The following is a 144,179-nucleotide window of genomic DNA, read 5'->3' on the forward strand; positions in this document are numbered from 1 at the left end:
CTGGGGGCCAATAGCTCAGTGACAGGTGGGTTAATCTAATTACAACAGCAAATGGCCCAAGGCCAAGTACAGGCAGGCTGGAGAGTGCAATCCAGATCATATACATGGAACCAACAGCAAGATGTGTACCAATAGGTGGGGTGGAACCAAACCTTGATTGGCAGATGATGTGTCCTCCAATTAGGGAGGGGGCAGTGCTGTCACGTGATAGCCACAACCCTTCCCAATACAAACTTTTTCCTGCAGACTGAGATTGATGAATGGTATCCTGTAACCAAGTAAATAATTCCAAAATATTTACATATATTTACTTTACATTATATCTTTATGTATCTATATGATTATTATGTGGTGTGTATTATGTGGTCTGGAGAAATGCTGCTTCTTTTGGTTGCATATGTAGAGTCCTGACTCCCCGACTTATGACCTATGTGACTTATGTCCATTTGCACATACCCACAGTGATGATCAACTGGATCCCATCTCTCTCTTCCACCAAGGATTGTCACCCACTATTCAACTTGCAGCTTGCTGTTCTGTTCTCCAGGCAGCGACCATTCCACGACAGCCACTTACGGCTGCGGAAGTGTATCCGAAGCTCGGCGCCCAAGCACAATAAGCCCCAGTCAATTTCCACTCATTTCCCTCCACCTCCTCCTTTCCCCTTCCCTTCCTTCCTCCTATCCACCTCTCTCTGCTCACTCCTGCTGCATGCGATCTGCAAATGCAACCCAAACTTCTGGCGGTATTGCCCAGACTGCTGGCTCACTTCCCACTGAGCCCTGGTCATCCTCAAGGGTTCAGTGCTGCCAGAGATTACCGTTCGATGTTGGAGTGGAGGATGGGGAGAGGGTGTGGTGGATTGGGAGAAGTGGTGGTGTCTGGGCCAGGCTGGTGGGGGGAAAAAGTACCACTAATAAATGAGAAAGATGCAGAGCTGGAAGTTGGCATGGAGGGTCATGGAGAAGATAGCAAAAATACAGAACAAGAGGGAGGCAAGAAGGAGGAGATACAATATAAAATAGAGCAGAATTCTTAACCTGGGGCACAGCAAGAGCGATATCAGCACTTTTACCCACAATGCAAAGTGGTGCAGAAGCTGTTCCATCTCGCCCGCCTTAAAAAGAATACACAAACTGCAACTAAACTACGTGATCTCCCATAATGACGCCATCATTCACAGCGTCCACACACTCATCCCCACTCTCCATCTTCCACCAATGCTTGACTTCAGAAGTCTGTCACTTTCTTGGATCCGCCACCACACGTCCCAGTCTCCCCATCAAATTTGGCAATGAAAACTGTCAATCACTCTCCCTCGCACCTGCCCGCCGGGCACCCTGAGGGGGAGGGGGACTGCGCTTCTTTTGCAAAGTAAAAACACAGAAGTGCTGGTGGAACTCAGCAGGTCTCAGTGTCCACAGGAGGTAAAGGCTCTTAACTATCACTATACTTCTGTGGAGCTCTGGAATTCATATATTTCTTTCATCTTGGTTGGATGCTTGACATGATAAGAAGCCCTATCCACCCTGCTCATTTCATGTACGGGCAACTTCCTGTCCCATCCATGTAATGAGCAGGTACACAAATTGGGTGTGTCATATATAGAGAGAGAATATAGGAAATGGTAGACATTTTGTCAGCTCCAGCACCTAAAAAATTACCACTGAATCCCTGGTCGTCCTTCTTCAGTGGGTTTGGCCAGCAAGCCTGATGTCCCTCGCCACCCCACCACTCCAATAATGAAATTGGCAACTTCACCTCCAAGGCGCAGCCACGCTGAGAGTGTTCAGCCACTTGCACCCAATTCAGAGGGGGGGGGGGGGTGAAATAAATAAAACAAAATAAAGAAAAAAATAAAATGTAAGCTATCATAGTGAAAACCGGGCCTACCTATTGGCAGTGGTGGCCAATCTCTTGTGAGAGCTGGCCATGTTGAGATATCTCACCTCATTTTACCTCCTTGTGTCCCTTTCTTTTTCCTGATTCTGTTGCTCACTATTTTGATGATCAGACAGATTTTAGAGGCCAGTAGAGGCTGCAGGATGCTCGGGGTCCACAGCAGCAGCAGAGAGAACGAGGATTCGGAGATAGAAAATGTGAGGAAATTGATCATTTTACTCTTCAGTTATCACAGGTAGGGCAATTCCGACAAACATTCATTCCAAGATTTGACCAGTCATCCAGAACGGAGCATGGATGCATGTCGGGGAGTACCTGTACTGGGGGTGGTGGTGGAGGTTGGTACAATATAAAGACTCTTAAACAGGCACATGGATGTAAGAAAAATGGGTGGTTATAGATTTGAGGTAGGGAAAAATTAGGTTGTTGTGTATGTTTACATTGGTCAGCGCAACATCATGGGCTGAAGGGACTGCAATGTTCTATGCTCTAAATAATCATCTTAATCATATAATATTATCATTGCTTCAAATGTATTTTTCATTCAAGAATAGTGGCTTAATATTTCCTTCCAAAAAAGCACCTCCCGCTGGGTAGTGCTCTTTTTGCTTTGCTGGAATCTCAAGCTAGAAATAATACTGTATATTCAAGTCAATGGAATAAGATTTAAACCACATACATGCACCATGATGACACATCCTTCAACCACAGGGTCTGTGCCCAAGATAGCAGCGCCTATGATTGGCAGCGGCCTTGAAGAATTGCTGACTCTGGGGAGAGGCGGACCTGTGCAGAAACGAGAAGAATATCCCCCCCACTGAGAAGGAGAAGAAGGGAAGGGGGTAACCTTGCAGGGAAGATGACCATGGGAGATGACCAGCGAGGGACCCACACAGGCTACAGGCCACTTGCAGTCGGGGGATCCACTCAGGCTGGAGACTGGCTCATGGAAACATGGAATCAGAGCCTGGATTCGAGAGGATGTTGAGGGTAGGGAGAGCTTCTGAAGGGCCTCAGATACCGAAGGCTTCCTGAACATGTGGGAGGCTTGGATCTGAAGCTTAGGTTGCCGCTGAATTCAACAGGTCTGTGCAGCTGAAGAGGCTGCAGGAGGTGAATTCGCGGACCCTCAGTGACTCTGAGGGGACTCTCTTTTGTTTCTCGTTCTCTCTTACTGTAAGGGGCACCTGGCGACACTAATGGCAACTCGTTGACTGACTTACAGCTGGCAGAAGACTATTTCATGCAATATTCCATGTTCTGTACTATTACATGACAATAAAGGAATCTTGAATCTTATTATCATTAATATGTGAACATTATAAAAACTTGCAAAAAGTGCACCATAGATTCTTCTGCAATTTGAGACGAAGACAATAACAACCAGTTTTTGTATGAAGATGCATAGTATTCACCACACAGAAACAAATCAACAAGTCCCATGTTTGAGCTCCATGAGTTACCTTTCCCTCCTGCTTCATTTCATCCTGTCTGCAGAACCTTCCACTCCTTTCACCTTGCTCTATTTATACAGTACATCTTAAATCCATCCATGTTATTTGCCAGAATCTCCCCCCAAGGTAGGAAATTCTACATGCTAACCAGACTCAGAATAAGTTTATCCTGAATTGGCTATTAGATTAATTGGAGAGTTTTACAGTGTACATCCAATAGCAGTTCCCTACATCTACCACATCAAACCAATTCACTGCATAGACATCTCTTTTCTGGAGAAAGTTTGGGGTTTTTCCCCACTTCAAAGCTGATATTTACAAATATTGTGCACAAGATTGGGTAAAAGTTTCTCAGAAACAGTTTTACCAAAACCATTCTAGCGAAAGCTTCTTTTCCAGACTGCAAGTTGTTTGCAGAATTTTATGATCACATTGCTGAGTCCAGCTGATGACTCTCATAATGTTTGACTCATAAGTTTGAGAGCTTTGAACAAAATAATTCCAACACTATGAAGTCTGACAAATTCTTTACCAAGTCCTAACTGAATTTCATGCTTTCAGTGCAATCATTCAGTCCTTACATAGGAACATAGGAAGTAGGAACAGGAGTAGGCCAAAAATGGCCCATCGAGCCTGCTCCGCCATTCAATACGATCATGGCTGATCTAATTTATGACCTAACTCCACCTACCTGCCTTCTCCCCATATCCCCTAATTCCTCTATCGTGTAGAAATTTATCTAACCGAATTTTAAATATGTTTAATGAGGCAGCCTCAACCACTTCCCTGGTTAGAGAATTCCAAGCATTCACTACTCTCTGGGAAAAACTATTTTTCCTCATCTCTGTCCTAAATCTACTCCCCCGAATCTTGAGACTGTGTCCTCTCGTTTTAGTTTCCCCGGCCAGCTCAAAAAACCTTCCTACATCTATCCTATCCATACCCTTCATAATCCTATATGTTTCTATAAGATCTCCTCTCATTCTTCTGAACTCGAGCAAATACAATCCTAGATGATTTCATCTTTCATCATAAGTCAACCCCTTCATCCCCGGGATCAACCTAGTAAACCTCCTCTGGACCGTCTCCAAAGCCAGTATATCCTTCCTCAAATATGGAGACCAGAACTGGACACAGTACTCCAGGTGTGGTCTCACCAGTACCTTATACAGTTGCAACATTACCTCCCTACTCCTGAATTCAATTCCTCTTGCGATGAAGGCCAACATTCCATTTGCCTTCTTAATAACCTGCTGCACCTGCAACCTAACTTTTTGCAATTCATGCACAAGCACTCCCAAGTCCCACTGTACAACAGCATGCTGTAGTTTTTCACCCTTTAAATAATATACAGCTCTTTTATTTTTCTTGCCAAAGTGGATAACCTCACACTTACTAACATTGTACTCCATCTGCCAGACCTTTGTCCACTCATCCAGCTTAACTATATCCCTCTGCAGACTCTCCACATCCGCATTACAATTTGCTCTTCCACTCAATTTGGTGTCATCCGCAAACTTGGCTACACCACATTTTGTCCCCTCCTCCAAGTCATCAATGTAAATGATGAACAGTTGTGGGCCTAACACTGATGCCTGCGGCGCCCCACTTACCACTCTCTGCAACCTGAAAAACTCCCATTTATCCCGACTCTCTGCCTCCTGTCAGACAACCAATTTTCAATCCAGGCCAATATACTTCCCCGGACTCCACTTTCCTGTAACTTACTGATAAGTCTCTTGTGCGGCACCTTATCAAACGCTTTCTGGAAATCCAAATACACAACATCACCCTGTTCCCCTCTATTCACTGCACCCATTATATCCTCAAAGAATCCAAACAAGTTTGTCAAACAAGATCTTCCCTTTTGAAAACTATACTGCGTCTGCCTGATTGAACCCTTACGTTCCAAAAGTTTCACTATTTCATCTTTAATAACGGCTTCAAGCATTTTTCCAACTACAGACGTCAAGCTAATTGGCCGATAATTTCCAGTCTTCTGCCTACATCCCTTCTTAAAAAGTGGCGTGACATTTGCTGTCTTCCAGTCTGCCGGGACCTGCCCAGAATCCAAGGAATTTTGGTATATGACCACCAATGCATCAACTATAACTTCTGCCATTTCCTTCAGTACCCTTGGATGCATATCATCAGGACCAGGTGATTTGTCTGGCTTTAGTCCCATTAGTTTCTCCATCACTACTTCCTTTGTAACAACTATTTTATCAAGGCCCTCCCCAACGTTCGCATCCTTAACTCCGCACTTGGGCACGCTGGACGTGTCTTCCACCGTGAAGACTGACACAAAATATTTGTTTAATGCCTCGGCTATTTCCTCATTTTTTGTTACCAGTTTTCCTTTCTCATCCTCCAAGGGTCCTATGTTAACTCTGGCCACCCTCTTCCGTTTTATATATTTATAAAATTTTTTGCTTTCTGTTTTTATATTTTGTGCCAATTTACTTTCATAATCCTTTTTCCCATTTCTTATTACCCACTTTGTAACCCCTTGTTGTCTCTTAAAGTTTTCCCAATCTTCCAGTTTCCCACTGCTCTTTGCAGCTTTGTACACCTGCGCCTTCAATTTTACACTCTCCTTTATTTCCTTTGTTAACCATGGTTGATTTTTCCCTCCCTTGCTGCCCTTTTTCCTGACCAGAATATATTTTTGTTGAGCATTACAAAATATTTCTTTGAAAATCTTCCACTGTTCCTCAACTGTTTCATCAATTAGTCTGTGCTCCCAGTCCACTCTGCCCAATTCCTCCCTCATCCTATGGTAGTCACCCCTGTTTAAGCATAATATATTAGTTTTAGATCTAACTATTTCCCCTTCCATCTGAATGAGAAATTCAATCATACTATGATCGCTATTTCCCAGATGGTCTCTGACTATTACATCATTTACTCTACCTCTCTCATTGCACAACACTAGATCCAGGAGAGCATTTTCTCTTGTGGGTTCCTTAACATGCTGCTCAAGAAAGCTATCGTGGATGCATTCTATGAAGTCCTCTTCCAGACTCCCATGACCAACTTGATTTTCCCAATCTATGTGGAAGTTAAAGTCCCCCATGGCTACTGCCGTATCATTATTACATGCCTCACTTATTTATTTATTTCCTGTGCCACTAAACTATTGTTATTTGGTGGGCGATAGATAACACCCACCAATAATTTTTTCCCTTTGTTATTCTTTATCTCTACCCAAATGGACTCAACATTATGCTCTTTAGATCTTATATCATCCCTTACTACTGCCTGGAGCTCCACCTCCCTTACCATCCTGTCTATCTCTTTGCACCACCTGATACCCTTGAAAGTTTAATTCCCATTTAGGGTCGCCTTGTAGCCATGTTTCCGTGATGGCGACCAAATCATAGGCATGGGTACCGATTTGCGCCTCAAGTTCACTAACCTTATTTCAAATACTGCGGGCATTCAGATAAAGTGCCCTTATGCTCTTTGTCCTTTTAATATCTAGTGACTTCTGTAACCTTTTCTTTTGATTTTTCTGCACACTATTTTTCTTTGTAATTTTCTTAAGACTATCATTGACCCAAAAACTCACTGCACCATTTGATTTTTTACTTTCTCCTCCCAACATTACTTTTCCTATTTTACTTTTCCTGGCCATTACTTTATCTTTCCTACCCTTTTCCCTATCACTCTGGTTCCCATACCCCTGCCAAATTAGTTTAAACCTTGCCCCACTGCTGCACCAAACATACCTGCCAAAATGTTGACACCTTTTGGATTTAGGTGCAACCCATCCCTCTTGTAAAGATCATGCCTTCCCCAAAAGAGATCCCAAGGATCCAAGAAGCCAAATCCTTGCCCTGTACACCAGCCCCTCAGCCACACGTTCATTTTCCTTATCCTTACATTCTTTTCATCACTTGCATTTGGAACAGGTAGTAATCCCGAGATCACCACCCTAGCGTTCCTGTCTTTCAGCTTTCGTCCCAGCTCACTGTAATCCCTTTTCATTACCTCCTCCCTTTTCTTGTCAATGTCATTTGTACCCACATGTACCAAGACATCAGGCTGCTCTCCTTCTCCTCTCAGAATATTTTGGACCCGATTTGTGATATCTCGTACCCTTGCACCAGGGAGGCAGCACACCATGCGGGTAGACTTATCTGGCTCACAGAACCTCCTGTCACTAAATGTTTAGAACAACTTCAATGAAAGTTTTCAATTAAATATACTGTATATTTCGACATACAAGATGAGCCTTGAAGCACCCCAAAACAGGGGCGTCTTATAAGACAGATTGAAAATAAGTGACCTTAAAATTCTATTCAAAATACCACTCGATTGGTTCCATAACCCATTCAACGATGTTTTAAGCTAGTGGTATATTAGAAAGAATGTTTTTATTGTTTAAAATAAAGACATCTAATCCTTCAAAGTCACTAGCTTCATTCGTCTGAGGCAAAGAACTCAGCAAGCACATACAGCGTCTCACAGTTTACATCATACAGGTCCCAGTCTGAATCTGTTGAGTCAGCTTCCGCTGCTTTGTCAGTGACCCACAATAAATCATTCTCTGTGCCATCCATTGCACTAGATACTGCATTTTTTGAAAGATTTTATTAGTTTCTACTTTCACTTTACTCATGCTTTGATCACAAAAATCACACATTAAGTGATGCCAAACCGCCTTTTACAGCATTCGTCATCCAATTATTCCATCCTTCACACACACATGATCTTTACACGACATGTTCAAGCAGACATCTAGCGGTTGCAGTAGAGAAGTCAAACTACCTGGGATAACTGCCATGTAAGTATTATTTCGTGCTATTCTATTTTTAGTGTTCTCAGTTAAATAACTGCAAAATGTATCCCAGACCAGCAAACTCCATTCCTTATGTAAACCGCCCTAGCCGTCTGTTCCACACATTGTCTATCCATAGTTTTACACCACTTTCATCCATCCATCCTTTTCCAAGAAAATATACAAAAACACCAGGTGGGAATTTTATTTTAGGTTTAATTTTGTGTTTGAAGATGACCATGGGTCTTAACTTTGTCCTATCAGCCATGCACAGTAACACCACCGTAAATCCGGTCCTTTCATGGCCTGCACTTCTGGTTTGCACAGTTTTCACACCTTTACATTCCACCATTTTATTTCAAAATTCATGGGGGTTTAATTCATGTTTCCGACATTTGACAATGGAAACTGGTGTTTCTGTCTCAGACATAATAAACTGCTGAAAACTTACAACTTTATGATCAAAATCTTTTGGTAGTTTCTGAGCAATTTTTGTTTTTTGTCGTAATATCAGATTTTTCCTGTTCGCGAAACAGTTGCACCTTGAAAATCTCTACTGTGTTCTGGGTTTGACCTTGCCCACTTCGGTGTATATGCTTTGATGTTATTTCTTGTGACTATGTAGCGATCTTGCCTCTGTTCGAGTACCCAATCTGTAATGCGATTTTCCAACTCTGGCCCATGTTCTTGTCGAACATTGTTTCTTGGGAATTTTCCATAAAAGATTTTTTATTTCTCCACTCTCTTACCATCTTCTCAGTTATGCCAAATGTTCTCGCAGCAGCACATTTGGTAGATTCGTTGGCCACTTAAATGACTTTTAACTTAAAACTTGGTTCATACTTTCTCCATTTTGCTGGAGGCTCCATGATAACAACCACCTTCTGGCCACGCCCAGCAGCTCAGTCATCATGACACCAGCTCAGTCAACATGTTTTTTTTTGAGGGGGGTGTCATCTTATACACCCGATATATGATAAAACCATGAAATTCAGGCTGAAATTGGGGACCCGTCTTATCTGCAGGTTGCTTTATACGCTGAAACATACAGTATTTCCCTCTTCTTTGGCTTGGCTTCGCGAACGAAGATTTATGGAGGGGGTAAAAGTCCACGTCTGCTGCAGGCTCGTTTGTGGCTGACAAGTCCGATGCGGGACAGGCAGACACGGTTGCAGGGGAAAATTGGTTGGTTGGGGTTGGGTGTTGGGTTTTTCCTCCTTTGCCTTTTGTCAGTGAGGTGGGCTCTGCGGTCTTCTTCAAAGGAGGTTGCTGCCCGCCAAACTGTGAGGCGCCAAGATGCACGGTTTGAGGCGATATCTAAGCAACATATAATTAGTCACAATGTACCTTCCCTTTGGATGTTCAGTTAACCAGTGTTGGGAACATTAACAATTGGCCAGTTGTTTATGCTTTGCGGGTAAAGAATTGCTTTGTACTTTCCATTTAGTTTCAAGGGCCTTTGACCCACGGTTCAGGAAGAGTTTAAGAATCGATGCCAGAGTCACAAAATCCACATCCAATGCTAAACCATTTTCAGCTTCCATTAGAACAAATTGAGATTTTAGGTCACCTTTAACAGCCAATTTGTGGTTTACTTGCATCAAAAAAGGTACTCTCATCCATTATTTATAATTTGGTTATCATTGAGCCACAAAATACTTTTTCAAAGATTGAATACACAATTATGTTACTGCTAATTGTCAGCTGCAGTTCAGTTAGGACCTCAACATGTGTTGCTATTTTCACAATTGTATGACCCATTATTCTACTGGTATGTTGGTGGTGTAGTTGGTAGTGTACTTGCCCCTGAATCAAAAGATTAAGGGTTCAAATCCCCTTTTAATGATTTAAGTAGATAAATCTAGGCCATCTCATCAGTGTATTACTGTGGGAATTCAGAGCAGTCAGACATATTTAAACCTGTCTGTTCTCTTCAGCGAAGGTAAAAGATTCCAGTGTTCCTGTTTGGAGAAAAAGCAAGGGAGTTGTCCCTTGTCACTAAAATCCAATCAGCTCGTCATTATAATAAATCCATTTGCAGGAGGTCACTGAGCACATTTCATAAATTATCACAAAGATTGCAATTTAAAAGTATTTTTATCAGCATTTTGGGTGTGAAGATTTTTGAATGCTCAGACTAATAAAAGGAATAGCATAAATTCAAGCTTTTATTTCTTAATATCCTCGATTTCTAAAATGTAAAGGGTTCTGGTGGCTGTTTTTCTTAATCCACAAAAAAAAAATCAGATGAATTTGGGAAATCCCATTTCATTTTAGTTCTGACAATAACACAACTTACTTGTGTCCCAAGCAACCTACCAGAAAATCTGTGAGCCGTGGGTCAGCACAAATTTCCAAGTTTCATTAATGCTAAGCAATCATCCTATTCAATTGTATGTGATGTATGTACAGTTATTTATTGATTAATAAATGCTGAAGTTATGAATTTTCACCATTGACTCTGGGGAATCTGCTTTCAATTTAGAAAGATATTTTTCTCAATTAGGCCACTCTCCTTGTCTAGAAATTTGCAGTATTAAAATTCACATCATACATTTAGCCCAGTCTTTTCCTAAAAACATTTTTTTTAGGAGAACATACCTTTCATAAATCCAGGAATGGCTGTCATTGCCTTTGTGATTGGTGGTTTGATGGTTCTACATTCCACCATCGCATTTCCCCAAGATTTGCAGGACCATCATCTCGACACATGAGAAATCCCAACATGATTGATCAATAGCAATGGTTTAATGAGAGCTGGTGTCGGTGCCACTGATGTGGCGTGGATTCCATCAGTTCCCCTTGGGCAACCAAAGGATCAGAAAGAAGACTGTATTTCATTCAGACACACCTTCAAGCAGAACCAAATTGGTAAAATATTGTGGAAGGTTATCCTGCAAAACTTTCCTGAAAGAAGAAGAATGAGTAAAGGATCCATTAATGAAATGAAGAGTAACAGGATGTATGCGTGGGCAGAAAGAATTGACCATTCTCAATTCATGTAGCTCACCTGTGTCATTGCACACCACAGTAATGGGCATCTGGCCTTGATTACTTGTTCCATTGGACTGTCAATACCTTAGCTTCAGTTTCTGCCATCCACCTTACCTGACAAAATTACTCCATATGAATTTGGCTCAATAGGACTGCCACAACGGTTCACTTGATCTTTGAAGAAGTCCACAACCAAAAGATCATCTTCATTACAAACTGACTGTACATAAACCAGACATTGTGCATTAATTCTACGACTGACAATATTCTCTCATCTTATTTAATGCACGTGGTTGAGACTTTGAGTGAACTTGAAGGTACGTTGCCACCCAGCAATTATGCCATGTGTATCCTATTGGAGACATCAAATCCTACATTGTGGCACAGGCTGGAAAATGGGATAAGGGAATCTACTGCCAGAGCAGAACAACTCATGGCTGGCCTGCTGGATGAATTCAGTGGGTCGAGCTTCATCAGTGAGATAAAAAGAATGGTCAAGGTTTTCCGGTCTAAAACAATAACCATTATTTTTCTCCTCCTGAGACAGCTTGGCCTGTTGAGCTCCTCCAGCAGATTGTTTATTGCTTCAGATTTCAGAACCTAGTCTCCTGTGTCTCCAGCTCATGGCTGACATTTGACAGAAATAAAACAATTATTTGAGTAAAGAATATCAGGGTACACCTGCAATGAGATTTTAGTGGTGCATTATCATTGAGGTCTTCATTTTAATGATAAATGCTTAATTATCTCACTATCCCTTGTGATTGTGCATTATCCAACCTATTTTCATCGCCCTCGTGCGACCCAGGTGCAATTACTGGGGCAAAGGTGCTGGAAGCACCTTTTAAACTGCAGGGGGATCAACCCATTAAATTGCCAACCCGGCGATTTAAGGGGATCCTGTCCCCATGATAATATGGTAAATGACGTGTTATGCACTCACAGGAACTATCGATAAGTTTCCCCCGTGCCCCCACTGGCCATCATTCACCATCCCCATCAGTCGCCCCCGTTAGTCACCACCCACCCTCAACCACCATTCCCCTATCAGTTGCTACCCCCACCGTCAAACAACACCCACCCATCAATCGCGCCTCCCCCAGCAACGTCCCGCTGCCATGAACATTGAGCTGTCACTGCGAAATGGAGTGGCATTTGGAGCAGCGACAGTTTGTGGGCCCCCCCACCACCAGCAACCTCTCTCCCCCCCATGGCAGCATCCTCACTCTCCCCGACTGTGCCCCCCCCACAACGCAGCAGCTTCTCCCCCTTACCCTGGGCCCTGCGGCAGTGACCCCTCTCTCCCTGCCCCCCCCGCCAATCCCAGCAGGCACTTCAGCCAGGGGCTTCCCTGTGAAGCCAGCGTGCAAGCGCAGACGTCACAGGGTGGCCATTTTTCTGTTCAAGTCACCGGTGGACACGACCTACTTAAGTTTAACTGGGTTTCCTGACTACTTCTGAGGTAGGTCAGGGACCCGATTGGATTAGGGCCACGCTGACCGGGTAAGACCCTTTCTAACTGCTGCATGAGTGGGGCGCTAACCGGGAAAACTGCCCGGTTAACCCATTTTACACAGCAGTTTGAAAGGGCCTAGTGAAGAGTGAGAGAGTAGGGAAATATTTCAGGACAAAGGAGGTCTTTGTTCAGCTTTGCTTTCCTGAAGGTGTATTCAGCTGCACTAAGTCTGATATACAAAATCATGGTCAAAATTCAACATGATCTTTGGAAATAATGGATTTGAGAAACTTCTCATTTTTTCAGAGGGAAGATCAAGGTTCTTTTTATTGTCATGTAATTTCCATCATCTACTTCAACTTCTATCTGCCTTACAGTAAACAAGGAGTTGCCATGAGCATTGCGCCATCACACACACACACACACACACACACACACACACACACACACACACACACACACACACACACACACACACACACACACACACACACACACACACACACACACACACACACACACACACACACACACACAGAGGTATGCTCTACAGCCAAGATAATTCATGTACTAAAACTTGTAGTACTTTATTAAGGCCTAATATTTTTGTTCTTATATTTCCGGATTTTTTTTAACCACAATCCCTTTAGCTTTAGGATTTTTTCTTCCTATGATCAAAGTGAAGAGATCTGGTCCCATTTTTAATTCTTGCACAAATAAAATCTGAGGACAGTATGTTGTAGATCAGCTTTACAGCTGCTGAGAAACTTAATGCTTACACTTGCTTACAATTCAAATAAACATAGAATTTAAACCCAAGAGATTAGCTCTTGACAGTAAGGGAATGGATTTACATTATTTATTCCGGCTGTGTTTTATTTCAGGCATAGTGACTCACGATACTTGCAAAGTTCTGTTTCCCTTTGGAAAATTACTCATTGGTAATACTGCTATAAAACAATGAATGTTATGGAAATTTACCACACCGGCATTTTGAACGAAGGGGTGTAGTCATAGAATAAGGAGTCAGAGCTGAGACATTTCTTTCGGTTCTGCGCTTTACTCAGCTTGGCCTTGAAAAAAATCAGAATGATATCAGATTTATTCTTGATCATGGACCAACTGTTTTAATTTTAAAAAATCCTTTTGTTAATGAGCAGTGAAATTCTTGTGCCTCTGAACAAGGGATGGAGCTTAAAACCAAGAACTTCTAGTCTGCCTTCTTTTAATAATTAAAGCATTCTTCACCTAGGGACCATCATTCTGATAGGAGGCCATCACGACTTGTGAACAAAGTCTTATTAACTCCACCCACCTGGGCTGTGTTTTTTTATTCAGCTCCTCTACCTAAATCGCTGATAGAAGATGGGTGTGTAATCTTTGGCTTGGCTTCGCGGACGAAGATTTATGGAGGGGGTAAATGTCCACGTCAGCTGCAGGCTCGTTTGTGGCTGACAAGTCCGATGCGGGACAGGCAGACACGGTTGCAGGGGAAAATTGGTTGGTTGGGTAAAAGCCCCAACAATGACGACTCGTCCATGTATCAACTACTGAAGAAACAGAGCGAACGAGTCACACTAGCAACTGATTGAATTCCAAACTTAGGGCATCTTGGGAAAAGAAACAGTACATGAGCGACAGGCTGAGACGATCAAGAAATGAGGTTCTCGTGGCTTCTCTGCCATGAATCCCAATGTCTGACACGAGTAGTATTGGTAGACAGCAAGAAACAAGCTGCCTGCTTGTGTCTCACTGATGAAGTGTGTAAGGCATATGGAGCCAACCATTCTTGCTCGAAACCTATTAAACTGGACAACAATTCTTTTGAAAAAGCTTTGCTTCCTGAAAAAAAATTGGGGATAATGATAGACAACTTCAAGCTGAACACAAATATAATTTCAGATCTGTTGCATCATGTTGGAAGTTGGAGAACCACTAAATTAACTTTATTGAATTTGGCATTAAGTGTATACTCACCACAAATGTAACAGAATGCATTGCAGTTGCTGCGACAATGACGAGACAGTCTTGCCGCTTTGAATCTTCCTGAAGACAATAAATGCGATTGTTAAGTACATTCACTATGCTATTGCCTGAAGAACATGTGCATCAACAACTGTTCAATCTATAATCAATGTAATGCACAGCGCCTGTATATGTGAGCTGCTTTTATAGCCTGTCTGCATCTATCCTGACGAAGGATTCCCAGGCCTAAGATAACATTTGCATAGCACCTGTACTGTGTGCATGCCCAGGCATGCTTGGACTTAACAAAACAGCTTGCTTTGTGGGAAATATATTAGTAACCTCTAAATATTGCAGGAAATTATAAAATAGGTTATATCTTTAAAAAAACAGTACATGATTTTTAGGTGATTTTATTAATCAGCAGCCCAAAAATCCATAAAAAACACCCAAAATTGTTCAGGAAGCAAAATCTTCATTGTCCATTGTTATCATGAAAAGGGTATTTTATCTGTGGGTCCAAATGTTGAAGCTGATCCACAATTTGCAGACTTCACTGAATTCTGAGGTGTTGTGCATAAGCCTTGTCCACACCACAGAGTCACTGCCTTTTCCATATCTCGTTTCTTGCTGCCTTCTCCTTGGTTCAGAGTGTAGCAATCCTTGCAGAGGACCCAGGAGTCCCATGACTTGCTGTGACATGGAAACAAAAGTCCTTTGATTCTGTTCATCCATTCACTGAGATCATGGCTGACCTGACTTGATGCACTCACCATACCATAACTTCACCAATGTGATTACAAACCACAATGGAAATAAACCAATGGAAGTAGGGTCACAAACTCCCACTGAGACTTACAGTCCCAGTAATCTTAAAAGCAATTTACAGTCTCAGAGGAAATAAAAGAACCACTTCTGTTTGACAATGTTAAACAAAGGCTTGTATTATTAAATGAATGTTTGTAACTTAATAAAAATGCATTTCTGTTGAGCCTTTACAGTAACATTGGACCAGTGAGAGAATTTTATAAAGGCAGCCAAAGCTTTAAGCATATGTATTCAAATTAAAAAGATTTGATAACCTTTGTGTATTTGGTTTACCATCTTATTTAAATTTCTTGCACTGTCTTTGCATATCACAAGGAAATTGTGCAGAGAGATCTAGGGGTACTTGTACACCAGTCTCTGAAGACGAGCATGCAGGTACAGCAGGCGGTTAAAAAGGCAAATGGTATGTTGGCCTTCATATCAAGAGGGTTTGAGTATAGGAACAAGGATACCTTACTGCAGCTGTACAGGGCCTTGGTGAGACCCCACCTGGAGTATTGTGTGCAGTTTTGGTCACCTGATCAAAGGAAGGATGTTCTTGCAATGGAGGGAGTGCAGAGGCGATTCACCAGGCTGATACCTGGAATGACAGGAATGACTTAGGAGGAAAGATTGCGCAAATTGGGATTGGACTCGCTGGAATTTAGAAGATTGAGAGGGGATCTCATAGAGACATATAAAATTCTGGCAGGACTGGACAGAATGGATGCAGATGGGATGTTTCCAAGGATGGGAAAATCCAGAACCCAGGGCCATGGTTTGAGGATAATAGGCAAACCATTTAGGACCGAGATGAGGAGGAATTTCTTGACCCAGAGGGTGGTGAATCTATGGAATTCATTGCCACAGAGGGCAGTAGAGGCAGGCTCATTAAATCTATTTAAGAGGGAATTAGATCTATTTCTTCAGTATAAGGGTATTAAAGGTTACGGAGAGAAGGCGGGGACGGGGTACTGAACTTTAAGATCAGCCATGATCTCGTTGAATGGCGGAGCAGGCTCGAAGGGTCGAATGACCTACTCCTGCTCCTATCTTCTATGTTTCTATACTGGTACCCACAATGCCAATCCAACTAATTTTACATGTGCACTACAGGTGCAGTTAGTTCTCCAGCAGTAGAGAGAGAGAAAAACAGTATTAGAGGAAAGGCTGTTCATTAGGCAATTGAAAAACTTGAAAGAAAACACTAAGAGAAAACTTTGATTACATTTTAGTTTTAGGTCCTAGGACTCAAAGGTCATGAAAACACTTTTCAAAATAAATTGGAAACAATTTGATGAGCAAACTGGGATGATGATTATAAAAAGCCTTATAAATGATGAAAATAACTTCATAAATGCACAATTTCAATTTAAAATGTTGTTACATTGGCAAAGAGAAATATAGCTATAAATTTCAACAGGTGCAGTTTATATTGGTGTATACAATCAACAGTCAAGTATACTTTAAATGTAATGAGGCTTTTCTTTCCATAGAATGTGATTTAATCTGAGAATGTTTAAAATTTCAAGAAAAATGATATTTAAACATTATGTTACCAGAAGCATGTGGTCAGCCAATCATGTTGTGTCATACTAAATGCCTGTGAGGCATTGAATTGCTGACCCACTTTGATTTTAATAGCATTGCCAATGTTGTAAACTTTTGCCATTGTGTTCACTAATCAATGGGAAGTGGCTCTGATCCAAGTAATGTTCTGACACTTGATTATTTACATGAGGCAGCTCTCCACATAAGAGGAAGGCAGAGCCATTTCAAACAGGAAATCGTGATTTTCCTTTAAGCTTGTGGGAACTTTATATTGTTCCCTATTCATACATATAAATTTGAATCAAGGTGGTTTTTAATAGAGAAAACAGAAATATCAGCAATAGTTAATTGAAAATAAGTACTAATTGGAAATATCTCAGAAAGTTCACAAGAAGTCAAGTTACCAATTTTCAAGATCTAAAACTGATTACATATAATAGGAATTTAAAAATGGTTCAAGGTTGGTGGTTTTGACTGAGTTCACAATGAAATATATAATTGGATACAAGACTAGACTAAATATTTATTAACTCCACATTGTCTTAACAAACCAGTGAACTCAGACATTAATGATAATGAGGCAATAATGAATGCAAGCTCTTCCAACATCCAAATATTAGATTGTCTGTAATGAAATTTTCTAGGCAGTTAAGTGATGGGTGGGCAATTTTGATCATGTGATCTAAATTCCTGGGCTTTCTCTGGCTTTTGAGTTATTATCACGGTGTTGCAAACATTGCAGTACACTGTCCCGGAGATAGCTGGAAGCTCATTCTTCAGAATAACTCGAGCCAACCACATCCTCCTTACGTCTATTGTACCTCACAACCATGAGAAAAGATATTAGTGGCTGCATCCCAGACCACTGTTTGAAAGTGATGAAGGGTTATGTTGAAATGTTGACTACATTTTGCCTTCAATGGATACTGCCTGACCTACTGAGTTCCTCCAGCACCTTGTGTGTTTGGGTCCTTGATGGTCTCTTCTTTATTACCGAGATAACATAGCAATTTTAAAGACCCAAACAACGGCTTCATCCATGGATTAATGGATGTTTGTAACTGAAGAAGGTACCAAACACAACCAGGATTATTTACCTTACATTTGAAGTCACCGCGAAGATTGAAAACTTTAGATGGCTGATTGAATAGAAATCGTTTGTTGCCAATAAATACCTTGATATCTCTCCCTTGATAAGGGACACCAATAAATATCTCTCCTGCGCCGCAGACAAAACCCACCTTCTCCCTCCCTACCCATATGGAGCTTACAGAGTTTCTACAAAAGGAACAATATTCATCATATCGAGAATCATCCCAGAAATATCTGCACCTATTGCCAATCAAATCAACAATTCCATCCTTTTGAACCCAAGGTCTGTGCAAAAACAAAAATTTATTCTTTGTCCCTTCCTAGAGACCTTAAATGAGGACAGTTTGGACATTAAAAACATTGTACATAAATTGGCAATCATATCCCGCCAGATAAAATGGTGACATGGAACTGAAATATTCTAATAGGAAAAATTGAGTTAAAGCTTTTATACAAAAAAGTCAGATGCCGAAAGTGATTCATTCTCAACAGATCTATTTTACCATCGGACTCACAGGGTCCAATAAGTGAAAGATAAATCCCTGACTCTGCCATATCACAGATGAGTGAGCATGAATTAACCAAGGTTACAGACACTGAGGTTTCATTAAATCACACTAGCTCCCAAATAAGGTGAAAATTTGGCTGAACCAGCAAAAAAAAAAGAATTGGGGAAAATTTGACCACAATTACTTTCACATAAATTGGATTTCTTTAATATTTAGTGCCATTTTAAAATTAATTCTCACAAACCCAGTGTGGATCCCTAAAATGTCATTTCAATTACACCAGCCTACCGTGAATGAGAAGGGTGGCTACTGTGACTTCAAGAAGGTTTTGTTAATTTTCTTATCCAAAAGAATCAGCAAACCAATTACTGTACTAAAATGTACACATTTCTTTGAATATGTAATCAATGTAAAACTGATTCGTGTGTATCATTGTAAATATGAAATGATTCAGGTTAAGTTTTCTCAAGTCATTTCAGTGATTTGTATTAGCTTTTTCCAGGAATGGAAATAGGCATTTTTATTTAAATGCATTCTGCGATAAACCCATCAACTGTTGTAATAAAACTGTCATTATTATATGGATCATTTTTTATGTAAATAGTTTTGATCAGCTTGCCCGAATGCATTGATTGATTATATTTTATATCTCTGTTCATGCACTCTCTCAGAAACCTTATTAAATCCAAGCTTATAGAATCCAATCATAGGATTGTTACAGCACAGAAGGAGTCCATTAAAATGCCAGCTGGTCATAAGGTAAACCAATCTGTCCCATTTCCCCATACATGAGAAATAGGAGCAGGCGTCAACCATCTGGTCCATTGATCCTGCCCCTCCATTCAATAAGATCCTGGCTGATCTGGTCTTGAACTCAGCTCCACCTACCTGCCTTTTCCCCATAAGCCTACTCCAATAATGTAAAAATTCAACTAACCTGCCTTAAATACACTGAAAGAGGCAGCTTCCACTGCTTCCTTAGGTAGAGAATTCCACAGACTCCTCTCTGGTAAAAAGCATTTCCTTCTTGTCTTGTCCTAAATCAACTCCATGAATTGAGAGTCTATGTCCCCTTGTTCTATTCCCAACTACCCATGGAAACAACTTTCTTACCTCCATCTTATCTATCATTTTCATAATTTTAAATGTGTTTACAAGATCCCCTCTCATCCTTCTGAATTCTCAGAAGTGTGTTCTCAAGCAAATCAATCTCTCCTTATAGGCTAACACCTTCATTACCTTTTACTTCCTATAGATGCTGGTGACTTGTTGAATTTCTCCAGCACATTTGTATATTGCAGTCAACCTGGTGAACTTCCTCTGCACCACCTCTCAAGGAAGGAGAACAGAACTGTACACAGTATTCCAGGATGGCCTCACCAGTACCCTGTACAATTGCAAAAGAACTTTCCTGCTGTTAAATTCAATCTCTCTAGCAATGAAGGCTGATAACCCATTTTCCTTCTTGATTACCTGTTGTACCTGCAAACCGATCTTTTGTGATTCATGCACAAGCACTTCCAAGTCATTCTGCACAACAGCATGCTGTAATCTTTCATCATCTTTTTCTGTACGATAGCAAATTATCTCCTCTTAAGTCCAATACTCTTTCAGAAATCTTAATTGATTCTGTTTCTATGATCCTGAGAAGCATTTACCTTCTCCTTGTAAAATGATGTTTCCTCACAATGGTCTTCCATGTTTTGGCCAAAATTTAAACCTGTGTCATTGGTTCTTAAACAATCCACTGATAGAACAACTCCACCTGGGGCCATCTAAACAGAGGTGAAATACCTCACTCCAATAAAATCCTTGCTTCTCTCCCACTAAGACTTGAACATTTTTCAGAAGGTGTGGTGACCAGAATTGGACTCAATAATCGATCTGTGGCTGAACAAGTGTTTTATACAAGATCTTGCTTGTCTTTGTATTTAATGCCCCTATTTAAGAACCCTAGGATCCCATCAATATCCCCTTCCACTCACAAGGATCTAGGCACATCCAATTTTCTGAACCTGTACGCCCTTTGGAACTGTGGCCAAGAGCTCCTTGTCTTGTTTTCTTTGTTGATCTTTTTCAAATTTTTAAAAACCAGGTTATTAATAAGAAGAAATATCCAACTCTATCCAAATATCCAAACCTAAGATTTGACATTTAGGTTTGCATAAATTTCAGTGAATTTGATACATTTACTTGATTTGTTTTATATTTTTATGTGAAGCCAATGTTATAATTAGAGTAAGCATGCACCAAGCTTGAACAACTTAAGTTCAGAAGCCATGAACACATGTTTAACGTAATCACAAAAAAAACAAATGCTGCAAACTTTCGGCAGATCAGCCAATTTACATGAAGATAAAGACAGTGAATGTTTCAGATCTGGGAACCCTTCTCAGAAATGGCAAAGGATATTGGATCTGAAACATTAAAACTGTTTGGCTTTCCACAGATGCTGCCTGACCTTGTGAGTATTTCCGATGTTTCATGTTTAATTACAGATTTTGAGCCCCTGCATTATTTATATTTTCAGTACTTGTCTGAATATGGGCATCTGAAATTACATCATTTGCTACTTTGATGTTGTCATTAATTTTAATACTAAAGTATCAAAAATGAATCTAAAATGTTCAGGATTTACTCACTATAATTTCAGCTTTATTACTTATCATATAAATATTGTTAAAGCTTTTATATTTACTTCTATATTTCAAGAGCATAATCTTGAGGAACTATTTTTAACTCTTTATTACCTGTTACTTACATTTCCATTTACAGCAGTAACATTCATAAGGCTATGAGAACACAAGAAATGGGAGTAGGTGTGTGCCAGATATTCCCTGTTCTTCCATTTAGTGAGTCATGGCTGAACTGACCTTTGGCCTCAACTCCACTTTCTTGTTCAATCCTCATTTATTTTGATTCTTCTGCAGTCCAAAAAATCTATATTTATCTCCATTACCTTAAGACTCTCAGACATAGGAGCAGGATTAGAACATTCAATCCATCCAGTCTGCTCTGCCCTTCAAATCATGGCTGATGTATTTTTCCTTTCAACCCCATTCTCCTGTCTTCCCCCCCCACCCCACCCATATCCTTACTAATGAAGAACCTATCAACCTTTGCTTCAAATATACCCAATGACTTGGCCTTTATGGCTGTCCGCTCACAGCAACAGATTCCACTGATCCACCACCCTCTGGCTAAAGAGATCTCTCCTTATCTCTGTTCTAAAGGGATATCCTTTTATTCTGAGGTAATGCCCTTTGGTCCTATGACTGGAAACATTTTCTCCACATCCACTCTATCCAATATTCAATATGTTTCGATGAGATCCTCCTCTGAGCCTTCAATGTACAGGTTCCTTTACTTGACAATTCCAAAGATCCACAGTATTCAGGAAAAAAAAAGAAATTTTTGGTTATTTTATAAAGCTATCCTTGCAAATTATACTTCATCTATCGTTGACGAGGCCATTAATATTTCTCTGGTTCTCAACAGCTGGCTGCCAGGCAACACTCCCCCTCCATTCAAGTGTTGAGTTAATGCAACCATGTTTTCTCTCTTCAGCAGGAATTGTCTCTGATTGGTGCTGTTCTGTTGGGAATTGATCAAAGCAGGACCACCTTGCGAGCTTGAAGAGAAGCATTAATATAATTGGGTTGTGGTGTTATCCCTAAACAAGGCACGTCCTATTAATGTATCAAATGTGAACATTTAGGAAAGGGTTAAAAATAGTTTGAAAAGAGATTTATAAATTTAATTGCACAGATTACATCAAAACAACAATAATATCATGAAATGCCTCGGCTTGTACAACAGTTGTTTCAAAACCTTATTTTGAATTATTGTTTTAATTCATAGAAAAGATTTGATATTAGGTGCTTTAAACTAGAGTTGTATCTTTGTTTTCTCACTATGCACCATATAATAGAGACTTACAAAACAGATAGCATTTTTAAAAATCTTGGAAATTTTGTTGCTTTCAAGAGGATTAAGATCATATGGCGTCAATAAACTACGTCTTATGTATAACAGCAGTTTAGAATATCTGTAATACCACTGAACGAACAAGTGAACATTGTAAAAGTCCTAATTGCTAATCTTTCTTTGGCTTGGCTTCGCGGACGAAGATTTATGGAGGGGTACGTCCACGTCTGCTGCAGGCTCGTTGGTGACTGACAAGTCCAATGCGGGACAGGCAGGCACGGTTGCAAGGGAAAATTGGTGGGTTGGGGTTGGGTGTTGGGTTTTTCCTTTGTCTTTTGTCAGTGAGATGGGCTCTGCGGTCTTCTTCAAAGGAGGTTGCTGCCCGCCAAACTGTGAGGTGCCAAGATGCACGGTTGGAGGCGATATCAGCCCACTGGCGGTGGTCAATGTGGCAGGCACCAAGAGATTTCTTTAAGCAGTCCTTGTGCCTCTTCTTTGGTGCACCTCTGTCTCGGTGGCCAGTGGAGAGCTCGCCATAGAACACGATCTTGGGAAGGCGATGGTCCTCCATTCTGGAGACGTGAACCACCCAGCACAGTTGGGTCTTCAGCAGCATGGATTCGATGCTTGCGGATTCTGCCAGCTCGAGTACTTCGATGTTGGTGATGGTCATTCCAATGAATGTTGAGGATGGAGCGGAGACAGCACTGATGGAAGCGTTCTAGGAGCCGTAGGTGATGAGTTAATATTACCACCACAAATAATTATGAGTAAAATGTGTCAAATAATATGGAGAAAAATCATCACGAACATCCTTTTTCTTAAGAAGGTCATCAGAGTCAAGAAGGACTTACTTCTATGGGTTTCAAGATACCTGAGGAGCCTCATGCATAATCCATAGACAAGCACAGCTGGCAGAAGGTGCCTGATAGAGTGGCCAGCAGGTTACTCTCCCTCTGCAGTTTTCATTTGATCTCCATGTGCTTCACTCAAAGAGAATCAGATCCTCAGCGCACTTCCAGGTCCTTATAACAATACATAAGGAGACCATTCAGCCAATTCAGCCCATGCCAGCTCCCAGGAGAGCAAGCACTTTAAACCCATTCCCCCTTTCCTTGTGTCCTGCGCATTCTCTAGTCTCAACAGAAAATCCGAAGAGTTGATCAAGATGTCACCCCTGTTACAATGCTGAAATGTTATCTCTGGCTTCCATTCAATCTTTTGCCATTGACAAAGTTCAGAGCACAATGTCTCTTTCAGGAGTCGGGTGCCAGGTATGAAAGCATCGGATGAGATCCATTGACTCTGGATACTGGCCTGGGGGAAGATGCTGATGGTAGTTCACTGACCCTGCCAGCAAATTTGGAGAATTTTACAAACTGGGCATTGGTGGCAGCTCTCCAGTGTTGGAGCTGTCTGCTGTAGATCCGTGTTGCTGAAGCAGACCAGGATTACTGCTGCCCGATAGACCGTGAGCATGTGGCTGGATTTCAGAGAATCAAGAGTTGGTGAGAATTCAATAGCCTCAAAATTTGCATCAATCCTGAAAACAGCTTTTTTCTTGTTAAGTCTTTGTTAGAGACTTGTCCTGATAAACAGGTGAGTTTGTTTTGAAAGCAAGCCCTTCACAAAGGATTGCAATAAGAATGTTGAGAGAGTTTCTAGAATAGGGCCCTCATATTCCACATCAGGATTCTCTGTGGAATTCTCCTTGGAAAAGATGCATGCTCCCTGCTGATTGGATGTGAAGTCATATAAATGCAGTACTGGTGCAGAAACCTTGTTCAATCTGTGGTAATCTCCATAGGATCTCCATTCGCCTGCGGCCTTGGGTACCATGTGGAGCAGGGAGGCCCAGGAGCTTTTGGACCATTTGCAATACCCATGTCTTCCTTGCTTTCAAACTCCTCTTTGACCAGACGAAGTTTATCCGGAGGGAGCCTGCGAGCTTGGGCATGCAGTGATGTTCCTACGGTTGGTATGTGGTGCTGCACCCCATGTTTCAGCATCGCCGAGGTGAATTGTTGCATAATTATTGCAGGGATTTCTGCCAACAATCTGGTGAATTCATTCTCCAAAAAAGTAACAGAGTCTAAATGTAGGACTTGCAGCTCAGATTTCAATGATGGCCTGGGTTTTGTTACAAAAGGGGGAAGCACACTGATCTCAGCTCCTGCATCCACCAGGAAACTCTAGTCTATCCCAAACATATAAAAGGCTGTCTCAATGGCCAGCCACCACAGCCATTAGTGACAGCTGGCCCCAGTGTTTTCTCTGAAACAGCAGAAGTAAGCTTCGGCACACCATTTTTGATGGTGGGAACACCAATGGATGCTATCTTCATCCCATTGTTTCCTGGCAGACTGGCAGTCTGACAATGGATTTGATTGACCCTACCGCCACTAATGTTGGAATTGCGAGATCCTGGTGCTGTGAGCAGGATCTGGTGACCTCTCCTACAGATGTCACACTTTCTTGCTTAGCCCACCATAGAATATCAATACAGGCAGCAGCTCTCTGTGGGTCACTGAAATCTCATCGTCCAGCAGCATGTGCAAATCTTCTGGCAACTGCACCAAGGAAACCTACTCAAACATGAGGCAAGGCCTATGCCCTTCCACTAGTGCCAGCATTTCGTTCATGGGCACAGAAGGGGTCCTGACTCCCAAGCCATCCAAGTGAATTAAACTGCCCACTTGCTCACATCATGAGAGTCCAAAGGTATGGATAAAGAGACTCTTGAGTGTCATGTACTTACCCTCCTCCAGAGGCTTCTGCAGAAAATCAGAAGCTCTTGATCCAGGGCACCTACTACATAGAATCAGATGTTATCTGCTTCAACTGAAATTAGGCTTCTGCTTGGTCATACCACATGCATCAAAGAAAGATTTTCTGTCCTGGGGACTAAATATCATTTGGGTCATCAACGTAACACAGTATCACATTCTGAGCTACTGTAGACATCAGTGTACACATTGTCAAGTTGACGTGTACACAGGGAAGCCAATGTACACACTATGAGGTCTAACACAAGACTGATACCTCCAGGCTTGCATGCTGGCCTTATATACTTCTGTCACATGGACAGGAAGTGAGGTCAACCGTGATGTCATCAGCCCAGATAAAAACCTGTGTTGGCTGCAGGTCAATTTCCCACATTTTCCACAGCATGGCTTGGTTTGCTTGCTTTCAGTGTGTTGCCTGACTATAACAAATGTCCTGCCTCTATTTGCAAAAAGGAAAACTGCATCAAAGTAACCTAGGAGCATTTCATCTGCCATTTTATTTCTATGAAATTTCACTTAATAATAGATTTTCAAGAAACAATTCTCAAAGGAGCTTGTAAATATTTGGAAACAACACTTAAATAATGAAAAACAACAGGATAAAACTGAATAAGTCAAAACTAGATGTTCAAAGTTCAACTTTATTGTCTGAGTACATACAACCATGAGATTATTGTTTTTGCAGACTAGTCAGTAATTTCTATAACAAGAATTGTGAATTAACTGAGTGTGCAAATGCAAATGTATAAATATGCAATAATAAATAATGAGCAAACTACAGGTCCTTAAATCAATCTCTGAATGAGTCTATTGTTCAAGAGGGGTCAACCTCCTTCCTGATGGTAGCAGCGTGAATAGAGCATGTTCTGGGTTGTGAGGATCCGCTCTCCACCGTCGCATTCCATGTGGATTTTCACAATGACAGGGAGTGTTGCCTGTGATGTTCTGGGCTAAGTCCACTACATCTTGCAGGATTTTTCACTTCGAGGTGTTAGTAACCACATCCCTGGCTGTGGAGAAGTTGGACAGCACATTCTCCACTATATATCTGTAGAAATTTGCCAAAGATTCCGATGATAAACTGAATCCCCGCAGTCTCCCAAGGAAGTAGAGGCACTGACTTGCTTACTTCTCCATGATGTTTACAGGATAGGCTCAGGACGAGTCTGCTGAGATGATGACACCGAGGAATGTAAAGTTGCTGACCCTCTCCACACCTGATCCCCAAATGATTACTGAGTCTTATACCTCTGTTTTCCTTTCCTAAAATTTCTTGGTCTTGGGGTCAGAGCCAAGGGAGGGGGGAGGCCATCCGTGGGTATTGCCCCCAAAATGAGGTGCTGTTTCCTCCCCCACAAATGAGATGCTGTGCCTCTCTTTTCGGTCACGGCCATCTCTTGCCATCAGACCCGCCCCACTTCCTCCTGTGTCAGTAGCATCTAGTTTGAAGGATGCTAGTGACTCTCCACCCGCCCCCAGCTGCGTCACTAGCATGTGTCAAGCGTCCAGTAGTACCTAGTGCCGCTTGACGCAATAAGAAGAATACCCTCATGTCCCGCATTGGAGGGGCCGATAGCATTTACGACAGGAAGGAACCTGCTAGGACTACCCCAACTGCTAAACAAGGCCCCCCTCAAAATTGCTAATATCCCCCCCCTCTAACAAACGTTCTGGCACTGACCCTGCTTGGTCTTGGTGGTGAGTGTGAGGTTGCTAGTACACCATTCAGCCAAGTTTTCAATCTCCCGCCTGCATGCTGACTCATCACTTCCTTTTATATGATAGTGTTGTTGTACTTAGCCACACAGTCAGAGATATAAAGTGAGTATAACGGTGGTGGGGGGGTTAAGTACACATCCCTGTGGTGCTCCAGTGAAGGTAAGTTACTATAAACTCACCCTTCCTCTTTATAGACATTCTCCTTTCAAATAAGTGGACACAATCTTCTTCGCTAGGGGAATGGCGGGGATGCTGGGAGTATTGGCAGCATTCTTTAGCAAGTTGTTATCCATTGAATCTGCCAAATAAGCCTCTATGTGCAGTTGATGTATACAAGTAAATCAATGCTATCAACATAAGTGGTAAATGCAATATCTTAAAATTTGCTTTGCAAACTATAACTTGAATTTGTTTCTTTTCCTGGGTGAAAAATTCAATGGTTGATCAGGCTGGAGTTGTGATCTGCTCTGCCACTGTGTTACAGCTCTACTCCCAGGAGCAGTGTTTTAGGATGAATCTTAAGGGGAGCAACAACAGTCCAGTACAACCCAATGAAACAGCATTCTCCAGGCCTCAGTGCAAAACATGCAGACACACAACCAGACATAACACATAGGACAAGTATTCGTATGTACAAATAAATAAATAAATAAATAGATGGTATTTTGGAAATATGAGAGTCTCATATGGTTAGTGCTAGCAGTTCATTTGGTGGAGATATGTATACAGTCAACTGAAAAATGTTGATTTATGTCATAAAAGTAACTGTTGACATGAAGTGCATTACAGGGCTGTAAAATAATCCCATGCTTCAGATAACTTTATGGTCCCTACTTTTGCATTGGGTTTCATTGGAGCCCTATTCAATCATATTGCAGCCTTGTGCAAAGCTTCTACTGCAGCCAACAGTTCACTTTGTGTAACATAACTCTGAGGTGACGGTGTTATTTGACTTCCGAAGTTTGAAGAAGTTTTTTTCTACAAAGAAGAATTTTCTTTCCTGTTACACAAAATATACCCCTAATTATTTTGATATTATTCAGTACAGTAGAAGTCTGAAAATCCAGACTGCTTGGGGAATGGGTCATTTGGGATTTTAGGATTTTACAAATTTATTCCTCCTTAAATTCGAATTTAAGGAGGAATAAAGAAAAGATAAACAGGTTTTTAAAAAAAAGACAGCATGGTTGGTGTAGTGGTTAGCACAACGCCTTTACAGTGATCAGGATCGGGGTTCGAATCCCTTGCTGGCTATAAGGAGTTCTCTGTGTCTGCGTGGGTTTTCTCCGAGGCTCCGGTTTCCTCCTTCTGTTCAAAACATATTGGGGGTGCAGGTTAATTGGGTGTAAATTGGACAGCATGGGCTCATGGGCCGAAAGAGCATGTTACTGTGCTGTATGTCTAAAACAAAAGTAAATATTGAAAATTTATTAGCAAATAGAGCAAGCTTTATTTATCAAAATGAACAGTTTTAAAGAAGAATAAAGTCAACACTTGACATATATGTAGACATAAAATTTCTTTGCTTGTTATCACTGTGCATCTGTGGTGCTAAATTTAAAAAGTTAAAGTTTTCAAAAACTTTGGATTCTCAGGTGGTCCAGATTTCTCACATCCGGATTTTTGGACTTGTACTGTAGAATTTTCAAGCCATTCCCTGCATTCATCCTCTCCATTTACCTCTGACTTCCTCAGCCTGTTTTGTGCTGGTTCTCCCCCACTTCCACAGTGACACAGTACGAGAATCCCAAGTTCAATCCCATCTCTGTATGTTACGAGTTTGTATGTTTGTAGAGCTCGTCGAAAGAACCAAAGACTTGTTGATCCAAACCAAGGCTTTTATTAGCAAAAGACAGGAGCTCTTATCACAATGTTCCTCCTGTGATCTGTGGGCTTCCTCTCAATTGGTCAGAACTCCTTCCACATGCTAAAGGTGTAATGGCTGGTAGGTTAATTTGTTGTGATACACTTGCCTGAGTATAGGAGTATAACAGGAGTGGACAGGGAGAGAGAATAGATTACAGAAAGTAAAAGAAGGGGTAATGGACTTTTGGGGAAACTCAAAGAGCTAATGTAGTTTTGATGGGTTAAATCACATTTTTATCTGTTTATGAAATGTTACTGTTGTTTCCATGGTTTCCAGGGAACTTAATCAATGGGCCACAAAGATTCATTCAAACTTACAAAACTGTAAATAGCACAACATAGACCATAAAAGTCTTTGTGACCATATTTCAGATCTATTCACTCCAGTGCCAAAAGAGACCAATGCTCCTTAACCTCCCTCCTACCTCCAAGTCACTGGGATGGGGGACATCTGCATTGTTGGGGACAAGTACATTTATTACTCCAGCACTATAAAACCAAGGGGTCCTCCACTTCACAGAGGGAAATTGAGAACTTTATGGAAGAAGGAATGAGAAATCCTTACTCAGTCCCATAAAAATATTGGACGAGGTTTCCAAAGATAACTATTCCACTCCATGACCTTTGGAATGGCTGTAAGTGAACAAGAACAACTAGGATTTCAATTGCTCCCTCAATAAGGCAAACCCAAGGTGACATAATGGACAGCTAGTTGGGCTGCTATCTCCAATCAGCCAGGTTCAATCCTGACTTCCAACATTGTCCGTGTGGAGTTTGAACATTCACCATGTCACAACATCAGTTTCCCCCACCTGCTCCAGTGTGGGCACAGATTCCAAGTTGATTGCTGAATTGGCTCGTGTAAATTGCCCCATGTAAATCGGCGGATGGTAGGATCTGATCATGATAAAGAGATTATTGTCATACACATAAGCACAAGGCACATATGCATTAGAATTTTTACTTGTTGCAGCCGAACAGGTATATAAGATACATGAAGCTACGATAGTATACATTAAATTACCCCAATTGGGAAAGAGGTAACAAATAAAAAGGATAGTTACATAAATATTCACTGATACAGTTAGTGGAAGGAAAAGAAGAAATGTTTCAATAGTGCAGACAGGTCTTTTTGTGGTCCTGTCATTTTTTTATAGTTAGGCTAGTAAGGGAAGGTACAAGACCCTGGTATCCATTGGATATAAACTGCTCTTGAACCTTGAGGTGTTGGACTTTAGGCTCTGTACATTCATCCCAAAGGTAGCAGTGAGAAGAGGTTGTGTCCAGGGTGATGGTGGTCCTTTATAACATTGGCTGCCTTCTTGATGCAGCACCCCACATACCTGTCTTCAATGGATGGGAGATTTGAGCCCAGGATGGACTTGGCCATTTACTACATTCTGCAGCCTTTCATGTTCCTGGACACTTGAATTCCAAAACCAGGATCTGTCCTGGAGCCTCCATGTTGAGGCAATCACAAAGAAGACTCACCAGTAGCTCTACTTTGTGAGGTGACTGAGGAGATTCAGTTTGTCACCAAAGACTTCTGTAAACTTCTACAGGGGTACCGTGGAGAGCATTCTGATCTAGAACTTTCCACAACTTCAGGATGTCCAAATTGTTGTGTGGCCAATAAAATACTTCGGATTCACTGGAATTAGCAGGAAGCAGAGAGTCAGAATACAGGGATTACATTCTGGCTGGCTGCCAGTTGCTAGTGGTGTTCCAAAGAGGTCAGTGTTAGGACCGCCTCTTTATGTTGTATGACAAGGATTGAGATTAACCATTCTCAAACCTTTTTTGACATTGACCCTCTTAGGACTCTGCTCAAAGTTTATGGGCCAATTTTCTGGTGAAGCAGTCAAGTTTAATAGGCTTCTTCAGTACTTCTATCGAATATATCAAAAACATTCAAAATATTTTATGATTTCAGTCCATGGCCCCTCTTAAATATGCTGTTGCTCTCTGGGGATGGGGATGGAGGGGGGGTGTGGGTAGCCTATGGCCCCCATTGACAATGACTGAGTGGCCAAGTTTGCAAATGGCACAAAGAGAGGTGGAGGAGCAGGTAGAGTCAGGGAGGCTTCAGAAGGACTTGAACAGATTAGGAGAATGAGTAATGAAGTAGCAAATGAAATGTACAGTCTTGCACTTTGGTAAAATAAATAAATGGGCAGACAATTTTCTAAATGGGGAGAAAATTCAAAATTCCCAGATGCAAAGAAACCTGGAAGTCCTCGTGCAGGATACCCTGAAGGTAAACTTGCAGGTTGAGTTGGTGGTGAAGAAGGCAAATGCAATGCTAGCGTTCATTTCAAGAGGAATAGAATACAAGAACAGGGATGTAATATTAAGGTTTTATAAGGCACTGGTGAGACCTCACTTGGAGTATTATATGGTGAGCAGTTTTGGGCTCCTCATTTCAGAAAGGATGTGCTGTCAATAGAGAGGGGTCAGAGGAGGTTCACAAGGATCATTCTGGGAATGAAGGGTTATCATATGAGGAAAGTTGGCCTGCTTTTGGCCTGTATTCATTGGAATTTAGGAGAATTGTTGGGAGGAGGGAGGGTGGGGGGAGAGCTCCTTGAAATATTTTGAATGTTGAAAAGCATGGACAGATTAGAGGTAGAAAGATTGTTTCCCATGTTTGGAGAGTCTAAGATCATAGGAGCATAAGTAGGCCATTCAGCCCATTGAGTCCACCCACTAATCCATCATGAGCTGATCAATTCTCCAATTCAGCCCCACTTCCCTGCCTTCTCCGCATAATCTTTAATGTTCTAGCTATTCAGTTACCTTAATTACACCCAACAGCCTGGCATTCACAGTCACACATGGTAGCAAATTCCAGAGATTCACCACTTTCTGGCTAAAGAAATCCCTCCCCATCTCTGTTTTAAAGGGACACCCTTCAATCCTGAAGTGGTGGCCTTTTGTCCTGGACTCCCCTACCATGGAAAACAACTTTGCCACATCTACACTGTCCAGGTCTTCAACATTCAAAATGCTTCTTTGAGGTCCTCCCTCTTTCTTCTGAACTCCAAGGAGTACAGTTCCAAGAGCCATCAAACATTCCTCATATGCTTATCCCTTCATTTCAAGAATCATTCTTGTGAATCTTCTCTGAACCCTCTTCAATGCCAGCACATCCTTTCTTAAACGAGTAGCCCCAAACTGCTCACAGTGCTCCAAGAGAGGCCTCACGGTGCCTTATAAAGCTTCAAAATCACGACCCTGCTCTTGCATCCTATTCCTTTACATATGAATGCCAACATTGCATCCACCTTCTTCACCACCAAATCAACCTGGAGGTTAAACTTCAGGCCATCCTGCACATGGGCTCCCAAGGCCCTTTGCACCTCCGAATTTTGAATTTTCTCCCCACCCAAATAATTGTCTGCTCTTTATTCTACCAAAGTCTACAAGTGAACATTTTCCAACATTGAGCAACGAAATGCCAAATGAAAGACATTCTCCTCTCCACAGCCTCTCCATTTCCACATCACTACCTGCCCCTCCACCTATCTTTGCATCATCTGCTAATTTAGCCACAGAGCCATTTATTCCACAATCGAAATCATGAACATACAACGTAAAATGAAATGGCCCCAACAACGATGCCCGAGGAACACTGGTAACCGTAAGCCAACAAAATAGGATCTCTTTGTTCCCACTCTCTGTTTCTTGCTGACCAGCCAATGCTCTTTCTACCCATGCTCGGGTGAAGTACTTCTGATGAGCAGAATCCTGTTGAATCAGGGAAGCCCATTCCTGCCTGGTTAGCACGTGTGAGTCTCACTGAACCCTGAACAGAATCAACAGCCCCATGTTTGTTCATTCTGTTTTATTTAATCATGTTTCCTGGATTGCGGCCAATGTAAACCATTTGTAATGTAAAAACAAAATGTAATGTAATGTAAAGCCCTTTGTGAATGCTGGTGGGAATTTAACCATCTAATCAAATTGTTTGACTCATTTACTTTTGCTGGGTCATTACTTCACTGTTTGCCCTGAAATGAGGTCCCAAGCACAGTGCAAAGCTACTTCAGTTTTGGGTTTTACTGTATACAGACAGTAGAGCAGCAAATGAGTATTACCTCAGTTTAATGGCTCAACATAATGCTGAGCAGCAACTCAGCTGTTCCATGGTGCAGGTAGGTTCTCTCACCGTTCTCACAAATCTTTATTCCTTCTGTCATCACCCATAATGCCAATCATTTTACAATGTTTCTGGGGGAACCTGCAGGGCACCAGTCAGATTATCCTTTGGGACAAGGATTCACTTCTGATCAATTCTGCAGCACTCATCAAAAACGCCCCACACCCTGGGAGCACGAGAGGCTGCAGAATCTGGGGTAACACAAAGCTGCTGGGGAATGTAAAGGGTCAGGCAGCACCTGTGGAGGGATGCAATTCCCAAATGTGCTGGAGAAACTCAGTGGGTCACACAGCATCCAAATCGATGGAGAGTCCTGACCTAAAATGTCAGTTTTCCATCTCCTTCTACAGATGCTGTCTGACCTATTAAGACCCAGCAGCAGATTAGTATTTTGCTCCTCACCCTCTTCATTGGTTGATTGTTGACTGCAAAAGGGAAAACCAGGTGTGTACAATCCAGTGATCATTGGGGGATCAGAGGTGGAGAGGGTGAACAAATTTAAGTTCTTGGGAGTCACTATCTCGTAGGATCTTTCCTGGACCCAACACACCCATGGCATTGTGAAGAAAGCACGTCAGTGCCTTCATTTCCTCAGGAGTTTGCAGAGGTTTGGTATGACACCAGAAACCCTGGCAAATTTCAAGAGGTATGGTGGAAAGTGTGCTGATTGGCTGCATCATGGTCTAGTATGGGGACACCAATACCCTTGAATGTAAAATCCTCCAAAAGATAGTGGACACATCCCAGGACATCACAGGCAAAACCCTCCCCACTACAGGGAACGTTGCTATCGGAAGGCATATGCAATCATCAAAGACCCACACCACACACTCCGTTCTTGTTGCTGCCATCAGGAAAGAGGTATAGGTGCCACAAGACTCGCACCATCAGGTTCAGGTACAGCTGCTACCCCTCCACCATCAGACTTCTCAATGACAAAACTCAGACTAATTTAAGGACTCTTACTTGTTTACATTCATTATTTGTTTACATGTTTATGCTGTGTACAGTTTATTTTTGCACTACCAATTTGTGGTAATTCTGCCGCTCCTGCAGGAGAAAAGGAATCTCAGGGTTGTATGTGATGTCGTGTGTGTACTCTGACAATAAATCTGAAATCTAATCCAACTTGAAGGATTGATGTTTCCTAATTCACCTCCAGTTCAGATTTCAGATTTATGAATCCCTGATTGAGTTTATTGTTGAGGAGTCTAATGGTGGAGGGGTAGCAGCTGTTCCCGGACCTGGTGGTGCAAATCTTGTGGCACCAAAACCTCTTGTCTCTAGTTGGGTACACTAGTTCAAGTTTATCCCCACGTATACCACAGTGCAGTGAGAAATTTTGTTTTGCAAGCTAGACATTCCATACATAGTACAAGAAGTCAGACACAGCAGAGTAAAGGAGACCAGGGTGGATATAGAGTGTGTGATTTGTTGACTTCTCTGGAGCTAACGTTCAGAATTTCAGAAAATGACCTTGGACAGAAGTGTGGTTCAGCAGAGAGGCCTGCTGTTAGCTCACAGCTGCCCATCAGCTCTCCCCATCCCACATCTCCTCCAATCTTCATGTTCACTTCTCTCTGTGTATCGATAATTTTAAGTGGCAAACTTCAACTGGTGGGAAAAAAAATTATTAAAAGAATATTGCAAAGGTCATTTTAACTGGATAACATTGTCTTTTAGGTTCTCTGTCATTAAGAAATAGCAACCATTGGTGATTCTAATTATGGGTTGACAAATCTGAACCCTAAAATTAATAAGAAGAAAATAATGGTCAGATTCGCAGTTTCTCTCTTCAACCTAAAACATTTCCATGCCTTCATGGACCACATTCACCATGTTTCTTTGTTGGAGCCTGCACCATCAATTTGCAGAAATGTCAGGAAATACTGCCACCTGCTGGGTGGTTGAAACATTACCAGGAGTGGAATATTTTCCTGGTGGTCGGCTGCCAAATGATCACCCCTCAGTCAATGGTGAGTGGTTAGTTACTTCACTGCCCCAAGATATTGCACTGCATTTTCTATTCAGTACAGGGCCGGATTAAGGTAGTGTGGGGCTGGTAGAATATATTATAAAGGGGTCCTAAATAATGTCGGCTGGCACATGCACTCTGAGGGGATAATGTGACAGCAGTACCCCCCCCCCCCACACCCCCTGAGAGTTCTGACATTGACCCTGCATGTTGGTTAAGTATGAAATAACAATTAATTAATTATTCTTATCAAAATTATGCTAGCTTTCTCAGATCACTAATATATTCAGTGATTACATCCCTGATGAAAGTTTATAATAATTTTTACTACCACCCCTTTAAGATTCATGTTTCCCACCAGTTTCACCCATCCCCAAATTGAAACTGCCATGACATTCATAGTATTACTTACATGAAGGTATCAACTTTAAATGTCAAAAGTATTTGCCCCAATACTTTTGTTCAGTCTCCATTTCTTTCACAAGTTGGGAATCAAGAAATTGTGTAACGGCGATAAGATACCACGCTCCCATAATCTGTGTTGAAAAACCTTGATAAAAGGTGATAATTGGCTGAAATCGCTAACCTTAACCCTGAAAAAGCGGCGCCCATAGCATATGTTACTTTTGCTACTACGTTAATCTGGCCCTGATTTTGTAGGGCAAACCAATACTGTTGGTGATTCCCTTAACCCAAAATAAAACTGCCGGACTGACCTCTCTGCATAGCAGTTGTCAATTCATAAATCTTGCCTTATCCAGCCCACACCGATCATCCCGGCAAATAGAGAGTATTCCATCACACTCTGAATGAACTGTGTGGATGGTGAACAGCTTTAGGGGGTTAGCAGGTGGGTTACTCACGACAGGGCCCACAGTCTCAGCCCTTTTGGAGCCATGTTGTATATATGATTTCTCCAATTTAGTTCTAAAAGGTGGTGGCCAGAACCAAGCTGATGTTTTATAATTGTTCCTCAAAACCTGATCGTTCTTACATTTTGGATCCCATATGCTTTCTATATTGCCTTCTTAACCTACTCTTTAATGTATATGGAAGCCTAGAACTTTCTGTTCCTGTTTCACTGTTCCCTCTCGTTTATAATGTCACTCCCAATAGTTCCTACCAAAATCTAACAGTTCATGTTTCTCTGCCTTAAATTCCAACTGCCGCACTATGGAATAGGTACCTGCACTGAGTCCACAGGATCTGACACGTTAACACTGACCTTTCATTGATCCCATTTTATTCATCAAAGAGTCAGGAATGGAAAGGGTTAAGACCTTCAAGTTCCTGGGTGTCAACATCACTGAGAACCTGTCCTGGGGCCTCCACGCCGATGCAATCACATAGACGGCTCGCCGCCAGCTATACTTCATGAGGAGTCTGAGGAGATTTGGCATGTCACCAAATACTTGCAAATTTCTTCAAATGGACCTTGGAGAGCATTCTGAGGAATTGCATCACTGTCTGGTATGGAGGTGCCAATGCAAAGGACATGAAAATCTACATAGTTGTGAGCTCGGCCAGTGACATCATGGGCATCCGTATTCACTCCATTGAGGACATCTACAAGGGGAGGTAACTTGGGAAAGCAGTCTCTATCCTCAAGGCCATATCCTCTTCACGCTGCTAATGTTGGCTGAAAGGGAGAGGCCAGAGAGTGGTAGTGGATAATTGTCTGTCAGGTTGGAGGCCGGTGACCAGTGGTGTGCCTCAAGGATCTGTATTGGGCCCATTGTTGTTCGTTATATACATTAATGATCTAGATGATGGGGTGGGGAATTGGATTAGTAAATATGCAGACGATACTAAGATAGGTGGAATAGTGGATAATGAAGAAGGTTTTCAAGGATTGCAGAGGGATTTGGGCTGCTTAGAAAAGTGGGCTGAAAAATGGCAGATGGAATTTAATGCTGATAAGTGTGAGGTGCTTCATTTTGGTAAGAAGAATCAGAATAGGACATACGTGGTAAATGGGAGAGCATTGATGAATACAAAAGAGCAGAAAGATTTAGGAGTGACGGTACATCGTTCCCTGAAGGTAGAAACTCACGTGAATAGGGTGGTGAAGAAGGCTTTTAGCATGCTGGCCTTTATCAATCATTGCATGGAATATAGGAGTTGGGAGGTGATGTTGAGATTGTATAAGACGTTGGTGCGGCCTAATTTGGAGTTCTGTGTGCAGTTCTGGTCGCCTAATTATAGGAAGGATGTAAGGCAGAGAAGGTTTACCAGAATGTTACCTGGGTTTAAGCATCTAGAGTATAGGGAGAGATTGGACAGATTAGGTCTTTATTCTTTGGAGCGTAGAAGGTTGAGAGGGGATTTGATAGAAGTATTTAAGATTATGAAAGGGATAGACAGAGTGGATGTGGATAGACTATTTCCGTTAAGAGGAGGAAAGATTAAAACAAGAGGACATGAGTTAAGAATTAAGGGGCAGAGGTTTAGAGGTAACATGAGGGGGAACTTCTTTACTCAGAGAGTGGTAGCCATGTGGAATGAGCTTCCGGGAGAAATAGTGGCGGCGTAAGAAAAGGTTGGACAGGTATATGGATGAGAAGAAGATGGAGGGTTATGGGCATTGTGCAGGGAGGTGGGACTATAAAGGGGTGTTTGGTTCGGTGCGGACTAGAAGGGCCTAATGGCCTGTTTCCGTGCTGTAATTGTTATGTTATGTTATGTTATGTTATCAGGAAGGAGGTACAGGAGCCTGAGGACGAACACCCTCAGAACCACAGACTCTGCCTCACTTTCTCTTATTTTTGCACTAATTAATTTATTTTTATAGCAATATTTACCCTGCGCTGCTGCCACAAAACAACAAATTTTGTGACATGTTCATAACAATGAATTCTGATTCGGAACATTCAAACCAACCCCCTCTCCATCCACCCACCCCCTCCCCAAAATACAACTGCTCATCCACTCATTCAGGATAATCTACAGCAATCAATTAACCAGCCAGCATGTGGGTCTTTGGGGTGTGAAAAAAATGGGACTCACCCAAAGGAAACACATGCAGTTGCAGTGGGATCATGTAAACTCCACGCAGACAGCACCAGAGGTCAAGATTGAACCAGATGCACCACCCCTTCCCCTTCTCTTTCCACCAACCTGAATCATCTTGATGTTCATTGCTGCCTTCCTCGGAGTTCTCTGGAATGAAAATTACTTGTTGGAGAGAGGAACTGAACCCATGGAGCTTTTGGGATCAGTCTGGGCTCACTCATGCCAATTTCATCTGGGAAGCAAATAAATGAAAAAAAAAACCTTACTAAGGAGCTTCGTTCAAATAAAACACAGAAGTCTGCAGACCACATGATGAAGTAAAGACACAATGCTGGACAATTAAGGTATAAGCAGAAAGGGGTTGATGAAGGCCTCAGGCCTGAAACGTTGGTTATCTATCTTTATCTTTTCTATATGTTGAGTTTCTCCAGCATCGTGTTTTAGTTTTATTCAAGGATGTTCCAGTGAAAGTAGGGGTTCCGGCGGGAGCAGCGTCGAGGGCCCTGGCCTGGGCACGGCGAGGCCTGGCAGGAGCAGACGCGAAGGGAAGCTCAGTTTTTGATCTTTTTGCTATTAGAATAATGGAATAAGAATAATATTAGAATAAATCTTGCCAGTAATGTACAGGTATTCCTTAACTTATGACTGTAATTGGAACTGAAGGCTTAGTCGTATCTCAAAATGGATGCAAGTCAGAATTTTGTCCACGTGCATGGAGTATCGAAGTCTTAAAGCAAACCTTTTAATCAAGTGTTGTCTTTGACAAACTATAACAGGGAAGCAGGGCACGTAAGAGCCAAAATATGTGTACTTACTTTGTTAGTCGACGTCCCACAGTCCATAGGCTGGGCGTGGCCATCTTAATTCCTGTGCACGTGCGCGAGTCTTTGGTTGGAGCATGTGTGGTGGGTTCACATATTGGAGTTTGGTTGGCGCATGTGTGAGTTAAGTGTCCTAACGATATTGAACTTTCACGTTTGCACAAAGGAATCAAGATGGCCATGTCCAGCCTATGGACCCTGGGACGCCAACTGACAAGATAAGTACGTACATTTTGGCTCTTACCCTGTATACCTGTTATAGTTTGTCAAATACAACATAAACCACATAAATTTTATATATATTTTTTAATTCAGTCATATGTGCAGATGGACATAAGTTGCATAAGTCACAAGTCAGGGAGTACCTGTATCACAAATATCAGTGATCTCCTGGAGCTCTGATTGATTGCCATTAATGAGTTAGGGAGAAATTTCCTAGAGTTTTTCCCTGAAATTTCCCATAGGTTTCTTCTTTGGTTTTTTCACCTCCCCCAGGAGCCACATTAGGGCAAAGAGTGGTAGTAATGCAAAAGGAGCTGTGGAGATAGAGAGGGGGAGGGAGAGAGAGAGAGAGAGAGAGAGAGAGAGAGAGAGAGAGAGAGAGGGGGGGGAAGAGAGAGAGAGAGAGAGAGAGGGGGGGGGAGGGGGAGTGAGTGTGGATAAGTCTGCCAAGGCAGGGGAATACTTCTCTTGCAGGATGTGAGTTGTCAGGGAAGCCAGCAATATCCCTGATGACTTCATCGATGAGAAATGCATCCAGCTGCAGCTCCTGACAAACCAAGTTAAGGATTTAGAGCTGAAGCTGGATGAACAGAATCATTTGGGAGGCAGAGTGGGTGATAGACAGGAGTTACAAGGATATTATGACACTTAGGAGGCAGGAGGAGGGTAAATGGGTGACAGGAGAGGAAAAGGGGACTGACAGGTAATGCAGGGCACCCCTGTGGATGTTCCCCTCAATAACAAGTATACCATTTTGGATGCTGTTGAGGGGGATAACTTACAAGTGTTACAAGCCCAATGGATCACAAAACCCAGCAGCAATAGACATTCACCAAGACAAGTAGTTTTTTAAAACAAAAGTTATTTTTCATCAACTTCAAACATGAAAATAGAATCAAACTTTAACTTAACTCTTTGGCTTATGGAGGGGTAATGTCCACGTCAGCTGCAGGCTCGGTTGTGGCTGACAAGTCCAATGTGGGACAGGCAGACACGGTTACAGCGGTTGCAAGGGAAAATTGGTTGGCTGGGGTTGGGTGTTGGGTTCCTCTTCCTTTGTCTTTTGTCAGTGAGGTGGGCTCTGCGGTCTTCTTCAAAGGAGGTTGCTGCCCGCCCAACTGTGAGGCACCAAGATGCATGGTTTGAGGCGATATCAGCCCACTGGTGGTGATCAATGTGGCAGGCACCAAGAGATTTCTTTAGGCAGTCCTTGTACCTCTTCTTTGGTGCACCTCTGTCACAGTGGCCAGTGGAGAGCTCACCATATAACACGATCTTGGGAAGGCGATGGTCCTCCATTCTGGAGACGTGACCTACCCAGCGCAGTTGGATCTTCAGCAGCGTGGATTCAATGCTGTCGGTGTCTGCCATCTTGAGTACTTCGATGTTAGGGATGAAGTTACTCCAATGAATGTTGAGGATGGAACGGAGACAACGCTGGTGGAAGCGTTTTAGGAGCCGTAGGTGATGTCGGTAGAGGATCCATGATTCGGAGCCAAACAGGAGTTATACTTATACTATACTACATACTAGCCCAAATTACCCCAAATTCTAAGAGCACGTGTATGTAATGTGTGTGTGTGGATTTAAGAAAAGTTCTTCGGTTCACAGTTCAATCTCACTTCTCCTTCTTCCAAGTTCTCTCATTGCAGGCAATCACCATACTGTGCACAGAATTTAACATATATAAAGTTCACCAGGCTTGGTGCTTGAAAGGTAAATGTTTACCACTCAGGAAGGTTCTTGTAGGGTTTGCAGAAAGATATTTGTTGTTCCAGGATTTCCACAACTGAGGTACCACCACTAGTCACCTCAGGGTCTCGCTGATGAAACTTGCTCCGTCAGGGTCTTCCAGATGGTAACCTCTTTCTTCAAGCTACCACAGAGTTCCATTTCTTCCTCTATTTCAAGAGAAACATCAGACAGATAGCACTTCCAGCCATCTACTGCTCTTGAACTTCCTTTCATCAGTTTCAAACAGTTTTTCCTGGATTACACTTTTCAGTTACTTGTCAGTGTCCCACACACTGACTGACTGAGCTGTTAACTCAACTCTCGTTCTCTTTTCCAACTGCCATTCCAGTGAAAAGCATGTGACTTGGAAAATCCCCCACCTTCTCCAGCAAACAACAGGAGTTCTTCCTTCTGCTCCCATCTGTTGTTATCTTAGGTAAACAAAACCCAGAATTGACCTTTCTGTGAGCATTTTGCAGAAGGATATTTATAGACAGCATGACCTCAGCAAGACAATGGTCAAGCATTTTATGATGTCAGTTCAATTAACACCTACTTTTGAAAGGTGCTTACATTCTCCAGAAATCTTCAGTCTTTCAAATAAGATCTGTTTTAAAATGTGTGAATGTATGTGACCTTCTCTAAATGTTATAAATTCTCCCCAAATATTAATATTGTTACATAAGGCACAATCCATGGCAAACAGGTCTTTGGCATGAAGTTTGGTTTTGTGGCTAAGAAGGGAAGGCAGCAGAAGAGGTGAGCTGTAGTAATAGAGGATTCTATAGTTAGAGCAACAGATAAGAGATTATGTGGAAGAGATCAAATATCCCGGTTGGTATGTTGCCACCCTGGTGCCAGGGTCCAAGATAACTCAGATCGAGTTCACAGCATTCTCAGGAGGGTGGAGCAGCCAGATGTTGAGGTCCATGCAGGGACCAATAATGTGGGTAGGAAGGATGAGGAGGTCCTGCAAGGAGACTTCAGGGAGTTAGGTATTAGGTTGAAGGAAAGGACCTTCAGGGTTGTGATCTCAGGATTGCTACCCTGGATGTCCTTTCACATGCTAGTGATGTTAGAAATAAGAGGATAATGCAGCTTAACATGTGGCTGAAGACATGGTGCAGGAGAGAGGGCTTCAGGTTTCTGGATCATTGGACTCTCTTCCAGGAAAGGTGGAACCAGTTCTGATGGGACTGGTTTGCATCTGAACTGGAAGGGGACTAATTTCCTTGCGGGAAGGTTTGCTAGTGCTGCTTTGATGGGTATAAATGAGGTTTACAGGGGGATGGGAACCAAAGGGACAGAGCAGATAGAGGAGTGGAGGGAAAAGGTGTCATTAAAAATGCATGCACCATTAAAAGTCAATGGGTTTAATGTAGTGGAAATGTTCTCAGTGGATATATTTCAATGCAAGGAGTATTGTAGTAAAGGAGGATGAGTTTAGAGTATGGATTGGCATGTGGCGAATTATGACATTGTGGCCATCAGTGAAACTTGGCTGCAGAAGGGGCTGGACTGGCAGCTCAATGTTCCGGGCTTCCATTGCTTTAGGCATGATAAAATGTGGGGAGGGGGGCGGAGGTGAAATCAAAAGGGGAGGAGTGGCATTGCTTGTCAGGGAAAATGTCACAGCTGTTCTCAGGCAGGACAGACCAGAGGGCTCATCTACTGAGGCTCTATGGGTGGAACTGAGGAACGGAAATGGTATGACTACACTCATGGGATTGTATTATAGACGGCCCAATAGTCAGCGAGAATTGGAGGGGCAAATCTGACAAGAGACACCAGGCAGCTGCAGGAAACATAAAGTTGTGACAGTAGGTTTTAACTTTCTTCATATTAACTGGGGCTCCCATACAGTAAAAGGGTGGGACGGCTTGGAGTTTGTCAAATGTGTTCAGGAAAGTTTTCCAAATCAATATATAGAGGTAGCAACTAGAGAAGGTGCAATACTGGATCTCCTTTTAGGGAACGAGACAGGGCAGGTGACAGAAGTATGTGTAGGGGAACATTTTGGGTCCAGTGATCATAAAGCCCTTAGTTTCAAGTTAATTATGGAGAAGGATGGGTCTGGGCCTCAGGTTGAAATTCTAAATTGGAGAAAGGAAAATTTTGCGGAAATTAGAAAGGATTTACATTGTGTGGATTGGGATAAATTGTTTTCAGGCAAGAATGTGAAAGGTAAATGAAGGATCTTCAAAGGTGATATTTTGAGATTACAGAGTTTGTATGTTCCTGTCAGGATGAAAGGCAAGGTTAGAAGGCCCACGGAACCTTGCTTTTCTAGTCATCTGGTTCAGAAGGTGCATAGCATGCACAGTCAATAAGAAGCAATTGAGGTCCTTGATGAATATAAAAAATGCATTAAAAACCTCAAGAAAGAAATCAGGAGGCTAAAAGAAGACATGAGGTTTCTTTGGCAGACAATGTGAAGGAAAATCCTAAGGGTTTCTACAGGTAAGTAAAGAGTAAAAGGATAGTAAAGGAAAAAATTGATCCCCTTGAAGATCAGAGTGGTCGGCTTTGTACAGAGCCAAAAGAGATCGGGAAGATCTTAATTTTTTTATTTCATCAGTATTCACTCTGGAAATGGGCACAGAGTCTTGGTTAAGTGAGGAAAACAAGCAGACTAAAGAGGAAGAAGTGCTTGCTGTTTTAAAGCAAATGAGGGTGGATAAATCCCCAGGGCCTGACAAGATATTCCCTTGGACCTTGAGGGATGCAAGTGCAGAAATATTTAACATGTCCTTACCCATGGGTGTGGTATCAGAGGATTGGAGGGAAGCTCCTGTTGTTCCATTGTTTTAAAAAAGGCCCCAAAAGTAATCTTGGAAACTATAGGCTGGTGAGCCTGACATCAGTGGTAGGTAAATTATTGAAAGGTATTCTAAGTTATCGGATATGTTATTTGGATAGGCATGAATTGATTACGGATATTCAACATGGCTTTGTGTGTGATAGGTCATATTTAACCAATCTTATAGATTTGACAATGGCTGGAAGGGAAAAGCTTCCCAGATTGAAGCCTATGACTAGTAGTGTGCCTCAGGGATTGGACTGTGGCTATTGTTGTTTGTCATGTATATCAATGATCTGGATGATGATGTGGTGAATCAGAAGTCGAGGCAGTCGGTGGTGATGGTGGCAGAGAGAACGACTCTGCAGGCTAGAAGAAAATATAAAGGAGAAAATAAAGACAACTGGTCGAAGGGATGGGGTCAGAGGCATTAGAGGGCATTTGAGGCATCAGGCCTGGAGGACTCCATGAGCAGCGCGGCCAGAGGGGATTCAATGGGAAAGTAACATGGTGGGGTGGCCTGGAGTCAGAAAGTGAGGAGGAGGAAGGAGAAGAATGAGGGAGTGAAAGTAAGTCAATATAGGGAAAGAAAAGACAGATAAAGGGGCAGAGGGCCTGATGCCTTTTGCTAGAGAGATACTGGAGGCCATTGGCCAGGTAAAAAGAACTTTGAAGACACGTGGCAGGGCAAGAAAGGCTGGAAAACCTGACAAAAAGTGTATCTGAAACAGAATTGAGAGAGTGAAAGAAAGATTGGATAAGAGGGAGAACAAAATGGAGGCATGGGAAAGGGATAGGGTAAGGATATGGGAGAAGATAGGTACCTTAGAAATTATCAGATGGAGGAATATGGTTAAAATTGTGGGGGTAAGGAGGGGAGAGACAAGATGGAGTTACTAAAAAAGTGGATCCCAGATATATTGGGGAGTGGACAAATTGAAAATAACCTGGAAATAAAATGGGCTCACCAGTCTCTCCCCACCCTCCCTCCCCCCCACCACCCCCTCACCTAGGCCCAAACCAAAGGCCACATTCTATCCTGGTGAGACTCCTGCACTTTCAGGATAGAGAGATGATTTTGAGGACAGCGGTGGTGGGGGAAAAAGCAAGGTGGGGGGGGGGGGGTCCGGTGGAATATGAGGGGTGGGGAGGGGATAGGTCCTATTCTATCCAGACATAAGTGCAGCATTGCTGAAGCATATGAGGGAGTTTGATTAGATTTAAAAGAAGACTCTAAAACAAAAAAGAATTGAATTTACCCACTTGCGTCCAGCAATGTTGAAGATTGTAAGGGCAGGAGGGGAAAGAAGGTTTTATAAGGACCCAAAATAAACAATGGACTTTGTAAGAACCCTGCCACCACTACGAGACCAAAGATAAATGTAAATAAAGGGAAAAGAAGGATCCAGGGGAAGAATGGGTTGTAACGATTGAAAGTGTAGGAACAAGGGAAGAGTTATGTTTCTTTATACAGCATTACTGTTTGAAGGGAATTATCTATGTTAAGTAAAGAAGAGATACAGAGATCTCACAGAAGAGGAGGGAAGCATAAGTGGAAGATGGGAGTTTTGGGTATTCTTCACAATAGGGGAAATTGACGCTAATAGTTTGGTTATTGGTGCTGGGGGTAAGAGTAAATTGGGGGGGAAGAAAAAGGGGGCTTTTTCCTGGGAGTTTGTTTTGTCTGCTTTTGTAATAGGTTTTAGTTCCGCTAACTTAGTTAGTTTTTGTTTGGAATATGATCACCTGTGCCAAAGATTTATGGAAGAAAATCAGGTCGGAGGTCAAGTATCAGGGGATAGGAAGGAGGAGATAAACAAAATGGAGTGGTCTGAGCATAATGGAAATGTTAATTAAATTTGTAAGCTTTAATGTAAATGGAATAAGTGGAAAGATTAAAAGAAAGAGAGTCTTGGCTCACCTAAAAAAGATGCAGGTGGACATGGTGTTGTTTCAGAAGACCAACCTTACAGAACAAGAGTGTTTAAAATTAAAGAGGGGGGTGAATAGGTCAGGTGGAGATGCCCTCCTTCAGTTCCAAGGCCAGGGAGTGGTCATTTTGATAAGGAGAAATGTTCTAGTGGTGGTCAGACTTGGTGGGGAGATTCATAATGATACATTGCCAGATATTCTCAGAATCCTAAACACTTATGAACGTATATGATGAAGAAAAGTTCATTCAAGGTATATTCTTGAAAGTAACTGAACGGTGTAAGAATGTCTTGATTGAAGAGGATATTAATTTTTGTCTGGATCTGGTTAGGAAAAGTCAGCAAAGAAAGTAACAACGACCAGGGTGGCTATGTCTACCCTGGCCTTTATGAAAGAATTGAATCTCATAGATGTTGGGAGAAGGCTGAACTCAGAGAAAGGGATTACTCCTTTTACTCAAGACAACATGTCTACTACTCTAGAATTCATTTATTTTTGGCATCATTGGAATTGGAAAGTAGGATAGTGGAAACTGAATATACAGTGCAGTAACTATCAGACCACTCTCCCTTGACTTTATCCATTATAATGCCAGATAAGCAGGCCTCGATGCATAGGTGGCCATGCTGAACACGCTGCTGTTGGGAAAACCAAAATTTGGTAGCTTTGTCAATATAGAATAGTTCTAAAAGATTAATTGCCCCACTACTGAAGACAATTTACTAATATGGTACACATTAAAGGCTTATTTTAGGAGCCAAATCATTGAATATACTAAGAGCATTATAAAGAGTCACATGAAGGAGGTTAGCACCCAAGAACAGGAGATAGCTCAATTGGAAAAGGATTACCAAAGAGTAGGTATGGAAGAAAAATACAGGAAATTGGTGAATGAAAAACTCAAATACAATACATTACAAACATATAAAACAGAAAAATTGATTTTTAAAGATCTAGACAGCAATATTATGAGCTGGGGGAGAAGGCCCACAAAGTCTTGTTCTGGCAGGTGAGGGTGGAGAGGCCTCAAGAATAATTAATGCAATTCAGACAGGGGAAGAAAAGTTCTTGTATAAACTAAATGAAATAAATGATACATTTGGAAGGTTTTTATGAGGAATTGTATAAATCGGAATCAAGGGGTGATCCCAACAAAATAGATGATTTCTCATTTCCATTGGACTTACTAAATCTGGATCAGGATGAGCGAGAGGGACTGAATTCTAAGTTCTTTTCAAGCTGGCAAATCATCAGGAGAGGATGGTTGCCACAAAAAATTTTATAAAGAGTTTAAAGATCTGCTAATACCCTTTCTCATGGAGATGGTGGATCAGGTGGTGGAGACATATGCCCTCCTCAAGTCTTTCTCAACAGCAATCATTACAGTGATATCCAAAAAATATTAATATCCTATATTGACCCCTGCCTCATATAGGCCCATCTCATTATTAAATACAAACTATAAAATTATTGCAAAAGCATTGGCTCACAGGTAGGCAAAATATTTGCCATAATTAGCAAATCCAGATCAACCCAAATTTGCAGAAAAGAGGCAGTCAGCAAACAATATAGCTAGACTGCTTAATATAGTGCATCTGGTGCAGTCAGATGGATCTGGGAGTGGCTGTATCTCTGGATGAGGAGAAGGCCTTCGACAGACTGGAGAAATTTGGATTGGGACAAACATATATTAATTGGATGAGGACACTATTATAAACCCCAAGCAAAAACTATTACAAATGGGCAGATGTCTCCAGTGTTTCCATTGAGTAGGTCCAGTAGGCAGGGCTGTCCATTGTCTCCAATGATGTTCGTACTGGCAATTGAGCCGCTGGCAGAAGCCATTTGATGGAAACGAGACATGGTAGGCCAAGTGGAACAAAATTAACTATGGTGGGGTGGGGGGGGGGGGGTCATTGACCAGGCTGAAAACCACACTGGAAGATTATGGGAAGTTCTCGGGGTATATTGTAAATCCAGATAAAAGTGAAATTATGCCTTTGACGAATAGAGATTATAGCCAATATCATTTGCTTCAGAAGATTAAGGAGGACCTTAATAGATGGAGGACTCTTCCCATAAATTGGTGGGTAGAGTTAACTATATCTGAATGAAGGTGACGCTGAGACTCCAATATCTTTTTCAGTCATTATGGAGTATCTTTAAGACGCTTGACAAATGGGTCCAAAGGTTCCTGTGGAATGGTAAGGTGGCTAGAATTTCTATGGAAAAGTTGACATGTAATCACAATTTGTGAGGGGGGTGGGGGGTTACAATGACCAGATTTTTAAAAAATTATTGGGCAGCCCAGGCAAGGTTTATTGCCTCACTCTTTGAGGGGGGCCTCCCCACCTCCCCAACCTACCCCATTTCCTGGGCACAAATTGGACTATATGGAATAGGTGAAAAGATGGCAGGAGAATTTATGTACAAATGGGACACCAAATCAATTTCAAAGGAAACAGATAACCCCATAGGTAAGCATATTCTTCAGATATGGCAAAAAAATAAATCAATGTATTGGATGGAAGGTGGAAATATATGCAAACTCCTTACAGACAGTGCCAGATTCAAACCTTGGTCACTGGTGCTGTAACAGCGTTGCATAATTGTTATGCTAACCATGTAACCTTTAATTTTAATTGCCTATATCATGTCCTCTTTTAAATTGACAATTTAAAAGAGGAGAGATAAAAAGAAAGCAGTAGCAGAGTGACGAGACAATTAAAATCAGGATATAATTTTATTTCTGATCATCTTGAAGAGATTTCAGATAACATTCCTCTCACGGACTGAACTAATTGCTTTTCCAACAGGTGTGAATACATTTGCAATGCTCTGTTGACTTGCTGTGAATGGATAACTATTCACTATGACAAAGTGCTGGATGTTCACAGCTTTAGGTTCTGAAAAAAAATGCTATTTGTTCTATCTCTGTGAAATTTTACTCCACTTTAAACCATTTTCTGTTCAAAGTTCTGACAAAAATATTGTTCCTACACCATTTAAGATTGCCAACATTGCAAGGGAGGACCCAACATTTACAATCGTGGCAGTAGATAATGTAAAGTATCTGACACACTGAGCAGGTGTTATCCTATTCTTTCTCAGGTCTTCTGGCAAATCCACTGACAGATAGGAACATGCTGTATTTCACCACATTAAATAACTGTGCAGCCATCTAGCACCACCGTATTGCTGAGTTGGGCTGTAGCTGACAATACCAGCTGCAGATCATTCAGTTAAAACCTGGTTTCTTCAGTGGCTGCTTAATTTAAGAGTGGATTGAAGTATTGACAGTGGGTGGCAAGATCCTGGACACCTGGCATCGTAATGACACTTTTCAACTGTCAGCCATTTATCCTGAAATATAGGACAAATGCAATAGGTGTAATGGCTTCTCTTGCCACCTAAATCATATGTTTTATCAATTCCCAAAAAATACAAAGGTTCTGGAGCAGAATCTTCAGCATACTATCCAAAATATTTAAAGTTAACTTGCAACCCTGTCTGTTGACTACAATATTTGGAATCTTCAACAACTCCCTAAATTCCCTGCAAAAAGACATGATAGCATTTACATCCCTATTAATCAAACGTCTAATTTTGTTACACTGGAGGTCTGATAGGGATCCTCCTATTACACAATGGATTAAGGATATCAGTTTCTTTATTAAACTGGAGAAAATTAAATAAACATTAAGAGGATACAATGGAAATTTTTTCCATAAATGGCAACCCTTAATGCATATTATCTCTGAATTACGAGTGCTTATGGAGTAAAAGAACAACTGTGAGACAGTTGTACCAGTACAATCGGTAATATATCGATGCTGCAAAATCGATATTAATATTCAAGGAAAGTTGGATAGGTATATGGACGGGAGAGGTTTGGAGGGTTATGGGCCAAATGTGGGTCAGTAGGACTAGGTGGGAGAAGATGTTCAGCACGGACTAGTAAGGCCAAACTGGCCTGTTTCTGTGCAATAAATGGTTATATGGTTATATGGTTACTAGCAGTGGCCACACTGGGAGCTTCGCTGAACCAAAAGCCCAGACAGGAGCAGGAAGACTCTTGCTGTCAGCTTCTAACTTCTAACTCCTCTATTATTCCTCCCATCTTTGGAGATTCAGAATCAGATTTCAGATTTATTGTCAGAGTATATACATACAATCCTGAGATTCTTTTTTACTGTGGGCGAGGCAGAATTAGCAATTATTGGTAGTGCAAAAACATTCTGTGCACAACGTACATATGTAAACAATTAAATGAAAACAAATTGTGCAATACAGAAAGGGGAAAAATCTCTAAAGTACAAAATAAGTCCTGAAGTGAGTCCCTGATTGAGTTTATTATTAAGGAGTCTGATGGTGGAGAGGTGGAAGGTGTTCCTGAACCTGGTGGTGTAAGTCTCAAGCTACCTATACCTCTTTCCTAGTTTTCTAATGGGTGGAAATGTTTCATTGCCCTGAGGACCAAGCTTTGTTATTTAACACAGGATATTGAAAAAAGCAATTGAGTCAAGCACATTCGAGCCATTACTATTATCATCTATATATCAAAATAATGAGACTTTACTCTTTAACATGAATTGGACATCATTTTGAACCCTGTGTTTGAATTACAGATGTTTCTCCCCTTGTAGAATCTACCTTTGTAATAAAGGGGATGAGGGGAATAGACATTGTAAATGCAAGCAGGTTTTCACCACTGAAGTTAGGTGAAAAAAGAACTAGAGGACACGTGCTAAGGTTGAAAGGTGAAATGTTTAAGGGGGACACTCGGGGGAACTTCTTCACTCAGAAAGTGGTGAACGTGTAGAATGAGCTGCCACCTGATGCTGAATGCAGGTTTAATCTCAATATTTCAGAAAAATTTGGACAGGTACATGGATGGGAGGGGTTTAATGCAGAGAAGTGTGAGGTGTTGCATTTTGGAAGGACTAACCAAGGTAGGAGTCAGAGGAGAGACAGAGTTGGAGTGGTTCGAGTGGGTTATGTTGCTCAGTAGATTTTAGGAGAATTTAAAATGGAAGCGGGGTCATGACTTTGGCCTTTCCAATTGGGTAATTGAGTTCATTGTCAAGGGCCAATAAAGGGTGAGTTAGGTAAAGGAACAGCCAGCGAGGAGTGGTGTAGTGATGAAGTGTGACTTCGAGGCATTGGTGAGCAGAGCCTAAGGAAGTGCTCCCAGAGAAGTAAGGAGTCAGCTAACTGGGTGACTGTGAGGAAAGGTAAGGGGGGGGGGGGGTGGAGACAGACAGTGCAGAATACCCCTGCAGCTGTTCCCCTCAATAATAAGTATACTGTCACGTTGGTCAAGTCTCTGGCATGGGGGCTAGCCCCTCAGCTCAGAAGGGAAGGGAGAAAAGAGGAGAGCTCTTGTAATTGGGGACTTGCTGGTTAGGGGAACATATAGGAGGTTTGCTGGATGAGATCAGGGCTCCCAGTTGGCATGTTGCCTCCCAGTTGGTATGTTGCCTCCCAGATGCCAGGGCTAGGGGTGTCTATGATCGAGTATCAGCATTCTGGAGGGGAAGAGTGAGCAACCAGATGTTGTGTTCCACATGGGGACCAATGACATAGGTAGAACTTGGGACGAGATCCTGAAGAAAGAATATGTGGAGTTAGGAAAGAAGTTAAAAAGCAGGACCCCAAGAGTGGTAATCTTTGGATTGTTGCCTGTGCCATGCACCAGAGAGAATAAGAATAGAAGGATGTGGCGCATGAATGTGTGGCTAAAGAGTTGGTGCAGGGGGCAGGGGTTTATGTTTGTGAATCGTTGGGAACTTTTCTGGGGAAGATCTGACCTGTACAAAAGGGGACGGGCTGCACTTGAACTGGAGGGGGACCAATATCCTGGCAGGCAGGTTTGCTAGAGCTGTTGGGGAGGATTTAAATTAGTTTGGCAGGGGTGTTGGGAATCAGAATGAGAGTGTGGAGAATAGGGTAGAAGAACATCTATATTTGAAGGGAACCAGAATGTTAAAGTTAATGAAGGAAGGGGTGGTAAAAGTAGATGGTAATCAAAGGAGTGTATGTGGGGGACATTCTCTCAAGTGCATATATTTCAATGCAAGGAGCATTGTAAGAAAGATGGATGAGCTTAGATCATGGATTGACGCATGGAAATACGATATTGTAGCCATCAGTGAAAATTGGTTGCAGGAGGGGTATGATTGGCAGCTAAATATTCCAGGATTCTATTGCTTTAGGTATGATAGAACAGGGGGGATAAAAGATGGAAGAGTCAGATTTCTGGTTAGAGAAAACATTACAGCAGTGCTATGACAGGATATATTGCAGGGCTCATCCAGTGAAGCTATTTGGGTGAAATTGAGACATGAAAACACTAATGGGAGTGTATTATAGACCACCTAATGGGCTCAGGGGAATTAGAGGAGCAAATTTTTAAGGAGATAACATATATGTGTAAAAAGCACAAGGTGGTGATTTTAGGAGATTTTAACTTTCCACATATTGACTGGGACGCCCATACTGTAAAAGGGCTGGTTGGAGTTTGTCAAATGTGTTCAGGAAAGTTGTATATATCAATACATATAAGAACTGACTAGTGAGGGGGCAGTATTAGATTTCCAATTAAGGCAGGGGTGTCAAACTCAAATTCACGGAGGGCCAAAATTAAAAACTTAGACTAAGTCGAGGGCCGAACTAAATATTTATTGAAAATTTTCAACAACATCTGCATGTTTTCTCTTCTTTCAACATATTGGAAGATCGTTTTATCCTGAGATTAAAGTTCATAATCCTTACTCAGGCCTGTGTGCGGGAGGGCGGGGTTTGCAGGCGATTAGGTTGGACAACGACAGTGCGGGGGCATCGGCTCTCGCTGCAGGGCGGCATCTCGGCGGATCAGCGGCCCCGTCACCGTGAGTCGCGGGTTGGCCTGCGGCAGGGAGGAGGAGTGGGCAACGGTACTGGCGAGGTCAGGCCCCCCCTGAGTTTCTGCCGGACCCCCTTGACCTGCTTAGTTTCTGCTGGACCCCCCTTGACCTGCTGAGTTTCTCCCAGACCCCCCTTGACCTGCTGAGTTTCTCCCGGACCTCCCTTGACCTGCTGAGTTTCTCCCAGACCCCCCTTGACCTGCTGAGTTTCTCCCGGACCCCCTCCCCTTGACCTTCTGAGTTTCTCCCGGACCCCTCCCCTTGACCTGCTGAGTTTCTCTCGGACCCCCCTTTGACCTGCTGAGTTTCTCCCGGACCCCCTCCCCTTGACCTTCTGAGTTTCTCCCGGACCCCTCCCCTTGACCTGCTGAGTTTCTCTCGGACCCCCCTTTGACCTGCTGTTTCTCCCGGACCCCCTCCCCTTGACCTTCTGAGTTTCTCCCGGACCCCTCCCCTTGACCTGCTGAGTTTCTGCCGGACCCCCCTTGACCTGCTGAGTTTCTCCCGGACCCCCTTTGACCTGCTGAGTTTCTCCCTTCTGGTGTTTTTACAAGAACCACAGACTTTCGCTCATACATTGATGAGGGGGATCAAGGGCCAAACATTGTCAGGTACCTCTCTGCTGGATAAAGGATACGGTTTAACCCGCTGAGTTTCTCCAGTGTTGGGTTTTCACAAGGTAGAGTCAAAGGGCCGAAGGGCCTGTTTCTGATCTGTAATGTTCTACGGACCCTGCTCTTCTTTCCGTGCCGGTGTCCCAGGACCTTTCCAGGGCAGTTTCCACGCTCAGGACCACGCTGGGATCCCGGTCAGAGGTGGAGGAGCAGGTGAGCGCGGCTAATCCCGATCCAGCCCACGCCACTCCCGAGATTGGCGGGGGTTTCCACCCTACCTGCCTGACCAGCCTCGCTCTCCACGTGTACTCCAGGCACCCGCCGCTGGTCCGATGGGAAAGCGCAGGGCGGCCGGCAGCCGGCGCCCCCATCGCCCAGCAGGGAGCCCCAATCTTCCCTCTGGCGTCCCGACTCCATCTGCAGCTCCAAGAAACGCTGTGCCACTGGGGTTCCGGGCGCTGGAAAGCGGCCTTTGCTTCCCCTGACACCGGCCAGGCCACGCTGTGGTGGGGGGGTGGGCGGGGGGACACGACAGCGTGTTTATAAAACCACCCACCACTACTTTTCAAGGACCAGGATTTTTCTCTCTCTCTCTCACCCTGGGACACAGCGGTTACTGTGCATGCGCTATACTGGCGCGGCGGCCAGCGGGCCACCTCTAATACATTTTTGATATGATCTTGCGGGCCAAATATAATTATATCGCGGGCCAAATTTGGCCCACGGGCCAGAGTTTGACATGTGTGAATTAAGGAATGAGATAGGTCAGGTGACATAGGTTTGTGTTGGGGAACACTTTGGGTCTAGTGATCATATTAATCTAGTTTTAGATTAATAATGGAAGAGGAAAGGACTGGGCTTAAGGTTGAGATTCTTGATTGGAAGAAAGAAAATTTTGAGGAGATGCGAAAGGATTTAGAGGGTGTGGATTGGGATCATTTATTTTCAGGGAAGGATGTAACAGATAAATGAAGGATAGTCAAAGGGGAAATTTTGAGAGTACAGAGTCGGTATGTTCCTGTGTGGATTCAAGGGAAGGTGAGAAAATATATGGAGCCTTGGTTTTCACAGGATATTGGGAATTTGGTTTGGAGGAAGAGGGATGTTTATAATGGATATAGACAGCAGGGAATAGATGAGATGCTTGAAGAATATAGAGTGTAAAAAAAACTTAAGAAATTAGAAAGGCGAAAAGGAAATATGAGGCTGCTTTGGTAGGCAAAGTAAAAATAAATCCAAAGGGTTTCTATAGTTACAGTAAAAGAAAAAGAATAGTGAGGGATAAAATTGGGCCCCTTGAGGATCAGAGGGGAAAGCTCTGTGAGGTCAGAAGAGACGGGGGAAATTTTAAATAATTTTTTTTTCCTTCAGTGTTCACTAAGGAAAGGAATATTGAGCCAGGTAAAGTAAAGAAATCTGGTAGTGAGGTCATGGATAATGTATAGATTCATGAGGAGGTAGTATTGGCTATTTTAAAGAAAATCAAGGTGGATAAATCTCTGGGTCCTGACAAGATATTCCCTAGGTCCCTGAGGGAGGTTAGTGTACAAATAGTGAGGGATCTGACAGAAATATTTAAAATGTCACTGACTGTGGAGGTGGTGCCAGAGGATTGGAAGGTAGCTCATGTCTCACTGTTTAAAAAAAGCTCGAAAAGTAAACCTGATAATTATAGGCCAATGAGTCTAAAGTCAGTGGTGGGTTAATTATTGGAAAGTGTTCTTAGAGATGGTATATACAATTATTTGGAAAGACAGGGATTGATTAGGAGTAGTCAACTTGATTTTGAACATAGTAGATCATGTTTAAGAAATCTTAGAGTTTTTCAAGGAGGTTATAAAGAAGAATGATGAGGGGAAGGCTGTGGATGTTGTCTATATGGACTTTAGTAAAGCTTTTGACAAGGTTCCACATAAGAGGTTAGGAAGGTTCAAGCATTAGGTATTAATGCTGAAGTAGTGAAATGGATTCAACAATAGTTGGATGGGAGATGCCAGAGAGTAGTGGTGGAAAAATATTTGTCGAATTGGAGGCTGGTGACTAGTGAAGTGCATCAGGGTCTACTATGGGTCTATTGTTTGTCATATATATTAATGATCTAGATGATAGGTGGTAAATTGGATTAGTAAATTTGCAGATGGTACGAAGATTGGTGGTGTTGTGGACAGTGAAGAAGGTTATCGAATCTTGCAGTAGGATATAGGACAGTTAGAAGAGTGGGCTGAAAGATGGGAGATGGAGTTTAATACTGATAAATGTGAGGTGCCACATTTTGGTTGGACTAATCAGCAAAGGTAATACACATTAAATGGTCGACAATTGAGGAGTGCAGTAGAACAAAGGGATTTAGGAATTCTGGTACATAATTCCCTGAAAGTGGAGTCAAATGTAGATAAGATGCAGAAGAAAGCATTTGTTATGCTGGTCTTCATAAACTGAGAACAAGAGTTGAGATGTTATGTTGAAGTTGTATAAGACATTGGTGAGGCCAAATTTGGAATATTGTGTGCAATATTTGTGGCTGAATTATAGGAAGGATGTAAACAGAATAGAGAGAGTGCAGAGGGGGTTTACAAGAATATTGCCTGGGATTCAAGGTTTGAGTTACAGGGAAAGGTTGAGCAGGATGGGACTTTATTCCCTGGAGTGTAGAAGATTGAAGGGTAATTTGATAGAGGCATTTAAAATTATGAGGAGGACAGATAGTCAATGTGGACAGGCTTTTTCCATTGAGAGTGGGGGAGATTCAAACAAGAGGACATGGATTGAGATTGAAGGGGAAAAAATTTATGGGAAATATGAGGGGGAATTTCTTCACTCAGAAGGTAGTGGGGGTATGGAATAAACTTCCGGCCAAAATGTTAGATGCAGATTTGATTTTAATACTTCAGGAAAAGTTGGATAGGCATATGGATGAGAGAGGTGTGGAGGGTTATGGGCTGGGTGCAGGTCAATGGGAAAAGATGTTCAGCATGGACTGGAAGGACCAAACTGGCCTGTTTCTGAGCTGTAATTATTATATGGTTATAACCAATTTTCCCCTGCAGCTGCTGCAACCGTGTCTGCCTGTCCCGCATCGGACTTGTCAGCCACAAACGAGCCTGCAGCTGACGTGGACTTTTACCCCCTCCATAAATCTTCGTCCGCGAAGCCAAGCCAAAGAGAAAAAATAGTACACAGTAAATGATAGGGGAGTGAGGAGGAATAAAGGTATTTTGGAATTCAGAATCATAATTCCCTGAAAGTGGCATCACAGGTAGACAGGGTTGTGAAGAAAGCTTTTGGAATCTTGGTCTTCATAAATCAAAGTATTGAGTACAGGAGTTGGGATGTTTATGGTGAGGTTGTACAAGACATTAGTGAGGTCAAATATGGAGTTTTGTGTGCAGTTATGGTCACCAAACTAGAAGAAATATATCAGTAAGATTGAAAGAGTTCAGAGAAGATCTACTAGGAAGTTGCCAAGTCTTCAAGAATTGAGTTACAAGGAAAGTAATCTTAGGACTCTATTCCTTGGAATGTAGAAGAATGAGGGGAGATTTGATAGTTTACAAAATTATGAGAAGTATAGACAGAATAAATGCGAGTAGGCTGTTTCCACTTAGATTAAGAGAGTTAAATACAAGAGGACATGCACTTAGGGTGAAAGGGAAAAGGTTTGGGGGAACGTTAGGGAGACGTTTTTCACAGAGAGTGGTGGGAGTGTGAAATGAGTTGCCAATGACTTGGTAAATGTGGGCTCACTCTTAAGTTTTAAAAGTAAACTGAATAGATACATGGATAGGAGAGGTCTGGAGGGTTATGGAATGAGTACAGGTCAGTGGGATTAGCAGTATATTTTTAGCACAGACTAGAAAGGCCAAATGGCCCGTTTTCTGTGTGGTAATGTTCGATGGGTTTCACAATAAATCCTTTTTGCATCATTGCACTTGCATCAGTGGGAAAGAATTCCTGAAGTTTCTGTCCTGTGGATTCAGCATTCCCAGCAGATAGAGAATGTTTGGACAATCGTCAATTATTAACATTTTCATTAATGATTCCACTGGAATTACTATCAGTACAATAAACCCAATCCCACCAGGGTTGTTGAAATAATTTCTTACACAAACCAGGGATATTTTCCTTCTACTGTGACATGAAGTTCACAAAATACACGTCGGTGCTCTTTAACAGAGAGCCAGATAAGTGGAGGCTGGATAGGCTGGAAATATCTGCCCGAGAGTACATGAGGCAGATTGAGATGCATTAAATCATGAGTGGCATTAACGGTAAATAATCAGTCTTTTCAACAGGATAGGGGAATCTAAAACTCAAGGTTACAAGTTAAAAGTGAGAGGGGAAATTTAACTGACTTTTTTTCACACAGTAATGCAGGCAAATAGGCAACTTGGCTATTGTTAATATTATATTAGATTTATGTTAAATTTACAGAATATCATTTATATTTGTTGCTATTTGGGCTGAATGATCTGTTTCTGCTCATGAGCTACTATCTGATGTGCTGAGATCTGCAGTGTAAAATTTTCTATTTCTTAAAAAGCACAAGGTCATGTTCATCTCTTGAACAACGGACACTGGTGTGGATATAAATGGAACATTTCCTCTCCTTGACCAATTTTCAATCTTAAAGAAGTGTCACAATTAATTGTGTGATTTTTAACACAGATTCCTGTGTTTTACAGCTGAGCTGCCTCTTGGAAAAATCCATCAGTAACTCAGGGGAACAATTAATTGGTCACAGAGAAATGATTTTTAAGTTCAACTGAAGGTGATGTGGACCATAACCTCCAAGTCTTCCTGTCTGGAAATGGTCAGGATTTGCAAAGATTATAGGATCACAAGAGAACCTTAAATGTGGAATGCAGTTCTAAGTGATCATAAAATTAAATAATATTTGATCTTGGTGGAAAGGAATAGTTCGCAATAATCCCCCCTTCCCTTTGAATTTATTTCTATTGATCAATAATGTGTGGAAATGAAAGCTAATGGAAATGAATAGTGTTCAGTCTCTTCTGAATGGTCTCGTGCTCTTTCTGCTTAATCTGCTTGTGTCAGCAGAAACAGTAATTGGAAACTATTTGTAGGGACTGGGGACAGGATCAGTAATCAGTTATTGAATTCCTGCTGACCTGCTGTCCCATCTGACTAAGCAGAAAAGTGCTGATGGCATCATGCTAAATGGCAGCTGTATTTTATCCTTGTCTGTGAGCTTGTCTGTGAGTCCTCAGTCTACTCCATAGGATAACTTGATAATTAACCCACTGAACAGAGACATATGGCCTACCCATTCTGAGCCAAACATCAATCACCAATTTCCACTAATCCTAATTTAATCCTTCCCACATTATCATCAAATCCACAAGCTCACACTGGCCACACAGTTGTTTGCCTCATTGTCAGCCCATTAAAATAGGTTTGATTAGTTACAATTTCTGTATGCATTTTTGCAACAAAGATCTTTTAAAGGAGCAGACCTGGTCAATAATATGATTACAAGGCAGATGAACTTGTTTCCTTTGAGCAGGGTGTTTATGCTAGGACTGTGTTCAACAACAGTCAGAGAATAGCTTGAGCACTGTTACCACAGGCTGGCACGGTTAATGCAATGCTATTATCGACTCAGGTTCAAATCTAGTGATTTCTATAAGGAGTTTGTACCTGTGTGAATTTTCTCCTGTTCCTCCCACATTCCAAGAACATTTAGGGTGGGTTGGTTAATTAGGAGCCACTGGGCGTCACGGATTTCATGGACCAGAAGGGCCTTTTCCCATACTGCATCGTTAAAATAAATGTCAACGTTTAAATTTTAAAACATTGTAGGAACAAGGTTATTGCTTTGAAGAAGCAGAGGGATTTACAAGGATGATGGAAAATTGCAGGAAGATGAAATAGTGGCAGAGAATCGGCTGGTTTCTGTAGAACAAGAGGAGGTTCAAGTGTCTTAATTTGAGTGTACAAATTTGAGGGCCGAGGAAGAATAAATAAGAAGGACCCATTCCCCTAGCAGAGGGGCAAATAAAACAAAAGGTTTTGAAGGATTAGCGGGGAGTTGAGGAAAAATATTTTCACCCTGAGGTGGTGGCGTATTGGATTTCATGGTGTGTACAACCGGAATAAGACAAATCCCTCACCACATCTGAAAAACTACTTGGATGTGACTTGATGAGCTATTCTCACAGCTTCCAAAGCTAGTGTATTAACAGTAAATTAGGTGGGGAGGGGTGGGGGAGTGGGGTTCTTGCTGGCACAGACAATAATTAATGAAAATTCCATAACTTCTACCATTCAGTTTTGTTAGTTCTGTAGCACTTTTTGAAAAATCCTTAACTCTAACATCAGTAAATATTTATGCATTTTATGGTATAATATGTTGGAGATCACGGACAAGTTTTCCTTCACTGATCAGGGTCAAGTAGCTAAAACAAACCCACCACTTCAACTCTTGTCCTGGGTAACATTACCCAGCTTGGTGATTCAACTGGATGGTCTGTCAAAATCAATGTTTATTCATTTTTTGACTTTCTATTCCCCACAATGTAACACCCCAATTTACAGTGGGCATCATGGGTTGTCTAGAGAACTGATAAAGGTGGTTAAACAAATTTTCGAGCAACATCAATTTAAATTGATGCCCCACTAGTTATTGTGATTATAATCTCAAACCTCAACTACTTGTTAATTAAAGGTTAGAATTTCTCCTAACTGTTGGGTTCAGCTTGCTATATTTTTTTATTCATCTGCATTCAAAAAAGTTGATAAGAATGTGGGGAAAAAGACTTCAGGAAACAACCGTGCAGAATAGGATGAAGAAAATAAATGGCAGAAAATTAAAGAGGGGAATAGGATTATTTTGTGCTGGAATGGACTCAACAATCCAAAATGAACTCCTTCCATGTTGTATGGCAGTACGGTAAGGTTACAGCAGCCAGCCAGGCACTGGATGTGAAATGCTGTAGAGCTCCATCTGGTTGTCAGGCTTCAAGCACATTTGAGCCCTTGGGTTGGATGAAAGCTGAGGCCAAAACGGAACATACAATGGTTTCTGCCTAAAGCAACATCCATTAACTGGGTAGCTCTTTCCATCTCCAGAGACAACCAACTCAAAGATTTCCTGTTCACCTCTGAACAACTCTGTCACCTAGTATTGAGATATAGGTCGTAAATGGTATTTGCACAACTGATTACAATTAGATCCAGAATCCAGTGAAGTTTTAAGCCTACCATAATTAACAAAATGACTCAAATTGGAAATTGTTACAAAACATTTTATTCAACGATTATTCATACAAAACAGTCATATGATTCCACTCATTGCAATGGAAAAAAAAATTAGTGGTTTGTTGTGGGTTCGGGGTTCCCCCACAATACAGAATCTTGAGTTACATTAAAAAATAATTGTATGTACATTAGTCAACATTGCAAAATGACTACACACAAGGGAGTCACTTTCTAAAAGCATGTATCAAAGCTAACATTACTGTAATGCCATGTTGTAGACAAAGTTTGAAATGTATCACAGAATCATTGGATGTGGATTCTCAACCAGTGCATCACTCAATCTCTCAGAAGGCTCACCTGAGTACCCAAAGTGAAGTGAATCCTCGTGGAGCAATTCCCCAAAACAATTTCACGCTTGTGAAGCAAAACCAAGAACAGTATTGTACAAAGTTGGGGGAAGCAAAGGAAAATGTCTCCTTGGACATCAGATTTTTTCCACTTGTCATTGAATGCCATACTTCCCAATCCAAATGATAATTGACCCAACTGAGTTTGAGGTCATTTGTCTGAAAGCAAGGAAGGGCTGAAACAGTTTGCAACTTCCAACACAAAAGCAGCTATCATTAAATTGAAAGTGGACAGCATGCCTCAACTCTTAACTTTCATTTTCTGCCATTTTTTTTCTTCATTCACTTATTTTAGGTTATATTTCTTCTTGCATTTTAACCAAAGTGACTTTATCTAATAAAATGGCAGATACTTGAATCATAATCAATGAGTTTGAAATGGATTATCTAATGTGGCAAGATGCACTTCAATGTCAATGTGACATTGATCAAGCCTTGTGTCTTTTGTGACCTTAAAACAATGACTGCATCAATAATTTGCTTAATAACATCTGTGGTTATAAAAAAAATGAATGGCAGTTTATAGATTCTTATTGCAAGCAGATCAGGTATTGAACTGGCTTCTTTGTTTTGGAGCTGATACCTAGCAAATGACCATGCCCACTCCACCTGGCTATGTGCAAAGGATAGAACTTTCCACAAAGAACTGGGGGACATTTTGGGGAAAAAAAAATTACAAAAGTGGATTTTCCACAAGATCTGGAGTTGTACCTTTGGGAGATATTGGAAATGTGAGTTTTAGATTGTCCAAATATCAATTTCAGTTCGTGAAGGTCACCTTGGTGGTAGCCAGGAAGCGTATTACGGTTACGTGGATGTCTGACTCCCAATTAAGTACCACATGATGGAATATAGAAATGCAGAATTCCATTCCCTTGGAGAAAATCACTTACAATCTAAGGTGAAAACATGACACATTCGTTAAAGTGTGGCAGCCATATCTGAAATACATGGGCATGTAGATTGAATAGCTCACCCTCCCCGTGAAATATGGATATTATAAAAACCTGTCTTAGTAGGGAAATAATTGGAGTTAAAGGAATGGAACATGGCGCAGGCGACGTGCATGCTTTCTTTTTAGCCCTTTTTTAAGTTTGTTTTATTTTAGTTTTGTTTTTCTTTTAGATTTTTTCTTTTATTTCTTACTTGGGTTAATTAGGTTGTTCCTTTTTTTAGGTCTTCATTGGGGGCTCTAAATCCCACTTGTATTTACTTGTATGACTTTGTATTTGGGGGCAAGGAAGGAGGGGGGGGAAACAAAACACATACTCTGTAGGTTCTATGAATGTTGAAAGAGACTGTATTGATTGTTGAAATTACTTTGAGTCTGTAAAAAGTTAAAATAAAATATTCAAAAAAAAAAGGCTTACAATGAGATTTGCCTTTTTGAAGATAGTGGCTTGAACCTCTGCAATCAAGCCAATCAATCAAGTGTCTTGATGTTTTTGTATTTTGCAGGGTTTTTTTTTAATGATTGCCAGGATTCTAAAATTTATTTCTGCTAACCCCCAGGGGTATCTCTGTCAAATGAGTCAATCTTGCTCAAATTTCAACAAATCAAAATAACACTTTTGACTATTTCTTTTAAATGTTCTCAAATAATAAGATTTTTAAATATTTTGATATTTGATGTAATACACTGATAAATTATTTCACAGAACAAAAAAGTTGAAAGGTAAAAATTGCAGGTTAACTATCGTTCAATATTTTTTCTTAAGATTTATTGAAATGAAATAAACAGATGAAAACAGAAGGGGCAACAAAGTTCTCTGATTATTGGGATTATTCATTCATTAATGTGGAAGCAGATGATGAGACAAGGACTTTTCTGATAGACGAGAGAGAACAAATATGAATCAGCTCAATTATTCTCCTCTACATTGGAGAGACTGGACACAGACTGGGAGATCGCTTTGTTGAGCACCTCGGCTCTGTCCACTGCAATAGCGTGGATCTCCCAGTGGCCACCCATTTCAATTCTCCAAACCATTCTCTTGCCGACATGTCTGTCCATGGTCTCATATACTTCCAGACTGAGACCAACTGTAAATTGGAGGAACAACACCTCATCTTCCTACTGGGCACCCTCCAACCAGATGGCATTAATATCACCTTCTCTGGCTCCAAAAAAAAACAAACTGCTGAAGGAACTCAGTGAGTTAAGGGGTCGAGAGCCAGTCTAGAATATGCATGTATACAGTTTATTTAGTTTAAATTAAGGTAGAATATCAATGAATAGACATTTGTAAAGAACAACAGAATGTACAAAATATATAGAAATACAATTATGTTAGATTTCTTCAAATTCACTTTTAAGATTGACATAATCGTATCACAGCAGTTTTCAAAATGGTTAGCTCTAAGACAGACTTCTTCCAACTGTTTAAAAACCCTTCAAATGCAAATGTAAAAAGATACAAATATATTCAAATGAAATTCTATTCCCAGCTATTTCACAGCAGTTTTAACTTATTTGAATAATTAACTTCACAGTGACCATATATTGCTTAAAACTTCTCTCATTAAAGGCATTTCTTTTTTTTTAAATTCTGTTCAACGTCAGAGTTGTGATTGTAGTTAAATGCATCAATCAATTTGTATGCACATTGACTGAGGTAAGACAAGTTCAATGCAAGGATAGTATCTGCAAACTTCATTCAAAGTGAAATTTGATCTTGGGCAGAATTTTGGTCTGTTTATCAAACCAGAATTTGAATGATTAGACTTTTTGAAGGTGAAGTCCTTCCCAGAAGTAATTGCGAGTCTTACTTCTTGCGTATCCCTTGGCCTCCAGCAAACAGGTGCTATTCTGGATTAGCATAAGTAGCTTTCCAGTGATATAAAGCATTTAAATGGAACATTTGAGAGAACAGGCAAAGTGGTAAGGGAAATTGGCAAAACTGTAGTATAGAATGTGATGGGCCAAATCTCTACCTCTTTGTTGAAACTCCTACGATACCTGATGACCATTTGTCAAGTTGGGGGCCAAACAAGCCTTGTCTCCATTAATTCACTGCTAGATGAATTGTCCTGGTGCAGTTTGGTAGGCCAGCAAAGGAAGATGAGCAGTGTGGTCCCATTGTGAGCCAATAAGGTCAGAACTAGGAGGTGGTAGAGACCAATAGGATTCCTGGAGGCAATCCTCCTCCTGATCTCATCAACAATAATGAATGTTCAATTTTGATTGGTCACCAATAGTTCTTGGGTCCCAGTCAATTAGAGCTACTTCAATCTATGAGGCACGCCTGATGAATGCTTCACCATTCAGATGTAAAAATTACATCTGGACATCTGCAACTATTGAAGGGTACAATTGAAACATCATCGAGTTTGTTTCAGAGCAGACTCCTTATTCACTTACCAGCCCTTGAGAAAATTTAAGGTCAGATCTTGGCTTCAATAAGGAGTCAAATGCTTCCACCCCCCCCCCCCCCCCACCTTATATATTCAACTGCGAGCTATCACTTTCAACCAGGATCTGAAATTTGTTTCTTTAAAATGACCCTGCAATATCAAATAGCTTTAAATACTGTCACTACTTCCACCAGTACCTTGTTTTATTTCCTCAAGCCTGATTTCTGTGGTATAAACAGGGTGTATAATTTCTGTTCCATTGGTTGCCTTTTGGGCTGAAGGATTATTGTTCTTTTTCTCCACACCATTGCTTTTACGTGTCAGCTTGCTTCGGTATGTCTGCCCAGCCAGAACATAAAGTATTGGATCAAGGCAACTATTTGAACTTGCTAGAGGCCTGGTTAGTTTGTAGGCCAGGTTGACTGCATCAAGGGTACTGCAACTCACGTGAAGACTTCGGGAGGAGTAATAAATGGATCGTGTGATGTGGAATGGTAAGAAGCACAAGACAAAAACAGTGAGTACAGTAATGATCATCTTGATTGATTTTTTCCGGGATTTTGCATATTCCGGGCGAATGTCGTTGGGTCGAAGGAGCTTCTTGGCTGTGATTCCATAGCAGATCATGACTATAGTGAAGGGAATGCAAAAAACCAACACTAGCTGTACAATGCTGTAAATCACAAACTTATTGAAGTTTTTTTGGTTTGAAGTATCATAACAAATGGTGGTGTTACCAGTAGCTTCAATGTTAACAAATACAAATATGGGTGTCTGGAATATTATCACCACAGCCCACACAACAATGCACACTATCCGGGTGCATCTCAGGTTTGACCATCTCAGTGTTTGCATTGGAAAGCAAACCCCCAAGAACCTGTAGATGCTCAGACAGGTGAGGAAAAGAATACTGCAATACAAGTTGGTATAAAACAGAAATCGAACTATTTTACACAAAGCTGCTCCAAAAGGCCAATCATTATGTTTGGCATAGTAATATATCAACAGAGGTAATGATATATCATACATGATGTCGGAGACAGCTAGGTTGAACATGTAGGTAGTTGTAATGTTCCATGGTCTCATACGAAATATAAAGACCCAGATTGCAAGAGCATTGAGGACTAGCCCTACTGCAAACACAATGCTGTAAGACACTGGAAGGAGAATATATTTAAAATCTTCATTAAAAGTACAATTACGTGAATTCACATCATAAGTTTTAGTCATGTTCAAGTTACAAAACTGGGATGCAAGAACTAAATGTCAATTTACTCCTTTGAGCAGAACTGCTTCAACTTCATTTCTGATCCTTCTCTTGGTTCCTGAAACAAGAAACAAATATTTTGATAAAGATTCGGCTTGCAACAAGAAATTTCATCAATATTTTTGTGATGTTTAACCTCGAAAGGTGCCACAGCATCAGGGAATGACGATAGACACCTCACTGCATTCAAGATTCCAACCTGAGTGAGGGCAATATGTGGTCTTCTCCCAAACAGTGGCTTCTAATTCTAGTTTGTGTCATGATGGAAAAAACCAAGAGAAATCTGCATTCTTCCTCCTTTCAAGGCCTGTAATACATGTGGTTAGAACTGCCTTCAAAGCTAACTGCTGTTCATTTGATTTAAGAATAATGGAAATTTACAGCATTGGGTAAGGAACATAGAAGGAAGCACTTTCTCATGACAGCAATGTCAAAATCGAGAAGATGCTGGTTTAATGTAAAGGGGTAGAAAATGAAAGGGGAAGCATGTGCTCACCCAAAGGATGGCTGGAATCTGGATCACACTGTCAAAACGGGCAGTGATATAAGCTACTTTCACAACATTTAAACATAGTAAAACACATCACAGGAACAGGTCTTTCAACCCTTCATGCCTGTGCTGACCTTGATGCCAATTTCAACAAATCCCATCAGTCTGCACATGTTCTATATTTTCCCTTTCCTTCCGGTTCAAATGCCACAACTGTTGTGATTGTAAATGCGTCCCATATCCCCATCACCACCCCCATCCCCACCATGTATTCCAGTCACCCTCACTCAGTGTAAAAAAAAACTAGTCTCATAAATCACCTTTAAAATTTCCCCCTTTCTCCTTAAAGCTATTTAATGCTATGCCTTCTAATATTTGACATAGCCAACCTGGGAAAAGGATTCCGGCTATCTAGCCTTTATGTGCCTTTTATAATTTTATGAACATTCCTGAAATCTCCTCTCAGCTCCAGAGCAAACCATCCAAATTTGTCCAACTTCTCCTTAAAATTAATATTCTCTGATGAACATGCTGGTGAACCTCCTCTACACCCTCTCCAAAACCTCAATATCCTTCCTTCAGTGAAACAATTAGATCTGCACACAATACAGGTAGACCCGTGTTACAAACGTTCAACATACAGGCCACTTACACTTAAAGGCAGACTATGCATGGCTTCAGCGGTTTGTCGGCTCAAGGAAGGAGAACGCCATCCACCTTTTTGAGTCAGATCACATTGCCACTGACGATGAAAATCAGTGTAATCTGCCTGTTAGCCTGTACTTTACTGTAAGAAAAGGCTCAAAGCTTTTTCAATGATTTAATTCCAATTTACCTACAAATTCGACTTAAAGACAGATTTAGGAATGGATCTTGTTCATAATCCAGGGACTGCCTGTACTCCAAATTTAGCCAACTGATGTTTTTAAAAGCTGCAGCAAGATTCATGCTCTACTAATTAACCCACCGCCAGTGGGCTGATATCGCCTCAAACCGTGCATCTTGACGCCTCACAGTTTGGCGGGCAGCAACCTCCTTTGAAGAAGACCTCAGAGCCCACCTCACTGACAAAAGGCAAAGGAGGAAAAACCCAACACCCAACCCCAACCAACCAATTTTCCCCTGCAACCGCTGCAACCTTGTCTGCCTGTCCCGCATCGGACTTGTCAGCCACCAACGAGCCTGCAGCTGACGTGGACATTTACCCCCTCCATAAATCTTCGTTCGCGAAGCCAAGCCAAAGAATTAAGACAAGTATCCGATTTGCCTTGTTAAAATTCCTATCTACTTAGAGGGAGCTATGGATTTGCACCCCAAAACCCCTCTGTACATTAAAGGTCCTAAAGGTTCTAGCACTTCCTGTTTACTCTTACACTGACCTTCCCAGAGTGCAACACTTGTCCAGATTAAACTCCATCTGCCGTTTCTCTGTCTGTAACTCCAAATTATCTTTTTCCTGCTGTATCCTTTGACATAATTCCACCAATGTTCATCTGCAAACATACTCATCAATCCACTGAAATTTACATCACAAATAACAGAATCACCAGCACCGATCCCTGAGGAACCTCAGTGGCCACAGAATTCCAATCACAATATGACCCCTCTACCATAAACCCTATCTGCCATGGCCAATTCAAGTTTGAATCCCACGTGCCTTAATCTTCTGGATCAGCCTGCTAGGAGAGCCCATAGCCACTTTAAATGACTCATCCCACCCTGGTCTCACTCTCGTCACTATCCTTCTGTCGAGTAGAAGACTAATGAGTGTGAGATCATACAGCACCAGATTCAAGGCCAGTTTCTTTCCTGTTGTCATCAGGCTCCTGAACGAGACGAGCTGCACACCAGTAAAATAATGTCGCTTTTGCTCTGTTTGAATGGTCTGTCTCAGTAACTCTGCTGCATTGCATTCTGTACTGTGTCACTTTTTATGGTGGACTTTCTGGATTGCTCTTAAAGTGAACTTTCTCACTGAAGCTTGCCATGTGTCAATAAACTTGAACTTGAAATTATACAATGCCTCTAATAAAGTCCATGCATGCAATATTCAGTACCCTACCTCAGAAAACTTAATCCAGTTCATAAGAAATGAACCTCAATTCACTAATAAGTCCATGCTTTTCCAGATGTGGGTAAATCCGAACTCTAAAAATCTTCACCAGTAATTTCCCTGCCATTGTCATAAGACTCTCTGGCCTATATTTGCTGGCTTAGCCCTATTACCCAAGACTGGCTTTTCTCCAGTCCTCTGGTCATAGGTTTAAGGTGAGAGCAAAAAGATACAAATAGGACCTGAGGGCAACTTTCTCACTTAGAGAAAGTTGTATATGCAGCATGTATATAAAACAAGTTGCCAGGGGAAGCTGTAGAGGTGGGTACAATTGAATTGTTTAAAATACATTTAGATAGGAAAGGTCTAGAGCAGTGGTTCTCAATCTTTTTCCCCACTCAAATATCACCTTAAGTAATCCCTTACTAACCACACAATACCTTAGGCATCCTATGAAACAAATGCTTTATTATGAAAGTAAAGTACCCTTCAGAAGGTCATTCCTTCTCCTTTTACATTTTCAATCCTATTTCCCATAGGTGTTCTGTGGTTAGTAAGGGATTACTTAAGGTGGTAGGTGAGTAGGGGGAAAAAAGTTTGAGAACCACTGACTAGTGGCTTGCCCTCAAATTCCAGTTGATAGTAATTATGGAATTGTATTTAATATACTGAGAATGTGTTGTCTAAAAATAGTCCAAAGAAACACTAACCCAAATGAAGTAACAATTTCAAGCAGATCTTAATATCCCTCTACGTATTCCTCCAGATTTCTGACGAAGGGCCCAGGCCCGAAAAGTTGACTGCCATGGAACCTTTGATTATATCTCACTATTCCTAAAATACAAAAAATTTTAGAATAAAATCGAAAAGTCTGGAAAATGGCCAATAAAATATCAGCCTGGCCAGGGATATTTTTGAGCTATTGTAGCCACGTGCTACACAGAAGAATGGCACTCTCAAGTGTGGTCAGGTTAAGCTTTGTTTTATTAGGGTTCAAGCCCGACTTTTATAACATTCACATTCCCGCCATTTGCCCCGATTACTGACGTCGCATTCTGCATGACAAAGGTGGGTTTTCCCGCATGCTCAGGTATACCCTTGCATGACAATGCCTTCTTTCCCATGTGGAACCCCAGTCTACTGGCTGTACACTGGGGCCAGTGCCATTTTAGGGTCATTGGGCCTTTAGGCTGCTTTAGCCATTCATCCGGTGGTTCGCTTGCTGGGGCCAGTGCCGCTGCATGGTCTGCAGGCTTCACGCTGTGCTCACCACCTGGAGCACCGGCTTGCTCACTGTTGCGGTGGGCTGCTACACCATCATATTAATATTTAATTGATGGAGCTGGATGAAACGCTCCATTGCACTACGTGAAACACTGTATCTCAGTGGATGTAATCAAAAGAAACTTATGAGCCTGATCAACTTTAAATATTTTTTCCTGCAGTATGTGTGAAGTACTGAACCAATGCTTATATCAGAAGAGAAAGTCCAGAAGATTATTGCCAAAGCCTTGGCAAATAGATTGGTAAAAGTTTTGCTGAAATTAATAAATATGGATCAAACAGGCTCTATGTAAAGGAGACAGTCTGCTGATAATATGAGCAGGCTGTTTAGCACAATCATCCAGCTCAAATGAGATGGGATCTGAGTATAGCTGTGGCCCTGAATGTAGAAAAAGTATCTGATAGATAGGAATGGGATTTTTTTTTCATTTAAAGTGCTGGAAAGATTTGGATTAGGACTATGAACCTAAAGCCAAGGTTGTGACCAATGGACAAATTTCACCAGTATTTCCATTAACCAGATCTAGTAGACAAGGATGTCCATTATCTCCGGCTCTCTTTAATTTGGCTATAGAACCATTAGCAGAAACAAATCGGTGGAATCAGGCATTAAGGGATTCAGGGTTAGCCAGGAAGAAAACAAGATTAATTTTATTTGCATATGATGCACTGATGTATTTAACAGAACCAGCAATTTCATTACAAAAAATATACTCAATTCTGGAAGATTATGGAAAAATGATAAATTTGGATAAAAGCGAAATTATCCCGCTTACGGATGGGGATTAGAGCCAATGTCAAAGAAATACCCAATTTAAGTGGCCGCTAAATGGAATAAAATATTTAGGGATTAGAATAGATAATAATTTACAAAATTATATAAATTAAATTATCTCCCCTTGCTTAAAAATGGTTGAAGAGGATGTGAATAGATGGATGGCTCTCCCAATAACACTTTGTTGATAGAGTAAATTGTATAAAATGAACACATTTCTAAGAGTACAATATCTCTTTCAGCCATTGCCTCAGAGGTTTTTTTTTCAGGAACTAAATATGTCAGAAAATTTATTTGGAAAGGTAAGATGAAGACAGTCTTCATAGAAAAATTAACACGGAAATATGAGCTGGGAGGTTTACAAATCCCAAACTATAAAAATTAGTAGTGGGCTGCCAAGATTAAATTTGTCACCTCCCTATTTGAGGGAGGAGACAAGCCTTCATGGGTTAAAATAGAACCGCATATAAGTGGGAGAGAGGACAGCTGAGGATTTTATATATATAAATGGGATTCAAAATGTACATCTGGCAAGAAAGAAGCCCACTTGTTGAAACGTATAATTAATATTTAATATAAAATAAATGATCAGATCGGGACTAAGGTGGGGGTTATATCCAAAACCACCCCTGACTCAGAATAGGTTCATACTTTTAACAATGGATAATATGAATTTGGATATCTGGAAAGGATCAGATATATCGAGGACTGTTATGAGCAGGGGCAATTTATGTTATTTGATAAATTAAAAATTAAGTATGGTATTGTTAATAATGCAATCTTTTGCTATTTTCAGTTAAGACCTTATTTAAGGGACAAATTGGGCCCAACAATGATTGTACCAAAGGGCACTGATGTGGAGGTTCTAATTCAAAAGGGAAGCATAAAGAAATTCACTTCACCAATGTATCCCTTACTTCAGATGGGAACCCCTAAACAGGGGGCCCACAAGTCCAGACAGATGGGATTTAGGCTTAAATATAAGAATTGGTGAACAAAACTGGTCCGATTTATGTCAGGACAGTATGAAAAGTACAATAAATGTAAGATACAGACAGGAGCAATATAATTTTTTGCACCAGTTATATCTCATGCCGCAAAAAATCAAACAAATTAAAATCAGATGTTTTAGATGTGGCAAGGAGATAGGAACCTTTTTACATCCAACCTGCTCATGTCCAAAGGTCCACCTTCCGGATGGATCGAGGAAATTTCCTGGAGCAAATTATAAGGATTCCATTTTCTCAGAACCCAGAACTGTTTTTACTGTAGACCTAAAATGAGGCTGTCCAAATATCAAACAGAATTTGTCGAGATCGCATTGGCAGTAGCCAGGAAATATAGAGCGGTTACTTGGAAGTCTGATTCCTATCTTGGTATAGCTTGTTGGAATGCAGAAATGCATAGTTGTGCTTCCCCTTGAGAAGATTAACTATAACCTAAGAAATAAGTATGGCACCTTTTTAAAAATATGACAGCTATATTTAAAAAATGTGGGTGCAACCCCACCCTCGAGACCTGCGTCAATGTCCCCTTGAGATCTAGGTAAGTCATGGAAATTTGAAGCCTGTGGAGTAGATGACGAATCCCCTACAATTCCTCTTCTTTCTTCTCTTTCTTTTCTTCTTACTTTCTTATTTCCTTGGAATTTCTTCTTTCTTTACTAATTTTAAAAATGAACTAATTGTTCTGAATCCTTTTGCTAAATCTGAAGACTAATCTCTGAGTAAACCCATGTTATTGGAGGAAATGGGTAAAAAATTCAGTATAACAAGTCTTCATCCCTCTTTCCTCAACCCAATGTGTGCATATAGAGCATTCGGCTAAGGAAATTCAAGGCCAACCTACCTATCCAGTAAAATAGGGTTCAATTCTACCTCATCCTGTTGGTATCATAAAGCCTTTGAGATTTCAGAGAAAGGGCTTATTAATTAGAGTTAGTGCCATTTACCACCTAATAATTGCTATATACTGGAGGCGATCATTTACTGATGTGGCAAACCAAACTTAAACATGCAGCAAGCAGTAAAACTGCTCAAAGTAGTCTCACTGCCAGAAGTGTAATTACCTGCTTAATGGTAATTATGCTGTTAATTTTCCAACACTGTGAATATAGCCAGCATCTTTGACTACAAAGGCACACAGACCAGTAAATCTGCTTTTAATTATTTTTCCATCATGTTGTCACTCATTAAGGGCTACCCAACCCCTCAGATCAGACTACGCTTAAAGATCATTTAATTCACACTCTACATTTTACAGCCAATGAGCAGTAATGTCAGAAAATAGTTATTAATTATGTTGACATAATCCAAAGGTGATATTACTTCAGGTTTCATTTATCGTTGTAAAGACTGCCCTCAGATGACCCCACCCTCCATATAGGTTTGGCCTCATCCTTAACAGCCCCTGAACTTTCAGCTAGGCACATCAGAGATTGATGTTGGCCTTGAAAAGTTAATCTACCACAAAGTAATTGTGGCCCATTTATTTGCATGCAACAGTAAAGTCAAGGAGCCACAGTTTACATGTCACGCGTTCCTTCCCAGCCAGACAGAGATGCACCACACCTTATAACCTGGATGTGTACGAGCAGGCTGACCATGGTGTTGGAAAGGTGTGGCAGTGTCATAATTTTTCCAGTGGGAGGGAGCCATCAGAAGACCAGGGCACCAAACTCTTCAGTCAATTTCACATTTCCACTGGTCCAAGATTGTCACATTTTGACACCTAGGTGTTTACTTTTCAGAACAGATATTTGTAAAGTCTAAAGACATTGTCATATTTACCTTATGTATTATTATGGCTTTTATCCAGCAATCAGCAATATTATTTCATTAAATGCAATCCAATGCAATAGTAGACATCAAAGCTTCACTCTCAGATGAGTTCAATGTCTTCTCCACCCAATTTGACCACCAGAACAAGGAAGAACCAGTGCAGACTCCCACAATCGCTGATGATCCTCTACTGTTAGTATCCAAAGACGACATATGGGCTGTCTTCAGGAGAGTGAATCTGAGGAAAGCACCTGGTCTGGATGGAGTATCTGGCTGAGTACTGAAAACCTGTGCTAACAAATTGGCCAACGTATTCACAGATAGATTCAACATCTCACTCTGAAAGGGTGAGTTACATAGCTGTTTCAAACAGGCCTCAATTACACCTGTGCCCAAGAAGAGTGCAGTAACCTGCCTAAATGACTACTGACCAGTGGCACTCACATCCACAGTAATGAAGTGTTTTTAGAAGATGGTGTTGAGGCATATCAGCTCCTTTTGATCCATTCCAATTTGCCTACCACAGCAACAGGTCTATTGCAGATACCATCTCACTGTCTCTAAACAAAACTCTGGAACACTTGTACAGCAAAGATGCATACCTCATGATGCTCTTTAGTGATGGCAGTTCGGCATTCAGAACCACCATCCCTCAAAAATGATCAGCAAGCTCTAAGACCTGGGCCTCTATGTCAAACTGTGTAATTGGATCCTGGATTTCCTCGCCTCCAGATGTAAATCAGTGCAAATTGGAATGAACATCTCATCTACAATCTCGATCAGCAATGGAGGACCACAGGGCTGTGATTGTAGCCCCCTACTCTACTCATTTCACACCTACGACTACTTGGTTTGGTACGACACCAACACCATTTACACATTTGCCGACTATACAACAGTAGTGGGCTGCATAAAAACAGTTGACAAGTCAGCATACAGGAGAGGGATTAAAAATTTGACTGAATGGTGTACTAACAACAGCCTCTCAAAGACTTTAGAAAGGGAAAACCAGTGATCACTGGGGGGGAATCAGAGGTAGAGAGGATAAACAAATTTAAATTTCTGGAAGTCATTTAACTCAGTGGACCTTTCCTGGACCCAATCATCATGAAGAAAGCACATCAGAGCCTCTACTTCCTCAGGAGGCTTGGTATGACATTGGAAACCTTCGCAAACTTCTACGTAGTGGAAAGTGCATCGCAGCCTAGTATGGAGCCATCAATACCTCTGAGCAGAAAGCCCTGCAAAAGGTAGTGGACACAGCCCAGCACATCACAGGCAAAACCGTCCCCAGTATCGAGAAAATCTAAATCCGATACTGCCGTCAGAGAGCAGCAGCAAACATCAAGGATTCACACCATCCAGGACATGCTCTGTTTTCACTGCTACTTCCAGAAAAGAGGTATAGGTGCCATAAGATTTATATCACCAGGTTCAAAAGCAATTGCTACTCCTCCACCATCAGACTCCTAAACAAAAGACTCAATCAGAGGCCCATTTAAGGATTCTTACTTTACACATTATTTATTAATTAGAGGGTTTTTTTTGTCTGCTATGCACAGTCCATTGTTTACATTTCTTTCTTGGTATATGAATCTTTTTCTTGAGGAGAGTTTACACTTACGATAAGTAAAAATTCTGTCTGGCCCACAGAAAAAAAGAATATCAGAGGTGTATGTGATGACATGCACGTACTCTGACAATAAATTTGAACTTGAACATGGTGTTCCATAGAGTAGGGTGTTAATTCTGGTGCATTATGCTGATTAACAATCCATTCATGCTATCAACTCACTGTCAGATTATTTGGAATTCCTGGCAGTTCAGCATCTGGTTCGCCAAGCAATGTTGCCCAGGGTCCCTTTAAACTTGCTGGGTGATATCGTGCTATAAGTAAGGAAGCAAAATGGCGCAGTGGCTGAGAAATAATATTTGCATGGACAGATTGTGATGTCAAATTGGAATGAATTTGAATCAAGCCAAGAAACATCAAAAATCATAAAACATTGGTAGAGGTTATTTGGTTTAATTTAATATCAATATGGCATAAACATAGGGAATTTGGATTAATTTGTATTATTTTGCGAATGTAAGATGCATTCCAGTTGACTTTGGAGATAAACATATGTAAAATGCTGGCTCAGCCAATTAGATATCTTTTCAGGTCGAAGGCTATTGAAATATTATGTCCGTTTAACTGGAGGAAAACATGGCAATTGGGGTAGGGTCTTAACCACATGTCACAGAGGTTGAAAAGACTTTTCATTCAATGGATCCTGCATAGAGCTTAAGCGAATGACAAACACCTGAAGACCAACCATGCCAAGAGTTAAGGACAGACAGCTTATCAAGGACAGAAGCAGTCATACCACTGCTAGAAGCACTTCAAAGAACTCATCAACTAAGGCTCAGACTATGACACGAGTCTCCTTGACTATCTCACACATGAATACCTGGTACAACCTCAGCACTACCCTTCCTGGAAGAAGCAGCTAAAGTTATTTCTCTTACTCTTTGAATTTACTGCCACTTCTCTTCCAGGATGCCTAATCTTCAGAAGTTTGACAATTGTCTTGGCAGGATTTCCATCCATCTTTCTTGCTTCTTTCATCCTCAGTACTCTCTCCGTAAGACCACAAGTCTCTTCTTGTCTTTAATCAGATGCTAGTCAAAAACTACTTACACAGCCATATTTCATTCCGTAGCAAATGTCTCCTGCTCCAACTCATCCCACATGGATTTCAACTGGACTGTCACCCTCATAAACCAGACTTACCAGGATACATGTTTGTTCAAACTATCCAAAGTCTTCCTATCCTCAAATCCACATGCAATGCCATACATCAGCGCACAGATGCTCTTGTCCTCTCCGCAACAGAAACAAATTGCCATTTCAAAGCAGCGTGGTCTGTAGTTCCACTTAATATTTTTGCTGCATCTGATACTGCTCTATACGTCTTTCTCCTTTCTTTCAGACATCAAAGTAACTCAGATAACTAGATTTCTCTGCATCAGTTGCCTATCCTGATCTGTTCATCTCTTCATTCCCTCCATTTTGTAATTCTATGTTCCTTTGTCTATGTTCTCATTTTATAACTGCTCCCATTCCCTTATTGATCAGATATTGTCGTTACCCAGGTTTTACATTATCAGAGGCATTCCTCTTCCCCCAGCCTCTCTTCAGCCTAATAATCTTATTTTCTTTCCTTCCCAGTTCTAACATAGACTCTTCCATCCAAAACATTATTCTGTTTCTCTTCCCTTATATGCAGTCTGACCTACTGGGTATGTTCAACTTTTTCTGTTTTTGCTTTAATACTGTTGGGGTTAATTCATGATCTCATCACAGTCACCTAGGAAGAGTATAGCAAAGGGTCTCCTCAGGTATGCCATTATCATGCTTATTCAGAAAAATGGATGTTTTCAGTTCCCTGCTGAGGAGAATTCCTAATGCCTGCTCATAACCTCCGCAAACCATCTTCTCCTGTGGCCAAAGAATTCCTCACAACATGGATTTCATCCATTGGAATAGAAAACAGCCACGATCTTCACCACAAGTCCAAGGAAAATGGAGGGAGCTGCACAAACCAGTCTACATTTTCCTCTGTTGAACTCAATAAAAGTTTTCAATATCATCAACTGAGAGGAATTATGGAAAGTTCTTCTCAAGTTTGGATGTTCACAGAAGTCTATTATTACCAGATGCATGATGGCATCTAAATTGTCACCTTAACCAAGGGGTCTATTGTAGTCCCACTTAGACTGCTTAGCAAGACTTATTGCACCAACCCTCTTAATCTTCCCTGCGTCAATACTTCACCTCACTTCCAGGTAGACTCTCATTTGTGTGGAATTAATGTATAGGACAAACCAAAAAATGTTCAATGTTCATTGTCTCCCACCAACCCCCCCCCCCACCCCTCCCACCGCCGAAACCAACCACAGTCATTAACTTAGTACCTGTGCTTGTGCATACTCAGAGGCCGAGCTCAAAGTCATTACTGATTCCTTCACTGAAGGGTACAAACCGGTGAACATCAGAACCAAGGGGTCAAGAGCTGGAAAAGGCACTGGGCCCTTCAAGTCAAGTCTATTCTGCAATCATGACTGATCTGATTGTAACCTTCACTCCAAAGTTATGTCAAATCCAATAATCTTTCACCCCCTTGTTTATGTAGAATCTATTTACCTCTGCTTTTAAAGACATCCTGAGGAAGGCATCAAACATCTTGAATGTAAAGGTTCTGACTCTACTACTCCATACCATCACAGCAACACTCAAAATTCTGGTCCATTCCCTGAAAATCTTGAATAATTTTCCACGTCTATGAACAATTTTGAATGAAGGCAGAGACTGATGACAAAAATCAGCATCACCCCCAGACAGGTAACAAAGAAGAGGGGTGTTCAATGGCCAAGATAACAATCAAAGCACCAGACTCATGATCCACTGAACATAGTGCTCTCTTATGTTTTGGACACTCTGACACCATAGAACATCAAAAAACTGAGTATCGATGTGAAGAATTCTATACTGAGCTACTATAGATGTTAGTGTACACATTGTCGAGTTGATGCATACATGGGGAGGCTGATGAAGTCTACTCCAAGACTAACACTTCCAGGCTTGCATGCTGGCCTTACATATATATCACTGCTTCTGTTACATGGACAGGAAATGACATCATCAGTTCAGATAAAAACCTGGGTTGGGTGCAGGTCAATTTCTTGCATTTTCCACTGCACGTTCGCCATTTCGGGAGCCGGTTTGCTTACTGGTAAATTGGTCGCCACAATATCACAAATGTTGCCTTTGCAAAATCCTCCAAATACATTCACAGGGGAAGCAAACTACTGTCAGCATCCTCTCCCTGGCCAACAGCTCCAGAGGGTGGGCCTTACTGGCCATATGACTTCTCCAGACTCTCAAGGCAAAGAAACAAGCCCATGAGCCACCCCACCCCCAACCCCATGTCCACACCAACTATTTTGCCTATCCACACATTTGATTTATGTCAGAACCATATGCTTTTTGTATTTGTGTCTGACTAATGCCTCGTAATTGTGTCTTACTCCACTTCACTGGTAACAATATCAGACCACTCTCTCTGATCCCCTTTAAGAGGCATTCCTTTCATCTTACATGATGTCCTCTTCCATTTGTTACGCTTCTTAAAGGAAAACATTTTTTCCTATCTGCCCCTCCTGTGCCTCTCATAATCGTATCTACTTCTGTCAGGCTATCACTCAGATTCCTTCACTCCAGAAAAACCAGTCTACCCTATCCAATAGGTCCTCAGAACTAAGGTCCCCCAAACCAGGCAAGATCCTGGTGACTCTTCTCAACACTCTCCTTCCAATGGCAGAACTGCAAACAGAATGCTGCCTAACCAGGACTCCAAGCTCAATCACTGCAGAAGATTTCCAGGTCTTCATGAATGTCTTAAAACCTCTTGAACTTCTTAATTCGTGGGATTCCCTGGCCCTCGACTGCTCCTCTAATGGAGACAGGAAATTCATGATGGTCTTACAATCACGTCTATGCAGAAGGAGTACACAGAAACTCCCCAGTCTTTATGGCAAGAGCAAGCAGAGGCCATCCCCAAACAGTGAAAGGTGTGCACACAAGTTGCCAAATTTCACCAAAGGCAGAGCTTTCAGTCACCTCAGAGACCAGAGAACTCGAATGAAATGTCATTTATAAACATGAAAAATGTGGTCATGAAAAGATTGATCCTGGAAGGTATCGGTATGAATCTCCCAACCTACAGTGGATAGTCTCTGTGGTATAGTTTCACTGAGAAGGAATCTCACTCTTTGGGGTTTGGAGAGACCATCACACCCCAGGATAAGCTGATTTGGAATGCATCTGAAAAAAAATGTTCACCACGGAGTTACCTTCAACACAGTCATTTTGATCATTATATTTTATCTCCCTTTACTTTGTTGCCTCATTTTTTACTCATTAATTCAGGAACTGACTGAATGCATTTGGTTTGATTGTTAGATAGTGAAATGGTATTCTGGACTGAAGAAAATTTATTGAATATTTTGCTGAGAGCTAGATTTCATGCACAACACATAAAATCAACTCATTTCCTTTTTAGGCAACCAGCCTCAGAGAGCAAGGATGTTTCCCGGTGATTTCCAAGGAGACACATAAATGCAAGAGCCCATTTTACATCCCCAAAAATCAAACCATCATTCAGGTAGTTGTTGAGATGTGGTCGTCTAACTGTACCCGAGAAGATATTTGCTTAAACTTGAAAGATTAGTAATGATACTTTTCAAGATTGAGCTTTGATTATGCTGTTTCCATGACAGCACTGTTCCATTTTCACTTCAGTCAATGCCATCATTGCATAACATGTTAAATGCTGGTGAGATTTTCTCCCCTCTAAAAAGAATCAGCTGAGGGCCATGTAAAAAAAAAACTTTGTGTCCAGAAGTCCTGCTCTCAGGAAACACTCATATTCTTCGAGCTCTTACAGTGCAGTAATCCTGCCAATCCAGTAATTTTCCTACCGTTCAGGTGTCATCGATATCTTCACTGTGCACTCCTTTGATTTAGGGAATTGTCTGAAATGCATCTGCGTTGCAAAATCTGCGAAGTACACGTTGTAAGGTCTAACTGTTCCTTACTGTTGTTTATAACATTTGATGTATCTGCAGAGCTAATGAACAGCCGGCGCAACGTCAAGGTTAGTGCTGCAGGTCCCGCCTGCTATACCTCCTCACGACAGAGGAGGCCATTCAGCCCGTCGACTCAGTACCGGCTTCCATTTCACCACTCCTTCATATTCCTTTCTCGTCAGCCTCTGGATTAACCTTCTTCGCCCAACTTCAAAGCGGCACGACACTAACAATAAAGAACTTTTTTTATATATAAAAAAAGTTAAATGCCATGCCTACAATCTTAGCTCTTCAGGGCCCGCGCCAAAGTTTGAAACAACGCAAAGAATCAATCGATCAATGTCTAGTGCTGGGCTCTGAAAGGTACCGACAATTCACAAGGGCCAAAAAAGAATCTAAAACACGCCCCAAGTTATAACGAAGGAACAAAGCATCCGTTTGAATACTCACTCGGAGCAGATAAAATGCGCGGTTCATCCAGTTCTGGGACCTTTTGTTCGTTCGCGGGAGAGCAGTCGATCAATGATCTGCTTAATTTCTTTGGAAATTGTGCTTCTTTGAAGAGAATGGTAGGTGATCAGTGATCCGTAATGTGGCAGGAGGCGGGACTCCAGAAATCCGTAACACTCCGGCGAACGGTAGGGCTGAGGCATTGCCCCCCTGGAAGACTGGTGGAGTTCAAGGTTGACATGTCACGGTTTCTTACTGACCGAATTGCTCGGGAGTCCGTTTTGATTTGTTGCGAGTGTGGTTTGTGCTCCTATCTCGCCCGTGGGTATCGTTTTGTACGTTCACTAGAATCCCATTCTGCTTTAAACGGGATCCAACCCCGTTTCCAAATCGTTTGCAAAAATGAGTTGATGCTGGAACCAGCACTTCTCTTATTTATAGGCCAGTGGCGGCTAATGCTTTACAAAAGGCACCATTCTGCCGGGAAAGCATCGTTGGCCTGAACTACAACGGAGGGGAGAGAATCTGGAATTTGCTCCCAGAGAGAGAGAGAGTGAATCATCAAGTTGGCATTGATGAGTGTCTGGATAAACTTGGTAAATACAAGAGAGACAGAGAGAGAGAGAGAGAGAGAGAGAGAGAGAGAATGCAATAGTTTTATAGGTTTCAGTGACCATTTTGAACTTAGTCGTAGATCACAGGCCCTTCCGCCCAACTCGTCGATGCTAACTAAAACTGGCATTTTGAGCTAGTCTCATGTGTCTACATTTGGCCAACATCTTTTGAACGCCGACCAAGTTGGCATTCGAGGCAAGTTCAATTTCTCTGCATTTGTGTCATATCCTTCCTTATCCATCTATCTGTCCAAATGTCTTTCGAATGCAATTGTACCTGCTTCTCTAGCTTCCTCTGGCAGCTTGTTCCTATTGGAACTACACCCTGAGTGAAAATGTTGTCCCTCAGATCACTTTTCAATCTCTCCCCCCTCTCCTTAATATAATGCACCTTTGATTCTAGAAAAGACAGTAGGTATTAATTTAGTCACTGACCCTGACGATTTTATAAACATCTATATGATCACCCCTCAGACTCCTTCGCTCTAAGGAATAAAGACCCATCCTATTACAACCTCTCCCTATAACTGGAGCCCTCCAGTTCCAGCATCATTTTTTCACTTAATTGATTTTTAAATTATTTTCCTTCTTATATTGCAGTCAGTTTGTTTACATTTCTTTACATATGCAATGTGTACAGTTTTGTTTTTGCACTACCAGTAAGTGGTAATTCTGCCTTGCTCACAGGAAAATGAATCTCAGGTTTGTATGTGATGCACTCATGTATGTTCTCTGACAATAAATCTGAAATCTGAACATCCTGGTAAATCTCCACTCCATCCCTTCCAATTTATTGATATCGATCCTGAAGTTGGGCAACCAGACCTGCACACAATACTCTAAAATCTGGTCTAAATGACCTGTTGGGGCTAGTCAAGGAAGAACCTTTCAATCCTACCCACTTCCTGCATATTGATCTTATAATGCTCACTCCTAATGCACTTCCAAATACTTTTTCAAGGACACGATATTCTAAGATAGGATTTTTGCCCCTATCCCCCTTTCAAAAATTGGAATAGAAACCCTTTAGATGAAACCAAATAGTCAATTTTCTTTTAATCCTACAAATTCTGCTGTTTAGTACAATAAGCTCTCTGCTATAGAAAAATAGTTCTTTCCTCTCCATGCTGTTAAATCCTTCTTGTGGCAACCAGAAGTACAAGCAGTTCTCTGGTATTCCGTGCAAAAATGCAGAAAAAAATAAATCCTCATTAATCAAATTGTTATTTTATTGAGGTACAAAATATCAGAGAAAGTGTATTTCCTTCGCCAGTAAATTGCCTTCAAATCTTTTAAGGACATTAATTTACACTAACATGTAGTTTCTTAGGTTCTCTATAGTTGTTACAACCCTAAGATAATCCAGTTCTCATTGGCCTGAGTATGTTAGGACAAAAATGATTAGTGATGACTGTATGTTTAATTATGTTAAAAGTAGATTCAGTGGAAATAGTTTTAAGAACAGAAATAATGATAGGGGTGTGACTGTTTCAGTAAATTCTATTATTACTAAATTTCAGATACATTCTTACCTCCTCAACTTTTCAAAGCATTTCATCATTCACATTTAAGAAAGTCACTTCTCCTGATCTACAACAATAAACAACTAACACTGATTTCACAAGAGATTGAAAGCTAACAATACAAGTAGGTAGCTGTTTCTTTTGTTCAGAATATTCTGGATACTTCTTTCAACACATAACACTATAACAATATAAACCAGAAAGGAGGAAAATTAGTCACATTTCAAACATTTTTTCTAAATAAAAGTTAGGATCTATGAAACCAGGCATAAACATTTGATTTGTAGTACAGGTTGAGTATCTCTTATCTGAATACCGTGGTCCCATAAAATAATACGTAATAAGGTTCAGAAATCCCGATCAGAGAATGGGACGTAGCGGATGTAAGTAGTGCATTATTGAATGTAGACTTTTCAATATATGTCTACTTCAGTTAATTTGTGTAAACATAAGCACAGGTGTATTTGTATTGTAATGTCTATCAATGTATCTTTAAGTCTGAGTGAATGAGTGCATTTTTTAGACGGAGTTCCAAAATCCAAAACACTTCTGGCCCCCATACATTTTGGATAACCTGTAGTTATAACTCAACCTGTAGTTGATTCAAAATTATTTATTCTAATGTTACTTTTATGCATTATTGAAAATTTGAATGATATCAAGGATGAACATGTACAATTATAAGAGAGAAGGATTCATTGAAGCAAAGATGCCCAGGAGAAAACATAATTGAAATCATTAAAATGATTATTTAAGATAAATTATGAGGGTAGTCCTCTTTTCAGGGAATAAGTGGTGAGAATCAAATAAAAGCTGTCATTAGGAGAACAAATATAATGGGGCATGGCAAGATGGCGTAGGGGATAGACGTGTGGTTCCACCCTTCCCCAGTTATACTATTAAATGTCTGATTTTAAAAGTTGTAAAAGTGATTAAAAATACTGTTTATAGACTTTGGAATAGTGGAGGATCGAAATGGCTGCAAATGTGAAAAAATCGAAAACACAGTTACAGAAAAAATTACCTTACAAAAGTGTTGAAGAATTGAGGCCTACCCATCAAATGGAAGCAATGGAATCGTCAACTGGAGTCCCCAAGCTTCAGAGGACTCCTGTCCAGCTAAGTATTACGCCAGCGCTGTTTGCGCTATCGCAAGATGGTGCTGGTTCAGCAATGAGTTCGGCCAGTCCCGACTTGCACGCTCATGATTCTGGGCGTGTGGGTGGGCCGACCAAATGAGGACAAACCCGCAAGGCCACAGCACTGCCTAGTGGTCCAGGGACGTGCAGTGTAGCGTCGGAAGACATGCCTGCGCGTTTAGTGGCCCTGCCGGGCATGCGCGGTGCGTCGCGGGTCCACGAACTTTTGGAGAAGGTGTGGGCTGTGGGAGAGCCCGAGTGGCGGTGGGCTGACGAGGTCGGTGCACTGTCATCGGGTGTCCAGACCCACAGTCGCACAGGAAGAGGACCCACTACTTTGGAAGAAGAAGAGAGTTCACCTTTACTGGAATTTGAAGAACTGGGGACTGAGACTAAAGAAGGTCGGCCTCAAAGGGAGGTGATGGATCCTGGAATGGATTCTGTGTTTCCAATTCTGGAAGGGATTGCACAGCAAATGGAACATATGTCAAATATGTCAATGCAGATGACTAATCAGATGACTCAAGGATTTTCAGAAATGAAAATTAAAATGAACACTATGTGTGAAGAAATAACTTTTGTGAAGCAAGATGTTAATGTAGTTAGGAATGATGTTACTAGATGTACACGATCAGTGGATACTGTACAAGACTATTTTTAAAAGATTGAGGAGGCCTTTCTTGAATGTAAGAATCAAGTGGAATGTAATAGAGAAAAAATGGAAAAGTGGAAGATTCTTTTGTAGATTGGGGGATTCAGAAGAAGGAATTATTGAAGAAGATTCATTCATTAGAAAACCAAAGTCACAGAAATAATGTCAAGATAGTTGGTCTTCCGGAAGGTATGAAAGGTTTGGATCCAGTGAAGTTTTTTAAGAAATGGATCCCAGAAGTGTTGGGCAAGGAAATTTTTCCAGATGGTCTAGAATTAGATCAAGTGCATAGAGTGTTAAGGAAGAAACCATTTCCAGGCCAATTACCACGAGCAGTTTAGATTCGTTGTTTGAAATATCAAGATATAGAAATGATACTCTGACTGGCGGTTCAAAAAGCACAGCAGAACCAGGCTCCAATGGTGGTTCAAAATAACAGGGGTTTTTTTTTAATGCAGATCTGAGTCAAGAAATTATTAGAAGACGCCGAGAATTTAATTTGGCTAAAGAAGTATTGTGGTGAAAGGGATATAAATTTGCTTTTCGTTACCTGGCAGTACTGTAAGTTTTTTATGGGAATTTTCAATCTCAGTTTTTTTAAAATGGCCATAATGCATTAATTTTTGCTAATTCATTGCCAGATTTATGAGGAAATTGGCAATCGTCATCATCGACACCTAAGAGAAGGGCTAATGGTAATAGAAATGGGAAGATTGGAAAATATGGAAAGAATGGGAAAAAATCTGAATTGATGCAAAGTCTTCTTGATATTGAAGATACAGAACAGTCATTGGGACTGGAATCACTGGGTTGAATGGTTTTTAACTTTGTGAAGTCTTACTGGGGGGGTGGGTGACATTGAGACCTCTAGTCACCTACCACTTGTGGACTTTACCACACCCAGATTTTTAAAGGGGTTACTACTTTATAGTAGTTTGTTTTGGAATGTTTTTCAGATTTTTTTTTAATGAGGGGGGGATTTGACTACAGTGTGATTTAGAAGTGGGGCATTATTCTATAGTATTGTGATATATTATTAGATTTAATGATGTCGAATTTGACTTTTGCAACATTTAATGTTCAGGGTTTGAATAACCTGATTAAGTGTAAATGAGTTTTGGCTTATATAAAAAAAAATTAAAGTTGATATTGTTTTTTTGCAATAAACACATCTGACTTAAAAAGAACATTTGAAGCTGAAGAGGGAATGGGTTGGGCATGTGTTTTCTTCTTCTTTTAGTTCTAAGGTGAGGGGTGTAGCAATATTAGTTCATAAGAAATTGCCATTTGAGTTGGTATCATTTGAAGGTAATGCGGGTAGGGTTTTAATGGTTAATTGCAAAATTTTTGCTGAATCGTGGACCTTGTTAAATATTTACGCTCCTAATGTAGATGATGAACGTTTTATGTCAGAGACTTTTTTGTTGTTAAATCAGGCTAACAATAATATTTTGGTAGGGGGAGATTTTAATTGTGCTTTGGATCCTTTATTAGATAAATCCACGAAAAGTATAAGGAAATCAAAAGCAACAATACAAATAGGGGCTTTGATGAAAGATTTGAATTTGGTTGATGTCTGGAGGAGAGTGAATTCTACAGAGAAAGATTTTTCTTTCTATTCGCCTTGACATGATTCATTTTCTAGAATAGATTTTTTTGATGTCAGCGCATTTGTTGGGTAGAGTAGTGCAGGCTGAATATAAAAGCTGGGCTACATCAGACCATTCAATGTTATTTTTCTCTTGTGTGAGTTCAGAGGTGACACACTCACTTTACAGTTGGAGATTTCTTCAATGTTATTGAAGAAACTGGAATTTATTATTTTTTTAAGGAGCAAATTGCATTATTTTTGGCTGAGAATGTTAACAGTGCGTAGTAATTTTGTATTGTGGGATGCCTTGAAAGCTTATTTACGAGGGCAGATCATTAGTTATACTACGAAAGTTAAAAAGCAATATGTGCAGAAAGTTCAATGTTGGAGAAGCAAATTACTGAATTGGAAAAGGAATTTCAGAAAGATGTCACAGTGGATAAAAAAGCTGCTTTAATGAAGTTGAAGTTGCATTATAATACATTACAAACCTATGAGTATGAGCGTTTACTTAATCGATCTAAGCAGCGTTATTATGAATTGGGGAGAGAGCTCAAAGTATTAGCATGGCAACTGAAAACTGAACAGGCATCACAAATTATTAATGCTGTGAAACAAAATTCAATAGTTACCTATAAACCATGAAATCAATAGCCAATTTTATTCATTTTACCAAAAATTATATACTTCTGAGGGAAAGCAGGACGCTGGTTCTATCGAATCTTATTTATCTAAATTAAATCTACCTGTTTTAGGGGAGAAACAAATTAGAGAATTAGAGGCTCCGTTTATGGATTTTGAGATTACAGGATATGCCAAATGGAAAGTCACCAGGGGACGATGGTTTTTCAGCTGAATTTTATAAAGTATTTTATGAAGATTTATTTTCTGTATTTGGAGATGTTTTACAGCAAGTAACTGAAGGACAGTTGTTAGCTGAATCTTGTATGAGTGCTATAATTACAGTGATCCCTAAGAAAGATAGAGACCCATTGAAAGTATCTTCGTATAGGCCTATTTCTTTATTAAATATTGATTATAAAATTATAGCAAAAGTGTTGGTGAATAGACTTGATAAGTATTTACCTCAATTGATACATATAGATCAAACTGGTTTTATTAAAAATAGAAATGTATCTGACAATATTCTTAGATTGATAACTTTGGTCAATGCATTTAGACAGCAACTCAACCATCCAAAGTTGGTTGCACTGGATGCTGAAAAAGCCTTTGATAGGGTTGAGTGGAATTTTTTTATTTAAAGTATTAGAGAAGTTTAATTTCTACCCTCATTTTATTGGCTGGGTTATATATTGTATATAAATCCAGTTGCTAGGGTGGTGAAAAATGGCCATATTTCTTCATCATTTAAATTACTGTGATCAACCCGACAAGGTTGTCCATTGTCACCAGCCTTATTTGCATTGGCTATTGAACCGTTAGCTCAGATATGACTGAATGATAAGATTAAAGGAATGAAAATTGTGGATGATGAATACAAGATTAATTTATTTGCAGATGATGTGTTGATATATTTGACAGAGCCTGAACAGTCTTTGAAACATTTACAAGATTATTTGTTAAAGTTTGGAGAATTGTCTGGATATAAAATCAATTGGGATAAGAGTGAAATATTGCCAGTTGGGGATGGGTATTATTCAGAGTATAAAAGTATTATAAAATTAAAATGGTCTGATAGGATTAAATACTTGGGAGTGGTAGTAAGTGCAGATTATCATTTGTTATATAAATTGAATTATGTCCCTTTATGGACATAAAATTAAATGGATTTGATCAAGTGGAAAGGTTTACCATTGACATTAATTGGCCGAGTAAATTACATTAAAATGAATATTTTTCCTCAATTTCAATATTTGTTTCAGTCTAAATCATGTTCACTTTCAAGGGTTTTTTTTTCCAAGATTTGAATAGAGCAGTGTGGGAATTTTTGTGGAAAGGGAAACTAGCTCGTGTAGCTTTATTTAAACTTGCATGGAAATATGCTTCAGGAGGATTGCAATTACCTCATTTTCAAAATTATTATGATGCAGCTCAGTTGAAATTTATTAGCAGATTGATGGATATGGACCATCCTCTGATTTGGGCAAAGGTGGAAATGGGTTGTATATTTGAAGCTGAGATACATCAGTTTATATATAAGTGGGACTTGAATTTGTTGTGAGGATGTAATATGCCAGTATTAAAACATTTATTAATGATATGGGTTGAAAGAAACAGGGTCTTAGGAACAAAGGGTAAATTGTTGGTTCAAATTCCGTTATATCATAATCAGCTTATTCCTTTCTCATTGTTTAATAATCACTTGAAGAGATGGAATTCTAAGGATATAAAGATAATTCGGGATGGTCTAGAAGAAGGTCAATTTCATTCTTTTAATCAATTGCGGGAGAAATTTGACATTTCAGTAAATTCCTTATTTGTGTTTTATCAAGTTAGAGCTTTGATAAAAGAGAATTATGGTACAGCGATGTATTTACCTATGTTGATGAAATTTGAATCTTTGATTTCCTCTGTAGCTAAGAAAGGTTATATCTCGGATATGTACCAATTGTTACAAGATGCTATGGATAAACCGGGTTGGGAGAAATCTAGGCTTAAACGGGAAAGTGATTTAACTTTTATTTTCCCGGAAGATAATTGGGAGGAAGTGTGTCATGATAGTGTAACTAAAGTAACCAATGTACGATATGAAATGGTTAATTATAATTTTTCACATTACTGACTCCAGAGAAATTGAAAAAGTATGGGTTCTTGATTTAGATGTGGACTATGTATTGGAACTTTTTTACATGCAGTCTGGACTTGTGTTAAAGTACAACCATTTTGGGAAGGAATTAGGTTGATTTTGGAAAAATTATTTAAAATTAAATTACCATTAGATCCATCGATTTTTTTGTTGGAATATATGGTTTCTTTGAAAGGATTAGGGTTAGATAAATTTCAAATTGCCTTTGTACGTTTGGTGCACGAAAGTGTGTAGCTAGTACTGGAAAGATAATGTCGAGGTTAATATTTCACTTTGGCATAATGAATTGAGAACCTGTATTATTATGGAAAAAATTAGGTGTAATTTGCATGATAATTATTCTATTTTTGTTAAAATGTGGTCTCCTTATTTGGAGTACATGAATTTAGAAGTACTTTGAAATATTTTTCATATTCACTGTATTGTTTTTTATATTTGGCTCCCCTTAAGGGAGCTGGCTGAAGGGGTGGGAGGGGGGAGCGGGGGTTTTTGTTATATGTAAAAAAACATTTCTTTCTATTTTTCTTTGTTATTCTTGTATTTTGATTGTTATCTTTAAATAAAGTTTAAAAAAAGAAGAACATAGACTATTTCCGTTAAGAGGAGGAAAGATTAAAACAAGAGGACATGAGTTAAGAATTAAGGGGCAGAGGTTTAGAGGTAACATGAGGGGGAACTTCTTTACTCAGAGAGTGGTAGATGTGTGGAATGAGCTTCCGGGAGAAATAGTGGCGGCGGAGTCAATTGTATTATTTAAGAAAAGATTGGACAGGTATATGGATGAGAAGAAGATGGAGGGTTATGGGCATTGTGCAGGGAGGTGGGACTAGAGAGGGGTGTTTGGTTCGGTGCGGACTAGAAGGGCCTAATGGCCTGTTTCCATACTGTAAATTGTTATGTTATATATGTTATATAATTTAAAAAAAAAGAGTAATTGATTCAAGAGGACAAATAAATTGTTTTGTAAAAATATGTGCTAATATTTTGATAGGTAAAGGAAATCCAACATAAAGAATGACACAATTTTAAAGGAAATGCAAAACCAGAGAAACACAGGCGTATACATAATCACAGAAGATGGTAGGACCATTTGAGAAGGTTAAGAAGGAAATATTTTTATTGATAGAGACATTATGTATGTACAAAGCAAGAAAGTTAAGGTAAAATTTCATTGATCAATTATTAGGACCTGTTCATTACAGTGCACAACACCTTGGGATGTGAAAAATTACAGGGAAAAATTACAGAATATTATCAAGGACAAGAGATTTCAGTTCAGGTGGAGAACAAAAGATTTTACAACTGAAATTAGATGTAAATCATCCAAAGTAAGCCACATTATGATAATTTTGGCAGAAAGGACTTTCAATGACATTTATCTGTATAGTGCCCATTATCTTATCAACTTTCACTTTAAAATGTTTAATCACCCACATCCATACATGAGATGGGGTGGTGTGTGCTTGTTCTCATCAACTCTTAGCATCTCTAGATAATGTCCTATTTGCAGAGAGAAGAAAAAAGACACAAACATTAATGCAAAGCCCTGACATTCCATTCAAGAGAAAAAAATTTCCATCAGTCTAATATGAACAATCCACACAGACTCCATTGGTTATTATCTGCATTGCCTTCATTCATCTACTATTGAATTGACAGTCTCTCTCACTCACGATTGCTCTTTTCATATGATGGGCAATGTAATACTAAATGAAGTACGATTACATGAGAGCCCAATCAATGATTCCAAACTTTAGTAATCTTGGCCTCAATGATTGATTTCAGGTCAATGTGCAATCACAATGGATAAGGTGGGGAGGGGGGGGGGGAACAGAATGAGATCTTGAGATAGCTCAGATCATTAGGGACTAAGATGTAGGTGATGAAAGACATCATGGAGCGGCAGAGACCATGGGATGATGGTCAAGAGAATGGAGTGGATCATTTAAGAGAGAATTGAGAGGTAAATTTTTCACTCAAAGGGTAGTCCATATCTGGAATGAGATGCCAGAGAAAACTAGAGAAATGGGCACACTTATAATGTTCCAGAGAGATTTGGGCAGACACGTGGATGGGGAAGGCTGAGAAGGATATGGACTAAATGGAGACAAAAGGGATGTATCTAGTATGCTAACTTGGTCAGAATGGATACGTTGACCAAAAGTCTTTGTTTCATACTGAACAGCTCAATAAGATGTGATCTAGTCTGCTGAATATTTCTGTATTTTCTGTAACTCTTACAGAAACTGTTTGGGAATAGCACTGATTTTCCATACCCTTTCCCTCTATCACCTACCTTGCAATGTAGAAAACAAGGATAATCAGAATTAGAATTTATTGTCATGAACGTGAAAGAATATGTATAACAAGGGATTAATGAATTGGCTGAAAACATAATTGCTTCATATTTTAACTTTCTTTGTGCTGAGTTATAGTGTCTAAAACCGCCAAGGATATGGCATGATAACCTTAAGGGAAATACCCACAGTATGGACCCAAGAATATTGTGTACACAGCTTAAGATATTATAGAGAAAAAGCATCCTCTGGTTGCCAATTCAGCACAAACAGCTTTATCCACAGATAAACATAAAGCTGCAATAACTTGGATCACAAATTGTGCAAAACTAGTGAAATTTCCTGGAAACATGCTTGGATAAATATATAAAGAGATGAACACCTTACTATAAGGCATAGTACAGGAAATGAGGGACATTGTCAACTCATTCTTTGTAACCCTTGCTCCCGCTAGCGTAAGAACATTTTTTAAATGATTATATGTTCTTTGGTTCTGCTATATTGTTTTATTATAGCACGGGTTGTCTTTAACATTTGCGTAGTCAGCAGGATGAAGTAAGAGGCCACAAGTAATCCAAAACTTCGGACAAAGACTCTTGAGCCTGAACTCCACTGCCAATTCCCAAGAAAACTGTGGTCCCTCATCCAGAGTTGATCTGGCTGCCTGCCGAGATCCAATAAAGAACCCAAGAGTAAAGACAAGGTGAAGAAAAGTAAAGTTTTGGGTTTTGCCATATAGATCTGTAGCCTGGGTAAATTTTAAGTGTAAGATTCATTTTGGAAAGCAGACTAGGAAAATAGGACCATGGACAAAAATGGCAGTTTAACATGTGTGGTACATTAACGCAGAAAAAGGAATAAGAGTTTGTTTGGAATAATAAGTTTGTTTGGAAGACTATAGTAGTAGTACAGGGTTTATCTGGAAGACCAATGAAATAAATAAAGCCTGGAATCAAGTATAATTTGTTCAATGGCGAGGAAAGCCCAGATAAATTATAATTGGACAGCAGGCGTGTAGTGAAAATGGGACAAGTATCAGATAAAAGTGATGGAGGGGGGGGCCAGTGCAACAAATATGTTATTTCCACCCAGAACATCAAAAGGAATATTGACAATTGTCAGCAGTATTAACAAAAAGGTTAGGTAACGAAGAGTGGCTGATCGGTGATACGTGGTCTGTGAGGGTGATAGAGAAACCAGAGCAATTATTATGGGAAAAATGGAAGAAAATTATTAAGGAATTGAAAGGGGAGGCCCAGAGGAAGTGGGAAGTCGGAGGGATAATGGTATGTACTCTGTAATTTTATCTAATAAAATTCTTAAATTTTCCCAAAAGGGTTTCATTTTAAAGCACGACCAGGTTGAATGTAAAACGGATCTTGTTTCTTCACCACATCTAAAACATATATTCAATATATTAGAATTTAATTTATGCAATTTTTGCAGGGTAAAATCATATTGCATAAATCTATACATTAATTGTATTGGTCATGCAGTCCTGACATAAATCAAACCTGTTCTTATCACCAATACTAATATTCAAGTCTGATTTCCATCTTTGTTTAGATTTATACAATTCCTGCTTAGCAATGCCTGTCTGAAGTAAGGAATGCATTGCAGATGTAAACTTTCTTGTCTTCCCTTTTCCAATCAGAATCTCCATTTTGCTACATTCTGGTAACATTGTGGTCAGTCCTAACTCATTTCTGAAAAAAGCTTTTAATTGAAAGTAGCAGATTGTATTATTAAGAATATTATTTTTATATTTTTAACTGTTCAAATGACATTAGTTGTCCTTGCAAATATACCTTATCCCTTTCTCTTTGGCTTGGCTTCGCGGACGAAGATTTATGGAGGGGGTAAAAAGTCCACGTCAGCTGCAGGCTCGTTTGTGGCTGACAAGTCCGATGCGGGACAGGCAGACACGATTGCAGCGGTTGCAAGGGAAAATTGGTTGGTTGGGGTTGGGTGTTGGGTTTTTCCTCCTTTGCCTTTTGTCAGTGAGGTGGGCTCTGCGGTCTTCTTCATAGGAGGTTGCTGCCCGCCAAACTGTGAGGCGCCAAGATGCACGGTTTGAGGCGTTATCAGCCCACTGGCGGTGGTCAATGTGGCAGGCACCAAGAGATTTCTTTAGGCAGTCCTTGTACCTTTTCTTTGGTGCACCTCTGTCACGGTGGCCAGTGGAGAGCTCGCCATATAACACGATCTTGGGAAGGCGATGGTCCTCCATTCTGGAGACGTGACCCATCCAGCGCAGCTGGATCTTCAGCAGCGTGGACTCGATGCTGTCGACCTCTGCCATCTCGAGTACCTCGACGTTAGGGGTGTAAGCGCTCCAATGGATGTTGAGGATGGAGCGGAGACAACGCTGGTGGAAGCGTTCTAGGAGCCGTAGGTGGTGCCGGTAGAGGACCCATGATTCGGAGCCGAACAGGAGTGTGGGTATGACAACGGCTCTGTATACGCTTATCTTTGTGAGGTTTTTCAGTTGGTTGTTTTTCCAGACTCTTTTGTGTAGTCTTCCAAAGGCGCTATTTGCCTTGGCGAGTCTGTTGTCTATCTCATTGTCGATCCTTGCATCTGATGAAATGGTGCAGCCGAGATAGGTAAACTGGTTGACCGTTTTGAGTTTTGTGTGCCCGATGGAGATGTGGGGGGGCTGGTAGTCATGGTGGGGAGCTGGCTGATGGAGGACCTCAGTTTTCTTCAGGCTGACTTCCAGGCCAAACATTTTGGCAGTTTCCGCAAAGCAGGACGTCAAGCGCTGAAGAGCTGGCTCTGAATGGGCAACTAAAGCGGCATCATCTGCAAAGAGTAGTTCACGGACAAGTTTCTCTTGTGTCTTGGTGTGAGCTTGCAGGCGCCTCAGATTGAAGAGACTGCCATCCGTGCGGTACCGGATGTAAACAGCGTCTTCATTGTTGGGTTCAGCATCATGCTGAAGAAGATTGAAAAGAGGGTTGGTGCGAGAACACAGCCTTGCTTCACGCCATTGTTAATGGAGAAGGGTTCTCCATTATCCCTTTACGGGACTATGTATGTACAAAGATCTAAGTGATGTACTCACGATCGAAAACAAAAGACTTGGCAGGTATTGGAGTCAGAGTGTGATTGGCACAATAAACAGCAAGAGAGAAAAGAAAGTGAACAGAAACAAAGGGAAGAACTTAGGATATAGAATCATGTGATCGCAGGGACATGTAAGTGTAGCAAAGAAATGGGAAAAAAATGAACAAATGGAATGATGAGGCAACTCAGACGAGAGATAAAATTATGCTGGCCAGCAGGAGGAATAACACGTGAGAGAGAAAAGCACAAAAAGCTGAAAAAGAAAGGGAAAAAAGGAATAGAGAAAAAGAATGTACTTTGGGATCCCAATTGCATGTCTGGCATATCGACTTTGTTTGGTAACCATAGTGCAGCTGATAATGATTGGCAGGTCCCACTGTTGACCCCCCCACCCCCGTACAGTTTTTTTTTGAAGATTCTGAAAATGAACATTTCTCCTGTTTGAAATTATATTTTGCTCTTTAATTATACCAATAATATTGATTAAGGAAGTTCAAGTGGACTAATTTAACTCAATTCAAAAATCCCCAGCTAAATTATTTGGAATAAGCTGGATATCAGAATAGAAGATGCTAATTGGAGGCTTGCAATCATCACAACTGGAGCTCTGTAATATGCATTACTCAATAGTGATCAATATCGAAATAAAAATTAAATGGGATATTTAAAAACCACAAATGGTTAAAATTGAAATAAAGAACATGGTATTCTGATAATATGCAGTAGGGCAGCAGCATCTACAGAATGTTAAATTGAATTAGCATTTCAGATAAAAGACCAGGTATTTGCAATAAAAATGGAGACAATCATTTAGACAATATAAAAAGAATTGCTTTATCAGTGCCATTTTTTTGCCTCTGAAACTTTCATACATTCATTCAACACATTAGAAGGTGAACACCATTGTCTGAGCATCAGGTTTGTTCTTCTGCAATCATTTTTTTCCCCTTAAAATAGTTGACATTTATTGCTTTCAGAAGGCTGACTACTTTGGAACTTATCTTCAAATGACAGTGTGACGGATTATGTTATATTTTATATTGTATATAGACATGCTTTGGAAGAGATAGATTGTGGGTTTTTAGTTAGGTCACACACCAATATAAATACTTCAAAATAGATCTCATTTAAAATGCAAGAGCTTGACTCAAGACCGACAGTCTGAGTGCCTTTGCAAAAACTTTGAAGAATGCCTGTAAGGACTTCACACAAGTAGGTGTTAATTGGACAGGCTCTGAAGTAATGGATTATTGTTTTGGAAAGCAACAGATGAATGGACTCAGAAGATTGGGTTCAGTGCCATAGATTGTCTGAATAGAGTTTGCTGTTCTAAGAAGGTCATATGGTTTTGCAAGCAGAGAGAGTCAAACAGGTTTTTCTTTGAGAGATTGAGAAAGAGAGAGAGAAACTGCTGGTTTTCTGCAGTGGCTTTTGGAAACTTGTTTGAAAACCCCATTTTGAAGACGGGTTGTGAGTTCTTAGTTCAGCCTGTTCAAAGCCCTTGTGGTCCATACAAGAGGAGTTGGTTGGTGGTAGGTTTTGCCTGAGATAAGGGAAACAGAAAAGGAACTCTCTGTGGTGACCTGAAAGAAAGAGGTTATCATCTGGAAAACCCTGATGGGGTAAGTATCTTGGAGGAGTGAGAACTTTTCTGAACTTAGACTGTTATGAGCCCAGAAGACCCCAAAACCCAGCAGCAATAGACATTCACCAAGACAAATGGTTACTTGAACAAAAGTTGCTTTTAATTATCTTTACACATGAAAATAGAATCAAACTTTAACTTATCACTAACTTACTTAACCTAACCTAACCCCTTCTAGTTCTAAGCGCACATGTATATAATGTGTGCACAAGTTCAGAAATGTTCTTTGGTTCACAGTCCAATCTCACTTCTCATTCCTCCAAGTTCACTGGTTGCAGGCAATTCTTATACTGTGCATAGAATTTAACATTTAAAGTTCACCAGGCTTTGGTGCTCGAAAGGTAAACGGTTACTGCTCAGGAAGGTTCTTATCAGTTTTCAGAACATCCACAACTGATTTACTTCCATCAGCCACTCCAGTGTCTTGCTGACAAATCTTGCCCCTTCAGGGTTCTCCAGATGATAACCTCTTTCTTTCAGGTCATCACAGAGTTCCTTTTTATTTCTCTTATTCCAAATGAAACATTAGACAGCCAGTCCTCTCCTCTTGCATGAACCACAAAGGCTTTAACTAGGCCATCTTCCAAACTGGGGCTTCTTGCCAGCTTGTCCTGTTCCAGTCCCAGCTGCTCTTGCTGGCTGTAACACTGTCAAGTGATATGTGTGTGTGTGTGTGTGTGTGTGTGTGTGTGTGTGTGTGTGTGTGTGTGTGTGTGTGTGTGTGTGTTTGTGTTTCTCTCTCTCTCTGAGAGAGAAAGCCTGTTTGACTCTCTCTGCTTGCAAAACTAAATGACCCTCTTACAACAGCAAGTTCTCCTTCAGACTGTCTGCGGCTCTGACAAGATCTTTCATCTGTTGACTTATATAGACAACAATCCATGAGCACTCTTCAAAGCTCTTGCAAAAGCTGTTGAGGCCCCAATATGTCTCGCATTAGCAGAGCTCCAGTATTTCAAATAAGATCTGTTTTAAAGTGTTTGTATGTGACAAACAAACCTTTCCTAATCTATCTCCCAAAAACATACCTATATACTCTGTCACAATACACATATTTATATACATGTGCGCTTAGAATTAGAAGTGGGGGGGTGAAGTTAAGTTGATAGTAATAAGTTAAAGTTTGACCTTGTTTTTATGTTTAAAGAAAATTATAAGTAACTTTCGTTTAAGTAACTATTTGTCTTGATGATTTCTATCGCTGCTGGGTTTTTGGGTCCTCTGGCCTGTCACAACATTATAAGCAGAGTCTTTGAATATATAAGGCAGAGGTCAAGGTCAAACTATTTCTGATGGGCTGAATGTTTGCATGTCATTAAAATGCAGCAACTCAGCAGTAGGAGGCCAGATAACCAAAGAGAAAATTATCTGTATAGGTAGAAGCAGCAAACAGCAGGCTTTGTGGACAAATAAGACAATGAGAAAATTAAGAGTATAAAACTGAACATTTATATTACTTTGACTCCTCGACAGAACATGAGAATGATTTGGGGGATATTGGCAAAATGCAGTAGTAGGCAGTTGAATTATGGGATAATGAGCTGCAATGAAAGAGGATGAGAAAGTGATGAGTTGTAGTTTTGTCAGTAAGAAAAATTGCTCATGTTAACAATTTGTTATATGATTAAAGCAATTATAATATTGTATTAGAAAGTTCAATGTATGCAGAAAATTGGTTAAATTAATAGTTACTTGTTAATAAAATTGGGAAACTAGGGACAGTTTCAAGTTCAGAAATGGGAAGATGGACAAAGTGATATGGCAAAGTGACCAGTGGTGGAATGACTGTCCAGAGGTACAAAAGCATTTAGATTTTCAGGGAGTTCACAAGTGTAGGCACACTGTAATCCTGAGTTTTCCTTATGTTCCCAAAGATCTGCACAGAGCTTTCCATTTTTCAATATGTGAATTATTCACTTCATTCAGTCTGCATTCTTTTGCCTGTGAACAGCAGTAAACCCTGAGTGGAAGTTCCTGGTGGGGGAATAAACAAGCTGCTTTACAGAAAGTCAACAGAACGGATTTACCAGACATGTAACAAATGTACAATCTGCAGAGGGACGCTCTGCTGCTGAGAAACAACAATGGGAATAGATGGGCTGTGCTCCTCATCCTGATACTCAGTTATGGGTTACGCTGGCCGGCCAAACATGTACCTGATATCTTTTTTTACCCCTGTTACTTGAATATGTGCACATTGGTACCCACATGGGCAAGGGAAGAAATGAAAAATACCTTACTGAAAACATGGTGGCGTCCAAATTTTAGTGAAGCAATTGTAAAAAGAGCAAAGATCTGTTTTATGTCAATAACACTATGTTGGTAAAGGGACATCATCCCAGCAGAGAAGTACCCCTTGCCAGGAGGCCATTTTTCTTGCTGATAATTAGATTTTTATTGAATTATCATGAGTGCATTGCTGTAAATGTTGCTTGGTGTTCGTAGATGTTTTTAGTCACTGGATGAAGGCTATCCCAACCACCAACAATACTGCTTTGACTATTAAGATTTTGTTAAGGGAAATAATTCCATACTGTGAACTACCTGAGGCACTGAGTTCAGATAATGGTCCTCACTTTGTAGCCAGGATAAATGAAGAATTATATAAGGAATTGGAGATCCAGCAGCGATCCACTGCCCCCATCGCCTCCAGGAGGCAGGCATAGTGGAATGTGCGATTGGAACATGAAAAACTAAGCTGGCAAAAATGATTGAGGAAACAGGGCTGAATTGGATACCCCTAGTTTAATACATGGGTGACATTGCAGGCTAAGTCAGGGCTATCTGCTGCAGAGATGGTCTACGGACAGCCAATGCGGACACCTTGGGGGCAAACCCCACACTGCCAGTTGGGATGGATTTATTATTACTAGGCAATCTAACTAAAACTTTTCAAGCTGTGCATTCACAGGCACACCAAGCCCACCTAGAGGAGGGTGATCCATCAGATCTAAGTGATGAATATCCTAATGTTGAGCCTGGAAATTATGTCCTTTTAAAGAACTGAGATTGGAAGAAATTGGGTCCTCAGTGGAAAGGACCGTTCCAGGTCCTGTTAACAACATTGACCACAGTAAAGCTTGAAGGACAGCCTCGCTGGACAGACTGAAAAAAGCCCCACCTAAAACATGAAAACTTTATCGTTATGCCTTTTTGTAAACTTTATGGTTTTCAGACTGCAATGTCATGAAAATCGCGGAAAAATTAATGTAATTACTTCCTGTGTGGTTGTTCACACTGGGGGCCTTTTTAGACCACAAGAACCTGAGTGCAATGGTCCTGGTGGTTGGATGTGCAATAGTGTAGATGACTGTCAACAAATTTTTCCGGTACAATTTACACTGCAAGCTTTCTCCAAAAAGTTGTAGGGGTCCAGCAAGATAAATTGCAGTGCAGACATTGACTCAAAATTCCTGCACATTCCTTTTCAGACTGCCCCCCAGCTTCTTGGAGCTCCTTAGCCACATCATGAGCCAATAGCTGAGACTGGGCGAATCAGCTCTTTGGATGCCTTTCCTGTACCGTAAAAAAAGAGGAACAGGATCCTAAAGATGCCTCTCTTTGTCCTGAACCTGGAAAAATTCCTTGATTGTGCTGTACATGCCTGCAGTTTAAAAACCATGATTGACATTTGAGCTGAATGCCAGAGTTGTGAATGAAAAGAGGAATTTTTGGCAGAAGCATAATAACTTTTTACATGTGTCTTACTTATATGCTGATAAAATGAATATTTCTAGCTGTCAAATCTATTCCCATATTTCAGCCAACTCAACGGGAGGTATCCTCTCAAGACCCAGCACCTACCCCACACAAGAAGTGATAGAATGGATTTTGAGGCAGAACCGATCACAGTGAAAGTGAGGATATAAACATGTGGAGGTCAGTAGGGTATAACATGACATCTTTTATTAAATGGTACCTTATCAACCTGGGAGAAAGTTGATGTAAAACTTGTACTGTATACAATTAAACTTATTTCATTTTTGTACATAAGGCACATTCGTGACTGACTGCTAATTGGACGCACCTCTCTTTGTCCTGAACCCAGCTACATCAGATTGGCTAGATGTAGCCAGGTTCAGGACAAACAGAGGTATCTTCAAGATGAAGGTATTTTTAAGATCCTGTTCCTCTTTTACGGTATAGGAAAGACATCCAAAGAGCTGATTTGGCCAACCTCAGCTATTGGCTCATGACATGGCTCAGGAGCTCCAAGAAGCTGGGGAGGCAGTTTCTCAACTATCCGCAGGGATTGATTGCCATCAGTACTGTGGCGATCTAGAACTGATTGGCATTTGACTTTATTCTGACTAATTGAGGGGGACCTGTAAAATTATAGGTCAAGACTCCTGATAGCTCTGAAAACATTACTAATTTGGTGAGCCACATCCAAAAATGGATACAGGACTTACAAGAAATTGGTGCAGATATGCGTGACTCTTACACCAACCATTTTGCACAATGGTTTGGAACTAGGTGGATCCAGTGGCTGGGAATTTTTTTTATCATACTGCTAGCAATCTGAGTAGATTTACTGTTTTTATGCTGTCTTTGCTAAAGTGTGCTGCAGCAGGTGTCCTCCATGGTCTTTTCGTAGTTATCATGTAATGATAAAAGGAGGGAATGTGAAAGAATATGTATAACAAGGGATTAATGAATTGGCCAAAAATATAATTGCTTTGCATTTTAACTTTATGACTAAAACCACCAAGAATATGGTATGATAACCTTAAGGGAAATACCCACAGTTTGGCCCCAAGAATAATTGTAGATAGCTTAAGATAAGCGACTTAAAGAGAAAAAGCATCCTGTAGTTGTCAGCTCAGCACAAACAGCCTTAACCATGGATCAACATAAAGCTCCAATAACTGGAATCACCAGTGGTACGAAACTAATGACATTTCCTGAAACACGCTTGGATAAATACAAAAAGCAATGAACCCTTTGTACATTCTTTAGTTCTGCTGTATTGTTTTATTCCAGCGTGGGTGGACTTTAGCACAAATATTTATATAAACCACCTTACAAAATAATTAAAATAGTGCAAAAACAAAAGCAAAAGAAGGGCTCTGTCTGTGATTCATTGGTCATTCAGGAACCTAATGGCAAAGGGGAAGAAGCTGTCCTTGTGGTGTTGAGTGTTCTTCTTCAGGCTCTTGTACCTGTTTCCCAATGGTAGCAGATTGAAGAGGGCTTGGCATGGGTGGTGGGGGTCTTTGAGGATAGAGGCTGCTTTCTTCCAACACCACCTCTTGTAGGTGCCCTTGATGGATAATCACCATTGCCATTGCCAGCCCTTGGGTAAAACTTAATCTAGATTTATAGCCAAGAGCTGCAGGTTCCTAAGCAACAAAATGTGCGGCCAATTATGCTACAGCTGTGTATTTCCTTTACTGTGGAAGTAGGTCTTAGCAATATATAACCTCAGTCTTCCATCATCGGCCTTCATTACTGACTGGTCAGAAATGATGTTGCCATTTCTAACGTTAATGCATAATGGTCCATAACTCGCCAGCCAAATAGCAGGTTGTACACAGTAAGGTGCTCTGCACAACGAATATCTCTCAAAACCCATGACATTTAACTAGACTGGGTATCATTCCAGATAATAGGGATTTGATTTAGCAATCAGAAAAGAAAGAGAAATTTAACTCACCCCCTCTGATTAACTTTCAGAGAAGTATAAATTTTAACAGAAAAATATCCCAATCATGCAACTGGATGAAGAAGAGAGATACATTAATAATACATTATTAATTCTAAGCTAATTATAAAATTATATTTTTTAAATGTTGTCACAGCTGAAGCTGCTGGAATGGCAGCACTACCACTGGTGTGGACACAGGAAGAAGGATGACCCGGTCATTACGCCGATGGGCCCGTTACAGGTTTATGCCTTAAATGGTCGGCAGAGTTTCTTTTTAACATTGGCAAACCCACAGAGGTTCATGCTGAAAATGCTTTCAATGTCTTTTTTTTAATGTTGATTTTCTTCATTTGTTTTTTTTTTCTGTCAGGTTCATTTGTCGGCAGAAGGTGTTGTGAAATCAGACCAATTCTATTTCAACAACTCACTGTAATTTCAGTACTTAAAAAGTTCAAGAAACAGCAAGATATGAACAATGAAGTAAGCAGTGAGGAGAGGCTGCGGTATAGGGAGAAGAGTAGTGTTATTGGAGGAACAGTTCAGGGAGAGCCAATGCATTTAATTGCAGCTACGTTTCTCTCCAAGCAGTTTAAGGGTGTCAACTTGAAAGCTGGGCCATGTAGCATGAGGCATACTATAAAAATAAAGACCGACTCTGTCTGTAAATGTCACAATAGATTGTGGCATCAATCATCATACACTCCAATGGGGAGGTACTTCAGCAAAGCTGGTGATTTATTGGAGGGCAGGGAGATGGATTAAATGTAGGAATGTAAACAAGAAGGGATAAGCTAATCAACCCTTTATTACTCCTCGGCCATTTAATCAAATCTCAAAAACAGAAAATGCTAGAAATTCTCATAGATCAGGCACCTCTATGGGAAGCAAAACTGAGTTAATATCTCGGATAAGATCCTTTGTCTGAACTGGGAAGGAAATAAAAGGTGTGGCAAGAGTGGGGAGCAGTCCCTCCCCTGTGGAGTAAAACCAGGTGTCCATGTGAATGAGCAGTAAGAAAAAGTAATCCCATCTGTCTCATTGCCCCTCATCTGATTTTCATGTATCAGGGACGAATATGGGTCAGTGGAGTTATGTGGCAACACCACCAACTGCTGCATCACCACATCATTACATGTCTATAGGATCTTTTACACTTGTTTATAAGTTCTCACTGCTATTGTGGTATTATTTTACCAGATTGTGCCAGTGTCCCATGAAAAGAAATTAATTTCCCTTAATCTTTGATCCACGTGTTGAATTCCCTGAACTATGCTAATTTATACATTGTTCAGGTTGTTGATTGGGAATTAATATCTGTGTGCAATACACAAAAGTACTGGAGAAACTCAGCAGGTCACGCACACTGGAAGTAAAGGGCATCCAACATTTCAGACCTGGATTTGGATGCTGCATGACCTGCTGAATTTCTCCAGCTCATTTGTGTATTGCACTTGACCCCCAGCAACCACATCAATATCTGTATCATACTTCTATTTAATTTGATCCTGTTTGCTCAGACTCTTTTCCCCAAAACCTCCTCCTTTGTTCTTTCTGTGTCTTCACTTCCTACACGGACCATAACAAAGTAGATCCTTCCACTTCCAACCCAAGTTCCTCTCCAGATGTGTGTTTGCCAATCCTGGCATTCTACAGGCAACACAGCTTTCAGAACTCACGTTTGCAGCTACAAAGAACAGTGATACTTTGGAAGCCCTTTTGAACACTGGTATACCGGTCAATAATAGCAGCATCTCAGCTGCACCACAAAGGTCTTAACTTCGAATGTAGAAGTTGAGTATTGGCAGTTGAGTCATCAGGCAGCCAATACTGCATCTGATTGATCTACAGAGGGCTAATGCGGGCTGCCTGTCACTTCGAAGAGGAAAAGGATAGGGTCCAAGCTTTGTGCAGTTTGGTGCCAGATCTTCAGTGCTCTTTCACATTACATTCAGCCTTTCTGACAACCCTGTCAACACACCAAGCATACCTACAAACCCTATTCTGTACTCACCTTATAACCATATAACCATTTACGGAGCGGAAACAGGCCATGTTGGCCTTTTGAGTCCGCACCACCTTAAAAATATTTTTATTGAGTTTAATTGAAAACATATATATAATAGGTTCCTGAAGAACCAAATACAATATATATCTATATTGATGATCATATTGAATATTAATGATATTAGATGAAATCACAATCAAACCTATAAGCATTTATTGCCCCCCCAAAAGACTAACTAAATGAAAAAAAAAGTTGCTCTAACCCCCTCCTACTAAACAATGTTGAATTAATATTATTAGTAGCCTTGGAATTGAGCAGCGACCTTCAGAGGTCCAACAAAGCATACCAATCTACCACATCCATGTACCTTAATTATTCAAATTGTGGTAATAAACCATAAATAGACCCCATGTCTTATCAAGCATGACCTTAATTTTTCTAGCGTTACTTCTAATTTTTTCTTGTCTCAAAAAGGACACGGTATTCTGTCACCATTGCAAGTTTGTAGGTGGAAAATCATCTTTCCATTTCAGCAGGATTTATCTTCTGGCCAGTAATGTAGAAAATGCCAAAACCTTAAATTTATATTCTCAACCTTGGAGAAACCAAAGGTTTTTTAATTAACGGACAGGGTTCAAGATTGATCCTGAAGATAGGAAAATTTTGGACAGATATTTTTAAAGCCTAACTTGGGACATGACCAAAATAGATGTATCAAAGAGGATTCCAAAATTTTACATTTATCACAGAATGGATTGATATCAAGATAAATTTCGAGACAATTTAACTTTAGAAAACTGTACTCTATGTGCCACTTTACATTGAATAAAACTGTGTCCAGCACACAGAGAAGAACCAATCTTCCTCTGAGTAGGATAAATTAAGATCGTTCTCCCATTCAGTTTTGATCTTAATTAAGAAAACTGTCTTTATATTCAATATTTTATAATATAAAGTGGATATTATACCCTTATGTACAATATGTAGTTCAAAAAGTTTGTCTATAAAATTCAGATCAGGAATTTATCAGGTATTAGCCAGAGTTGCCCTCTAAGCCCCCTGCTTTTTGATCTAATGGTGGAACCACTATCTGTTACTTAACATGCAAATGAAGATTTTCAGGGGTTATTTAGACGGGCCATTGTATATAGGCTATCTTTATATGTGTCCAGCCCAGAGACTTCTATTCCAAAGGTACTTACACATCTTAGTAAGTTTGCTGGCTGTAAACTTAATTTACATAAGAGTGAATGTTACTATTAAAGGGCTCTCTTACTTTATACTCTAATTTCCTTTTAAAGATAGTGAAAGAACAATTTAGAGACCTAGATATTATGATAACTAAGAACATTAAAAACCTCTTTAAAGAAAACTTTGCAGCTTTGTTTAATCAAACTAAAATAATATTATCGAAATGGCCACCACTTTCTTTGATTGGTCATATTGATTCAGTCAATTTGCATATCTTACCAAACTTTTTATACTTATTTCAGTCATTACCAATATTTATTCCTAAATCTTTTGTTGATACATCAGAATTATTTATTATGTCATATATATAGCAAAGGAAGAAAGCCCAATTAAATAAAATTCATCTTCAGAGTATAAGAAATGATGGAGGTTTGTCATTACCCAATTTTAGATTCTATTATTAGGCAATAAATATAAGAAATACTTATTGTTGTTACAATTTGATTAAATAGACAACTGCCCTAACTTGGTGGAAATAGAGTTGAAATCTTTTAAAAATACTTCTATGTGAGCAGTTTTAGGCTCACCCTTACCTTTTTCTATTCCAAAATTAATGAAGAATTTAATAATGAGACAGACTCCAAGAATTTGGGTTGAATTCAGGAAAATTTGGATTTTTGTTCACTAGTCCGATTCTGTCTAATCAGCCCTCCATTTTAGATGCAGGTTATGAGGAATGGAATCGGCTAGGGATGAAAAGCTTAAAATATTCTTTTATTCAACAAAATTTTGCATCTTTACAACTATTTATGGCGGAATTTAATTTACCAAATAGACATTTTTTAAGGTATTTACAAATTAGGCATTTTATTCAATCTAAACTTCCAGAATTTCCTATTCTGTATTCTGACATACAATTTCTCTGAGTTGTCTCCATTAAGGCTCATTCAACTTCCTCTTATGTCAGTGCCTCAACACACATGGTGTAAGATGCCATTTCTTGTGTAGAGTTCCTGCTGGTAACCTAATATTTGTCAATCCAATGGAAAAGAACAAGTAAAGTACCTTCAGTACAAATTAAGTTCCTACCATCTTTTGTGCTGTTTATAGATCAATCTTTCTTTCCTGACCGGTTATGTACCCAGATTAAATTAGGCACCAGGATAAATTTCTGACAATTGTACTTTCAAAAAGGTTTTGATAATAAAGCTATGTCAGAAATAGGCACTGGTTAAGATTTTTCAAATGTTGCTTATGTAGCAGGCGCACAGCGCGGTATTGCGAACCGCCACTGTCATTTCACAGACTTACCTGACACATTGCGGGCTAGCAGTGCTGAGCACAAAAGTACAGTGAATGGATCTGACGAAGCCCCTGCCTAAAGGCACGGGGCGCTAATGGCTCATAGCTTTAACCGCTGTTCACTAACGAGCTCATTATCAGGCAGGGAATAAAAGGTCTGTGTATGTCTGCAGTAAACCAGTCTTGAGTTGACTACCTTTGTGTATGTTTGGCTTTATTTAGTAGCATCCACCGTAGTAACTGCTACACTTAACTTAAAGGATGTAGCTGTCAACAAGAGCAATCTGTGAATTTTTAAAAGTGATTTATGTATTTTTTTAAAATTCAGACAAATCAATGATAAAGGGCTAAACACATTAAAAAAAAAGTTATTTGGGGATAAGTCTATTTTCAGCTGTATTAATATAATTAATATAATAGCTCTCCACTGGCCACCGTGACAGAGGTGCACCAAAGAAAAGGTACAAGGACTGCCTAAAGAAATCTCTTGGTGCCTGCCACATTGACCACCGCCAGTGGGCTGATATCGCCTCAAACCGTGCATCTTGGCGCCTCACAGTTCGGCGGGCAGCAACCTCCTTTGAAGAAGACCGCAGAGCCCACCTCACTGACAAAAGGCAAAGGAGGAAAAACCCAACACCCAACCCCAACCCACCAATTTTCCCCTGCAACCGTGTCTGCCTGTCCCGCATCGGACTTGTCAGCCACAAACGAGCCTGCAGCTGACGTGGACATTTACCCCCTCCATAAATCTTCGTCCGCGAAGCCAAGCCAAAGAAGAGAGAATATAATTGTATCTGAAACTAAAGCCACAATGTTGGAGATGTTGACTTGGGAGAGGACACTGATATTGGTTCACTTGTCCTTGTGGTGGATGCAGAGAATTTTGCAGTGACAGTATTGATGCTATTTTTTTCTGGGTAACCAGGTCTCTGGACATATAGTGGGACATGGATCATTACCACCTGGTAAACTCTGAATTTTATGCCCTTTTTCACATGCAGCCTAACTCTGTGTTGGTACACTGCAGGCTGTGGTGAATGCCATCACTGATATTGGCCTTTGCTGAGAAGTGACTCACAAGATCCAGGAAGTAGTCCATGTTTTCTGGGAACTTGCCATTGATCTTCATTGTAAGGGATTATGAGTGCTGCAGAGGCAGGTTGGGAGAGGAACTTTGAAGGATAAGTTAACAATATTTTGTTACTCAGACAGACCACATCATATACAAACTTAACATTAGACTCCCAAATCAGACATTATCTTCCCAACAGTGATGTGGGAGGAGATGACCAAGTTTATTGAGAAAAGGATTTAAGGATGTGCTTCATCCATATTGATTTCTATGAATCTCTCAGTCATGGCCCCTCAAAGCAAAGGAGCGTTTGGGACCATATTAAGAATCTAGAAGCCACGTATTGGAAGTGTGTGGTGCTGATGGCTGGCCCCGCCTCCCAGTTCTACCCCCATTTGTTCACTTATAACACAGGTTTCCTGCCTAATCCCAGCCCTTCTGAAGACTACTGTGAGACTTTACCCGTAATTATAAGCTAATAAAAGTGTTTGTTCTTCCTCCTGTCATGAGAGCTTTTATTCATGCTACAGTTTTATTAGCTTATTCCCTAATGATGGAAGTGCTACTCAAGCCTGGTATGCTACTGATGAACCCTCTGTCCCCCAATGCGGCTGAGGAATTCAAATCCTGGCTAGACTGCTTCCAGGCCTACCTGAACATGACCAGAGATGTCTTCCACACTGATGAATTCAGGAGGTCTGCACTCGTTTTGAGGATAGGAATGAAAGGGTATGCAGTCATCAGGGACTGCTCTACATATGACGCTGCCATCAAGGCATTGAAGGCTTGGTAGCTGAAGTCGCAAAGTGAGGCACTGACTCACTCTATGTCACCAAAGGCAGGAGAGACCATCGATGACTACCTGCTGGATCTATGGATGCTTGCCAAGAAGTGCAGGTATGAAGCGGCTGCGGGCTGTGTTCACAAGGAACAACAGATCCGGGACACTCTAGTAGTGAGATACATGAGGCAGTGACTGCTAAAGTCAGGAAAGAAGGACCTGCTAGCCATGTCCAACTGACCAAATCGCTGGAACAGGCCAAGCTCGAGACCTCAAAGCCAGCGATCTCGCTCATCCAGATGACCCCTTCCAAGGACTCGCTGCTCCCGCTAGCCCTGCCCTAACGGCTACTACTTCCTGTGCTGGGATTGCTTTTTCTGTGGCAAGAGACAGCATCTCTAATCTCGTTGCCCGGCAAAAGACTCATTGTGTTCCAGCCGTGGCAACAATGGGCATTGGGTGAGGGGAGGCCTGGGGAAGTCCGTGGCCTGAACCACTCCTGAATCAGATTCCATCCCCAAGCCATCTGCCTCAAATTCATCTGAGTCCACTTGCTGCACTACATGCTAATGGAGGGTGGCAGTGGCAGTGAGGAAACGGCAGCCATCTTGACGCGACCCAAATTCAAACTCGTCACCATCATCGTCGGAGGGGTAAGGAGGGAGGCCATCATGCCATGCCACAAGGTTAACACCATCTTACCCACGCAGGGCAACCCAGGACGACGGGAGCCACTCAATGGTCCTAGATCAGGACAGACCTCACCTGCTCAGCAACTCCATTGTGACTGTGAAGGTAAACAGACATTCCACTAAATGCCTGATCAACACAGGCTCTACTGAAAGCTTCATAGACTCATGGACTGTACAAAAATACAATCTAAAGATGTATCCTTCCAATTATCACATATTCCTTGCATATCATTCACATTCTACGCGTGTTCAATAACATTGTATAATACATCTGTCATTTGAAGGGGGGGAGAATTCTGTAAATTTTGCCTGTATATACTTGATGAATTGTGTGCTCCAATGTTGTTGGGTCTGGACTTCCTGTGAGAGTGACCTTGGAGTATTCTGGTCCCCTTCGCCCTGTAATGGTTCAGAATGGAGGGTGCCAAAAATCAAACCCACATGCAGCCTCTTCACATTGAATATTGACCTCCCTCCTCTCTTCCCGAATCTGTCCTCAGACTGCAAACCCATTGCTACCAAGAGTAGGAGGTACAGTACAGCAGACCGAGATTTTATAAATCTGAGACACATTTGCTCGACGAAGATATCATCGAACCTAGCACCAGCCCATGGAGAGCACAAGTGGTAGTGGTAAAGGGGGAAAACAAGTCCAGGCTAGTAATTGACTATAGCCAAACTATTAATTTGAACATACTCCTGGACGCATCCCCCCTCCCTCGAATTTCAGACATGGTGAATGATATTGCACAGTATCAGGTCTATTCGATCATCGACCTGAAAGCTGCTTATCACCAGCTGCCAGTTCTGAGGACTGTCCATATATGGCATTTGAGGCTAACATTTGTCTCTATAAATTCTAGGGGGTCCCTTTCAGTATTACTAACGGGGTTTCTATCTTCCAGAGGCAGATGGACAGATTGGTCGATGAGTATGGGTTGAAGGCTACCTTCCCCTACCTCGATAATGTTGCCATCTGTAGCCACACCTTGGAAAACCATGACTCCAACCTCCAGCATTTTCTCCATGTGGAGAATGGCATTATTGGCCCCGATCACGATAAGATTTGGCCCCTGTTAGAGTTCTCCATTCCCAGGACCACAAAAGCTTTGAGGAGATGCCTGGGATTTTCCTCATATTACGCCCAGTGGATCCCTCAATATGCTGAAGAGGTTCACCCTCTTTTAAAAGCCATTAATTTCCCCCCTCAGCTGAAGCCCAAACAGCTTTTAACTACCTCTGGAATCACATTGCGAAAGCCGCCATGCATGTGGTGGACGAGAATGTACCTTTCCAAGTGGAAGGCAAGGCTTCGGACATAGCTCTGGCCGCTACCCTCAACCAGGCGGGCAGACTGGTTGCACTTTTTTTGCGGACATTACAAGGCCACGAGCTCCGGAACCCATCAGTGGAAAAGGAGGCTCAGGCCATTATAGAAGCCATAAGGCATTGAAGACACTACCTGGCTGGTAGAAGATTTACGCTCTTCACTAACCAGGGCTCAGTAGCATTTATGTTCAATAATGTCAAGAGGGGAAAAATCAAGAATGACAAGATGGCAAGGTGGAGGCTCGAGCTCTCCACAAACAATTATGACATTGCCTATGGGCCAGGAGCCCTTAATAACCCTCCAGATGCCTTAACCAGGGGAAGGTGTGCCTCTGCACACACCGGCCAACTGCGGTCTCTGCATAATGAACTCTGCCATCCAAGGGTCACCCGCATGGCTCACTTTATCAAGGTGCGCAATCTGCCCCACTCCATGGAAGACGTCAGAGAAATGACCAGATCTTGCCAGGTCTGCACAGAGTCCAAGCCACACTTCTACCAGTCTGCGAAGGCGCACCTGATCAAGTCATCCAGGCCCTTTAAACGGCTCAGTGTCAATTTTAAAGGACCTCTCCCCTCCACGAACCAGAACACCTTCTTCCTCTCTGTCATTGACGAGTACTCCCACTTCCCATTTGTCATTCCATGCCTAGATACGTCTACTTCGTCAGTCATAAAGGCCCTAGACTCCATTTTCACCCTGTTTGGATATTCAGCTATATTCATAGCAACCGGGCCTCAGCCTTTATGAGTGATGAACTACTTCACTACCTACTGGTGAGGGGCATCGTGTCCAGCAGGACTACTAACTACAAACCCTGGGGGAACGGGCAGATTGAAAAGGAGAATGCCACGATCTGGAAGGCTGTCAAACTGGCCCTGAAGTCAAAAGGCTTTCCAGACCCACGCTGGCAGGAAGTCCTCTCTATGGCGCTCCATTCCATCCGGTCACCACTATGTACCAATGCTACTCCTCACAAGCTCCTATTCACTTTCAAAAGAAGGTCACCATCAAGAACTACACTCCCAATCTGGCTCACCACTCTTCGTCCAGTCCTTCTCAGGAAGCACATGAGAAGCAAGACCAACCCCTTGGTGGAAAGGGTGAAACTGCTCTCAGCCCCTGGACCACTTAAATCTGTAAATTTGTAAATAACTGTATATTTTTCAACCATTTTTTTTCTGAACCCATGTTCTCTGTCTTCATTCACAGACCCTAAATTCTACAGGAAGGGGTGAATGCAGTAAACTGGGATTCACTAGTAGTGTGTTGTGTTGATGGCTGGCCCTACCTCCCAGCTCCGCCCCCACCTGCTCACTTATAATCCAGGTTGTCCGCCTAAACCCAGAACCCTTCTGTAGACTGAGTCCTCCCCATAGTTATAAGCTAATAAAAGCATTTGTTCTCCCTCCAGTCGTGAGAGCTTTTATTCATGCCTCATGTTGAGAGCACACTGAAATCTCGCATTAGCGTAAAACACGAAAGTCTGCAAATACCATGATTGAAGTAAAAACACAATGCTGGAGAAACCCATTAGGTCAAACAGTGTACTTTATCTTCTTTGGCTTGGCTTCGCGGACGAAGATTTATGGAGGGGGTAAAAAGTCCACGTCAGCTGCAGGCTCGTTTGTGGCTGACAAGTCCGATGCGGGACAGGCAGACACGATTGCAGCGGTTGCAAGGGAAAATTGGTTGGTTGGGGTTGGGTGTTGGGTTTTTCCTCCTTTGCCTTTTGTCAGTGAGGTGGGCTCTGTGGTCTTCTTCAAAGGAGGTTGCTGCCCGCCAAACTGTGAGGCGCCAAGATGCACGGTTTGAGGCATTATCAGCCCACTGGCGGTGGTCAATGTGGCAGGCACCAAGAGATTTCTTTAGGCAGTCCTTGTACCTTTTCTTTGGTGCACCTCTGTCACGGTGGCCAGTGGAGAGCTCGCCATATAACACGATCTTGGGAAGGCGATGGTCCTCCATTCTGGAGACGTGACCCATCCAGCGCAGCTGGATCTTCAGCAGCGTGGACTCGATGCTGTCGACCTCTGCCATCTCGAGTACTTCGACGTTAGGGGTGTAAGCGCTCCAATGGATGTTGAGGATGGAGCGGAAACAACGCTGGTGGAAGCGTTCTAGGAGCCGTAGGTGGTGCCGGTAGAGGACCCATGATTCAGAGCCGAACAGGAGTGTGGGTATGACAACGGCTCTGTATACGCTTATCTTTGTGAGGTTTTTCAGTTGGTTGTTTTTCCAGACTCTTTTGTGTAGTCTTCCAAAGGCGCTATTTGCTTTATACAGCAAAGATAAAGAACAAAACCAACATTTTGGGCTTGAGGCCTTTGTCAAGATATGAGCAAAATGTTGCCAGGTGCCTGATCAAAATGCTTGGGGGGGGGGAGGGGGAGGACAACAGTCCCACATGCAGAAGGTGGATAAGGGCAGGAGAATGGCAAAAGGGTCTGTGAGGGGAAAGAGAAGGGTGAGGAAAGCTGGAGGAAAGAAGACAGAGGGATGAGGAAGAGAGGGAGAACTGGGAGTAGTAGTCTAGCAGAAACCGCGAAAGTTGATGTTAATGCCATCTGTTTGGAGAGTGCGCAGACAGAAAATTGGATGTTGCTTCTCCAACTTGCGGGTGGTCTTGGTTTGACAGTACATGAGGCTATGCACAGACATGTCAGTAATGGGTAGGAACACACTATCTCACAAATTGTCCACCTACCCACTCTATCTGTGGAAGTATCAGCACTTGCCACATTGGCCTGATGAGCAGAATACTAAAATCGAGAATGGAAGTAAGTCATTCTCAATTCCAAGGGATGTTTAAAAAAGCAGCACCATTGATTACAATTAACAAGTATCCAGGAAAAACATTTTGTAACGCAAAAGAAAATATTATGTACTAAAATACTACTTACTTGCAATGGTTGATGGAGGATGTGAGGCTATGTAAATGAGTAGAAACTTGAACCAAAAATTCAATCCTGACAATCAATGCAGTTTTTAAACAATTTGTACCTGCATGGTAAATTTCATTAAAAACAAAATATTCTACTGAGAGTGTTAAATTAATCAGCGTGATGTAGATTAACTGGCAACTTAATTTGAATGTAATTACTTCAAACACTTGGGCAGTTTTGAGAGAAGAAAATTTAGAAACATAGACACGTGGTCAGCAGAAAATAGTTAACTTTAAATATGAGTTAAATCTAGTCTTTCCTTTATGATTAATTGTTTTATTTCCTCTCCAAATTTTACCAATATGCCTACAGTCACTAAAGATTTGTGTAACAAATATAGTAAGATATATTTACATAAATCAAGATTATTAAAACAATCTCTAATGAGTTATGAAACATAGAAAGTACACTTGAATTTGCTTGTTAAAGGTTATAGGCAAACACACTCTCCTACAAAGTCACAATACATTACTGATTAAACAAACTTTACCAGTTCAAAGCAGTTTCATCCAGAATAGCCATTAGTCAGCATACAGGAAAAATAATAATAGTGTGCATAAATATATTTGATAAAGAGGATACTAATTTCTTCATGCAACTCCAAGCAAAAGATATTTTTAACAACTTCGTTATTATAATGTGAGAAAACATTATTACCATGAGTAGAATGAGACTTATTTGGGAACCTTGGAGAAATGTGACCATGAGGTCTTTAGTTTAAATTGTGATGACCTAAATCACCCACCCTCCGATTCTCCCAATAGAGCCACCAGTCTCCTTGCAGAATTCCCACCTATGCCCCCAACACATCAGGCTCCAGTTATGAGGCTGCTGCTATTGGAACTTCCACTCCCATCCCAGCCTGATCAATTGATCACCTCCTCTGTACCCACCCGTTACAACCCGATTCCTTCATCCCCACTCCCACAGTCCTCCGTTGCCCCCACCCCTCCACTGTTTGGTCTCAGTCGTAGGGGTGGCATCAACTTTCATGAAGGACAGTAGTGCCCAAGACAGAAATGGTTATTGGTGCCTTGTACAATTAGCTTACTAAAATACTTCACAATGCCTAGCATTTATGTCACAATGACGTGTCTACAATTTACTACAATGTGTGTCTGTATATACCACTCTCCACTGGGACAGAAACTTGTCCTATAAATTCAAACTGGCTACATCCCACGAGGTTGAAATTAAAAACCACACCAGCACTTGAACACAAAATCTGGGTTGAAATTTCAGACCTATTCTGGGATGCTGTACTGTTTTAATATATTGTTGGAACAAGAAAGTTAAAACAAATTTCTGCCTATTCAGGAACACACTGAAGATCTTGTAAGACTGCCTCTTCTTATTTGGGTCAAGAATGAATTGTTTCTGTAGATTCTGAGAAGACGAAGAGGAAGAGGTAGAATCCACAAACTCTGGGAGATTGGGAGGTGCTCGACAGGTTGGGTAGAATGGGAGGAGGTACTTCTGCATGCTCCCAATAATGAAAGTCTTATCTTGGATGTTCCTTTGTCATTTCGAGTGGTCATTCTCAATGAGGATGCATTGGCTGTGGAGGCGGTGGAGAGGAGGTTCACCAGGTTGATTCCAGAGATGAGGGGGTTAGCCTATGACGGGAAATTGAGTCATCTGATGCTATACTCACTGTAATTTAGAAGAATGAGAGGGGATCTTAGAGTAACATATAACATTATAAAAGGCAGAGTAAGATAGATGTAGGTAGGTTGTTCCCATTAGTGGGGGAGACTAGAACTAGGGGAGATAGCATCAAGATCTAAGATAATAGATTTAGGACAGAGATGAGGAGGAACTATTTTTTTCTCAGAGTATGGAAAATCTATTGCTCATTGAAATAGTGGAGGCTACCTTAGTAAATATATTTAGAACAAGGGTAGGTAGAGTTTTACATTGTAGGGGAATTACAGGATAGGGAGATAAGGCAGGTTTGTGGAGATGAGCCTATCATCAAATCAGCCATGATCTTATTGCATGGGGGAACAGGCTCAATGGGCTGAATGGCCTACTCCAGCTTTTATGTCCTTATGAGTTGGTGAGAACATTGCATTTTTTCAAGAGCATTTGAGAACACTCTCCCTAACCATGCCTTCCCCAACTAATTCCCCCCCCCTCACCTCAGAACAGAGATTTTTTACTATGATGGACCTCCACCTTGCATTTTAGTGGTCTGATGTTGGGTTCCCATTGGAACCAGATAATAATTAGAGCCTTGGTGCTAAAGGATGTTGGCCCAACTAACTAAAGATGATTTCCATAATTGGCTAACTGCCTCCATGAAGCAATGAAAAATGGTTAACCATTTGAATGGCCAGAGTGACTACAACTGAATGTAATTAGTTAGTTGAAATAAATTTAAATTTTAGACATACCACATGGCAACAGGCCATTTCAGCCCACGAGTCTGTGCTGCCCAATTTACATCCAATTAACCTACACCCCCAGTACATTTCAAATGGTGAGAGGAAACCGGAACTCCCGGGGAAAGCTCACACAGACACAGGGAGAATGTACAAATTCCTTACAGACACCATAGGATTCGAATCTGGGTCCCGATCACTGGCACTGTAAAGGCATTGGGCTAACCTCTACGCCAAATGTGCCACTGTTAGGAGTATTCTGAGAGCTACGTTAAGGTTTTTCCTTATCTCTAAATAGAATCTTCAATATAAATATATCAAATATAAATATATCAAACATAATTCAGTTGCAATATCAGATAAAGTAGCTTTAAAACAAGAGCTTTGCTGCAAAATAACTAGCTAATTATAAAAGGTTGAAACAGGACCAGGCAGACTGCAGAGAACAACTAAGTAACTCTTAACTATATCAGTATTCTGTCATACACTAAGGGCAAGAAGCAAAGCATATTATCATTGCAATCTGCAAGCACAAAGCAAGTCAGCTGGAACACATAGACTTCCCCTCATAAGAAAATTAACATTATTTGCTCTGCTCAGATCGTTCCATTCTCAGCAATTTGGTATCATTCTGCTGGAGGCACAAAGGAATTTCAGCATTTGAGATGCCATCACGCTCAGACTTATGTTACCCTTGTACCACTGAAGAGTTTCAGAAGAATTAGGAAGTTAAATGTGCAGCTGGTGTTCAGTATGGGCCCTAAGCCTCAGCAAGTGGATTGCCAAATTATACAGATCTGTCAATTACATAAATGCATAATTCTATTTCACTACGTTTCTCTCTCTTGTTGAATTCTGTGCAAATCAACATGCAGAAGATACAAAGTGGAAAAAAAAGTATTATATTATTTTTTCTTTTTCAGGACTGAATGTTCAAAGGGCAATTAGAAGATAAGTTGGTTTGCCTCATAAAGCTCCTTCTTCTTTGCTCTTCTGCTAATGTGTTTTAACTCTGTGAGCACCCATTTTTCAATAGAGAATAGGTCTGCTAGCAATAGAGGAGATATGGGTCGATACGTGGAGTGTACCATGTGTACCTCACTGAAAAGCAAAGAAAAATTACAGAACCTTATTGGATTAAAAAACAATCTGCTAGAGGAACTCAGCAGATCCAGATTTGCTCCAAATTCCAACATCTGCAGCCTGTTCTGTGTCTCCACAACCTAATCAGCATTTGAAAAGGACTGCCTTGCTCAATGAAACCTTGTGCAAATTGAGGGAATAATCTAACTACTTTTCCTTAGGTATGAGGAGTATGAGAACTGTGGTGCATTTGTAAGTGGTCTGAGGGGAAGACTTGGAAGGTGCTGCAAGATATGATCTATAATGGACTCTTGAAGACACCAGTTTCACAACATCAATGTTGACTTCAATTAAGACTAACAACACTGATGAGAATATAGGTAACTTCTCAGAAACACTTGCGTGACAAGAATCCAATGAAAATTAAGGAGGGAAGAAAGGAAATTAGTGAAAAAAAAACTGCAGCAAAAATTAAGATCCCCGGGACCAAATGATCTGTATTCCAGAGTACTGGAAGGGGTAGCCATGGAAATACTGCATGGATTGGTTGTCATCTTCCAAACTTCTGTAGACTAGAAGATCCCTGCAGATGGGAGGATATGAGTTTACTCCATTATTTAAAAAGGGAAGTGTCAGTAGTAGAGAAAAGGCTAGCTCTATAAAAAAAAGATGCTTGAAAAATATCAATGGTGTAATGATATAAAAAAGTCAACATTGTAGAGTGTGTCATAGAAGGCTTTTTGCCTGTGTCATGATGCAGTGCAAGTAAATAAATGAGTAGTGGTAATAAAGACATTTAGACAGGAATATGCAGAAATGTTTAGAGGTATATGGACCAAATGCAAGCAGATGGAACAAGCTAAGATACACAACTTAGTCAACATGGACAAGTTTGGCCTAGGGAACTGTGTATTGTAAAATTATGACTTCAAATAAAATAATGATATTAGATTATTTTTGGTGAATTGTAGCAAAAGTCTTTCACAAAAAAACACAAAAACAGTTAAACATTTGAATATATATTTTCTCGGTGATTTTTAGATTGGAGGTTGAATCTATAACATAGAAGGGATTTGAAATTATGGCATAGTGATAAAATTAAAGATGTTTTTGGTTACTTATTTTTAACATTAGCTGCAGGAACAGAATAATGGTGACTAGAGATGAGAAAATGACCTTGTTGAATTGCAAACGTTGCTCTATTCTGCCATCTGCTGGTAATATAAAAAAAAACCGTAGACTATATAGGCCTGACATCAATTCAAGAATCAGGAAAATAACAAGAGGGATGTGAAAGTCTAGGGAGGTGGTTGGAAAAGATAGAATTGATCCTGCTATGAAGGAGGATTGGACTGTAGTTATTATCATTCTTTTCTCCTTCTTTCTTCTTTGGCTTGGCTTCACGGACGAAGATTTATGGAGGGGTATGTCCACGTCTGCTGCAGGCTCGTTGGTGACTGACAAGTCCGATGCGGGACAGGCAGCCACGATTGCAGCGGTTGCAAGGGAAAATTGGTTGGTTGGGGTTGGGTGTTGGGTTTTTCCTCCTTTGTCGTTTGTTAGTGAGGTGGGCTCTGCGGTCTTCTTCAAAGGAGGTTGCTGCCTGCCGAACTGTGAGGCGCCAAGATGCACGGTTGGAGGCGATATCAGCCCACTGGCGGTGGTCAATGTGGCAGGCACCAAGAAATTTCTTTAAGCAGTCCTTGTATCATTCTAGTGATACACAAAATCACTGTCTGTAGGCAGTGCAAATAGAATGAAGGGCAGTTAGTTCAAGAACCAGGGAATACGGAGCGTAAAGAGATAAGCAAAAGATGCAGAAGGAAGGGTGAAGAAAACTTATCTTGTGCAAGTAGTTATGATTTGAACCTCCTTCATCAGGATACATGGGTGTATCATATCCATTAGCAAGACAACCCCACAAGATGAGGATATCTTAACATTGATCTCAGATAACCCGAGGCTTCATAATATTTCATCAATCAAGGGCAAGAAAACCTTCTGATTACCACCTACTGTAGAATATTACTGCAAGTACAGGCCCTTTAGCCACGTTGTTATGATAACTATGTAAACTTACTCCACAACAATTTAATTTTTCCCCTACCTGACATCCATAACCCTCTATTTTTCTTACACACATGTGCCAATCTAAGAGCCTTTTGAAAGTCCCTATTAAACCAGCCTCCACCACTATCTCAACAATGGATTTCAGGCACCCACCTCTCTCTGTGTAAAAGAACTTACCTCTGATATCTTCCATAAACTTTCCTCTCTCACCTTAAACAAATATCTTCCGGTATTTGCTCTTCTTGCCCCAGGAAAAGGTGCTAGTTGTCCACCCTATCTAAGCCCCTAATAATCTTATACAGTATACCTATATTAGCACTTCCAACCTTTGTATCGTCTGTAAATGTACAAACTCACCCCTCTGTTTCTTCATCCAAGTCATTTATAAAAATCATAAAGAGCAGGGGTCCCAGAACAGATTCCGGCAGATGACTCTAGTCACTGACTTCCAAGCAGAATACATTCTATCTACTAGTAACCTCAGCTTTCTGCAGGTGAACCAATTCTGAATCCAAGCAGCTAAGGTTCCTTAGATGCAATGCCTCAGATAAATGACCCTACTATGCGGGACTTTGTCAAAGATCCTCACTCAGCTGATGAATCTGTGCTTCTGCATGCTGAACATTTAGATAAAGTGCAGAAAGTGGCAAGGGCACAGAATGCAATCTGGGCAAGAACCTTGACATCTATTACCACGAGTAACCACTGACTGAGATATTAAATTTCTGAAGGAGTGGTTGCCATATTGGGTCATTGGCAAGCCATGAGTGACCAACTCAAGGAATAGGCCTATTTAACCTCATCCTCAGCCATCTATTGGTGGCAGATGCATTTGTCCATGGCAGCATTGATGGAAGTAATTACAGTACAGTCCTTAAAGAAATAAAATCATTCATATTTTTCTGTAGTACTATAAATACCCCACCTAGATTACATTCTGTGACCTTACTGAATAGAACATGCACTGAACATAATCTTATTCGAGATAGTCAGTATGCATGATTTACTGAGTTTCTCCAACACGTTTGTGTATTGCACTCAACCCCAATATCTGCAGATTTTCTTGGTGAACCAAATATTTTGTCTAATTTATTCTATAATTATTGAGGTGTTTCCTGCTATATCATTGGTGTTTTAATGTACTATCGCCTCCATCTTTGACTAAGTTCTATCTCATAACTAAATTCATGTCATTGACATAGATTTTAAACACTGTTGGCCTTTTGCATCTCCAAAGCACTTTTTCATAGTTCTCACCTCAGCATAACTCAAAATCTCAGCTTAACTGATAATATTTTGAGTGAAACTTAAACAGATTACTTTTCAGAAGCATTATTCTGTATTAAATAGTTACTAAAACAGTTTACTTAATGATGGTGGTTGGATAAGTGGAATAATTTAAATTTCACATTTGTTAGGTCTGCTTTGTTCGAGAATGAGTGAGTCAGACACCAGACTGAGTCGAAATCTAGGTTCTTTATTACCGGATTTTAACACTTGCAACTAACAGTGTTAGTTGGAGAAGGCGCATTCTCCCGATATCAGCAAGTGGTGTTTTTTTTATACCTCAGGACACGCACTTAGTAAATTATCATACCATTACATTGTCCAATGAATAAGCTGTTGCTACCCTTCTCTGTTAGTCTGCTGCACATCATCTTGTTATTGCCACACTTATCTTGAGCGTACAAGGTCACACCTGCATCCTGTTACTCCTTAGTACTGGATGACTCCTTCTCCGGTCCCAACTCATGATGTTTTTACCTTACACATTTTAAATTAATAAGATCAGCTGCTCAAACATTCACTTAATATGATAAATCAAAGATCTGTCATCCAAATGAATTCTTACACTCATATCTTTTGCTTCATTCAGTAGTTTTCTCATAACTTACATAAGTGGTTGTTGCTAAACTAGCATCTGGAGTTTCGACCACTGATTCATGGATGGATATGTTTCACATTTTATCTGCAGCACCTGGGAATTCAAATAATTACATTTTAAAAGTTGTGGAGTATAATGGCTTGCCACAATATGTTAAAAGCATGAAACTATTGTATAATCAAAAAGATCCATTTGGTTGACTGATATCCTTTTTGTCATACTGCCCTGCGTGTGGCACATTTGGTGCTGTTGTATCACAGCCCCAGAGACACAAGTTTGATGCTAACAACAGGTGCTGTACGTGCAGTTTACACATTCTCTCCATGAGCCACATGGGATTTTTGCAGGTGCTCCAATTTCCTCCCACATCCCAAAGTCATGTCTGTAGATTAATAGACAATTTGTAAATAAGCCATTAGTGCAGGTTAATGGCAAGAAAAAAAATCAAAGATGAGTTGATGATGGGTTTGTGTAAAAGAAAATAAGTTCCAGGAAACAGAAACAAACACATTTCACCGTTGGAATTGCTCAGCTGTGAGCTGGCATACATCCAATGGGCCAAATGATCATTTTCTGTATCATTATAAGAGAATACATCGGGCACACAAAACTCAAAACGGTCAACCAGTTTACCTATCTCGGCTGCACCATTTCATCAGATGCAAGGATCGACAATGAGATAGACAACAGACTCGCCAAGGCAAATAGCGCCTTTGGAAGACTACACAAAAGAGTCTGGAAAAACAACCAACTGAAAAACCTCACAAAGATAAGCGTATACAGAGCCGTTGTCATACCCACACTCCTGTTCGGCTCCGAATCATGGGTCCTCTACCGGCACCACCTACGGCTCCTAGAACGCTTCCACCAGCGTTGTCTCCGCTCCATCCTCAACATCCATTGGAGCGCTCACACCCCTAACGTCGAGGTACTCGAGATGGCAGAGGTCGACAGCATCGAGTCCACGCTGCTGAAGATCCAGCTGCGCTGGATGGGTCACGTCTCCAGAATGGAGGACCATCGCCTTCCCAAGATCGTATTATATGGCGAGCTCTCCACTGGCCACCGTGACAGAGGTGCACCAAAGAAAAGGTACAAGGACTGCCTAAAGAAATCTCTTGGTGCCTGCCACATTGACCACCGCCAGTGGGCTGATAACGCCTCAAACCGTGCATCTTGGCGCCTCACAGTTTGGCGGGCAGCAGCCTCCTTTGAAGAAGACCGCAGAGCCCACCTCACTGACAAAAGGCAAAGGAGGAAAAACCCAACACCCAACCCCAACCAACCAATTTTCCCTTGCAACCGCTGCAATCGTGTCTGCCTGTCCCGCATCGGACTGGTCAGCCACAAACGAGCCTGCAGCTGACGTGGACTTTTTACCCCCTCCATAAATCTTCGTCCGCGAAGCCAAGCCAAAGAAAGATAAGAGAATACAACATGTGACCGACCCTGGGCCGACCAATTTGGTGAACTCTTAACTCTCTCAGAATTGAATGTCAGCTTTGCCAACAAAGTCCATAATCTGTGAAAGAACAAATAAAAAAGAATGATCTACAGAAGATAACCAAAAACAATGTTTCTTTCACAATAGAAAAGCAAAATACTGCTGCTACTATAAATCAGAATTAAATATCTTTGCTATTGCAAACTCAATGGTTTGTTTTCTAAGTACCTCAAGTGAGAGAAATGTTTTTTTCTGATTTGGTGTTCACTAAATTCACTGTTCCAAACAGTCACTTTCTCCTTGACTGGATGATATAGACTCTCCTTTATTTTTAGATAATATTTTCTGACACTAATTGTGTTGCTACCCATTTTCCACTGGACCATATTCATTCCCCCTCTTATCCTCCATAACCCATCTTTAGTGATTGTGTAAACATCTCTGACTACCATCACTGAAGATCAATTTATGAATATTTTTTCTAAAATTCTTGCCCTGGTGTTTCTAAGAACTAACTCCTGAAAATCTGAAAGCACATTTTACACCAGTGTCAGAAGAAATAAAAACAAAATGTGGTTAAGCAAACAAGAAAATCTGTAGATGACGGTCTCAAGTGCAATACACAAAAGTGCTAGAGAAAAACAAAAGGTCATGTAACATCCAGAGGAAGTAAAAGGCAATGGACATTTCAGTTCTGAGCCCTTCTTCAGAACTACCGAAGATCAGGCAGCCATCTGAAGAAAAAGGTGGGGGGAGGGGGTTGGGTTGGAAGGGGGAGAACAGGCTAACAGGTAGATACAGGTGGGAGGTTAGAAGAGAAAGCTGAGGTGATAGGGAAAAAGGGCAGAGGTCTAAGAAGAGAGCTCTCTGATAGAAGGGGATGGGGAGCTGGAGGAAGGGAGAAAGAGGGATGAGAGAAAGTGAACATCTGGGGGAGGGGAATTAATGGCAATTGGAGGTCAATGTTGATGCTATCTGGTTTGAGATTGCCAAGGCAGAATGTTTTCAATTTGTGAATGGCCTCAACCTGTCAGAACATGAAGCCATGGACAAACATTTCAGTGTGGAAATGGGGGGGGGGGGGGAGGCAGTGGAATTGAAGAAGTTGGTCTTCAACATTAGCCACTGGATGGACCTTGCTGTTGCAGTGGACAGAAGGAACATGCTCAATTACACAACCTCCCAATCTGTGCCCAGTCTCCCCGATGAAGAGGAAGCCACATTGGGAGTACCATATGCATGTCTTATAGTCTTATAGACTCACAAATGCTGCATCAGTGAGGAAAGTGACAAGCTTTGCAGTTAGATGTTGCTTTGTCTGCATTGCTACAAAGTGATATATCATCTAATCTAAGATGATTCATCCATTAGTATGAGGAAATCTTAACTTCCTTTTTACCATTGATGATTGAGAATTGTTGAAAGACCAACAACTTAAATGTCCATCAAAATAGTGAATGTGGTGTTAGCATATAAACCTAATAAGGAAGTTACACTCTCAAATACTAGTGTACTTGAATCAATGATCTCTGCTTCACTACAGAAGTATGTTTGTATGTTATGTATGGTCCAAGCACAGTTTTCAAACCACTGGGAGAACAGGAGAAATTTGATGTGATGAAAGATAAACACTTCTGTCCCCTTTGGGATCACTCACACAAGACAAAGGAACAGAAGGCAGCCACTAGGCCCATCGAGTCTGTTTCGTAAATCTTCATTAAGCTACTCTACACTAGATCCAATTTCTGGCATTTTCCCCATATCCCTTGATGCCCACACTAATGAGATACTTGTCTATTTCTTGTTTAAATACTCCCAGTGATCTGGCTTCCACTGCTGTATGCGGCAGTGAGTTCCACAGATCCACGACCCTCTGGCGAAAGAAGTTCTTCCTAATCTCTGTTTTATATGGATAACCTCTAATTTTCAGATGATGACCCCTTGTCCTCGATTCACCCACCAAGGGAAACATCTTACCCGCATCCACCCTATCTAAACCTTTCAAAATATGAAATGTCTCTATGAGATCTCTAATTCTCCTATACTCCAAAGAATACAACCCAAGAGTAGCCAAACGCTCCTCGTACGTTAGCCCTTGCATTTCAGAAATCATCCTAGTTAATCTCCTCTGCACCCTCTCCAACAACATCACATCCTTTCTAAGATAAGGGGCCCAAAACTGCACACAGTCCTACAAATGAGGTCTCACCAGTGCCCCATAGAGCCTCATCAACACCTTTTTACTCTTGTACACTATTCCTCTTGAAATGAATGCCAACATAGCATTCGCTTTCTTCACTACCAATTTCACCTGGTCATTAACTTTTAGGTTTCTCTGCACAAGGACACTTAGGTCCCTTTGCATATCCGAGGTCTGAATTTTCACCCCATCCAAATAGTATTCGGCCTGTTTATTTCCACTGCCAAAATGTACAACTGTACCTTTCTCAATGTTAAATCTCATCTGTCATAATTTTGCCCAGTCTCCTAATCTGTCTATATCCTTCTGCAACATTATGGTTTCTACTACACTTCCTACTGCACCACTATCTTGGTGTCATCCGCAAATTTGGCCACAAAACCATTCAAACCACAATCCAAATCATTACTATAAATTGTAAACAGCAGTGGCCCCAATACCAAACCCTGTGGAACACCACTAGTTACAGGCAGCCATCCAGATCAGGAACCCTTAATTTCAACCCTTTGCTTCCTGCCTATTAACCATTTTTCTATCCAGTTTAATAACTTCCCTGTAATTCCATGGATCACATGCAGGTAACACATTTCCATTGTCCTTATTCTGGGAACATTTAAGTTAGAAAATCATCTGTGGAAAGACAATTACAGCCAACAAACCTAATAAGAATCTAAATTGTTAGAGGGTAGTTCCAACCATAAGCAAGAGTTTAAAGTCTAATATTTAGAATACAAATATTTTACTTATATTATTGTACCAGATGTTAGTGATTGTCAAGAATCCAAAAATGAAAGGATTGAAATATGCGTGTTATGTCTCTGTGTTAGTTGTGAGGCTTCTTAAATAACTCAGAGATGCAAGATTCAAATAACAGAAGAGATTTTACTTACTGATGTCTTCCACCATCTCAGGAAACTGTTCACACACACACTCGTATACATATACTTACGCCCCACAGTGGTGCACTACAGTTACTACAGTGAGAAAGGTGTATTTTTATGCAGTTACAAAATAGTTCCCATTCCCCTGACTATATTATATCCCTCTTTCTCCAGGTAGGGAAAAATGTAATGTTCTTCATAACATAACATAACAATTTACAGCATGGAAACAGGCCATTAGGCCCTTCTAGTCTGCACCGAACCAAACACCCCTCTCTAGTCCCACCTCCCTGCACAATGCCCATAACCCTCCATCTTCTTCTCATCCATATACCTGTCCAACCTTTTCTTAAATAATACAATTGACTCCGCCGCCACTATTTCTCCCGGAAGCTCATTCCACACATCTACCACTCTCTGAGTAAAGAAGTTCCCCCTCATGTTACCTCTAAACCTCTGCCCCTTAATTCTTAACTCATGTCCTCTTGTTTTAATCTTTCCTCCTCTTAACGGAAATAGTCTATGTTCTTTTTTTTTTAAACTTTATTTAAAGATAACAATCAAAATACAAGAATAACAAAGAAAAATAGAAAGAAATGTTTTTTTACATATAACAAAAACCCCCGCTCCCCCCTCCCACCCCTTCAGCCAGCTCCCTTAAGGGGAGCCAAATATAAAAAACAATACAGTGAATATGAAAAATATTTCAAATTACTTCTAAATTATCACTTTCTTTCCAGTGCAAATTAAGTAACTGAACTTGCACACTAATTTATTTACACAACTATTTTTAAATAGTTCTTGATATTCGCACTGGTGGCAGTATGTTGCTTTGCCATCTTGTGGATTTGGCTGGGCTCTGCATTGCTAGTCCACGTGTAGGTGATGTAGCTTGTTGTGCTTCACGTGACAACTGCTGTGATGATGTTTCAGTGTTAGTGATTGTGGTCTCTTGATATTGGTGTTGCAGACTTTGCTGGTATTAAAGCTTTTCTGTTTCATCACATCTTGTGTCGGCCGAATGTGAATTCTGTTCCTCCCTAGCTGATTGCCAGAGTCCGTCTCGACAATGTTTGACGTTGGTGTCTCATCTTCTCTGATGACCTCTGCTGGGGACCATGTTTTCAATATCGGCTCTTGAGTTCTGGCAATGTTTGTGCATGTTTGATATTATGCTGGCATCCTTCTTCTTGTGTGTCAGCCAGTCTTCTTCTGGTTTCCTCCTGGTCTTCTGGAGGGTGTATTTTGCTTGGCAGAATTTAGAAGTTCTGTCGGGGATTTCATGTCAGCCCTTAAAGGGGTTGCTCATAATGATAGAAGAGCTAGGGATGGGCCTTCTTTTGTTTCATGACTTAACTAGTGTGCATTTCACAGTTTACACATCTTTCAATGAACCCATGACCTTTGGGGTAGTATGGGGATGATGTAGTGATAACAAACCCATAGTCTGCAGCCAGCTTTCTGAATCCTTGTGACATGAACTATGTTCCATTGTCACGTATTACTTCCTCGTGTGTTCCTTGTTCAGTAAGGAGTGCTCTCATTTCTGAGGTGATAGTTAACGCTCTCAGGTCCTTCATCCTTTTGACGAATGGAAACTTAGAGTAGTAAAGGCTACTATTAAATAGCACTCTTGATTCTCGGTGAACAAGTCTGCTCCCACTGTGTGCCATGGCCGAGCAGGTATTTCTGTGGAAATTTTTTAAACGATTCAACATTGTCTTCAGCCTCCCAGTCCATCACTGGGTGAACTGCTCTTGCTCCAGCCATTTTTTTTAAGAAATGTTTTTTCTCTTCTTCCCCTTTGTATTTCAGAGGCTTACTGTGATGGATTATATCATATTTTATATTGTACATAGATATGTTTCTGAAGGAGATAGATTGTGAGAGTAGTGTAGGTCACAACAAACACAAACGCTTCACAAAACAGATCTTATTTAAAATGTCAGAGCTCTGCTCAAGCCAGACAGTCCAGGCTCTGAGTTCCTTTGCAAAAACTTTGAAGGATGCCTATAAGGACTTCACAAGTAGGTGTTAATTGGACATGTTGTGGAGTAATGTATTATTGTTTTGAAAGATGAACGGACTCAGAAGATTGGGTCCAGTGCTGCAATCTGTGTGAATGCAGCTTGCTGTTCTAAGATGATCATGTGGTTTTGCAAGCAGAGAGAGAGAGAGAGAGAGAGAGAGAGAGAGGAGAGAGACCAAACAGACTTTCTTTCCAAGAGAGAGGGAGAGAACTGGTTTCTGCAGTTGTAGAGCTCGTCGAAAGAACCAAAGACTTGTTGATCCAAACCAAGGCTTTTATTAGCAAAACACAGGAGCTCTTCACAGGTGGCCGACCAGTTCGGAATTTTCCGACCTGGCTAGGGACACAACCCTTTAAGGCCCAGACAGTAGGCGTGGCTAAATTCTCAGCCAATCGCTGTAAGCACAGTCATTACACTCTAGATACTGTAACTATATACATTGCTGTACTATCACAGCAGTATGGCAAAGCTAGCAGCTTGTTTAAACCCCATTTTGAAGATGGGTTGTGAGTTCTAAGTTCAGCCTGTTGAAACAACACATGTGCTCCATACAAGAGGAAATGGCTGGCTAGAGTGTATCACCTGAAATAAGGGAAACAAAAAGGAACTCTGTGGTGACCTGCAGAAGAAGAGGTTATCATTTGGAAAACCCTGAATGGGCAGGTTTCTTCAGCAAGAAACTGAAGTGGCTGATTGAAGGGAATCAATTTGTGTTTATCCAATGAGCAACAAATATCTCTCTGAAACCAACAAGAACCTTCCTGACCAGTAACCAATTACTTTTAAACACCAGAACTTGGTGAAGATTAATAAATGTTAAATTCTGTGCACAGTATAAGAATTGCCTGATACCAATAAACTTGGAGGAGGAGAGAGAAGTGAGATAGAGCTGTGAATCAAAGAACTTTTCTGAACTTATACACATTACATACATGTGCACTTAGAATTAGAAGGGGATTAAGTTAGGCTAAGTTAATAGTAATAAGTTAAAGTTTGACCTGTTTTTATATTTAAAAAAAATTAAAAGTAACTTTTGTTTAAGTAACCATTTGTCTTGGTGAATATCTATTGCTGCTGGGTTTTGGGGTCCTCTGAGCCTGAAACAATTACAATCAATTGTATGGCTTTATTCTTGTTCTCTTATACCACTGCCACCACGTTATGTCTCTGTGTTACTTTGGGGGGCTGGGCTTCTTAAATAACTTAGAGATGCAAGATTCAAATAACAGAAGAGATTTTACTTACTGATGACCTTCCACTGTCTCTGCAAACTGTTCACACACACTCATATAAATATACATACACCCCACAGTGGTGCACCACAGTTACTACAGTACAGTGAGAAGGGTGTATTCTTATGCAGTTACAAAATGGTTCACATTATCCTGACTATATAACAATATGCAACATATTTTGTCCACTCTTATTCAATTCCTGACTCAGGGGAAGTGTCAAAGAAACATTTCATGTGTTTTGTGGTAGAAATTAAGGGTGTGACCTTCAAATTTGTTCATGTATTTGTACATCAAGTAAATTAATTATATCTTTAATGTGCCCCAAAGAATAGAACATCAATCCAAACCCAATCCCTATTGTCCATCACCTGTCTACCCCAACCTTAACCCCAGATCATGTCCCCATATGACTAGCACCAATCCCCACCTAAGTGATGAATCAATTAATTCTTATGGATGTTACCTCATTTTCACTCCCAATTCTAAACTCCTGTCAAAGCTCAAAGCCATCCCCCAAACTCAATTCATTGCCCAACCTAATCCCTTTGCCAACTTGAGCATAATAGAATTTCACTGTCAGAAGCCTCATATGTAATTGGAATGAGGCTCTGGTTCAGAGCCACTTTAAAATGCCTTTCAGCTACTGTGCAATTATTAATCCATTCTATTTGACACATCTACATTTTGGATTATGTTTATTTAAAATTGCAAGACACATATTGTGTGAGGAAGCACCTAGAGATGGATGCCCTTTGGTTTAAAAATTTGGTTTGCTAAAATAAATTATTTGTTGTAACACTGGTGCAGCAGAGATTTTCAAGGCTCATTCTAAATATGGAGCATCATCAATCTCAGCTAGATTTATTTCTGTAGGGAAAATTAGATTCAGATATTTTTTTATGGTCAAATTGATGAGCAATTAAAGGGGGAACTGAGAAAACATGACAGCATTATAAAACAGGAATGACCATGCAAAATAAAAATTATGAATTAAAAATACCTAATATGGGCGAGATCTATGTCATTTATCTCTGACCTTTAATTAAATTTTAATAATCATTGTTTTATCGCACAAAAAAATTTTTTTTCTTCCCTCAGGCTTTGGCATCATGCAATTTAAAACCTGTAGAATGAATTAACTCCAGACAGCAACAATAATGCAGAAATCTAATATTTAAACACACCTTAAGATAATTCTGTTCAACTGCCATATCTGCTCAAAATAATGCCCATTTTTATGACAGGAATTTATTAGTCAACTCACATACTGGTCATTTGTTAATCATCTGTTTCAATGTACAAGAGTTGCAATGAAGAAATTAAAAGTCTTTGTATGGTTGATTTTGGCAGTGTACCTGGCTGTATCCTTAAAATCTGTGTAAACCTTCTGGCTGGAGTTTTTGCTGACATCTTCAACCTCTCGCTACAGTGGTCAGGGGTTCCAACCTGCTTCAAAGGGCATCCATCATTCCGGTGCCCAGAAAGAGCAAGTGAAATGCCTTAATGACTATCGATGGTGACACTGACATACACAACAAAATGCTTTGAGAGGTTGCTTATGGAGTGCATCTATTCCTTTCACTGGAAGATCCTGGGCCCACTTCAGCTCATGAAGCTAGTACTTGAGAGTGTAACTTCCTTATTAGGTTTACATGCTAACACTGTGACAGAGTATATAGATATGTTTTTGCGAGATAAATTGGGAAAGGGCTGTTAGAGTTGGTAACATACAAACACTTTAAAACAGATCTTATTTTAAATACTGGAGCTCTGCTAATGCTAGACATGTCAGGGCCTCAGAGCCTTTGCAAAAGCTTTGGAGAGTGCCCAAGAGACTTCACTAATGGATTGTTGATTACAAAATAGCAACAGATGAAAGATCTTGTGGGAGCCGCCTTCTGTCTGGAAGAGAACTAGCTGTTTGTCATGTGGATTTGCAAGCAGAGAGAGTAAAACAGGCTTAGAGAGAGAGAGAGAGAGAGAGAGAGAGAGAGAGACACACACACACAGATAAGTTCTACAGTGTTACAGCCAGTTACAGCAGCAGGGACTGGAACAGGACAAGCTGGCAAGTTTAAGGAAAGCCTATTTGGAAGATGGGTTTGTAAGTGCTTTGTTCAGCCTGGTCAAAGCCAAGAGGAGAGGACTGGCTGTCTAATGTTTCACTTGGAATAAGAGAAACAAAAAGGCACTCGAGTGGTGACCTGAAAGAAAGAGGTTATCATCTGGAGAAACCTGAAGGGGGCAAGTTTCATCAGCAAGACACTGAAGTGGCTAATTAAAAAGGATATCCTGGAACAACAAATCTCTTTCTGAAAACTGACAAGAACCTTCCTGAGCGGTAACCATTTACCTTTCAAGTACAAAAGCCTGGTGAACTTAATAAATGTTAAATTCTGTGCACAGTATAAGAATTGCCTGCAACCAGGGAACTTGGAGGAATGAGAAGTGAGATTGGGTCCTCTGGGCTCATAACAGCACCAGATTCACTTATTGCCACAAGAGATCAGATGCAGGTGCCATCTTGCTGGCCCTCCACTCTAGGATGATGATGGTTCCTTTCAGTCAGTTTTTAGGGTTTGATATGAGCATACCCCAGTCCTCAGAAAGGATTTAGGTGAATAGGGATTGGACAGGTCCAGACCCACCCTCTCAATATCCCCTCCCGGATCCAGTAGCATGGTGAAGTCCAAGACGGTTGGGGGAAATTCTGTTGCAGTGACTGGCCAGACCGAGTTTCGATGCAAGGGACACCCTTTCCATGCATCACAGTACATGTTTGCTAGATGGCCATTGAGCCTACAAGAGAGTTTGTCCATCCTTTGGCAGGCGATGCCAGACAAACCTGCTAGCCATCATCTTGATGGCGGCTCGTATGGCTGGATGTGCCAGGTTGCGTATGGTGTCGAAAACCTGGCGTCTCCATGCACCAGGATGATGGGTTGAGGACTGCCAATGGAGACATCGTACAGGAGTATCATGTTACCTGGGCCGACAGGGACGACTTCCACCCTGAGCCTGGAGATTGCTGCCTTATACACTGGAATCTCAGGGTCCTGCTGCTGTGCTTTGGCAAGGGCCATGTAGTCGACCCCTTGGGACAGGTTGTGGACAAACTCAATCATGGAGCATGACAGAGTGTGGGCTGCCACATTGCTTTTCCCCGCAATGTGCTCTATATCCATGGTAAATTGTAGGACAAGTGTCTCTGTTGCCGGCCCAACCAAAGTCCAATATCTTTTGGAAGGCGAAAGTCAACAACTTGTGATCGGTGAAAACCTTGAATTGCTGACCTTCCAAAAAGTAACAAAAGTGTCTAACCACCAAGTATAGCACCAATAGCTCTTGGTCGAAGGTGCTGTATTTGAGCTCGTGGGGGGGGGGGGGGGGGGAAGGCGGTGTCTGCTGAAAAAGGAAATGGGTTGCCACTGGCCATCAATCAGCTGTTCCAGTATTCCTCCTACTGCTATGCTGGAGGTGTCAACTGTCAGAGAGGTAGGTGCCTCTGGTCTGGGGTGTACCAGGAGCATAGTGTTCGCCAGCATATCTTTGACATTCAATGCAATCCTGATGAGACTGTGCACCAGAACATGGGTCTTGAGCTTAAAGATGGTGGTACTCCTTCAGTAGCAACATCTGAGATAATGGACAGTGCACATTCTCAGTTTGAGGTAACACAGGCCTCTACCTCCACAGAGGGCTATTACAGGATGCACTCCAGGTGCATCTGTAAACCGAATCCCAAGTACAAAGACTGATCCACATCGGTTGTGTTTGTTGTGTAATGTTAACTTGCGAACTGTGTTATGTTGTGGGTTACTAAAGAAAGAGGATGTAGACCAGTTGCTTGACACCCTCTGCAATCACATTGCACCCACTGTGTGCTCGTGGTAGTGATCTGTGCATGCGCGATCTCTGGATTGGCAGGATGGAGTTCAACGGAGTCCAGGCACGAAATGGCCACCATGTATAGAACTCCCACTTATCTGCAAATAGTATGTACTTATTGTTATAACCGCTCCTCTCCAGTTGTGTCATTACTACCACATCAACAAACAAAGATAAAGATACATTTAATAAATTGCAGATAGGCTCTTGAACAAAATGGTAGGGGGGGGGGAATGGAGGGCCAAGGGGAGAAGGACAGGCCCACAGGGAAGAGGTAATAGGAGGATAAAGTCCAGGGGCACAAGAAAATACACAGAGATAGCTCTGGGAATGGAATGGGAATTAGGGGAGGGGGGTGGGGAAGACCTGGAGGAAAGGAGGGATAGGGAAGAGAGGGAGAATGGGGAGTGGTCTAGCAGAAAACTGAGAAGCTGATGTTAATGTCATCTGGTTGGAGAGTGCCCAGACAGAATGTTAGATGTGCCCCTCCAATTTACGGTGGCCCTGGTTTGGCAGTGCATGAGGCCTTGAATAGACATGTTGGCACAGGAGTGGAGCACAGAATTGAAATGGTTGGCCGCTAGGAGATCATCTTTAAGTCAGCAAAAGATGGTAGGAATAACCATTGCTTGCTACAAGTATTATTTTTTCATCAGTAAAATATTTCTTCTTATTCAGGGTTTTATTAGGTCTGTGAGTTGGTAGGTGGTCATTTCATTTTTTGCATGTGTTAAGTCTTCTGGTATGTTGGCACCTTGCAATTTACACATGTTAATATTCCTAGGTTTTCACATATAGATTAGCATTGGTGAATTTGATAATTCTTGCTTTTCTTGGAATTTATTTCCATTCCACAGGTTTCTGCGTGTTTATTTAGTTGCTCTGTAAGTTTCTTAAGATATTCAAAGTCCCTTCTATCAGAATAATGTCATCAGCAAAACCTAGATTGCCAATCTCCTACCATCCAACTGATGTAGTTCTTGAAATACAAAATGAAAGTTGGAGATGGCCTTAGAAGTTCATAAATATAAATCCAGGAAAAAAAAATCCATTACTCAAACGGAAAGAGAATAATTGAAACAGATCTAGAGGTCCTCATTGACACTGAATCAAAGCTAGTGCACCTATATTTGGCAGTAATGAAAGAATAATATCAGAAGACTGGATGAACTAAAAGTTCAATATTGAGGTGAAATGATGAGTTATCTCAACAGACCACAATTCATTATTGGAATTATACTTTGAAAGCTGTGTTCAGATCTGATTTCCGCAGTTTTAATGGGATATCACAACTATTGAAAAGGTCAACCATATGAGCTATTCAAGGATATGTACATTTCAAATTTCTGCACACATCCTGTCAAATGCAGATGTCTAGAATTTGTGATGAGTTCTCGAAGGCCAAATTATCACTTCATGTTTTGTCTAGTGGCTCTCAAGTAGACTTTCCCATCATTGTGCAGGGGAGTCTTCCATGAAGCAACCAGCTTTCTATTAAGTTTATCTACCCTATTCTCTTAACCATCCCATATTGTAAAGAATTCTCCTTTCACAAGACAGTTTTACAAAAGGAACATCCTCTCATATTGCTTCCTGAATTTATTAGTAAACTAACTTTTATTTTATCGTGCCCATTTTTAAAATTCCCACAAGTGAGGACTCTTTGCTTCCACATGTATTCCAATGATCTTTTAATGAAATGTTTTCAGCCTGAAACATTAACTCTATTCTTCTTTCCACACTGTTTTCAGCATTTTATTTCATAGCTTTAGCATCTGCTGTATTTTAAAAACATTTTTAATCAGGTGTTACCCCAGTATTTGTTATCGAGAGAAATAAACCAAATGTTTATAATACCCACCTAATTTCAGGGCTATAAATTTTCCCTCCCTCTCCCCCCCACCCCCCACCCTGCCACACTTTCTTTGGAGATTTATTTTCTTTTCAGTAAGTGTACATTTAGTCTTCTTCATATTTCCAAATTATTTTCATTGCCTGGTCTAAATTGATCACTTTACACTTTTAAGAAGGTCCAGCATTCTTGCTACCATTCTGTTGCATTTCAGCCTTTATTAGAATATAATTAAGGGCAATAATTATCTTGAAAGTTATGAGTCAATGTAGCTAATGCTCACATTGTGACAATGCTTCCTGCCGAACACTTCTACATCATGGTATTTATTGGTGCTGTATTAGTTTGCCGCTTTAGTTGCCCATTCAGAGCCAGCTCTTCAGCACTTGATGTCCTGCTTTGTGGAAACTGGCAAAATGTTTGGCCTGGAAGTCAGCCTGAAGAAAACTGAGGTCCTCCATCAGCCAGCTCCCCACCATGACTACCAGCCCCCCCACATCTCCATCGGGCACACAAAACTCAAAACGGTCAACCAGTTTACCTATCTCGGCTGCACCATTTCATCAGATGCAAGGATCGACAATGAGATAGACAACAGACTCGCCAAGGCAAATAGCGCCTTTGGAAGACTACACAAAAGAGTCTGGAAAAACAACCAACTGAAAAACTTCACAAAGATAAGCGTATACAGAGCCGTTGTCATACCCACACTCCTGTTCGGCTCTGAATCATGGGTCCTCTACCGGCATCACCTACGGCTCCTAGAACGCTTCCACCAGCATTGTCTCTGCTCCATCCTCAACATCCATTGGAGTGCTTTCATCCCTAACGTCGAAGTACTCGAGATGGCAGAGGTCGACAGCATCGAGTCCACGCTGCTGAAGATCCAGCTGCGCTGGATGGGTCACGTCTCCAGAATGGAGGACCATCGCCTTCCCAAGATCGTGTTATATGGCAAGCTCTCCACTGGCCACCATGACAGAGGTGCACCAAAGAAAAGGTACAAAGACTGCCTAAAGAAATCTCTTGGTGCCTGCCACATTGACCACCGCCAGTGGGCTGATATCGCCTCAAACCGTGCATCTTGGCGCCTCACAGTTTGGCGGGCAGCAACCTCCTTTGAAGAAGACCGCAGAGCCCACCTCACTGACAAAAGGCAAAGGAGGAAAAACCCAACACCCAACCCCAACCAACCAATTTTCCCCTGCAGCCGCTGCAACCGTATCTGCCTGTCCCGCATCGGACTTGTCAGCCACAAACTTTTACCCCCTCCATAAATCTTCGTCCGCGAAGCCAAGCCAAAGAAAAAAAAAATTAGTTTGCATTCCTGCATCTAACTTTCTTAATGAAAATAAAGATTTATGAAAGAATTAAAACAAATTTTCATAAGTCAGGTTGCTTTGTAAATACAGGAGTCCCTCCATTGTTTACGGTGCTATCACACAACATTTACAATTACCTCCTCATTGATACCCAGTTTGAGTTTCACCAAGACCACAGCTTTAGACCTCCTCAGAACCTTGATGCAAACGTGGACAAAAGAGTTGAAGTAAGAATAACTACCTCAGCATCTTCTTTATTAGACCAAATGTGGCATGAAAAGGAGCCCTGGTAAAAGTGAATTCAATGGACGTCAAAGAGAAAACATTCCAATGGTTGAAGTCATACTCTGACAAAGGAAGATACTTTCAGTTGTTTGATGTCAATCATCAGTTTCATGACATCATTTCAGGAATTCCGTTGAGCCGTGTCCTTGGCCCAACCATAATCACATGCTTCAATAAGACCCTTTATTCTGGAAGTTATGAAATGGGGAGGTTTGGTAATGATTGCACTATGTTCAATTCATGGAGAATCACAAGAACATTCAATACAAAAAAAAGGCCTAATCAACCAATCTTGTCCATTACCGATATAATGGTTAAGACATTGGTGAGGGCAAATTTGGAGTATTGTGTGAAGTTTTGGTCACCCAATGACAGGAAAGATATAAATAAGATAGAAAATGTGCAGAAAAGATTTACTAGGACTTCAGGAATTGAGTTATAGGGAAAGGTTAAATAGGTTAGGACTTTATTCCTTGGAGCGTAGAAGAATGAGGGGAGATTTGATAGAGATATTTAAAATTATGAGGGGGATAGACTGAATAAATATAGATAGGCTTCTTCCACTGAAGGTAGGTGAGATACAAACCAGAGGACATGGGTTAAGGGTGAAAGGAGAAAAATTTAGGGGAATATGAGGGGGAATTTCTCCACACAGAGATGGTGGGAATGTGGAAAGAGCTGACATCTGAGTGGTGAATGTGGGGCTCAATTCTAACATTTAAGAAGAATTTGGACAGGTACATGGAAGGGTGAGGTATGGACGGCTATGGACTAGGTGCAGGTCAGTGTGACTAGGCAAAATAAATGGTTCAGCACAGACGAGAGGGTCAAATAGGGCCTGTTTCTGTGCTGTAATATTCTATAATCCCATTTGCCCAGATTAAGCCTTTTCTATCCAAGCACTGTAAATGATATAATAGTATCTGCCCCCACCATCTTTTCTTGCAGCTCATCCCACATTTACTCTGTGTGAAAAATATACATCCAGATTTCCTTTAAATTTTCCCCCCTCATCTTAAGCCTGTGCCCTCTTGTTCTCGTGAATCAAATTCTATCCTCTAAAACTCTATGACATCATCTCTCAGTCCCCTGTCTTTTGTGAGAATAAACCCAGCCGAACCATACCACTCTCTTGTAAACAGCAGCCCTTCAATCTAAATAACATCTTGATGAATCTCTTCTTCACTCTCCTTTTTGCTACATTCTTCCTGTAGGGTAGCGACCAGAGCTGTATACAATATGCAGACTAACCAATATTTTATACAACTGCCACATTATATTCAATGCTTTGTTCAATTAAATGCTTTATTATACTTCTGTGTGGCCACTTTTAGGGAGTTATAGATTTGCATGGTAGGATAGTCAGTGTTCCCAAGGACCTTGCCATTTATCAATTTTTTACCAGAAACTAATCTCCCAAAATGCATTACCTCATATTGGCTTGATAAAATTTCATCTGCCACTGCTCCACCCAATTTTCCAACTTATTCATGTCCTGCTGTATCCTTAAACAACCCTCTTAGCTATCTATCCAATCCACAATTCCTGAGCAAATGAAGCTGTTAATTTACACACTCTACAAGACTTGGGCAATATTAAGGCATGATTTGATAAGTGGCATAATGCTCAGGCCACTGAAGACAATGACCACCTCCAGCAAGAGGGTGTATAACTACTTACAGGTACACTTGATGCAGGAGATTAACCTTTTATCCAAGATTGTCAGGACCGGACACCTGCTGTTGTTAGAATCTTCTGGATTTCTGAATCATTTTAAAATGGCGGTCCCTTTAAGAAAATCCCTCACTCCTAGCCCTCGCTGTACATCCCCCCACCCCCAGGCATCCGTTGGCACCTCCCTGCCCCCGGCTGTCCGTCGGTCCCCCTCCCCATCTAATTCCTGACGCAGCAGCAGGGGTGCAGTGCTCTGAGCCTAAAGTTCACCAGACCACCGCAACGGCTTGCAGAGAGAAGAAGGCGGTGACAACTCAATGCGGGAGCAATGGCCATCTTCGTTGCTCATAATCCCCCATGCAACTGGAACCATCCTGCCAGAACAAGGGATATGCAGAGCAGTTCCAACTGTATTGGGGGATTATGGGTAAGGAACACAGCCATTGATCCCATATTGAGCCAGCTGCCGCCTGCTTCTCTCCCACCAGGTGCTGGGGGCCGAGAGTCACCTTTCCACCAAAGGCAAACGAGAGTGTCCATGGGGGTGGGGACAGAGTCGACAAGGGAACAGGGAACTGAATACAGAGAACATTTGCACAACATTTTTAAAACTCAGTTATATTTCATTCAACTTATCCTACCTTAAAAGTCCAGCCTCTGAAATCACTGCAACTCCAAAATAACTGCAACACACCCTGCCTGCGTGAAAGACCATTCCGGAGGCAAGCATGCTAATTTATTTCAGGAAATTTAATGTTACTTATGTGTAAAAACCATTTTGGATGAGCAAATGTCATTTAACAAAAAAAAAGTGCTGGTTTTTGTTGGTTGCTGGTGGTAAGAATGCTGGATAAAAGGTTAGGCACTTGTATTTCATTGCATTAACTTTCCTCACCCCATACCACTTCCAAACCCTCCCACCCACCAACATCACCAACGTAGTGGTCACCATTGGTCAGAAATTCACCTCTGCTAGCCACTTAATTATAGTAGCTATGAGAGTTGGTTAGATGCTGGCTCCCTTGTGATAATTAACATATTTTCCTGACACACTCTACTTGAGGCTTTTCAATCATACAGCACATGTCAGGACTATGATAGCCTCCTCTTGCTTGGAATGAATGCAGTCCAACAATGCTCTCAGAGCATTTAACCATAAAGGTCAAAGGAACAGATTGGATTGGTACCATATCTACTGCCCTAAACATTCACTAACATGGCTTCCCTGTATATCATCTATATACTCCTTGCCCATGCGATCGCCACTCAGCCTTTTGGCTAAGATCAAGTGGTATCATTTATTGGCCTTTTGGCTAAGATCAAGTGTAGATCACCTACTGTAAGCTGATTAACTGGATCCCTGAGATGCTGTGGTATCAAGAAGGAAGACGAAAGACAATTGAGAGGACCATTGGAGTGGAAGAGATCATGAGAGGTGGATCCATGCTGATTGGGGACCTAATGCCCTTTCCAGCAGTAAGCCCACCTCTATTAATCTCACAAGGATATCTGTAGCACCAACCTCTGCAGGAGAACACTGTCAGCATGGCAGAGAGGGAGATGAGTGAAGGCTCTCTTTTTTTCTTGAGACCTCTTTGTCAGGAAGGTGTTGATGAACTGCTGCAAATTTGAGGCAAATGATATCTAATATCTCCAGGACATTGTGTATATCAGCAACTTTGATGTGACCTTCAAGTCCCTGGAGGGATAGCAGAGGATGTTCCTGGACCTCCAAGAGAAGGGAATGGTGGATCCACGCTTGCTATTCCAGTTATAGTCACTCTTCACCCTTCCATTGCAGAAGCAATGAGTGATAATGGTGCACATAATCAACCATATGTGTTCACCTTCCTGGGCTGTTATGTCGAGGGGACAGGGGGTCAAAGGTGTCAAAGACACGTTTGAAATCTGGAGTAGAAAATGCTTATTGAAGTTGAAGCTGAGAGAGTGCAGCAAAGGGGCTGTCGTTCAATCCTCGCAACCCCTCCGCGCCCCTTGTTGATTGGGAACTGTGGATACATGGTCAATGCTGGACAGCCCAGGATGTACAGCAATTGCAATAAACCTGGACATGTGGCAGCCAAAAGCAGCACAGTCATTTGCAGGAACTGCAAGCAGGAAGGCCACCAGACCAATTACTGTGCAGAGATCAAGTTCTGCAACTTGTGTGGGGAAGCAGGTCACCTCTATAGAGACTTCCAAAAGTAGCCACATATGTAGTCAAGAAGAGGGCAAACGGGCAACATCATCACCCCCAGCGAGGTCAACACCCTCCAAGCTCAACTGTGATAGAGACCCTGATAGAGATTGAGACCTCAAGCACATCTACCTCCAACCCTCAAACTCCAGCCACGAGGACTGATGCCCCTCCTGAGGAGGCAGGGTTGATGCTGGAGGGGCTGCAGAGGAAAAATGGTCGACAGTGAAGAAAAGAAAACCCAAAAAGCCACATGGAAGAAATTGGCAACTGACAATTGACAGTGGAAAGAAATGGGTCAAGGCACACACAGAAGCCAGCAACCTCTCGTCGTCCGAGGGCGAAGCCATCACAAGCATCAGATGAAGACAGAAGAAGCACCAAGACTGGGGTTGAAGAAAGGAGGATAATGGGTTCCAAGTAACCTCAATTGTGCAATGTGCAGCACCCAGAGACCAAAGCATCAGGGGATTGGGATCAGGGTAGAGGCAATTGTGCCACCCCCCCCCCCCCCCCAGCTCTGGGAGACCTGGAATAGTGTAGAAGCTCCAGAAGACTGCCTGAGCCTTGTGCTGCTCAGAAATACCATTATCTAGATGGAGGTTGAGGGGGGAGGGGTTGGGCACAGGGGGTGGACACCTTCTTTGTTAGTTTGCACCAGACGAAGGGTGTTGTCCTGATATTGTATGCCTACATGATGGATATGTTCTCCAAAATGGCCTTTGGAATGGGAACCTGAAATTGAATTAAACTGGTCTCCACAGACATCCATAGTGCAGTCCAAATCAATGGGTGGGAAACAGATAGCTTCCCGGTCAAGGCTGGAGACAGGGAAGGTTGTCTGCTCTCTCTAGTCTCATTTGTGTGCTGCATAAAGCCCTTTCCTGAATGCATCAGGTAGGAGGAGAGTATGAGAGGAATGAAGTTGCCAAGCAGTGGAGCCAAGTGGTCAAGGCCTTCCTGTACCATAGAACCATAAAACACTACAGCACAGAAATAGATCCTTTCAGCCCTTCAGGTCTGTGGCGAACCATTTCTTTATGCCTGAACCCACTGACCTGCATCCAGCCCACAGCCCTCCATACCTCTACCAGCATGTACCAGTCCAAATTTTTCTTAAATGCAGAATTGACCCTACATTCACCACCTCAGCAAGTAGCTTGTTCCACACTCCCACAACTCTCTGTGAGAAGAAGTTCCTACTCACATTCCTGTCACATTTGTGGCCTGAAATGTGAAGTTAATAAAACATCAAACACAAGTTTTATCAGGTAAACTTCTCAGTGGCTTTATTTTCCCGTTTCCTTTGTTCTCCTGCTTGTGTTCTTATCTCTCTCTCTCCCTCATACCACGTGACTTCCGGTACATCTCATACATATTCATTATCATGACAATTCCCCGTAAACTTTTCCCTTTTCACTCTTAACCCATGTTCTCTGGTTGATATCTCACATACCCTCAGTGGAAAAAGCCTATCTACATTTACTCTGTCCATCCCCCCCTCATAATTTTAAATACCTCATTCTTCTACACTTCAGGGAATAAAGTCCGAACCTGTTTAACCTTCCCCTGTAACTCAGTTCCTGAAGTCTAGCAAACATTCTAGTAAATCTTCTGTGCATTCTTTCTATCTCATTGATATATTTCCTGTAGTTAGGTCACTAAAACTGCACACAATACTCCAAATTTGACCTCACTAATGTCTTATACAACTTTACCATATGCTTAATACTTTGAATTATGGAGGTCAACATGCCAAAAGCTCTCTTTACAATCCTATCCACCTATGATGCCACTTTCATGGAATTACGTACCTGTATTCCCAGAACCTCTCTGTTTTACCTCACTCCTCAGTGCCCTACCATCCAAAATGCAACATCTCACACCATGTCTGCATTAAGGGCGGCACAGTTGGCATAGCGATTTGTGAAACGTCTTTACAGTGCCAGCGATCAGGACTGGACCGGGGTTCAAATTCCGTGCTGTTTGTAAAGAGTTTGTACCTTCTCCCTGTGTCTGCATGGGTTTTCTCCAGGGCTCTGGTTTCTTCCCACCATTCAAAGCGTGTTGGGGTGTAGGTTAATAAGGTGTAAATTGGTCGGCACGGACTCGTGGCTGAAATGGCCTGTAACTATCCTGTATGTTAAAATATTTTAAAAATTGAAATTTAAATTCAATCTGCTGTAAAGGCTTTGCACTAACCACTTCGCCCATACCTCACTGCTTGTTTTCCTGACTTCCCACTACTCTGTGCTTGTTTCCTGAGTGAATACTGATGAAAAAAAAATTAAGATCTTCCCCATCTCATTTAGCTCCATACAAAGCCGTCCACTCTGATCTTTAAGGGTACCAATTTTGTCCCATACTATTCTTTTGCTCTTACATACCTGTAGAAACCCAGAGGATTTTCCTTCACATTGTCTGCCAAAGCAACCTCGTGTTTTTTTTCTTCCAGATTTCTTTCTTGAGTTTTTTCTTGTATTTTTATACTCTTCAAGTACCTCATTTGCTCCATGTTGCCGATACCTGTTATGCTCTCTTCTTCTGAGCCAGATCCCCAATATCCCTTGAAAACCAAGGTTCCCTATGCCTGCATAGGAACATTAAAACTCTGTACTCTTAAATTTCACCTTTGAATGTCCCTCACTAATCTCACACATCCTTGCATTCTCAGTCCTTTCTCATTTCCTCCAGATGGGCCTTACTCCAATTTAGAATCCAAACCCAAGGCCCAGACCTATCCTTCTCCATAATTAATTTGAAACTAGTGGCATTATGACCACTGGACCCAAAATCCTAACCCGAGGCCCAGACCTATCCTTCTCCGTAATTAATTTGAAACTAGTGGCATTATGACCACTGGACCCAAAATCCTAACCCGAGGCCCAGACCTATCCTTCTCCGTAATTAATTTGAAACTAGTGGCATTATGACCACTGGACCCAAAATCCTAACACCGAGGCCCCAGACCTATCCTTCTCCGTAATTAATTTGAAACTAGTGGCATTATGACCACTGGACCAAAACCCTAACCCGAGGCCCAGACCTATCCTTCTCCGTAATTAATTTGAAACTAGTGGCATTATGACCACTGGACCCAAAATGTTCCCCTGCACATACTTCTGTCACCCACCCCATCTCGTTCCCTAAAAGGATATCCAGTAATGCATTTTCTTAGTTGGTACCTCTATATATTGATCCAGAAAACTGTCCTGAACGCATTTGACAAAAGCCAAGCCATCCCGCCCTTTTACAATATAGGAGTCCCAGGCGATAGGTGGAAAATTAAAATCCCCTACTATCACAACCTTGTTTCTTGCAGCTGTCTGCTATATCTCTTCAGATTTGTTCCTCCAATTCTCTCTATGGGAAAGATTATAATAAACCTGAGTGTGATCATACCTTTCCCATTCCTCACCTCCACCCATATAGCCTCAGTAGATGAGCCCTCTGGTCTGTCCTGCAATCCCCCTGCAAATCTTGTTTAAACCCACCAGAACAGCACCTCATGGATATTAGTCCCCCTCCAATTCAGATGCCCCATCTTCCCTGGAAGAGAGCTCAATGACCCAGAAACGTGAAACTCTCCCTCCTGGACCATGTCTTTAGCTATGTGTTAAGGTGCATTATCCTCCTACTTCTAACATCACTAGCTCGTGGCATGGAGAGCAATCCTGAGATCACAACCCTGAAGGTCCTGTCTTTCAACCTAGCGCCTAACTCCCTGAACTCTCCTTGCAGGCCCTCCTCACCTTTCCTACCCACGTCATTGGTCCCTATATGGACCACAACATCTGACTGCTCATCTTCCCTCCTGCGAATGCTGTGAACACAATCTGAGGTATCTCAGACCATGGCACCAGGGAGGCAACATACAATTTGGGATACTGAATCTCTTCACAGAACCTCTTATCTGTCCCCCAACGACGGAATGCTCTATCACTATGGCTACAGGACAAGACTCCATGCTAGAGACCTGATCGCCATGACTTATGCCTGGTAGCCACCCCCCCCCAAAACAGTATCTAAAATGGTATACTTGTTTTTGAGGGGAATGACCACAGGGTGCCCAGTATTGCCTGCCTGTTCCCTTTCCCTCTCCTGTCATCCATTTACACTCCTCCTGTCTCCTAGGTCTGATAGTGTCACTGTAACTCCTGTCCATCACCCCCTCTGCCTCCCGAATGATCCAGAGTTTATCCAACTCCAGCTCCAATTCCTTAATTCAGCTATCAAGAACTGTTACTGGATGCACTACTCGCAGATGAAGTCATCAAGGAATCTACCGACTTCCCTGACAACCCACATTCTGCAAGAAGAGTATTTCCATGCCTTTGCTGCCATTCTCACTGTTTATGACTAGAGGAAGAAAATATATATCTAAAACCTGCCCTTACCTGTACCACCTGTTGAATCCTTTTTGTTCCTTGAATAGGGCTGCCCTTTCTTACTTCAACTCATACTATCCCTCATCTTACCTGTTCTCGATGAAGCCTGTTGAGCTAAAGCCTTACCATTCTGACTCAGTCCACTCCGATGATGACCGTTTCCTTGATGACATTGCCATCTTCTATTTGGGCCAGCGATGGGTCCACAGACTGATCAGCATCTGCAGCTATTTTGGGTCTGCATTGGGCGCCAGGGTAAACTATAAGAGTGAGGCAATACACTTTGCTACTGGTCTGACCGGTTCACCATCCCCTTTCCAGTCAGATCTGACAACTGAAGGTGTTGGGGATCTGGTTTGGAGGGATCAAGGCATGCAACAAAAATTGGTCAGAGCAGAACACAAAGGTCCACCAGAAATTGGTCTGTGGGCATGGCATTCCCTCTCAATAACAGGGAAGAGCCTGTTCATCAGGTGTGAGGTATTCTCGGTACTGCTGAATGCAACGCAGGTGTGTCTCATCCCCTGCACATCTGCTCTGCAGTCACCAGAGCAGTCTTCTGGTTCATATGGGGATCCAAAATGGAAAGGGTCCCCATGTACAAGTCACAAGATAACAGGGGGCAACGACATTCCTCACGTGACCTGATGCCACTGTTTCCTCTAAGCTGTGTGTGCACGCACACACATTTTGCAACCAGCACACAAAGGAAATTAACGTGCACACAAAAGGTTAAGTTCAAAGTACAGAATAAAATCTTAACTATTGTTACTTCACAGAATCCAATCGTACTTGTATTATATTAAAACATGCCAATACAGTTTTATTAGCCAAGTGAGATAGGCTATGCCAAAATGATCTTGAAACAATTTCAAGTTTACGTTTGCTCGAAGCATTCAGCGTGTATTTACTTTTGTCACAGGAAAAAAATATGCACAACATAGATTTTTGCGCACACTGACTACTAAAATTTACAGGGAACATCGATGACCATCTTCGTGTGTGGCTGCATCAGGCTGTGCGTGAACCGAAACTCAAGGTCAGCAAGTGCTGCTATGTTGTACTGTCCCAGATATTGTGAAAGATGGACACTGCCCCATTGCCATTCAATGTCCTAGTCAGCAGGACTTTGCCACACCGGCTATCTTTCATTGATAAGTTTTTTTCCAGACAAATACTATTGACAGTAAGGGCCTTGCTGACAAAGTGGTCAGCATGAAATATACAGCAGATACTCAAGATTCAATGTACAAGGTGTGGTGGTTCTGAGCCCAGGTCATCTAGAATATCTTATCACCAGGGCTCACAAACAAGCACCAGGACTTGGCCTGGCTGGCGGTGAGAGGATCCCTCCTGGTCAGATCCTTCTGTACAACCAGAACTTCACCCACAATGCACTGTAC

General features: G+C 41.2%; 1 protein-coding gene and 1 long non-coding RNA gene across 10 annotated transcripts; one reads left to right on the forward strand and one right to left on the reverse strand.

Annotated features, from left to right (window-relative positions):
- Positions 1-60,229: 60,229 nt before the first annotated feature.
- p2ry2.1 (purinergic receptor P2Y2, tandem duplicate 1) lies at positions 60,230-119,469 on the reverse strand. Of its 8 annotated transcripts, none has more exons than XM_069891772.1 (3): positions 119,391-119,469; positions 68,485-68,608; positions 60,230-65,289 (listed from the first exon to the last, which is right to left on the reverse strand). In XM_069891772.1, exon 3 carries the CDS (start codon positions 65,192-65,194, stop codon positions 64,133-64,135), a length of 1,062 nt encoding a protein of 353 aa, XP_069747873.1. In that variant the 5' UTR covers positions 65,195-65,289; positions 68,485-68,608; positions 119,391-119,469; the 3' UTR covers positions 60,230-64,132. The 8 variants fall into 8 exon arrangements, with proteins under 8 accessions (XP_069747873.1, XP_069747875.1, XP_069747872.1 ...); XM_069891774.1 differs by lacking the exon at positions 119,391-119,469 and adding an exon at positions 79,697-80,217; XM_069891771.1 differs by lacking the exons at positions 68,485-68,608; positions 119,391-119,469 and adding exons at positions 74,409-74,500; positions 79,697-80,217.
- Positions 87,544-101,420, forward strand: LOC138740143 (uncharacterized). 2 transcript variants are annotated; one of them, XR_011342700.1, is made up of 5 exons: positions 87,544-87,593; positions 88,974-89,080; positions 90,822-90,982; positions 98,754-98,869; positions 101,008-101,420. It is a non-coding gene; the product is annotated as an uncharacterized lncRNA (long non-coding RNA). The 2 variants fall into 2 exon arrangements; XR_011342699.1 differs by having other exon boundaries at positions 88,974-89,062.
- Positions 119,470-144,179: the final 24,710 nt, after the last annotated feature.

The sequence above is a fragment of the Narcine bancroftii genome, chromosome 7 (genome assembly GCF_036971445.1).
Source record: "Narcine bancroftii isolate sNarBan1 chromosome 7, sNarBan1.hap1, whole genome shotgun sequence".
Classification (NCBI taxonomy): Eukaryota; Metazoa; Chordata; class Chondrichthyes; order Torpediniformes; family Narcinidae; genus Narcine; species Narcine bancroftii.

What these genes read in the sequence shown, in the direction of transcription:
- p2ry2.1 (XM_069891775.1), bottom strand. Translation starts at nt 65,194, where the DNA reads ATGACTAAAACTTATGATGTGAATTCACGTAATTGTACTTTTAATGAA.